Raw genomic sequence first — 143730 nt, 5'->3', positions numbered from 1 at the left:
CCCAGAGTCCCTGTTGCTGGCTAGAAGAAAGAATGGCTCTCTCCTCCATGATTCTATAGATTGTTGTAATCTGTCACACATGTATTAGAACTCACTGAGGACTGTGATTAGGTTCTAGTCATCTTTGTGGCCCCAACACCTAGCACATGTAAATACTCAGTTAAGAGATGAATTAAACTACATTGAATTTCAATAGCATCTGTAGCTCTAATTCCAGACTATGATCTCTAACAATATGACCTAGGCCTTATATTTAAAGGTAACCATTATTCTGATATACTCTGTCTTTTGTTGACACTGAATACGTACACTAAGAGCCCTGTCTGGGTAGAGGTGATTCTCTGGCCAATATAAATGTATTGTGATCATTTTCAGACACATTATTTGGAACTCTGTTAACTTGCCTGATCTCAAAGAAAAAAAAAAAGTACAGGTAAAGAGCCCTCTCCAAAACAACAATGATGCTATTCCCTTTGGCTGCCATTGCTCCTTTCTCAACTCTGCCTTCATAATTGATGCATCTGTTGCGTTAGAGCACCTGGAACAGAAAAATACTGTATAACTGAGACATGAATTAAATTCTGTTTCAGAGAGGAAAGGAGAGGAAGGGAGATAGAAACATCAATGATGAGCGAGAATCATTGATTGGCTGCCTCCTGCATGAATTAAGTTCTAGATGGAGATGGCATGGAGAGAATCTATCTGTGAATAATCAAACACTGAACTAATATTTCAGTCAACAGTTAAATTGTTCTTTTCCTTTCTTTGTCTCAAAATGTTTACATTTCTTCCACTCACATAAAAAGTAACAATTTATGCTATTCGAGGGATAACGAAGAAGTGACTGTCATATTTTACTGCAGGAGAGCATCCTTGAGGAAAAAGTACTATCTTTAAAAACTTGTTCAGAATTGGTAATTTTATTTTACATCTACTTTCTGAATATTACCTTTTTTCTTTTACTACTTTTGTAGGTCAGGATGATAAATTTCAACAACAGGTATTAGTAACTATTGAGATACCAATGCTCTGGTAAAGGGATGCCAATGATTACTGGTATTTGTAGAAAACAATGGCAGTGTGTATGCCGAGAGAATTAGGGACATTGTCTTGCTCAATCAGTTTGCAGTCAATGAGCCCATCAGCTAAATCTGATGGACTGACAGAGAACTCAAACTTGAGGAAGGGAGTGTAACACACTGACTAAGACAGTATGTTGGTTTGCCCAGAGCAGTCAGATGAGGGAGGGCATCCAGCCAAGTCCAGAGATTCAGGCCAGACTCCAAATGAGCTCAATCTAACAAGACAATATCTCTTGTTTTCAACTCTGGGCAAATTATAAACACAAGAGGATGTGGCCATTGTGGTATAGTTCCCCAAGCACCATTCATTTAGCTGGGGCTTGAGCAGCTGCATAATACTAAAGGCAAACAGTGGAGTGTGGACCCCAGCCCTCATCCCACAACCAGGACTTTAGAAAGATCCACTACTAGTAAATCCAGTGACCCATTAGTTTTCCCCATTCAGCCAAGAGATGAGAAATAGAGGACTTCTCTCCCATCCAAAATGACATTCGGATTTAAATCCTAGTTCTAGATCTGATTTGGACAAGTGTTTTAACCTCTATAATACCCTATTATGGAAATAACAGTTTTTTAAAAAGTCCCATGTCACTTATTTAATGGTGCAGAATCAATGACACAACACATTTAAGAGTCTTTGTAAACTCCAAAGTGCTATGTAGAGGTAAGATAGGATTGTGGGTAGGCATCCACCAAGAACACTGGGTTTCTTTTGATCCCTCATCCAATCCTGATTGATACCTACTGTGCCAAAAATTGTTCTCAGTGACCCCAATGGACATAAATATCCTCCAGGAGTTTTCATTCTCACAGGGAGATTCATAAAATAAACACATAAACAGTGCATTGTGCAGAATATAGGAAAGTGGTAAGTGCTATGGGAGAACAAAATAGAGCATGGTAAGGGGGTTTGGAGTACAGGGGGCACAGTAGGGGCTTTGGTATTTTAAAAATAGTGAGAACAAGTAACATTTGAGGGAAGACCAGAGGTAAGGAAGTAGGAAAGAGTTCTTGACAAAGGGAAGGCCAGTGCAAGAGAGGACCAGACAAACATGGAAAGCAGAGCAAGACAGTAAGCCAGTAAGAAGAAAAGAGGCACAGCCAAATCAGGGAGGGTCTTTGTGGCCACTTTAAGGTCCTTGGTTCTTGCTCTGACCTGATCTAGCTTCTATTTTTTTTTTAATTGAGTTAACATTGGTTTATAATGTTATATAGGTTTCAGCTATAAAACATTGTAATTGGTATCTGTATACCATCAAAAGTCTAGTTTCCATACATTTCCATTAATCACCATACTTTTGACTCCTTTTACCCATTTGCCCTTCTCCCACCCTTCTTCCCCTCTGGTAACCACCAATCTCTTGTCCATATCTATGAGTTTGATTGTCTTTCTTTTGTTTTATGTTCCACATATGAATGAAACCATGATTTTGTTCTTTTCCATATGACTTATTTCACTTAGCATAATACCCTCAAGGTCCATCTATGTTGTCACAAATGTAATATTTCATCTTTTTTATAGCAGAGTAGTATTCCATTGTATATGACTTTCTGACTCCTGGATTGAGAACAGACTTTAGAGGCAAGTATAGGAGGAAGGAGCTCACTCAGGAGGCTAGAGTGTGATACAAATCAGTATGATAGTGGGGGGAGTGTGGAGAGTGGTCATTTTCTGAACATGTTTAAAGGTAGATCCATCAGCACTAACCAAGGGATTAAATGTACAGAGAGAAAGCAAAGAGTCAAGGAAGATTCCAAGGGTTTGGGTCTGAGCCACCAGAAGACAGAGTTGCCAACAACAGAGATGTGCACATATAGAAGGGAGATGGAACTCCTCCCCCTTTTTGCCTCCTAGTTGCCAGGGCATCTTCCAGCAAATATAAAACTGTGGATAGAGGAACAAAATTGAGATGTTTCTACTTGGTGATGGATAAAGGAACTGACCACTTACCCTATATCATCTCTCTGGACCTAAATTTCTCTGGTTGGAACATGAGATGGGTCAGTTGAAAGCATCTGACACTCAGAGCCTTATGCTAGAGAGGAATCCTATATAATAAAAACCTAATATGCAAATTGACCGAACGGCCGAACAACCGGTAGAACGACCAGTCACTATGATGTGCACTGACCACCAGGGGACAGAGGCTCAACACGGGAGCTACCCCCAGTCCGCAGGCCCCAGGCTAGCCAAGGTGGGTGCCAGTGGGGACCCTCCCGATCGCCCCACCAGTCACCCCACAGAGGGAGGCGACCAGCGGCAGTGGCAAGGGGCGGAACTGGCAAGTGGGCGGTGCCAGGCTGGCCAAGGCAGGTTCCAGCAGGGGCCCCGATCACCCCACTGGTTGCCCCACATATTGGCTTTAATCACTGGCCAGGCCTAGGGACCCTACCCATGCACAAATTTTATGCACCAGGCCTCTAGTGTACTATAATTATACACAAATTAAATTAAATTAAATTAAATTAAATTAAATTAATTTAATTCCATGGATAATCTCTTAAATTCTGTAGCCCACACACACAGTATATCCCCTTCTTCAACAAATTTCATAAGGCCTGGAGAACATCATTTCACTATCATTATTGCTTGTGTATATTGAGTGCTAACCATGTGCGAGGCATTGTGCCCAGGGTTTCCATGACTTAATCCATTTAATGCTCACAGACAACTCTATGAGAAAGGTTGTTATTACTTCCATTGTGAAAGGAGCAGGGATTTACACTCAGAATCTCTTTTATTTTTAATCCTCACTCAAGGATATGTTTTTATTGATCTTAGAGAGAGAGGAAGAGAGAAGGAGAGGGAGAGAGAGAGAGAAACATCAATGTAAGAAAGAAACATTGATTGGTTGCCTCCCATATGTGCCCTGACCAGGATTGAACCTGCAACCTAGGTATGTGCCCTGATCAGGAATCGAATCCAGGACCTTTCAGTGTATGAGACCATGCTACAACCTACTGAGCCACACCAGCCAGGGTAGAACCTCAGCCCTGAGCCCAAGTTGAACAGTGCAGTAAAAGTGGTTGAGGTTGGGATGGCAATGGAATGCATATGCGCTTATTTCAATGCTCTCATTGAAGCCCTCCATGCCCCTCTGATATAAGGGCAGAGGCCAAAACTTCTGTTTGTATCACCAGCAGTTACACATGAACAGAAAGCCCTGCGGAAGCTCCACAGAAGGAAAACCTAAGCTACCTTGTTCTCCAGGTTCCCCCAGCTGCTGAAGCAGAGTCTGGCATACTGTGGGCACTCCATAAATGCTCATTTTGTAAATAGACAGAAAAATGACCCAGAGGGCAAGTAAAGAAAACTGAGGGCAGGTTTAAAAAAAGTGGGGGACCCCAGGCATTGCTCCCAGAACCCTTCCCACTAAGTGGATCTCAGTTTCCAGTGAGGGCCCTTCCTTTCTCCCACACCCACCAGTTTCCAAGGCCCCAAGCTGCTTGAGGAGCCCCAGGCGCCCACCCCATACTCCCTCCACACGCAAACTTCACACACGCTCTCACACCTCCACACTCATACTCACAGGCTCACACTTCACTCGTACTTTCCACACACAGCCTGGCTCACACAGCCTGGCATACACACACGTTCGTACACATACCCACACAGTCTGACGAGTACTCACAGGCGCATACTCACATTCACATGCCCACTCACACATCCTCCCCTGCACATACTTCCTCACACACCCAGTCTCTCTTATTCCCACATTCTTATATTCACATACTTATGCTGCACCTCCCCACTCAAGCGTTCAAACATCTACACTCTTCTTCACTCCTATTTACACTTACACATACCCGCTACTACTCATACGCATGCTTCAGCTCTTCACAAGCTTGCAGACATGTGCATTCACCTCACACACTCACATACACACTCATTCTCATGCTCACGCACCTTCACCCCTACCCACCCTCTCATACACTCTTCACGTGCACTTGCACGCACACACACACACACACACACACTCACACTTGGGTCTCCCCCCTCGCACTCACGTTCCCACATGTGCACCTGTCATGGCTAGGAAGCTGTGCGGAGCGTGGATGCAGGTGTGTTTGGAGTTTGGGGGCCTTTGTTGATGGAGATGTTTTCAGGCTGTGGGTTCAATGCAATCACTTAAAATCGCTTCATTTTCCAGTAAGAAATAAGTTAAGTGGCCGGGGTCGGGGGTGGGGGAGCCTGGGATGCAGTTCTCACCATGTGGGAACTACAGCCCCAGGAGGAGCAGTCCCACAGGGAGCACCTCACTGAGTCTCAGAGCCAATTTACCCTCATCTAGGGAGCGGCCTCTCCAACCTCCTTCTACCTCCTTCTGCTTCACCCAAATGTGGGGGTGGGAGGGATAATGAGGATAGACTTCCTGATCCCCAGTTCCTGTGCTCAGTCCTTGTGGCCTAGGGTGAAAGGGGGAGCAGGATCCCAACAACAGTATGGTGATTCCCAGAGGGAAGGGGGTTGGGAATAGTAAAGGGTATAGGGCGTCAAATATATGGTGACAGAAGATTTGACTTTGAGTGGTAAACACAATGCCGTATACTAGTACAGATGATGTATCATAGAAATGTACACTTGAAACCTATAAAACTTTGGATGTGAGAGAGATCTGGCTGTCACCCCTTTGATCGTCAGCTTTGATTCGGCTGATCTGGCTGGCTGGGCAGGTATCCCTTTCCCCGCTTAACCACTCTATGTGTGCATCCCTCCTGAAGCTGAGCACTGGGTGGAGGAGGACAACCTTGCCGGATAGAGGAGAGAACTGTTCTTCTGTCCAGGGTATATGAGTAGCTGTGCTCCCCTGCTAGACCCTCCAAACAAGCTCTCAAGGAGAAGGTAGGGTAGTCAAGCTTCCAAGACTCCAGACACATCCAAACTGAGTCCCTGCATGTGTCAGCCTGCTGAGAGAGAGAGAGAGAGAGAGAGAGAGAGAGAGAGAGAGAGAGAGAGAGGAAAGAAACCTACATAATTTTATTAACTAATGTCACCCCCAATAAACATAATAAAAAATAAACATAACTACTATCAAAACAAGAGGGGCAGGATCTTAGCATAGAAAGTCCTCAGTTTGAATCCTCCATCCGCTATTTCCAAACTATGTGGCCTTGGGCAAGTTGCTTAGCCTCTCCGACACGGTTTCCCTATCTGTCAAATGAGGAATCAGGCATTCAGAAAATATTTACTTCACTCCTAATACATGCCAGCACACGGCTGGACGTTTGATACACACTGGTGAATAACAAAAGAGACCCAGTTTCTGCCCAGGTGCAGCTGGCACTCAACTGAACAAAGTACCCACCAGCTATGAAATAACCCAGCAGACATATGTATTGATTTTGGTGAAGGTTTTTGAAGTAAAAGAATAAGATGTTGCTTTCATCTGCTCCAAAAGTCTTTCAGCACTTACTATGTTCTGCGCACAAATAAAGACAAATCACTAAAAAAATAAATAAATGAAAATCACATTCCCTCAACCCAATTTCATTCTGTGCCCTTTCTGTCAAATGGGCTACATCAAGCTCTCCTTTGTAATCTTCAAAAAATAGGAAAACCACACTAACCAAGGAGTGGACGATAAACAATTGAGAATATAAAAGTACCTACCTAACAGGGTCATTGTAAGAAATAAATGGTGCATTAAAGGCTTAAGGCATATTCAGCACATAGTAGGTGCTCAATAAATGCTAGGTATTATTAGGAGACTAGAGGCTCGGTGCATTCATTCGTGCATGGGTGGGGTCCGGCCAGCCCCAATGGGGGCCGATTGGGCCAGGGGGAGGGGCTGCGGGAGGTCTGACAGCCAGCCCTGCCCCCAATCAGGCCTATTGGCCTGTCTTTTGGTCACTTGGCTTTTATATATATAGATAGTATTGCCTAGTGCCTAAGACTCCAGACCCCTACCTACATTCTACAGAGTCTGAATCCTGGTGATAGGCTTTGCCATCTCTAGGTGTGTGACCTTGGTTAAGTCTTTGAACTTCAATAAGACTCGATATTATCATAGAAATAGCCATAATAATGGTGCTATATCTGGCAGGGCAGTTGTGCAGATTAAATGAGATCATGAAGGCAAGGCTCCTGATTCAAGGCAGGACATACAATAAGAGGTCCGGATACAGTGGATTTGAAGATTGTCATATGTTCTAAAGGTACCTGTTTCCTCATCTGTGAAACCAGTCAACAAAGCTGGAGGTTTCTCTAGGGCAAAGGAGCCTTGAAATTTAGGGCACAGTCCCAAGTGAGGATTGCCAAGATGTGAGGCCTTGGACGAGGTGGAGAGTAGGAGGTGGCAAGGTTCGCCTGGCAGGCCAAGGTTGATGGGGCTGCTAAACAGAGACAGGTACGCCCAGAAACTGAGGGCTAGAGAACCCCCCAGGCTAGGCACCTTCCAGGAGCCAGAGCCAAGCTGCGGAGGAGCCTTGGAAGGTGAAACGCTGCCAGAAAAGGCAGGCAGGGGTGAAGGTATGATTGCGCAGGGACTCCAACTTCCTGGTTATTCTGTAGGAAACCCAGGGCTCTGACACCGCTTTCCCAAGCCTCAGAGCCCAGGGAGCTGTAGGTCCCAGACAGTAAAAGCAAGAGGCACCACCGACTCTTACTAACACCAAGAATATTGCTAGGCAGGCCTTGGTTCCCCATAAGGACTGGAAGGTGGCGTGCATTTTTCCTATGTCACGGATGCAGAAACTGAGATTCTTCTACCCACCTCCCTGGACTCCTTTCAGTTCTTGCAGTTAGCCAAAAGAAACTCTCCCTGGCTTTGGTGCTCACTCTTTGGTGGCCCTACACGTTCCCCATCCCCCCTGTCCGGGGCCAACACCCAATCATCCTTACAGGTCACTTCAGGTTTCCGTTTTATCCATTCCCAGAACCGAGTGGGTACGTATATTCAGGAGAACTACTGTAATCCACCAGCTCTTTGTTGATTTGTTGATTCATTTACCATATGGGAGACCCTCAGGGGACAGGACTTGGGCAAGGGAATTCCCTGGCACGTTGCCTGTCGTTTAGTAGGTACTCGAAATACGATTTCCAAATATCAACTGCTGAACGACACTCAGAGGTTGTTAATTCTCTTGAGGTTCCAGGACACGTGGCGGTAGGATTTATCCCTTATTTCTCAACTCTCACTTGCATCAGAACCTCGCGGAGAGTTTTTTGTTGTTGTTTTTATTCTGATGAACTGGTCCCACCCCATTAAATCAAAATCTCTAGGGCAGGGGAGGGAAAAAAAATCTCTAGGGCAGCCCTAGCTGGTTTTGCTCAGTGGATAGAGTGTCTGCCTGCAGACTGAAGGGTCCTGGGTTCCATTCCAGTCAAGGGCACATCCCCGGGTTGCGAGCTCCATCCCCAGTAGGGGGATGTGCAGGAGGCAGCCAATGATTCATCATTGATGTTTCCTTCTTTTTCTCTCCCTCTCCTTCCCTCTCTGAAATCAATAAAGATAAATGAAATACAATACATCTCTAGGGTATCCGTATTTATATAAAACTCTCCAGGTGACTTTTGTAGATGTCCAAGGTTAAACACCAGAAAGACCAAGTTGCTAAAGATTATAAACGTTCACTCTCTTTTTGGTAACATTTAAAACAAACAAACAAACAAACAAAAACCCCTCTCTTTAATCTCATTGCTAAGCAGCTATTTCGGCCCACCGCTTTCAGCAAACTTAGGCCATGGGAAGAGGGAAATTGGTATTCCTCTGAGTAGGTAATTCAGCCCTCCCCCTCCACTTCCAAAGACCCCCCCCCCCCCCCCAACCCTGCCAACCAGACAAAAACCACCAACTCTGAAAAAAGTAGTAAAAGGGCAGGGGGAGGGGAGGACGGCTAGCACCAGGGAACTGTTGGGGGAGGACGGAAGGTGGAGCATTTGCTTCAATTATCCGGATAATTGTTCCCCCACCTCACGCCATTGTTACTGAAATGAAACAATATTCTGTGGGATACAGTCTGGGCCTTTTCAGGCGTGCTCCCCGCGGCGCTCAGCACACGCTGGGCACCGAGTAGGAGCTCAATAAATTTTATTCCGATGACAGAGGAGAGCTTTAAGGGTGGGGGGAGGGATGACTTGTTAGGCTGAAGGATTTGGTGGTGGTTGGCGAATATTAATTGAGGTGACGTGGAGAGCCAAGGGCTGTGTGTCGGGAACCAAAAACCCTGTTCGAAGCGCGCCGAGAGTGTCGTGAAATCGTGAACCCAACTTTTCTCTTCTTCTCTGGACGCCTCCCCGCGTTCCCTCCCTGCAGGGCCGGATGGAACTCCTGGCGCGGGTGCAGCGTGCAAAGGCGAACCGAGTTTCCTCAAGGGCCCCTAGGCTCCGGATAAACCCTAGGGCAGAGCAAGATCCTGTTTTGGTGGTGGGTGAGCCCGAGGCCCGCCACCCGCCTCTTAAAATGCGCGGCGCGGCCTCGCCGGGCCCTGCAGGAAAAGTGACAATATTTGGGCAGATGAAGGGGCAGCCTCGTCGCTCAGCCAAGCGGAGGCATGCGGGGACTGACTCACAACTGCCCCGCTTTCATCCAGCTCCGAAGGGCTGGGGCTCTCTCTCAGGGTGTATTTTGCTCATTGCAGCCTCGGTGTTAATGAGAGTCTTGAACTCCTGTTTTGCAGGTTCCAGCCTTATCTGGAGACCCTCGATTTTTTTTTCCACCCTGCGAACAATCGCCTCCCCGACGCTTTCAAGGAGAGCGAGAGCCCCGCGTCTGCTGAATGCCCGTCTCTCCGTTCCTCCCAGGCAGGCGGGCTTTTGATGGCCACAATAATAACAAGTTACGCCCGAAGAGTGTCTCTTTTGGTCAGATCGGCAACGCTTGGCTTCACGTTTGCAAGTTAAACGGGCAGAAACCCGGCCGAAACTCCCACGCCAGACGCCGGGGACACTTCCCTCCGCCTGGCTCAGAGCAGAATTGGGGCATGGGCCTGGGCAGGGGGAGAAAAGAGGGGAGGGGGAGCTGTTAGTGCGGGGTGCTGGAAAAAGATTCTCAGCCGCCCCCGAGAAGAATAAGGGGGGGCACCATTTTCTCTGGTATTTCTCTCATTTATCCCCCCCCCCCCGCACTTTGCTTTGTTGGCAGCTTTCCCCAAATTTAAAAAAAAGAAAAAGAAAGAAATGAGAGCGTTTTCTCCTTCTTCACCTAGGTAGCTCCTTTTCCTCCAGCCCCTGAAAATGTGACTCCTTCATAAAACCAAAATTTGTGATTATTCAAATGTTGGGGACTGTGAAAGGAGAGGAAGAAAGAGAGAAAATTAATATTGCAGCTGTTCTTCTGATTAATGAGAGATAATTGCTCATGAAAAGTCACCCCTGTGGCATTTTGTTGTCTCCTGGATCTTTGTTCTTTTCCACTATTATTGAGGACTTTCTTGAAGACTAAGCGGTTCTTTTCAATTTTTGGGTATTCAGAAAGGGTTGCCTGGTTACAGAGAATGGGGAAATCTCGGGCTATATCGGGTAAGATGTGCCACAGACAGCAATATCACAATGCCACTCGGAGAAAAGGATGGATACAAGTTAACGATGCGCTTTCAATAAAACATTCATAGACTTGTTCACGCTTTGATAATGACCTCATTAAAGGGAGCTGGGGGCAAGTAAGTCCTGTCTCCTGTTTGTGTTCGCCTAACAAAACCCAGCTTTGAGATCATTCATCGCTTTGGAAACTAATATGAAATCAATGTAAGAGAAGCAAATAAATCCGAGGCGGCCCCGCCAACTCCCGGGTTGTCCCGCCCTGCTCGCGGCCTCGGTTTGCGGCAGGAGAACCATGTGGGCAAACGCTGAAACGCAGAGAAAAAAAGGACTAGGGATGGAGGGGGGCTTTTTTTTTTTTTTGCGGGGGGACACTCAGAGGGAGGGGCAAAGTGGGAGTTACAGCCTGAAAAACCGCAGAGTACATCAATGGGTCAGAACTCTAGAGCCTGTTGAATAAGCAACGCTGAGTCCCCGCCCTCAACTTTCTCTGACTTTGCCCATGAAAGGAAAAAGGAAGAAGGAAAGAGAAGGGAGTGTGGGGTTCAAGTCAGGTGTGATCCCGGATTGGGGTAAAGTATTGGGAGACTTTTTGAAAGCAACAACCAAGAATTAAAATCTCAAGTTGAATTCTTGAGAAACTGCTCGCCCAGGCTCCTGTTTGGAGCGTCCTGGAGCACAAGGCGGCACCTCTGAACTGCTTTGATTTTTTTTCTCAGTTGAGGGTAAGGGTGGGGGGGTCCAGACTAGGCAGGGGTTGGGGGACGGAGGGAGACGATTTTGTTACCTTCGCATTTGTGACATCGTCTTGCACTCAAGGAAGACAAAGCCATCCTGTCATCCAGAGCAAGAGGGAGGAAATCAAAGGATCCCCCCTCCTTAAAAGAACTAATTTTCTCCTTGAATTATGAAAGTAATGGCTTAGGTAACAGCCTGTACTCTGTACCCGACTGCTTAATACCGAATAAATCCTTCCACGTGGCTCCCCGAGTCCTGGCAATTAGAGCTCATTATAGGCTCATAAGAGCTCTCATTTCAGGGATTACTTAATGGACGATGAAATTTTATCGGACAGAATCACTGAGAAATAAAATTGTGCAGCAGTGGGGGCACCATGGGGGCACGCCAACGTCTTCCCAGGGTCCCCTTCTCTCTGAGCTGATTTGAGATGCTGCTGTCCTGGAGAAGGTTCTAGCTGGACAGGGAGAGCTGCAAGGCTGCCCACTGCCTTGGAGGGTAGGCTTCCTTGCGTGTACGTGTGTGTGTGTGGGGGGGGGGTAGGAGGTGGAGATGGGGGGTGGTAAGGCATAGTGGGGCCTGCTTCTGAAGACGGGACTGGAGTGGAGGAAAGGAGAGAGAGACAGACAGACAGAAGGAGAAACACTGAGAGATCCAACGGGAACTAAAGAGAAGTCTCAGACTCTAATGTTGAACATGACCCCTGCACCCAAATACTTGCTCTTATTGGGCTCAATCAATTAACCAAGTATCCTAATAGGCAAATTTCTCAGACATGGTCTGCTTTGGGCCTCAGTGTGGCTCCAAACCGCTGCTCCCCTTGCAGCTCTAAGCAACCCCAAGAGCCTCTCACTTTTCTCAAAGTTCCTCAGCACTCCAACAACCTCACGTTCCTGTAGCCAGGTACACACTTAGTTAGATGCTCAAGCTTTGTCATTAGGATTCTCCAAGATAAAATGGTCTTCACAGAAGCACAACTTCCAGCACATGCGCATAGTTCTTCCTGTGAACACACCCAGAACTGCTGGGAACTTGGTGACCCAAACCTTCAGCCCAAAATAGGTCTTGGATAACTTCGACCTAGTCCAGAGGAGGAAATAAAGAATATATATTTTATTTATATTTATCATATCTTATAAATACGTTATATAATTTTAAATATATACCTACATGAATATGTTACTTGCAAGTGCATGGGGCTATCATGTCATCTATTTGGACACTTTAGGCCTGTAAAAAGCACCCTGTCATTAAGCTTCTCTTGATGGTGGAAGTCCCACTCTTCTTTTGGGGGCTGGAATGATCCCAGGGACTGTCTGGATTCTCCTGACTTGATTCGAGTGAGGTCAGGCTGAGCATCTGCGATGGCCGCACCGGCAAACCTTGTGGTACAAAAGTAGTTACAGCTGAGCTGCCCTGAGTTAAGCCCCGAGATTCCTTAATTGTTGTCACAAGATGTTGGATTAACACATTTCTGGAATAGCTGTCTGTTTACACTCTGGAGACCCACCGTCCACTAACCACTTTCTAATTGAATTCTAATCACATTCAAATAGCTCAATAACCAGCCTCAGCTGCAATTCATAAAACTTTAATTGCCATCCATAAATCCTGGGCTCCCCAGAGCGGGGCGTCCCTACAACCCAATTACACTTCTCTAGCAGGCAGGAGAGACTGTCGCAGAGATGGAAAGGGGAAAAGGAGGGACAGAAGGACAGAGAGGACAGAGAGGCAGGCGTGTCTCCGCTAAGAAGCTGGTGCTCCCCTAGGATTTGAGCTCTTGGTTCTCACAGGTGCAGGGGTCCTGCCCCCAGATTTCTTAGCACCACTGTGGACTCAGGCCTGAAATGAGCTGTTTTGGGGAAAAGGTCAGGTTTGTAGCTGTTGCTCACCCTCCCGACTCCAGACAGATTTTCTACTGGGGGGGAGAAGAGAAAGCTGTCGCTTTGCCTTCCCCAAAGATCAATAGCCCCATCTGGCAGCCACCCTTTCACGTAGCCACGGGTGTCCACGTTTTCCACGGAACCCTGTGCCACTCATAGATGTCCTTTTCCAAATACTCCTGCCATCGGAGGCTGGGTTCCTTGAATGGCTCAATTTCCTTCTATCTTTTTGGGATTTTTAAATGAGTGCCGAGGGGACAGTGCTTCCCAGGTAGCCTGCCAGCTGCCCGAGATCTGTACAATGCCAAGGTGCAGGAGGGGGGACCCAGAGCAAAGAGGGCTAGGGCTTGGGTCCTCTCTCCAAAGTCCTTGGATGGAGTTTGTAAGTGGTGGAACCATTTGGAGAAAGAAAAGAGTGACTCTTCAACATCTCTCTTTGCCAAAGGGGGAGCTGCCCGTTAGAAAGGGACACAAAGAAGGGCCATTGATCTGAGTAGCCCCAAGTGCAAAGGCATTTTAGAGCTTCTCAAAATCAGAATGGAAAGCCCGTCAGCTTCTTAGCCGGGAGGCCTCGCTGTTACTCCCAGGATCCCTCCTGGACTACCCACATGAATGACCTTGGCCAAGGCCAAAAGCTGGGGGACTCTGCGTGTGTCCGTATATGTGTGCCCGTGGCCTAAGCGGTGCTCCGGGACTGGGCTGCTGCCAGTCTTTGCCTGCACAATCCTGCTCCAAGCTGCAGGCCTCACACTTTACCGCGCCTTCGTCACGGTTGGCACAGCGGAGCAGGGAGCACTGGGCATCCCTATTAAAAAGGCTTCAAAGTCTCCACCTGGTGCGCCCTGCGGCCGGGAGCGGAGGAGTTGGGCTGGGGCCCAGGATAGAGAAGGGGTGGGATGGAGGATTCAGCTCTGATTTCTCGGGAAAGCGTGGAGAAAGAGGGGGAGGAGGCCGGCCTCCCCGCGAAATTAACAAAACCTACATTTTGCAAAGTCTCCCCCCACCCCCTTCCTCCGAGTTATTCCCTGCCGCGCGCCCGCCCCTCCTCGCCGCTTCTGTTGTGTGTGACTCGGGCAGCCTATCCCGAGGGTGGGGAGCTGCCGAGGAGCCTGAGCCGAGCGGTACTCCACTGCATCACGTGCCGGGGTGGGGGCTATAAAATCCCGGAGCCGGGGCGCTGGGCGGGGGACCTCGGGACCAGCCCTCTCCAGGGACCCCTTTGTTCGCAGCCCAGACGCCGACACCTCCGCATCCCCAAGGGCTTGACCGGCTGCACCGGCTCTGCGCCCCGGGCTGAGCGCTGAACAGGAGAGGGGAGGGGGCGCCACAGCCTGCCGGGCCCTCCAGCTACCCACCCCTCCCGACATGTCGCGCTCCTTCTATGTCGACTCGCTCATCATCAAGGACTCCTCACGACCCGCGCCCTCGCTGCCTGAGCCGCACCCGGGGCCAGATTTCTTCATCCCGCTGGGCATGCCGTCCCCGTTGGTGATGTCCATGTCCGGGCCCGGCTGCGCGTCCCGCAAGAGCGGCGCGTTCTGCGTGTGCCCGCTCTGCGTCACTTCGCACCTGCACTCCTCTCGGGGGCCGGGGGGCTCCGGCGGCGGGGGCGCAGGGACAGGGAGTCCCGGGGCCGGCAGTGGCGGGGCGGCGGGGGGCTCCGGGGCCTTGCCCCTGCTCAAGAGTCAGTTCTCTTCGGGTCCCGGGGACGCGCAGTTTTGCCCGCGCGTGAGCCACTCGCACCATCACCACCACCCGCCGCAGCACCACCATCACCACCACCAGCCCCAACAGCCCGGCTCGGCGGCGGCCGCGGCGGCCGCGGCAGCAGCGGCAGCGGCCGCAGCGGCCTTGGGGCACACGCAGCACCACGCACCTGTCTGCGCCGCCACCACCTACAACGTGGCGGACCCGCGGAGATTCCACTGCCTCACCATGGGTAGGGCGGCGTCTTGGGGCACCTGCGCGCCGCGCCTTCTTGGCTCTCGGGGACCAACTTTCCGCCTACGGTGGAGGGAGTGGGAACCGGGCGTGGGGTGAGGGAGCGGAGGGAGGAGGGGCTTTCAGTGTAACTGGGAAGCGGTCCCAAGAAGTTCCACGAAGGTGGAAGTTAGCTGGCCAACCTCTCCGAGCAGTCTGGTGCGCTTCATTCCTGGTCCCTGGTCTCCAAGTGTTCCGTAATATGGGGGCCTCGGGGACGTCGCACTTGAGGGCTGAGTAACTGGCTGAGGTTCGGGGTGGGTGTGTTTGAACTTCAGTTGGCTTAAAGCGTTTCCACACTTGGGGCTAAGCTGGATGGCCAGAAAGGAGATGATCTGACTATGCCAGCCCCCAGCCCCCCCCTCCCCCCCCCCGCTTTAAACCCTCCGGCTTTGCGGTTCCGCACACCTCAGGCCTTCCGGTGCTTTGGGCATCTCTGTCCTTCCAGGCTAAGTAGCGATGTGGTAGGACGTGGGAAGGGCGAGGGACGGACACAGCTATTTGGTTGAGCTCCCGGAGGGGTCCTTCCTTGAGAGGCATCTTTCCCAAGGGATGGCACGGGGGTGGGGGTGGGGGGTGGAGGAGGGGTGGGAGCGCGTTTCTGGAGAATGACCTCTCTGCCCTTCCTTGGCCCGCGTGCAGGGGGCCCGGACGTCAGCCAGGTGCCCAACGGCAAGAGGATGAGGACGGCGTTCACCAGCACGCAGCTCCTGGAGCTGGAGCGGGAATTCTCTTCCAACATGTATCTGTCTCGACTCCGGAGGATCGAAATCGCCACGTACCTGAACCTGTCGGAGAAGCAGGTGAAAATCTGGTTCCAGAACCGCCGGGTGAAGCATAAGAAGGAAGGGAAGGGCACGCAGAGGAACAGTCACGCGGGCTGCAAGTGCGTCGGCAGCCAAGCGCACTACGCGCGCTCCGAGGACGAGGACTCCCTGTCGCCGGCCTCGGCCACCGAGGACAAGGAGATTTCCCCCTTGTGAGGGGGGGGGGGGCGCCTCCCTCTCAGCACCCGCTCCCGGGAGCCCCCACAAAGCCCAGGCGGCAGGCACCCAGGGGTCAAATCCTCGCCCATTGCGTGGCCCGAGCTGCAGAAGCACGGAGCTGCGTGTTCCCAGGGCGTACCCGCCCGGCCGATCCTTCGCGTCTACTCCTTGGCCTATCTGTTTAGGGTTCCACTCTGGAGAAGGCGAATAGATTTTGATTAAATGTAAATAACCTAGATTCCACTCAGTCTTGTCCTATAACAGAAGGAAAAAAGCCGCATTGGCTTAAGTTTAGCACTGTCCGGGTTTTGTTTCTAAAGCGCTTGTCACGTTCCCTTCCCTACCGTCTTTCAGAACCTGATAAGAACACCGGGTTTCCCGATTATTTCCTTTTGTTTTTTAAAATAAAAGCGTTGATATGCAAATAATTTAGAAAAGTAAACCCTGTAGGTCTTGCTTTCTGAAAACTTGCCTGGGGGAGAGTTTTAAAATCCAAGCGTTGGAAGTCCCTTTTTATGTGAATAGTTTTATATAAGATTTATATTTATATTTATTTAAATAAATGAAACAAAATCAAGGTTTTGCAGTCATGGTGTGTTTGCTCTCACCATCTTCCCCTGTCTCCCGCTCCCTGGGAACTGGGGAAAAGGTGTTTGTGAATTTAGATGGAAGTGTTGACTAAAAGTTGGTACCGTGGGGCGCTTGGTTGAGGGAGGTTGGGGTGCTATAGGATTTCTGTGTAACAGAAGCTTCTGCCAAGGAGACACCTTCAGTCCTGATGCCACCCACCAGGAAGTGATCCCCATCCTCAGAACAGCTAACCTCCTCACAGTTGATGGGACAAATCACTCCATTTAGAGCGATGCTGACATTAATGACAGGCAAACCTTCTAGTTTATTTAGTTAGAAAAGGTGAACATTCCTTACCTAGTATTTATTTTCTGTGGCAGTCCCCCCCCCCTTTTCCCTTCTTCCTCGTCTCTCTTCATACCAAAAACAAAATTATGTGAAGACATTTGAATAGCTGGAATAGTTTTAAAGAGAGCACAATCCACCAAAGCAGGCTGTAAGCGCACATGGAAACTTACAAAGAATGCCGTGACTCGAAGCATGGCCATTCCTGGTTGTTCCTCTAGCTAAGAACTTGGAGGTTTTCACCAATGCCAAGAAGACAAAAGGTTACATGCTCACTTTTCTAAACTAGCTCTAATGTGCCTTTGGACTCTCATTTTTATTTTATTCTCTTCTGGTCTCTCTAACTTGAACCTGAATTGCCTCCTTCCTAGTCCCCCTCTCCCCATCACTTTACGGAGTTCATTCTGCCAGTCTGTCCTGGAGGAGGCCGGCCGAGCCCTGGGCTGCAGCCTGGCGCGGCCAGATCCTGGCATCTGAAAGAGAAGCGGAGCTGGGCGCAGGGAAACCGGGAGAGTCCTTTTCTGCAAGCTGACGCTCACAAACACCCACAGGTGTCATTTCTGATTAGTTTCTGTAAAGATTCCACCCAAGAGGTCAAACCATAGGAACTTTTTACAGATAATACAGACTTCGAGGTTTGAATTACTTTAGGTCTGTAGTCGCCAAAGCCTCACCAGGTGGGCTTGCGGCTCTAAAACTGAAGTCAGGAAGCTACTTTGGGAAGGAGGAGACTGGAGGGAGGATGTGATACAAGTTTTCCCTTCAGAGTCTCTCTCTCTCTCTCTCTCTCTCTCTCTCTCTCTCTCTCTCTCTTTCTCCCTCCCTCCCTTCCTTCTCCTCCCCATGGGAGAGGGAAAATCCCCCTTTCAGATACGCCAGGCCTGTCCATCAATTCCAATTCGGGCACTGGCCCAGAGAGGCAGGAGGGAGGACAGACCTCACGGTGCCCAACTGAAGCGGGCGCCGCTTTGTGCAGCGACTTAGCCTGGCCCTGCACAGTGGTCATGGGCAACCAGCTCGCCCCGGGGTCAGGGAGGCTCGGCCTGTGGGTCTCTCTGGAGCGCAGCCTCCAGCCCCTCGCCCTGCCCACAGCGAAGGGGAGAGGGCGCCGGCCCGCTGCCTTTTCTCAAGATCCCGTCTTCCTCCTTCCCACTAGACAGGCCTCTCCAGGCCCCAGTACGCGGGTGGGAGGACGTGACTGTGACTGTCGAGGAGCAAAGAAGGCGCCTTTAAGGAAAATCCCTGCTCCAGATGAAGAGCCCCTGCTGCCGCTTTCTGCCCTCCTGTCCCTCACTAAGCCTCCCTGGGCGGTGGGCAGACACTTCCTCCTCCCATCCACACTTGGCCGGCCCCCTCTGTCGCAAGCGCTGGGGCCTGGCCCTCTCCAAGTCCACTCCAGGTCAGGGCCAAGCCTCTGCGCCTCGCCTGGCGCCAGGCCCTTCACCCTGAGCGCACAGCCACCCACTGACCACGCCCGACGCCGCCAGCTCCGCCACCGCCAAGGCGATGGGGCACCAGCCCTCCTGGACTGGTTTTCAGCTGCTTGCCTGGTCTCAGTCCCTCTCCCTCCTGTCTTTGGGGAAATGACTCAGGAAAGAGAGAGTCAACAATGAATCCTCACCAGAAGCAAAGAGATATAGGCAAAGATACCTATCTAGTCATTGGACATTCTCCAAAGAAAGGTTCCCCCGGGGTTGTTGGGGTGAGGGTGGGGTAGGGGTATCCTATTTGCCCTAGGACATTCCGTGCCCAACCGACCTTCTGATCACTTTCAGAGTGAATCCTGAGGTCTCCCTGTACACTAGCGTGGATTTTTCATCCACCCCCTAATCAGTTGATGTTTTGAAGTTTGCAAATTAGAATAAGACTTTGGAAATCTGTCTGCTTTTAAAGGCCTACAGTTTCTCCTTAGGTTAAGAATACCTAGGCCAACACTCAGACACACAGATGCTCTGTTAACCAATCTTGATATGAAACACTTTCAGGGAAGCGGCTCCAGGTTTATTAGAGAAGACTGTTTAAGATATGTGGGGTCACCCTTGACAACTTTGCTACCTGAAAAGAGTTTTTCACTGCCCCCTCTTGAGAAACAGGACTCGGTTCCCACAAAGCCTGGCCTCTCAGGGGCCTATAGACACATAATGGAAAGAGAGAAAGAGAATGAGAATGAGAAAGCAGGACCTTGCTCCACTAAGAGGAAAGAAGTGAGCAGCAGGAGCCATTAGTGTGGTGGAGTCCGCCTCTTGGAGAACAAGTCCTGTGGTAGCTTTAGACAGGAAAAGAGTTGGAGGGTGGGAGATGGACAGCAGGGAGGATGACTTCCTGCCCTTGTGTCCTGAGCAGGTCCAGACATTCAGAGAAAAGAGGAGGAGCAGAGACCTTTCCCCTTCACCCACCCACTCAGTGACCAACACATACCCAACACTGATAGTGTCACTCAGCAAGGCTTCTTGGTTTCACCCAGCAGCCCATCCTAGGGTGCCCACGGGCCCAGGTGAAGAGACACTGGTGAAGATAGACCCCCTCCCCTTATTCTGAAGTGGTCGTCACAGCTTGGTTCCCACCCACCTCATCCCTCCAAGGACATCTAAGAATATTTTAGGAGAAAGAAAAACTTGGGATGTCAAGTCTTTGATTTCTGGCTTCCTCCCCGCTTCCCTCAATCCTACTCCGCACCAATTCTACCCTTTTACATCTGATCTGGACTAGAAGTGTAGTTTGTTTGGTCCACCCTGTGGTCAGGGAATTGCCAGAAAGGTGATTACTCTAGCTAAAAGAGGTCACAGTGGGCAACAGGGCCTATGTGTATAGGTGTAAGTACATGCATGTACATGGGTGTGTGAGTGTATGTGCATATGTATAGTGTATGTGAGAGAGAAAAATAACTCCATTAGTGGTGGTCATGTTATAAAAAGAGAAGAGTTATCTGAGAAAGACAAATATCACATGATCTCATTTATTTGTGGAATCTAATGAACAAAATGAATTGACCAACAAAATAAGACCCGAAGCATGGAAGCATGGAACAGACTGACACACCTCCATGTGGAGTTGGGAGGATGAGAAGAGATAAGCCAAAGAACTTATACACTTACTAGTAGCCCGTTTGCACGAAGATTCGTGCAATAGACCTTCATTCACCTGGCTGCCTGCACCAGTTTTCTGCCGGCACCGGGGACCCAGGCCTTGGCTGTGGCCACCGCCTTCTACCTTCTTTCAGGGTCCCGGTGCCGGCAGAAAACTGGTGCAGGTGAAAACTGCATCCCAGCTTCCCTGCGACCTGATCGCAGGCGCTTCCCTGCAACGGTTTCCTGGTGGGCGTGGTTGATGGGCGTGGCTTGGTTGGTGGGCGTGGCTTGGGCGTGGCGAAGGTGCGGTCAATTTGCATATTTGTCTATTATAAGGTAAGATATGCACAGCTCATGGACGCAGCCAATAGGGTAGTGAAGACCTGGGGGTGTGTGGGTAGGGGCTGAGAGGGGAGGAGTAAAGGGGGAGGGGTAAAATGGGAGATATCTGTAATACTATCAACAATAAAAATATATTTTTTTTAAAAGAGAAGAGTTATTTTTACCAGGTTTCCTCCCCCACCCCTCACCACCCCATTTATACCTTTCCTGCAGGTTCCACTCATTTCTCACGGTACTTCTTGGGAAATTTTTTGGAGGGAGGTGGGTAGGTGCTCAGAGTTGGGTTGGGGGAAGGAATAGAAAGCTGAACATTGAAGGGAGACTAGAGTGAGCAATGGGCTGGATCTTAGGCCAGACCTTAAGGGTGTGAGGGGAGGAGAATGACACTTCCAATAGAAGTCATTTGCTAGAGGAAATTTGGTTTAAAGGAGCAATCGCTGCTTTAAAAGGAGCTCCTCCTATCCTCTCCAAACACAGCCCAACACCTCTTAAACATGAATGCAGCTCAGTGCATCAAAGCAATTGTTCCTATTTTCATTATTCACAGGGAATCTTTGTATGTACCTGTTAAGGTGACAGACCTCTTAAAAGGGAACATTTTTCCATGCAATTAAATGGTGCATTTACTAGGCTTCTATTAACAGAATTTAATATAAATCTATTTTGTAAATCTTTAGGCTCACATTACTGAAAATTGAGCCTGGGGTGGGTGGGTGGGGGAATGCCTATATCTCTTTCCTAAATTAGGGGGAATCGAATCCAAAAACTTGCTCTTCTAAGCCAATGGAAATACTAAAAGTAAAGAAAGCTTTTGTTAATGGTGGAGGCATGAAGAAAAGAGGCAGCTTTTCTCACAGAAAATGAGAAATTCCACAGAGATGCATGGAGAGCTCCTCGAGGCCCTGGGGAGGGGCCAACAAGAACAGGAATTTAAAGACATCTCTTAGGAACAGGATGGAATCAGAGCTCAGATGAAAAAAAAACACACACATTAAAACCAACCTTGACTCATATTTGGAAGCAAGTTTCTTCTGTTTGGGCAAGAAAAATCCGAAGCCTCAGACCTCACAGTCTTGAGAGCTACTCCACGTGGAGGTAGATAAACTTTGTGTCCCCCTAGCTGGACTCCTTGTTCTCAAGGGCACCCTCCAAAATTCTGGGCATCTCATTGTCTCTGGAAACAGGGCTTTGTGTGCCCGTCTATTGAAGTCCATGCTTGCCCTTCTGCACTGGGCATTGCTTTTCTTCAAGCTGAGCCCTATATTTTCCTGAGCCTTCCTCGTACCTTTGTTGACCCTTCCAAATCCCAAACCCAGGAAGGCCCCAGGGACTCCGCTGAGTGAATCCCGACAGATCGGAAGTGTGTGCTGTGTGCTTAGGAAAGTAACTAGTTTCAGATTAATGAAGCAGTGACAATTTCAATCTGCTTAAAGGCGGAGGTTGGCACTGCCCAGGCCTGAGCGTGGGGAGCTCGCCAGGCTGGGCTTTATATTGTCTGCTTTTCTGAAGAGCAGACAAAGATGGATAGAGAGACATTGAAAAGCAGGGGGCGTATTTCAAACAGCCCCATAAAGAGGGCTGTCACTTTAAGACAAGAACCATAGTGCTTTGATGACTTTGTATTAGCTGCAACCATTTCAAATAAGGAACTCAAGTCTCTAGTGAGAGGGAGGGAAAAGGAGAGAGAGAGAGAGAGAGAGAGAGAGAGAGAGAGAGAGAGAGAGAGAGAGAGAGAGAGGCAAAGAGAACAGAGAATGTAGCAATATTTAGCCTGTGTGAGCACTGCAGCAGGATTGATTCTTAGGCAACTGCTAGATTTCTGAAGTTCATGGAGAAACAGCCCACAGCAGTTGCAGAGAAGAAAAGGCAGGTGGAAGCTTCTCCTGATGGGAAAAATCTCCCTGCCCGTGGGCTGCAGTGGGCTCCTAAGCCAGCTCGGCCTCAGTTTCCCGGGAAGGGCTGGAGCAGGACGCACAGCCCAGGCTGGCCCCAGACCGCTGAGGATTATCATGGAAATTTTTGAGAGCTTGAAAGAGAAAGGAAGGAGGGGGAGGGCAGGCTTTTGGAGGCCACCTTCACAAAGCCTAATTTAAATTGTTTGGGGTCAGGCAGCCGCAAGCCGCCTCCCCCTTTTCCTCCTTAATTAATTAATGACCACAATTAATTATTAGGGTTTTGCATCTCAAGTCTTCCAAACGCCTCCAACAGGGACTGATGAGTTGCCTGAGCCAGGCGCATGGTTATAACTTGGGAGAAGCGAGAGGAGAGTTGGAGGTGTGCTCGCCCATTCCTCTCTCCTTTCTCTCTCTGTATCTGCCTCCCTCTAGGTCTCTCCTTGTCTGCTCTTCTCTGTGTCTGTCTGTCTTTGTCGCTTTCTGCCTGTTTCTCTCTCACACTCTCTCTTCCTCTCTCACTTCCTTCTTTGTTCTCCTGGACCAATTCCCCACCCTCCTCCCATCTCCCCGGGGCCCTGTCTCGACCCTCCCAACTTCAGGACCCAAGCGGTCCGGCCAGAAGGGAGGAAGCCCAAGCTTCGGCCCCCACCCGGGCACCCTCCCCTTGGAACCTCACCGCGTGGTCGGAGGCCGGACGTGAGTGGGCAGCAAGGTAATTTCACCTGCTCTATCAAGAGTTAGTGACAACTTTTCTTTCTTTCTTTTTTTAAAAAGGGAACGGGAACCGAACCGGGAGGGAGATGGCTTTGGAGGCCGGCGAAAGGGCTCCCGAGACCGTGAAGCTGGAGGGAGAAGCGTGCAGCCGCTGTTTCATTAGGCACTATTTGAACCTTGCAACATGTGGTAATTTCTGGGGCAAGCTGAAAAGGGGGGATTATGTAGGAGGGACACAAGGAAATTAGCGAACGGTTAATTTAACTCGTTTTCTGCTAGACTTTTCGATACATTCCTAATTGACTGAGGGGCAGGTGAAGCTCCCGCCCCATGCAGGCTCATTCACGGTGGGAATAAATGGTTCTTTTTCAACTCACACTGTTCACAATATATCATCAGGGAAAAAGACATGCAATGAATATGTTGATTTTTTTTTTATTAATGGAATTACACCCTGCCACGCAGGTGTGAGGGTAAAAACCTATACTGCAATGAAATAAGATTAACAATGAAATTGGAATTTTATTAGCTTTCTATGTCACATAGACCTGGATTTGAACTGTCAAAACAAGCCACCAGAAAAGATATTCCGAAGGCAGCCCTGCCAATCAACCAGGAGGAACGAAAACAGCGTGGTGTCCCCATCGCTGTCAGCTTCCAGTTCCTTCGGCGCCCGTCTTGGTCCTGGCGCGGTAGGCAAGTGGGCGGAGGGCCCCGTGGGTATCCGCCGGGTCTCTGGGCCCGCGGGCGTTTCCTGAAAACACCACTCGGACCCCAGAGGCCCGGCACCGAGCAGGCCGCCGCCGAGGGTGGAGGGGCCGGGATGGCCCGAGGCCGCCGAGAGGTCAGCCGGAGGGGCTGGGCCAGCGTGGCCTGTAGGCCCCAGGCTTCGCATCTTCTACATCAGCTGCCCGTGACCCGAGGCGATGGAGAGAAAAGTCGGGATGCCGGGCTGGAGGCGGAGCAGGGCGCCCCTTGGAAACCGCACCGAGTTTTGTTCCCCGGGGGCCCCGGGAGCTTCGGCGCTGCTACCTGGGTCTGGCAGGCGCGGAGGTGCCCTATGCAAATGGTTCGCTACGGAGAAAGAAATACTTCAAATGGGCCTTTGTAACCTTCTATAGAAAACCGAGGTACTCTGCATGACAAAGCACAATTAAGCTTTCTATTCAGGAGTTCTGCAGCTGGTAGCCCATTGGGAAAGTGGGAGGAAACGCGAATATATTAATAGTGTGGCAAAAGTTTTTTTTTTGTGTGTGTGTGTGCGTGTCCTTTGCTGGGTCTGGGAGGGAGAGGGGCGGTGGGTGGACCCGGAGGGGAGGATGGCTCCGCCTTGAATCCTTGCCACTTGAATGGCAACGCCTCTGCCCACGTGGAAAGCTCTGCTTGTCGGGCAGCCAAGGCATCCTGACTGGTCCAGGCGACCCCCCCGTGGGCCGGACAGGACCGGGCGGGCCACGCGGGCACCAGCGCATGGGCGAGGCGGGACGGGACGCGTGCCCCGGCCTAGCCTCTTTGTCCCGGGAAAGCTGTGCGGAGACCAGGCGCCCGACTATTCTTGGTCACCCCGCAGACTCAGGGGGCAGGCAGTGCGTGGAGCAGCGCAGGAGGGAATGCTGCGATGGGAAGATGTGAGAAGGGAAGAGCCGGATTTTCAGTTCAACTCCAATTTTCTCCACACTCCTCCCTCGTAATTGAGATTCACTGCCCAATCATTCATTTTTACACTCGCCAGAAAGATTTTTTTGCTTCTTATTCTCCATTCTCTATCCTCTAGATCCATGTCCACCCTCCTCTGTCCTGCCTGGTGCCGGCAGACGAGGGCGTTTGTGGATTGTATTATTATTTCCTCTATTAAGGGAGTCACCTGCAGCTTCTTGCCTCTGGCTTCCATCCGGGTTTGGTGGATGAGTGGCACTGCAGATCACAGCCCACGCCCAGGGGAGAGAAGCGAGGTGTGCCGGACTGTTTTTGGCGGTGTTCTCTAGATCCCCCTTCTCCCTGAGATCTTCTTTTCCAAGGTTCAACTCTTAATCAGGTTCCCTGCTGTGACTTCATGGAAAAGGCTTGCAATAGTCCCTAGATGCATCCAAGTTCTTGTTGGTCCCCTCACTCAGCCTTACACACATCCCTGCAAAATAGTCACCGCCTGGGAAAGTTTCTCAAGGAACTCCAGCCCAGAGGAGTTGCCTGGTGGCTGACCAGCCATGCTGTGCTTGAGTGAATCCCTTCTTATAACAGCAGGTCAGCTTGTCTCCTCATGTTTGCTGGGGTAACTCCTTTGAGAGGAACTCCACACTCCAGGCCGTTCCATTTCAGACAACTTTGACCATTAGGAACACTTCCTTGTGTTGAGTCAGAATCTTCCTTCATAATTTCTGTCATGGGCGCTGCCTAGTTCTTTCCCCAGGGGGCTCCTAGATGTCTGTCTTCTTCCCTGTCCCCATTTGTGAGGTCTTGATGACAGTCACTGCACCCGTCATTTATACATCATCAGCATTCATCACAATGCCCAACACAGAGCAGGTACTCTGTAAATACCAGCTGAATCAATGCATCATTCTGCTTTCAGGTCTCCACCAGTCCCTGCAATCATGGAGGTTAGAAACAGCTATATTTCATCATACACACACACACACACACACACATACACACACACACACACACACATATATATATACTAGAGGCCCGGTGCATGAAATTCGTGCACTGGGGAGGGTGTCCCTCAGCCCAGCTTGCACCCTCTCTAATATGGGACCCCTCGGGGGATGTTCAACTGCTGGTTTAGGCCCGATTCCACATCCCTCTCACAATCCAGGACCGCTGGCTCCTAACCGCTCACCTACCTGCCTGATTGCCCCCTAACTGCTTCCTTGCTGGCCTGATTGCCCCCAAATACCCTCTGCTGCTGGCCTGATCACCCCCAAGGCTTTTATTAGTATAGATATATATTCATATATACATAGATGCTCACATATATATGGTAAATATATATACATATGTAGGACAAACACCTATAGATAGGATATATTCAAGGTTCTGGAATCCATCTGCATGCTCTATATTTACTAGCATTACGACCTTGGGCAATTCATTTAACTTCTCTTTCATTTTCCTCATTTGTAAAATGGGCATAATTGATGGTACCTTTCTTATAAGGATGTTGAGGATTAAATAAGGAAATATATGTAAAATATATAGATATTTACATAAGTTAGAGAAGTTCTAACTGAAAAAGTAACTTTTGGATAAAGACCTGAAGAGAGAGTGGGGAACTGACCATATGGCTTGCTGGGGCAAGAGAATTTCAAACAGAGGCAGCAGCAAGTGCAAAGACCTGGGTGGGAACATGCTTGAAATAGTTGGGAAGCAATAAAGAGGCAGAGTGACTGGAGTAGAGTGAGTGTGTCTATGGATGAGGGAGAGGGAGGTCAGAGTGGTGATGGGTGGGTTCTGTAGGTTGTAGTAAGGACTTGGGCTTTGATTCTGGGAAACCTTTGGAGGATTTTGAGCAGAGGAGTGATATGCTTTAAGTTATGACTAATTGGGATGAATCAGGTTGCTGTGTTGAAAGAAGCAGGGACATTAAGATTGTTAAATTAAGCAAGGTAGGAGATGATGGTGGCTTGGACCAGGATAGGGTTAATGGGAGTGGGGAGAAGCACTGAATTTGACTTGGGAGAGTGGCCAGGATTTGCTGACAAACTGAATCTGAGGAGTAAGGGTAAGAAAAGGGTCAAGGATGATACCAAGGTCTTTCTCCAAGCATTTAGAAGGAAACAGATTGCCAATATAGAAGGAGCAAATTTTAGGCTCTCTTAAGCTTGAGATGACAATTAGACATCAAAGGGAGGACATCATGAAGACAGTTTGAAAAAATAAGTTTGAAATTCTGAAGTGAGATCCAGACTGGAGAAGTAAATTAAGGCGTCATGAATATAATGATGGTCTTAAAGCCATGTGATGAAGGGGGGCTCATAAAGGAGCGAGCATAGAGTAGAAAGGGAAGAAGTCCAAGGATTAGCCCTGGAGAACTCTAAGATTTAAAAGCACGGGGAGGGGGAGAGGGGGCGGCTGTGAAGAACTAGCAGAGAGAGAAGAGAAGCAATGAGGTGAGTTGTATAATTGGCCCAGCTCATTGCCTGCAGAGAATTTCCAAGACACGGTGCAGGGAGGGTAACCCAGACGAAGGCCAGCAGTCACCCTGAGGTAAGGAGACAGTATTCAGAAGTAGAGGAGACCAAGGTGACTAGAATTCACAGGACATAGTACCTGTGCCGTAGCGAACTGTTCAGGAAGAAAGCTGTAGAAACCTGCAGACGGTTCCCTTCAACATTTTAGCTGATTATTCATCAGTAAGGAAGATCCTACCTGAGGCCAAAGAACAAGCACCACAAAGGAGCAGGCTGGACAATTTACCCGCTCACATATACCTGGTTACTAAAACAAGGTATTACCTCAGTCATAGATGTGAGTGATCACCTCTCCTCACTTCCTTTTCTCTCATTATAGCATTCCCTTAATCTAAAAACCAGAAAGGCTTGTGTCTTCAGATGGCCACTTGACTGACTTCTCTGTGCTTATACACTGAGTGGCCAGATTACTATGATCTCTGAACACATAATAATCTGGCCACTCAGTGTATATCCTATATAATAAAAGGCTAATATGCAAATTGTCCCCTCGACCAGGAGTTTGACCATCAGGCAGGCCGACCAACTGCCCATGTCCCCTCTCCCTGGCCAGGCTGGCTGGACCCCACCCATGCAACGAATTCATGCACCGGGCCTCTAATACACACACACACACACACACACACACACACACACACACACACACACACACTGAGTGGCCAGATTATTATGCTATCAGAGATCATAATAATCTGGCCACTTGGTGTAGAATCCTTCCAAAGCCAGAAGAAGGATAGATAACATTTGGATGTAGTCTTAATAAAACAAAAGTCAACACTCATATCTTGGGGGAAATATGAAGAAAATGGAAATGGAACCGACAAAAGTTTAACCTTTGAGGCACTTATGAACTAGAAGGTATTGAGTGGCAGGTCCTGGATACCCCAGGAATTCTCAGAAGAGGATGGCTCATGACAAGAGGAGTGGGGAGCTGCTGCCTAGTCGAAAATTGCTCAGGAATGCACAAATTAGGGTTGGTATTTGGAAACCCAATTTCTATACTTTCCATTGTTTCTCTTTTCTTATAATAACAAGTCTATCTTTCCACCTATTTTTATTTAATCAAGTAAGACAGAGTGAGTTTAATGAGTTTTGATTCTCTCAGTCAGGAAGACCCGTCAATATTTGATAGGCAAGAAAGAGGCACTAAAAGAGCCCCATTCAAATATTTTAGTCACGTTCAAAAATCCAAAGACAGGTTCTTTTTTCGCAAAGCTTTATTCTCTTGTTATGAGTTCCTCTTCTTTCTGAATTGTCTTTTGTGATTACTCAAAGATCAAGCAGCTCGTACAACGTACATGAGTCAGTTTTATGGATCATGCAGGGTAGCCTGCTGTCTTGCCTCCATTGTTGTCAAGCTGAAATTACGTTGTCAAAACTTTTTAGCTGGCTACTTATTTACGATGTAAACAGATGGTTGCTGGTATCAAACTATTTTTGAATAGAGGATTTTTGCATATTCCTTTGGCTAAAATGACATTTTTTAAAAAGGATACACTATAGTTGAGGTCTTACCAGATACATGAAAATTTAACTTGAGTTGTGATTTTTGGCATAATAAAAAGTAAAGCAAAGTTTTTGAGAGATATGAGCCATTTCATTATGTCAATCAACAGATACATACATGGTTAAAATAACATCATGATCTTCATAGATGTGGTTTCACTAGATGTAAAATAATACATGTACTTTATATAATTAGAAATTTGCTTTTCTGAGTTCTCCTTTTTAAGAAAACATTTTGTTTTATTTTTCCAGCTTTATGGAGGAATAATTGACAAATTAAAATTGTGTCTATTTAAAGAACATAGCAGACATTAAATCTGTGAGCATATTTCCTGACCAACTGACCAAAAACAAAACAACAAAACAAAACAAAACCCCAGAAAGATAATCAACCAAACCATATTAGTGGGCATCTTGTGGTTGCCTTCTCAGCATCTATTGGGGTTCTTCCCTTATCCTGATAGCACCTAGACTTTGGGGAACCCACTCTTCCCTGTTGCAGTAGTCATGTGCTTTGGGTGGTGTGGACCCTCCTGCTAGCTCTAAAAGTAGGTTTCCACTGCATAAACCCATTGATGAGTATTTTTTTAAATGTATTTTTTATTGATTTCAGAGAGGAAGGGAGAGGGAGAGAGAGATAGAAACATCAATGATGAGAGAGAATAATTGATTGGCTGCTTCCTGCACGTCTCCTAGTGGGGATCGAGCCCACAACCTGGGCATGTGCCCTTGACCGGAATCGAACATGGGACCCTTCAGTCCGCAAGCTGATGCTCTATCCATTGAGCCAAACCAGCTAAGGATTGATGAGTTTGTTTGAGAGTTCAAAGAAATCCCTAGTAAATGGAACCTCTTCCTGGCCTAGGTTCTAAACAACTTGAAAGATAAAGCAAAGAGTCCATATGAAGGTCCCAAAGAGCACTTTTATTATTATTGAGGCCAACATAGGGCATGTGGCTCAGATTTGTTAATTAAGTGGACTTACTAATACTCAACACCAAATTATGCATATTTAAGCACCCATCATAGGCTCCCAAAGGAAGGGCAGAGCTGAACAGAGCATTCTGTTAGTCTTTACAAAATTGCCATATCAGATGAGAGGCTGGAGTAACAGTAACTGAAGTAACATTAGGAATGGGAAAGAAGCATTCTTCATAACAAACACCATCTTGCCACAATGGGATGGCTTGTAATCCAGGCCTAGGCCAATCAGTCATTGAAAAATTTCCTAGCCTCAGAGACTGATTAGGATTGCACCAATCAGAATGAAGTGCAAGTGTTTGATACTGGGAAGGGGCCTTTGAGAGGACCTCTTGTAATAATCACTTTGCTTCCATGAGGGAAGTCAGCCTGAGAATGAAGCTGATGTGGAGGAGATCAGACCTGCGAAAATCAGGGAAATACAGAGTTCGAGTCTAATCAAAATTAGTCTGAAATATTCCCCAGGCTTTTTCAGTTAAATGAGCCAATAAATTCTCTTTATTTTTTAAGCCAGTTTGAATTAGATTTTCTGTTAGTATAACCAAAATTATCCCAATTGATACTTATATATATCTTTTCTTTTAAAACTGGACACAAATCTTATCATTTCTAAGGCTTTTATAATTCACTAGAGGCCTGATGCATGAAGATTTGTGCAAGAATGGGCCTTCCTTCCCCCTGCCGGCACTGCCTTCGCTCCGGCTGGAGCTGCCTTTCTGCCTTTGCTCCAGCCCAGAGTCGCCTTTCCACCTTTCCACGCTGCCCAGAGGTCCGGAGCTGCTGGGGTGGTACAGAACGCCTGTGTTGTCACTGTGGTGACAATGCAAGCTTCCCGCTCCCAGCCACTCGGTGCCTGAGTATGCAAATTAACCCACCATCTTTGTTGGGTTAATTTGCGTACTCACTCCTGATAGGCTGGTGGGCAACGTGAAGGTACAGTCAATTTGCATCTTTCTCTTTTATTAGTGTAGATTCTCTGTATATTTATATTATAGCTGTCTCCTGACAGTTTTAAATTACTGTAGACTATATAATTTTTATATACTAAATTTTGTATAATTTTCTGTATAATTTTCCACTTAGTTATAACTTATTAGTGTTTTCATAGTATATTTTTTCATTCTTTTTTTCTTTCAGTCTATTTGTGTCTTTATGTTTACTCTGTGTTTTATAAACAACATTTAGTTGAGTCTTATCCTTAAAATCTAGTGCAATAATTTCTATTGGAGTGTTATGCCATTTATATTAAACTAGAGGCCTGATGCATGAAAATTCATGCAAGAATGGGCCTTCCTTCCCCTGGCTGCCGGCACCGCCTTCCCTCAGCTCAGGGCCGGAGCCACCTTTCTGCCTTCACTCTGCCTGGAGCCGCCTTTCCACCTTCCCACGCTGCCCAGAGGCCCAGAGCTGCTGGGGCGGTGCGGAACGCCTGTGAGATGGGGACTATTGTGATCTGGAGGACAGGGGAAGCCACAAATGAACTCTATCCTAGTGGTACCATGCAAAGATTTGATTCTAGGTTATTGGGTCCTCTTTTTTCTTTTTCCTAAAATAATCCCGAAATTCAGATCCTTTTGTAAAATTTCCCAATATTTCATGTTTACAAATAATTCAAAATTCTTTCAAAGCATGGTACAGTCCTAACAAAATATATCTGTTAGCTTAATTCAGTCCATGGATCACCAGTTCTCAGTCCCCAGTGTGGCCCAACTTCCTCATGTTAGATAAGAAATCTAAGGTCCCAAAGTACTTAACCTTAGTTCCGCAAAAAGGACTTTTGGAAGTTAAAAAATTTTTTAATTTTAGAAGTTAAACATGTTTTAAATTTAGTTACCAGTTTATTATAAGACTTTTGCATCAGAAATTTCACAAAGTGAGAAAATCTAGAAACTGCTCATGTGATCACTTATGGCACCATCAACTTTGGAGTGTAGTTATATTTAAGTGTAGATTTTCCACTATGAAAACAGATATATTAGTAGTAGTTCCAGATAATTAAGGAAATAAAATTTTAAAACCCTCCATCATACCAGTTTTTATCTATAACCATATACCAATTTTGTCGTATATTCCCACAAGTGACTTCTGAGGGAATGGGATCTATCTGATAATAAGATTATGAGTATGTATTCCTGGCAAGTTTTGTTGTATTTCACATTGACTTCTTTTTTCATCTCTTCATACTAAAATCTTATTTGCTATTTATAGAGACCTACTTGTTTTAACCACATACTTGATTGGAATGACAAAGAAAGGACCATTACTATTTCTCCTGCAAATCATTTTAATATTTCTATTTCTCTAGATGAAGTTTCTCTAAGTAAACATGACTATGGGTACTGGGGTGCTTCATTTTATAATGAAAGCCTAAAAAATAATTCCTTGTCTTGTATTCCTCTTCACATACATACATGTACTTATCCTTCCTACACCACACACAGAATCACAATCCTGCAACTGAATGAAGTGAATATGTTTTATGATGTATTTATTTTTCTCTCCAAACTCTGAGAGAAAAACTGGCTAGAAGCCCATGGCCATTAAGAACTCATTGCTTGCCAAGCAGCTACTGTTATTTGTTCAAAACACATTCATAGAATTGCCACTGCAACAACTTGGAAAGTAATTTAAAATCACACCATCATTTTCCATCCTCCAGCAACTTTACATTTCAATGCCTCACTGAACATTTCAGGAATAATCAACAGGACTCAGATTTTTTCTCTTTTAACTTGCAGGCTACAAGTTTGAATGGTAGAGATGTAATGTCTTGGGAGGTTTGGCTAAATTCCTTTTTCTTCTTCTGCTCCTAAGTGTGGGCATTTTCTAACTTTCCCCTCTTTCTTGTTTTTCTTTCTTTTTACAAAAAAAAAATTTCTATTGATTTCAGAGAGGAAGGGAGAGGAAGGGATAGAAACATAAATGATGAGAGAGAATCATTGATCAGCTGCCTCCTGCACGCCCCCTACTGGAGATTAAGCCTGAAACCTGGGGCATGTGCCTTGACCGGGAATGAACCACGACCTCCTGATTCATAAGTTGTCTATCAACCACCAAGCAACACCCACTGGGCTCTGTCTTGTTTTTCACTTTTTCCTCAGAGCTCTCACTTCTTCCATCAGATCAGTGCAGGATAATTTGCATCTCTAACATCTTTTTGTGACTGTGGTAAAATAACACAACATCAAATTTACCGCATCAACCATTTTTAAATGTGTAGGTCAGTGGTATTAAGTACATTCATATTGTTGTGCAACCATCACCACCATCCATCTCCAGAAACAATAATTCTCCATTCCTCCCTCCACACAGCCCTTGCAACCACCATTCTATTCTCTTATGAATTTGACTCCTTTGGGACCTCATGTAGCATTTGTCCTTTTTTAAAAAATCAATACAAAAGTTTATTTCACAAAAGTTCAATGTGAAAATGGACAGGACTCTATTTTTATATTGTAGTAAAACAGGTGCTGTGGAGAGGGGACATGTGGAAGCAGTTGATTTCTCTGGTCACTACAGCCATTCTTTATACTCGTTCCAAGGCTTCTAACATGATGATACTATTCCCTCATATCACCACCATTCCAATGTTGTTCTGTTGCCCACCAGTTGCCATCTCCACACATTCATCTATCACAAGATTCATAAAGAGATCAAGTCCACATAATATTCCCTGGACATGTCTGCCACCATTTAATTTGAATGATAACTTCTTGTCCATAAATTTTTTTAACTCATGAGGGTGAGCTTTGCTCATGGTGTCCAAGTGAGCTCAAAGATACTTCCAAATGGAATTTGGGGCCTCTCTGGCGCTCCCTCAGTAGGCCTGGCGTTTTTCATTATTTGTCCTTTTGCGACTCACTTATTTGACATAATGTCATCAAGGTTCATCCATGTTGTAGCATGCGTCAGAATTTCATTCCTTTTAAAGGCTAAATAATATGCCATTGTATGTATATACTACCTTTTATTTACCTGTTCATCCAATGTTGGGCATTTGGATTGTTTGTGACTAATGCTCCTATAAACATGGGTGTAAACTATCTGTTCTAAAGCACCGTAGCCTTAGTGCCATCTCCACATTTCCAACTGTTGCTGGACACGTTCACTTAGCTGTGCTATGGCTGATCACTCCTTCCAAAGGAAACTCCATGACCACAGCAACCCAGGCTTAACATATACAATATAATCTTTCATTTTTCATCCATTTTTAGTATCACTACCTAAACTTAGGCCCTTGCTATTTTTATCTCTAATTAGTTAATTAATGAATTCCAGTAACCATGCTGTGTGTTTCCTGCCCCAGCATCTTAGCTGTGCCATTCTCTACACCTGGAGAGCTCTTCACCTCTCCACCGTTCACCATCCCCCCTTGACACCTTCATGTGCACTCCAGCCCACACTAACTTCTCCCTTTCCTGGATCTCTTTAGCAATTATTATAAACTAGAGGCCTGGTGCATGAAATTCATGCACGGGGGTGTGTATGTCCCTCAGCCCAGCCTCCACCCTCTCCAATCTGGGACCCCTCTCACAATCCAGGGTTGCTGGCTCCCAACCACTCTCCTGCCTGCCTGCCTGATTGCCCCTAACCACTTCTTCCTGCCAGCCTGATCACCCCCTAACCACTCCCCTGCCAGCCTGATCGATGCCTAACTGCTCCCCTACCAGCCTGATTGCCCCTAACTGCCCTCCCCTGCCAGCCTGGTCACCCCTAACTGCCCTTCCCTGATGGCCTGGTCACCCCTAACTTCCCTCCCCTGCAGGCCTGGTCACCCCCAACTGCCCTCCCCTGCCAGCCTGGTTGCCCCCAACTGCCCTCCCCTGCCAGCCTGGTACCCCCCAACTGCCCTCCTCTGCAGGCCTGATCGCCCCCAACTGCCCTCCCTTGCAGGCCTGACCCCTCCCAACTGCCCTCCCCTGCCAGCCATCTTGTGGTGGCCATCTTGTGTGTGGGAGTAATGGTCAATTTGCATATTACCTCTTTATTATATAGGATCACTTTTAGTCCTTAGTAATTAATTGTCTTGGAATTACTTATCCACTCCTCTGTGTCTTAGTTCCATAACTGGAGTGTACATCTTATATTTTAGTTGTAATACCAGTTTGTTCCTGGGAGCATGACTATGAAGCATTTCTAACTCTTTCATTTTCTGGATTGTACATCTTGGAAGGTAAAGACTGCATCATTTACTTATCCTTTCTTCGGTGACTGGTATTTACTGAGTATTTACTGTTTTATCCCTGAGCTAGGGTTACAAACTGGCATGGGGCATGCTCCCTCCTTTTAAACTACTCCCATTTTAATGGGGATGTAGCACTAGAGCACATCATTATAATGCAGTATGAAAATGGTTTCAGAGGAGCCCTGGACAGGGCTAATTTTACCTAGGGGAACTGAAGAGGGCGTATGTATCTTGACATTTCCGCATTGACAAATGGCCCACTGAAAATCACAGAAGTTCCTTGTATGTGATAATTCATGGCTTTCACAATTGATTTTTCTGTCTCTATAGAGAAGCCATTAGCCTTTTCATGCATTTGCCTGCAGGATCCACACATATGTTTTACACTACTAATTGTTGGAAAAAATAGTCTGGGCCTCAGGAATTAGAATGACAACCCTCACTCCCAATTCCACTTTATGAGGAATACATATAACTGCCCCTCCCTCAAAGACAGTGCCTCAGGGTCAGGGAAGTGTCAGGTTACATGGGTTAGAACCCAGAAGCCTGGATAATTGATTTGGAAAGTACAGATGGCACTCATTTCTCAAGAGAAGGCATGGTAAAAATTTGAGAGATTATGTCATTTTCGATGATGGTGGGAAACTGATAAAGAACTATCTTCACTTCTCTTGTCATGAAGCCCATATCCAAAAAGCCTGACCAATACAGCTGAATTAATGGGTTAAAGAAGGGAAAACCTTTTCTTGCCTCTGATAGGCCAGCCTTAGTTAAAGGTCTACACTGGGAGCTGAGAATATAGTCAACACACCCATCTCAGCTGCAGGGGCTGAAAGTGATGGGGGAGGGGGTACTATTTCCAAAGAGAAAAGAGCAACACCATCACTCCCAGAAGAATGAATGAGTGCCTGGCAGGCTAAAAGAACCAATATTCACTTTCTCTCACAGTATAAAACTTTTCATTTGGTATAATAAGGGAAGGGGGACTGGACAGGCAGAGAGGACCAACCCAGCATTGTCTTGTTCTAAGGATTGATTGGACCAACTATTATATCTACTGTCCACTTCTCTGGTTATCTTCATCATATCACAAGTTAGAATTCTTACAAATCCCTAGAAAAGCTGTTCCTTACAATGAGTATACAGAATTTTAGTACACTATTGTTTAAATGTTGAAAAGGGTTTCTTTCTTTTTCTCTCGTTGCATGTTGGCTTTTCACAGTGCGCAATTTTGCTGTATTTATAATCATTATGTATTTTGTTTGGGGAGAATGCATGTTGTCATCAAAGCTTTTCACACAACTAGAGGAATGATCATCTTCACTATCAATATCCCAGTACAGCCTGCCTTTCTCCCCCCGAGAATATTTAAAATAGGTTGCAAAACTCAGATGTATAGCAATTGAAGGGAAAACTAAAACCAATTTAATTTTCTTAATCAAGAAGTAATTAATTTGTACATGGCAACATTAGAGTACCATAAAAAAGACTCCGTGCATTCCTTTCACTTTCCCTTTCACAAAGTCACTATTGAATCTCGCCTTGTTTGTGGTATAACAATGCAGAGCTTGTGCATAAAGTGACAGTAAACTAATGCAAAGAATTTCCTCATGAATAGGATAAATGATTTTTTTTAATTTCAAGGAAACTGTATTTAAAATGCAATTTTTGAAAAATATAATAAAGCCAAATATAAATATTGTGAACAGATGTTTCTTAAGAAGTTTCTGAAATGAATAGTCACCATCTGGAACCATTAACAATGAGAAGGTAAGCAAGCACCTGTTTCCTTTCTTTAAAAAGATTTCATCTCTGTATCAAATTATAAACAAGTACGGCAGTTTCCATAAAAATGCAATATCCTAGTTACCAAACTGTTTAGAAAAATATCGATAAGAATATAGATGTTTTAGAAAAGTGTGCTTCTAAAAGGTTTAGTCTGTTTTCAGATTTCTTTGCTTACTCATAATTTTTTAAAGATCAAACTCTTCAAAGTGGGAGCATGTTCTGCATTTTCACAGACATGCACAAAACGTGAATGGACACTAACACTGCCACCACCAAGGTGTGTCTATTTGCCCATTGCCACATTTTAGGTGCTGCACAATATGAGGTGAACCTATAAGCCTGGCAGCCTTGAGAACTTGATTGCATTAGTGGCCTCAGTGAATATTCTGTATCCACACCCTTTGTAATATGGTTTTGCAGCAATTTGCACCAAGAGGCAGAGTCTTCTGCTTCATCCTTTAAATCAGGGCTAAACTAGTGACTTGATTTAGCCAATAGAATGCAGAATAAGGGACAGCATCCAGTTCTAAGCCTAGCAGATGTTTTGCACACTTTCATTCTTTCTTGTGGGACCCTGCTACAGACATGTAAATAAGCATGGGCTAGCCTGCAGGAGGACGAGAGACCCCATGGAGGAAAGGCCAGTTATGTCTGTGAAGTCCTCCTAAAGCAGCTTGCAGCCAACCAACTCCCCACCATGTGAGAGAGCCAGCCCAGATCAGGTTCTTAGCCTTTGCCTGTAGCAGTAGGGTTTTGATTTATTGATGCCTAATGATTGACATTGGGTAATGCAAGCTGTTAAAAGATTTAAAGAACTTCTGACTGCTGCCTTTTTATCTCCTTGAAATACAGGGAGGTAGATACAATTTAAAAAAGAAGAAGATGATGGGATTTACAGGTATATTTCCTTATGCAGGTTGGCGGTTCTAAATAAATGAAACAGAAAAAACATTGAGTGAGTATAAGGATATGATTATCTTACTGAAGGACATAATATATTTTTAATAATTTCATCATTTTAATATAATTACAAATTAGGCTAATCTCTTGGTTGAAACCCACCCTTCTTACAAGCGAATTCTTTTTTATTGAATTTATTGGGGTGACATCTATATATATAAAAGCCTAAGTGACCAAACAACTGAACGACCAGTCGCTATGACATGCACTGACCACCAGGGGGCAGATTCTCAGTGCAGGAGCTGCCCCCTGGTGGTCAGTGTGCTCCCACAGCAGGAGCACCACTCAGCTGACTGACAGGCACCAGATGCGGAGCTCACAGCTGGCAAGCATAGCTGCAGTGGCAGCACGAGCCTCTCCCACCTCTGCGAGCAGTGGCAGCAGGCGTAGTGGGGCCAGGATGAGCAGGAGCAGTGTGGTGCCTGGTCTCACACTACATCCCATGGGAGATGTTGGACTGCCAATTTCAGAGATTGGGGATCCCAGCCTGCAGGGATCGGGCTGAAACCAGCAGTCCGACATCCCCCAAGGAGTCCCGGATTGCAAGAGGAAGCAGGCCAGGCTGAGGAACCCACCAGTGCACGAATTCATGCACCAGGCCTCTAGTTGGTTAATAAAAACAAATGAATTCTTGTTTCAACAGTTGGTTCCACATATTATATGCTCTTTTAAAATAAGTCAGTCAGAAAAAGACAAGTATCACATGATCTCACTCATGTGGAATCTAATGAACAAAATAAACTGATGAACAAAATAGATCTAAAGACATAGAAGCATGGAACAGACTGACAAACCTCAGAGGGAGGGTAGGGTGGGTGAGTAGGGAGAGATTAACCAAAAAACTTATGTGCATATATGCATAACCCATGGACACAGACAATAGTGTAGTGAAGGCCTAGAGGTGTGGGGTGTGCGGGTGTGGGGTGGAGGGCATCAATGCGGGGGGGGGGGTACATCTGTAATCTGTAATACTTTCAACAATAAAGATAAAATTTTTAAAATATTCAATTAATTAATTTATAAATTAATTCTACTTGTTTCCTGGCTAATTAATCTTCATTATATTAGTTTTACTGTAAGTGAATTAATTGGACTATATTAACTCCATTAGCAGATTGATATGATAGCTTTTGACACTGGGTTTCAAAGAATAAAGCAATCAAAGGTTATTTTTCATATTTGTGATGATCATTTATTGGTGACCTCCCTGGCATCAATCTTCCACTTTTTCCTTTATCCATACTCCTAAATTTATTTTCTTCAGTCATGTGATTTTGGTGGGAATAATCTAACTCCAAATTCCAGGTATGGGCTCTAATTGGCTTATGTCCCATGGCCACTTGTGTTGGTTCTGGAGTGAAGCACACACAATCAAAGCTAATGAGATGCAAGGAGATGTTTGCTGGAATTCTGATGTGGAGAAGCCTGCCTGTTTCCCTGCATGGTATGAGATATGGAATTGTGGAAGTCATTTTTCTGTAAGGAGAGGAGACTCTAGGGTTGCCAGAAGGCCACAAAATAGAGCCAAAGGTGAAGCCAAACCATGGAGAGCAGATAAAAAACATGCGTCTTCGGAAACATTGTTTGACCTGCTGAAAAGAGCCTTGTCTGAAGTTGATTTTGCCTCTTGAGTTTTCATTGATGTGACTAACAAATCCCTGTTATTATTTAAGGCAACTGAGTTGTTTTACCTTCACTTGAAACTGAAAGACACTGACTGATACAACCTCTATCTCTTATTTTCTTGCTTTGCTTCAAGCACCCAGTTCAGTCCCTTTTCCTCTTGCCTGGCCTTTCGCAATAGCCTCTTAACTACCTTCCTTCTTCCAGTCCATGCTGCTCTGATCTTTGCTTTGTTACAGGGTTAATATCTCTTAGTTACACCTATGATCATACCTCCTTGCTCAAAACACTTCAATGACTCCTCAATGCCTACTGCATTAAAAAACAAATATCTCCTTTTGACATGCCAGGCCCACCTCAGTATGCCCAACTGTCCTCCTTAAAGCTTCCTATGGCCTCCATTCCGTGCTGGTAGGTACAGAAGACCTTTTCTAATCTGTTCCTTATTTGACAGATCAGTAGTGTTTAACATTAGTAACTGCTCTGGTTTGTGTGATGCAGCAGTCTCTTTTTTAAGTCAGATCCTTCTTTACCCTGTCATCAAACATTGCGATTTTTCCAGGCTGTATTCTAGGGTTGTTGCTCTTCTCAGTTCATTCCCATGTGCTGGACTTAAAGCTCCTTTTAAATGCCAATGAATTAGAAATCTAAACCTCCAACTGAGATTGCTCCTCTAAGTTTCAAACCCCAAAATCCACTTGTCCATTGGACATCATCATCTCAGACTGGTCAGTCACCTTACACTCAAACCTGCCCTTCCTCCGGGGTTCCCACCCCCATGAGTAGTGAGAATCACCTATCAAGGCGTTCAAGCCAGAAATTTGGAAGTCATGTTTGGCTCCTCCATCTCCCTAATCCTTCAAATCTAATCAAACACCAAGTCCCGTTAATTCTACCTGCTATACATCTCTTGACTTTGTGACTTCTCTCCATTCCCTACTGTCACCATCTAGTACCAGCCATATTGACCTGTCCCCTGGCCTACTACAACCGTCTCCTAATTGGTTCCCAGGCTTCCACTCTGGCTTCCTTTCTTTTCTTCCTCCACCTGAATATCATCTTTTCAAAATATGAAAATGTGATCATGCCACTCTCTTGTATATAACCTCTCATTGACTTCCCGATGCCCTGAGAATCAAGTCCAAATTCTTCCCATGGTCTCTAATGAGCCAGCCCCCTGCTGGCCTCACCAGCCTCATCTTGGGGCCATTCTCCATTTTGCTTTGCTCACCACACTCTTCTTTGTCTGTAGGCAGCACCTATACTATCTCTGCTCCAGCAATATTCTTATCCTCCTTCCTGCTGCCCAAACCCAAGGCTCCAGTTCACATACCCTTCACCAGTGCCCCAGATTGTCAGCAAACCTCTCTCCACCATGTGTCTCCTCTTTTTTTTTTAAATGCTCATCACAATTGTATGACCCATTCAATGTTTCTCTACTTGCCTGGACCTTAAGCTCCATGAGGATGGGAACTATCTGTTTTGTAACCTTTGATACCAAACTTTTTTTTTCCATGGAAAAAAAATACTTTGGAGAAAGAAAATTAAATCCAAAAAGCACCTTTTTGGGTGCTTACCTAAAAATAAATATGTTAATTATTTTTAAAAATTTTGTTTGTATAAACAAAGAGTTGGAAATAAATGTAAAAGGAAGGTAAGTAATTTGCATAAAATATATTTCCTAAAACATATTTTTAGCTTGTAAAATAAAGAAGTGTTTACAAATGCTTTTTCAGTTTTATTTTTTAAATATATTTTTATTTATTTCAGAGAGAAAGGGAGAAGGAAACGAAATAGAAACATCAATGATGAGAGAGAATCATTGATTGGCTGCCTCCTGAACACCCCCCACTGTGGATTGAGCCAGCAATCCAGGCATATGCCCTTGACTGGAACTGAACCCAGGACCCTTCAGTCCACAGGCCGACGCTCTATTCACTGAGCTAAACCAGCTAGGACCAGATGCTTTTTAAAAGAGGATATTTAAAATTCATTATTTAGCCCTAGTTGGCCTTGACTGAAAGGTCACGGGTTCCATTCCAGTCAAGGGCACATGCCTGGGTTTCAGGCTCAGTCCCCAGTAGGGGGTGTGCAGGAGGCAGCTGATCAATGATTTTCTCTTATCATTGATGTTTCTATCTCTCTCTCCCTCTCCCTTCCTCTCTAAAATCAATAGAAGTATATTTTAAAAGAACCCATATTTAAATAAGTCTCTTATAAGGCCATAAATTTGGGAAAGCAAAGAAGTAAAAATTCTCAAACCTCTCAAACATATTTCTATCTTTATACTTATTTGTTATGATGGAGGAAATTGCTGATAAATATCTTAGATGATGTAGAGAGATAATTGCTAACTACAATGTCACAAGTTGAAAATTTGAATTATAAATGATCAATTGTCATTATATGGGGTTCCTTTGGATAAGATCCTTTTGAAAGTAGTCTAAATTTTAGTTTAATGCACTTAAAAATAAAATTTATGCCACTTAGCAAAAGAAAATGTGGGCTGATTGTTTAGTTCAGCCTTTGTATTTGGGTAAATGAGTCAGAACCTTCCAGAACCTAAGCTTTTCTTAGGTGGTAAACTAAGATTCTTGGAAATCTTTATTAACTCTTTGTAACCACATGAGCATTGTTCAAAAAAGCTAAAGCTTGAAAGCTGTAGAGAAGGTGAGAGCACAAACTACAAACTGATTTTATTCTTACTCAGTAAACAGTTATTCCCTATGCCCATGAGTTATCAGGGTTTTAGGATCTCTGTCAAAAACAGGTGCTCAGCTTTTTAAAAATTAGAATATTATAACTGCATTTAGGGCCAAAAATATGTTATGCCCTGCTCTGCCCTTTCAAAATATATTAACCATAATTTTAGATATTTTGTGATCTTAATGATAATAATTTATTCTATTCATAGCTCTATGCTAAGTGCCCTGAATACATTATCTTGTTTAATCCTCACAACAATTCTATGTGATAGGTACTACTGTTTTCTTTCTTCCCCCCTTCCCCGGGGGGTACTATTACTTTCTATCCCCTTTGTACAGTGGAGGCAACTGATGCTCAGAGAAGTTAAGTAACTCACCCACAGTCACACAGATAGGGGGAGCTAGAACAACACAGCATGTTTTCTGCCTCCAAAGTCAGTAGAGTTATCCACAGTGGTGCACTCCCACTGTCAGATTATGAATTTGCATGTTCCTGTTCTGGTCAGGCAGGTGGCAATGATGCTAGCAATTTCCAATTACATAATAATGAAAAGTTTAATTTGATACCATATTTAATTTTTCTAATTTCTCACGAGAAATATTTTTCCTCCTGAAGAGTTTTAGCAAACAAAAACATTTCTTTCTTCTAGGAAATGAAAGGCCCTCTCTTATCTCAGGACAATTAATGGCTATCAGTATTGGTTTGACTTCCAAATACTTCTATTGTAAAGTAATTTAAGTTCTATCTATGTAGATGAGCCCTGCCTATCTCCCTATACTGGAAGCCCGGAAATCAGTCTGATGGGAAGGGCTGCCCAGAACTCAGAATGCAGGCGGGCAGTAGAGACAAGAATTGCCCTAAGGAAGATGAACTAGACACACACGTTAAATATGGGAAAGTCCTTCCCCCCCAGCCCCCAAAAATAAATGCAGCTAACCATCGACTTGGAAAGGCTGGAGTCCAACTCACTAAAACAATTATCGAGCACCCATCCTCTGCCAGGAGCTGTGCTCCCCACTTTCATCTTGTTTTTCATCTTCTTGCTACTCCCCACCCCACCCCCACTCCAAGCCGCCTGTGCTGGTCAGAGTCTGAGGTTCTGCTGAAACATACATGCATCTCACTTTTCCCTGCCTCTACCCTGAGACACATCATTAGGCCCCTACTGGCAGTGGAAAGGGCTGCAGCCAGGCCAGTCCCTAAGCCCAGCTCTCTGCAGCAGGCCCTTAAACGGGTTTACATCACCCCACCCCACCTCTGCCTGCTCCCTGGCCTGTTGTCACCCAGATTATGCTTCAGGACAGAAGTGGTTGAGGGCAGAGGCCCAGCAAGAAAATTCCTAAACAGCAGATAGGAGAAATGGTAAAAGCAGTGAGTGCTTAGAATTTACGACCTGCCAGTATACTACCTTGGTAACCTCCAGGCCACGCAAGGTAACATTACTGCATGTCACAGCCGAAGACACTGAAACTGAGAGGCTGTGACATCATGGTCACAAAGGCAGTGTAGAACTGGGGTTTAAAGCCTAAAGTGTCTGATTTGAATCCAAGTCTCTACTGCAGGCCTGCGAGATGTGTCTGAAGGCAGGGATCCGGAACTCACTGCCTGCTAGAGTCCCAGGATTCCTCAGCTCCAGGCCAGCACGTGAGGGTGTGACAATCACGGGACATTGCCCTTTGCTTTCAGGAGAATATCCGTAGTCTCACTTTTTCTGGGACTGGAGCCCAACAAGTGTTCCCGCTCTTGGTTGCATTTTCTAATCTCTTCTCCTTGTTTCACAGGTTTAAATTTATTTTGTCTTGGAAAATATCAAGACCTTGCTAACGGCCTTCAAATACCCACCTTTTCTTTCTGTTCTTTGTTGCCCAGTCTCTTAAAAGTGGTCTACATCAGGGAGGGAGGAGGGAGGAGTTATTGTTTAATGGGTAAGAGTGTCCGTTTTTATAGGACAAAAGCTGTGGAGATGGATGGTGATGATGGCAGCATAACATTATGAATGTATTTAATTCCACTGAACTGTACACCGAAAAAACGGTTAAGATGATAAATTTTATGTTATGTGTATTTTATTTTTTTGAATATATTTTTTATTGATTTTAGTGAGGAAGGGAGAGGGAGAGAAAGAGAGAGAGAGAGAGAGAGAGAGAGAGAGAGAGAGAGAGAGAGAGAGAAGAGAAACATAAATGATGAGACAGAATCATTGATAGGCTGCCTCCTCCATGCCCCACACTGGGGATTGAGCCCGCAACCCCGGCATGTGCCCTGACTGGGAATCAAACTGTCACCTCCTGGTTCATAGATCGCCACTCAACCACTGAGCCACACTGGCTGGGCTCAGTAGTTATTATCTGTATTTTAACCACAATAAAACAAATTGGAAAAAAGTGGTGTATACCACTGCCCCTGCTTGGACGAACAGCTGCCCTAGCTCTCCAGGACAGAGGAGTTTCCAGAGAGGCGGGGACGATCAGTGCTAAAACTGAAACAATCTAAAAAAAAAAAAAGAAAAGAAACCAGAAACAATCCTACATCCTTATTTCTCCCTCACTGTGGGGCATGTTCACATTTAGAGTTAGGAATCTGCCTTTGTCCATCCACTGACACAGACATAACAACTAACCCAGTGATCTTTCTTCAATTTTGCAGCATTTGACTGGTGAATTTCTCCTTCTGGATATTTCTTTATCCTCAGTAGATGCCAGTCTATGATTTCCTTTCTCCTAACAGCTCCTTCTCCATCTCCTTCATGAACTCCTGGTTCTATTGCCAAATTTTGTTCTCAGACCACACAAGGTCAGGCAGGTGTGGGTTCAAGTTCCAGTTCTTTACCTGTGAGCTCCTTGAGCATGCAAAGTTATTTAATGCTTAGCTTATTTAATCCCCCTGAATCTGTAATATAGGGTTAATGATTCCTATGTACAGTGTACCGTGGGGACTAGGAAGGAATATTTAGAACATTTAAGATAGTTCTTGGCAGAAAGTAAGTCCTCAATAAAAGAAAGTTATTGTTACTACTTCATCTTTTAGGTTTTTTATTTTTTTCAAGATAAAATATTACTTTGTCATTTCTATGCAGCCTCAAGTTTCTTTCTAGCTCCATGACCATATTCCAATTGTCACCTTTACCAGGCTGTCTTCCAGCTCTATCCATTCAAAATATCTAAGACTGAAGCCACCATAATCCCCTCCAACCAGCTCTCAGGGTGTCTTTTTTTGTTTCTAGGATTCCCTGGCATTCAGGTTCAAACACTCCAGGCTGTCTTTGACTCACTCTTCTCTCTCCTCACTCACGGTGGTCAAATCAGCCCCAAATCTGATCGATTCTATCTGAAGCACATTCCTCGTGTCCCTCCTCTCCTTTTGATCCCTAGTGTCACAGCTGGGACTGCTGCCTCCCATCTCATCTCTGCATTTAGTTGTCATGTCTCTTTAATCTACTCCTTTATGGAACAGTTCCTTGGTCTTTTGTTGACTTTTATGACCCTGTGGCTTTTGAAGATTTCAGGTCAGTTATTTTGTAGAATGTCCTTCAATTTGGGTTTTCTTGATGTTTCCTTGTGATTAGAGTCACATTGTACATCTTTGGCAGAAGTATCACAAAAGTAATGTGTTCTTCTCATTATACTGTATATCAGATGGTGACAATTTCAATTTGCCCCATTAAAGGTACCCCTGTAAAGGTACTCTCCTCTCCTTCATAATGAATAACTATGTCAATATCCCATTCCTCTTTAAACTCTCTACTTATTCATTTACTTATTTACATCTGTATGGGCTCATGATTTCTATTTTGTTAAATAGGTTATAATTTGCTACTGTTGCTATTTAACTTTATGTTCACATCCTGTCTGTATTGGCCAATGGGAGCGCCTCAAGCTCACCTCTGTGTGCTTTGACAGGTGCTCATCATTGTTCGAGCACTTTCTTGGTGTCTGGCATAAGGTGTTTCAAGCTGCTCTTGTACTTTCTTAGTCCTAGCTCTAGACTCAGCCAGTCCTCCAAGGAGCCCTCATTTCTTTTGGTGGAGAATAGTATTTAGAAGTCAATATTTGAGCAGTAGGTTTGTTCAGTAGGGGACAGAGCTAGGGAATATACAAAGACATACATTTACCTCAATATTTCTTTTTTGTTGACATATATATATGGAAAACCATACATTTTTACCTACACGAATTCCAGTCTAACACCACAGAATTTATTCTAGTTCTCTCCCTTTCCATAAAAACCTGATTCCTATGATCCTTATTATATTTTTAATTTGATCAATTGTGGAAATATTCCTAATCTCTCATTTCTTCCATCACCTTTTCCTCTACAAAGAAGCCTTCCTCTTCTGTTTGGGCTCTGACTCCCGATGCCAGAGGCTGCCCTCTGCGTGGACACCCTCCTCACCCCTCCTGGGCTTTGACATCCCATACCCTCCCCTTCACGTGGATGTCCCATGTCTCCATTGTGCTCCAGCTTTGCCTCCCCAAGCTGGGCCACCGTGGCTCCCTCTCCCCCTAGTCATGGAGGCCTATCGTGCTCCATCTACCTAAAAGGGAAGAAGAAGGGAGAGATGGGGAAGGACAGAAAGAAAAATACAGGAGAGGGGACAGGAGGAGCAATGTGTAATGTTTTTGTTTCTAAAAAAAGACGAAGGTAAATATGGTGAAATGTTCAGACTTAATGAATCTTGGGTAATGAATAGGTATATGAGTGTTTTTCATAGTATCCTCTGTGGTTTGCTTTTCAAACTCTACACTGTTGTTTCTGGGACCCCTGTAAACAAACTCCCCGTGGAAAAGGAGAGATAAGGACCAGATGTGATCACCACAGATGTGGCAAAGCTTTTTCTTTTTAAGTTTCCAGTCTATTACAGCCTAATACCTTTGTAAGTACAATAAAAATGAATATCTAGAAAACACACATGCACAGATCTATAAAAGAGACCCTCTAATATTTAAATCACATGCAACAGACACAGGTGGCCCTGTGAAACTGCTCTGAAGGTGCCTACGTGCCTTCCACCCTCCTCTCACTGTTGACCAGAACAACATTGTGTGGATCAGCAGCCGTTCCTGGCCTGCAGTTGGAGTACCACTGCATTCTAGGCTTTTTCATGTTTGAACCGTGACATTAAAGAGTAAAACTGAAAAATAAAATGAAACCAAGAACCCCGCTTCTGCTGTGAAAAGTCACGGGTGTGCTCTCGCAAATGTCGGTGTGTAGCCCAGCTGGAGCGGCTCAGGTGGTTGGATGTGGCCCCTGCACCAAAGGTTGCCGGTTGGATTGCCGGTCAGGGCACATACCTGGGATGTGGGTTCCAACCCCGATTGAAGGGTTTATGGAAGGCAACCAATCTCTCTCTCTCTCTCTCTCTCTCTCTCTCTCTCTCTCTCTCTCAGCATGTCCTTGGGTGAACATTTAAAAAATGTGGGTGTCTAGGTGAAGCCTCCAGATCACCTTTTGCAGGCCTTCATTCCACTGTCAAAATATCCTGCCAAAATAACAATGTCTGGAGACTGGCAGGGCTTCTGGGATCTAGAGAGGGAAAGAGGGAAAGAGAGTCCAGAGAATGAAATGGCAGCAGACAGAGCCACCAGAAAGCCTCTTAGAAAACAAGAGAACTTCTGTGAGGAGAGGAAGTGGGCAAGCCCTTGTGAAGAGATGACAGGGGAGAGACTGCGCCTGCGTTTCTGGAGCTTCCCTAGACAAGGCCCTATTCTTTCCAGTCTCCTTCCCAGTCCCCCAGCCTGAGTCACTTGGAGAGGCCTGGCGGCCACGCTGAAAACCCCGCCTTTGGCTCCGGGATCCGCAGACAGGCCAAATCCTTGGGCGTCTTGCCTTTTGTCATCTCTGTGGAGATCTGACAGACACTGTTGTTTCTGGGACCCCTGTAAACAAAATCCCTGTGGAAAAGGAGAGATAAGGAACAGATGTGGTCACCACAATCTGAAAAACAAAACAAAGCAGAGCAGAAAGCCAAGGGCACTGCACCATTTTCTCCACCGGCCAGTAAGGACAGGGCTGAAGCCAAGTCCCTATAGAGTTTGACTCTTGGCACGGGCGCTCTGAGTGGGCAGTGGGTGTCCCACAGCAGGAGGAACTGGGCTCTCGCCTGTGTTTCCTAGGAAGGTCTGTGTGTACAGGGAAGCCAATTTGATGTGAATAAATGTGTCAGGTTAGCCGAAGCCGGTTTGGCTCAGTGGATAGAGCATTGGCCTTCGGACTGAAGGGTCCCAGGTTCGATTCCGGTCAAGGGCATGTACCTTGGTTGCGGGCACATCCCCAGTGGGGGGTGTGCAGGAGGCAGCTGATCGATGTTTCTCTCTCATTGATGTTTCTAACTCTCTATCCCTCTCTCTTCTTCTCTGTAAAAAATCAATAAAATATTTTTTAAAAAATGTGTCAGGTTAGTGCCCTCTCCCCCGGGGCCTCAAAGATAGTTTCTGTAAGTGTCAATTTCCCAGCAAAATATTGACTAGATTTTTAAAAATATATATTTTTATTGATTTCAGAGAGGAAGGAAGAGGGAGAGAGAGATAGAAACATCAATGATGAGAGAGCATCATTGATCGGCTGCCTCCTGCAAGCCCCCCACTGGGGATCGAGCCCACAACCCGGGCATGTGCCCTTGACTGGAATCGAAGCTGGGACCCTTCAGTTCGCTGGCAGACACTCCATTCACTGAGCCAAATTGGTTAGGGCTAGATTTTTTTTTTTTTAAGTACATTTAACCTGGAATTTTCCATAACAGTTGCAAGTGGTTGTTGTTGTTTTCAATGAACTCTTTAGCGCTGCCATGTGGAAAATAATTGTTTTCCATATTTCCTGTTTGAAGGCTTCAGATTGATTATCCTTCATGCTCATGGTGGCGCTATCCATGGCTGACACCCTGAGAGGGGGCACTGAGGACTTTCTAGACTCCAAGCATTCTGGGTCTGGCGTCCTTTCTCAACCCATTCCTCAGGGCATTGCTGCTTGTTCTACAGGATTGTTTTCCTTCCAATGTATAAACGGGATTTTGGCTGCATGTGCTCATTAAGAAAACCCTTGTCACTTGCCACAAGTGTAGAAAGAATGTTCCAAATGTTCCTGGAAAACTTTCAGCCGGTTCACATCCATGCTTAGGTTCTTCCTACAATTTTCTCTCTCCCCCCGGCCCCTGCCCTCCCCCGCCCCCAAGACTTCGGGCAGAGTTACTTATGAGGCAGAGCGATTGCACTCTTTCAGCCAGGCAGACTGGCTGGGCGTAGGTAACGGATGAAGTCATTGCTGTGGATGACTAACTGACATTGTAAAGTTCTTTGGGGATGGGCGAGGGGGGTTCCTGGGCTAGGCTCCGTGAGTGCGGCCAAGAAATAAGATTTATAACAACCCATCAAGGATTTAATACCCTTTTGCGGACATGCTCCCAAATGGAGCTTATTAAATACAGACAGGCTTATTCTAAAGCAAAGAAACTCACTGTGTGTAAAAGTAGAGCCTTTATTTCCAAACTTTTATTCAGGACAGGACATTTCCATTTACATGTAATTTTTCTGATGCTGGTTGAGCCTATTGATTCTAATTTCTAATTACAACAGAAAATATCCAACATTGAATTCCCTGGCTATGAATTCCCCGCAGTTGAGGACTTGAAATTGTTCCATGGTTTTTAAGATATTTTAATCTGTTTTTGTCTCTTCCTTCTACATTTATTTTGTGAAAGAAGCTAGCACAGGTACTAAAGTAATGGAACAGTGGAAAACTAACCCTAGTGGATCAAGGAGGATTAACCTGCATTCAAAATAATGACTCAAGAGAATGAAAAGACAAGCCACAGACTGGGAAAAATGCTTTGCAAAACACATATTTAATAAGGGACTTGTATCCAAAATATACAAAGAAATACTAAGACTCAGCAATAAAAAAGCAATCCAATAAAAAAAAATGGGCAAAAGATCTGAACATACATGCATCTAAGAAGATAGGCAGATGGAATAAGCATATGAAAAGGTAATCAACAACTGTGCCATTAGGGAATTGCAAAAGAAAACAATAATGAGATACCACTATACACTCAGAATAGTGAAAATCCAAAACAACTGACAACACTGAATATTGACAAGGATGTAGAGTAAAAGGAACTCTCATTCATTGCTGGTGGGAATGCAAAATGGTACAGATACTTTGGGAGGTAGTTTGGCAGTTTCTTACAAAGCTAACCATAGTCATACAAAATGATCAGCAATCATGCTCCTGGGTATTTACCCAAATGGAGCCTTATGGCCACCCAAATACCTGCACACAAATGTTTATAGCAGCTTTATTCATAATTATCCCAATCTGGAAACAGCCAAGATGTCTTTTGATAGGTGGATATGATAAACTGTGGTACATCAGACAACAGACAAAAAGAAATGAGTTATCAATTCATAAAAAGACATGGAGGAAATTTAATGTGTATTTCTAAGTTCAAGTCAGTCTATAAATCAGGCTACATACTTTATGATTTCAACTACATGACATTCTGGAAAAAGCAAAAGTATAGAGACAGTAAAAAGATCAGGGGTTGCCAGGGCTGGAGGTGGGGAAGGGAGGAAAGGACGAATAGGTGAAGCACAGAAGGTTTATAGGGTAGCAAAATTCTTTGATATGATACTGTAATGGTGGATACACAATAGTGTGCATTTGTCAAAACTCATAGAGCTGTACAATAGAAAGAGTGAATCCTAACATAAATTATAACCATCCTATATAATAAAAGGCTAATATGCAAATTGTCCCCTTGACCAGGAGTTCAACCAGGGGGCAGAGCTGGCCAGCCAACTGCCCATGGCCCCTCCCTCCCACTGGCCCAGCCCAATCTGTCCTATCGGGGCAGGCAGGCCAGACCCCACCCATGCACAAATTCATACACCGGGCCTCTAGTTGTTAATAATAACATGTCAAAACTAGTGGCCCGGTGCGTGAAATTCATGCACATTAAAAGGGAATTAATTAGAGAAAATATTTTAATATTGCTATTTGCCCTTTCTCTATAATATTGCTATTTGCCCTTTCTCTATAATAGAAGAATTGATTTGTCCCCATCTGACACTGGCCTCCCATTTAAAGTCAAGTCCTGGGTGAAGGTATCTGGCTCCTTCCTCCCTCCTGTCAGAGTCTGGGCTGGTGCAGCGTCAAGTCCCACCGGTGCTGTGAGACCCAGAGTCAAGTCCCCGCCCACCCTCACGTCTGTTGCGCACGCAGCCTCCTGGCGTAAGGGCATCACGACCACAGGCTTTTTATAATATAGGATTGGTTCATCAATTATAACAAATGTACCACACTAATGCAAAATGTTAATGGCTAATGAAAGGGGAGGCTGTGTGTGTGTGTGTGTGTGTGTGTGTGTGTGTGTGTGTGTGTGTGAGAGAGAGAGAGAGAGAGAGAGAGAGAGAAAGAAGTGGGTACATAGGAACTTTTTATGCTATTTGCTCAGTTTTTCTGTAAACCTAAAAATATTTTAAAATATAAAGCCTATTAAGTAAAAATACCCAATATGGCCCTGGTCAGGTGGCTCAGTTGGTTAGAGTGTCGTCCCATACACCAAAAGGTTGTAGGCACATATCTAGATTGCAGGTTTGATCCCTGGTCAGGACACATATGGGAGGCAACTGATCTCTCTCTCTCTCTCTCAAAAATCAATAAAAACATATCTTTGGGTGAGGATTTAAAAAACAAACAAACAACATGACTCAAAATGGTCACTTTTCATCATAAAGACAAACTCTGCCTTCTACAGCATCTCATTTCTGTGCTGGTTCCTTGAAGGCCCTTGTCTATCTTGTTCATTACCACATACCCATCACACATAGTAGGTTCTCATAAAGACTACTGAATGAATATGCTCAAAAAGGTTTTACCATTAAAAGTCTGCCCTAATGTTAGTTGCACAGATAGACCTTGACCAAATGCAACCACTGTAATAGCAGTTAATACATATAGAATATTTAATGTGTGTCGGGCATTTTTCTAGACCCTTGACATGTAGTAATTAATCTCCTCCTCATAATAATCCTATGCAACAGGTGCTTATGCACAGATGAGGGAACTGGGCCATGGAGAGTTTAAGCACTTTGTCCAAGGTTATAGTACCAATAGCGATGCAGCCAGGATTTGAACCCAGAAAGTCTAGCTCCAGAGGCCACGCTCTTATGACAACTCTATGTTTAAATAGGATCGGAGAGAATAAAGAGATGTATCAACAAATAATCTCCTCCCTTAAGGAGATTTTGAATTAGGACAGCTAGGCATGAAGACTACAAACAATAATAGAGGGCTGAGCTCTTTCCTTTGGAATGCTTGCTCAGGCCCAGCCCTAACTGACAGGTCAAGTTGGTGGTTTGTTTCTCTATGTGTCCTGGGCTGTTTTCCCACTACACACCTCACAGTCAACATTCAAGAGCTAGTAACATTACTTATTAATTGCTCCGCTGTCTCCCCACAATTAGACTCAAACTGTTTAAGGTCAGGGTTAACTTTTTATACTTCAGTCTACCAGCATGGTGGATGGTTAATAAGTATTTTTGGACTGGGTAACTGTTGGAAGGCTGACTGCTCAGTCAGAGGACAACTTTAAGTCAATATTTTAATAAAAATCAAGCTCAAAAGTTATGTGTTTGCTTTTATTAAAAAATGTTTCGTGGCAAATTTTCACTTTATTTAGATTTTAAAAAATATATATTTTATTGATCTTTTCACAGAGAGGAAGGGAGAGGGATAGAGAGTTAGAAACATCAGTGAGAAAGAAACATCAATCAGCCGCCTCCTGCACACCCCCTACTAGGGATGTGCTCGCAACCAAGGTACATGCCCTTGACTGGAATCAAATCTGGAACCCTTCAGTCTGCAGGCTGATGCTCTATCCACTAAGCCAAACCTGTTAGGGCTATTTATATTTTTTAATATTTATTTTTAATTTATTTATTTGAGAGAGGAAGAGAAAGAGAGAAAAAGAGAAACACTGATTTTTTGTTCCACTAATTTATGCATTCATTGATTGAATGTGGCCTGACCAGGTATTGAACCCACAACCTTGGGGCATCGGGAAGATGTTCTAACCAACTGAGCTGCAGGGCCAGTCACTTTCTTTAGATTTGATTAACTGTGATAGTCATAGTGCTTGGTATTAGCCATATCTTTGATGGTTCATTAGAGGGCAAAGTACTTGAGTAAACAATTAACATACAGGTAGAGAAGAGCAGACCTTTGGATCCCAGAGTTCAGAGGTCAAGGGTCAGAAATCATCAGACCTAGAGAAAGTGGTCAATCTTTGGGAAATTGGAGATCTGCATTTAGCCTGATGCTGTCAGAGTCTGTGTGACTGAGACAGATCATTTAACTTCTCTGAGCCTCAGTTTTCCCATCTATTACATGAAGCTAATTCTACCTGCCCTGCCTCCTACCCAAGGTTTATGTATCAACTGAGACTTTGGTGAGTGAAAGGTTAGGATATTATAGAACTTAAGGAGAGAAGGTGGTGGGAAAGGATAGTGATGAAATACTCTGTGATTCATCCTATCTATTAAAGAGGGAATAAGATAATTGACCCTCACGCCATCGCAAAGATGGCAGCGTCCACAGCCAATAATGAGGGAATACGCTAATTGACAGCGGTGGCCATAGCCACAAGATGGCAGCACCCAATCCCCTCAGCCCCACTGGGGTGGCAGGCGCGTGGCAAGGCTGGGCCTGCCCCACGCCTGTCTCCGGAGTTCCCCAGTCCCCTCAGCCCCCCAGCCACCCAGAACCGGCCCGAGGCACAGGCAAGCCTTGAATGTTGGCTGCCCAGCCGCCCAGGGCTGCCCAAGGCTCAGGTAACCAGGGCTGGCCGAGGCTTGCATTGCCAGCAGTGGCAGCAGCAGAGGTGTGATGGGGCATCACCTTCCCCTGATTGCTGGGTTGCCTCCCACCCCTGAGGGCTCCTGGACTGTGAGAGGGGCAGGCCGGCCTGAGGGACCCCCCTCCAGTGCATGAATTATCATGCACCGGGCCTCTAGTTTTCTTATATTCTGCACCAGAGGGTTATTGTTTGAAACAGGGCAGCATAAAACCACTCTGGTTTGCTGTTTTAGGAGATATAAGAACCTCTACAAGGGAGTTTTGATCATCTGGGTCAAGGACTGCAAAAGAATACCAAGTGAATGCCTTCTTTTCTGTAATAAATCTCTAAATAAATTTCCCTTTAATGGGTTTGAAATATTCATAATCATTCCACTGACGTGGAACTGAACCATCACAGTGAGAACGCAGTGCACGCTTGCTGCTAATGGCAGTGATTTTAATAGTAGGTCTCCTACTGGGGGAAGATGTTTAAACAAGGACTGGACCATTTTTCCACAACTCTCCTACCAGTTGATCAAATAAAGACCAACAGCTAATAAGTGCTGTCACTCATTCTGTTTCATACTTGCTGAGAGCCCTGAGAGCTCTTCAGTCATTGGCAGGCAGCAGAAACAATGACCGGATCACCCAAAAAGAGGTTTTCCAAGGAAGTTCAAAGTATCTCTTACAGAATTCTAAAGGTACACTGTTGTGGCATCCTGACTGTGCTTACCTTTGGAGCCAGACATCAGCTTATAAGGGAAGTCTTTGAGAGCTAGAATTAGGATAAATTAGGAAGTGAGTGTGTGGTTGGAACAAGGATATAAACGCTGTGTCAACTCCCGTGGATGCTGCACTGGGTCCTGGCAGAGAGCCTGTCCACTGTCCAACCACCTCCCTTCCTGCTTCCCATCCCCACGAGTAAGGAAGCAGCCTTGGCAGATGTACCATAGGCGCAATCCACCAGCGTGTAGATCGCCGAGAACTGTCGAGCTCCGGGGAGACATGACCAGCCACTTTCCCCACTGCCTCCTCAGCAAAGAGAGGTGGCACCAAAGGTCACCAGAGAAGAAAGCCTTGTTCTTAGAAACTATTTCCATGTTCAAATGTGCTCACTGTCATGAAATTCTCTGGAGCAGAAGCCCAGGTGGAGATTGAGCTTGTGTGTGTGCGCGCGCGCATGTGTGTGTGTGTGTGTGTGTGTGTGTGTGTGTGTGTGTGTGTGTGTCCCGGCTAAGGAAACCACTTTGCAGTTTGGGGAGACAGTTTGGCCATTAATTATCTGAGAGTGTGGACTTGAAGTGAGATATAGGAGGTAAGAGAATAAGAAGTGGGAAGAGCCTGACCAGCTCAGTGGTTAGCATTGACCTATGAACCAGGAGGCCAAGGTTTGATTCCTGATCATGGCACATGCCCGTGTTGTGGGCTCCATCTCCAGTGTGGGGCATTCAGGAGGCAGCTGATCAATGATTCTCTCTCATCATTGATGTTTCTATCTTTCTCTCCCTCTCCCTTCCTCTCTCTGAAATTAATTAAAAAATATTTTTTAAAAAGTGGGAAGAAAATGTTTGGGGGCAAGGGTACGTCTCTGCAAGGTTGCAACTACCTGAGCCCACACTGACATTGAGCTCCAGGATTGTGCCGCAGCCAGGACCAGACAGAGAGGAAACACTGTAGAGTGGACAGTGCCCAGGGCAGTAGCTGGAATAGAACCAAGGTTTGGGGTCCCTAGCTCCAAGATGCCATTATAGATTGAGAACCCATCTATTTTTGAGCCTTTGGTTAGTTTCTTCAAGGCATCCCAGATGCACCCGTGGACACTTACAGCCTCAGGAGACATTTAATGACAAGGGAAAGAGGGCTGGGAAGGGTGGAGGCTGTTTGAAACTAGTTTACCTAATCTTTCCAGGCCTCACTGTCATCATCTACAAAACAGGATAATAATAATAATTTCTACCTAATAATCTGTTGGGGGAAGGGTTAAATAAAAGAACATATGTAAAGCATCTAGCAGTGTCTCACATGTAGTAAGAGTTCCATAAATGACAGTTATTGTTTCACATGAGACTTATCCTAGAATTGTTTGCAGATAGCAAGTCACTCCCATTTAGTTACAAGTAGCTTGGGAGCAGACCCTGAGTGCAGTCATCTTTGTCTGTTTTCAGGAACTGAGGCTCCTTGAAGATAGAGACCTTTTCTTATTCTTCTAGACATTGTTCCTAGCAAAGAGCCTGGCTCCTTGGTAAACAATGTAGATGGTTACTATAGTAAATGGTAATCTATGTTTGCTGAATGAATGAGTGAGTGAGTGAATGAATGAATGAATGAATGAAAACCACACTAAAGTGAAGAGAATAGAAATCTAAGTAAGAAGAGCGATACATGTGCCTGATTTGGTGTTTTGTTTTGTTGTTTTTTTGCTTAAAATTAATTCTCAAATCTTCTCTGTTGGGATCTTGGCTGACATACACTTGCTGGGGTTGACTGGATTATTTAATTGCTATTTTCTGTCTCTAACTACTGTGATTATGACTCAAGTAGTGGATACATTTACGGTGCTATGTAAATAACAATTATTTTAATTACGGTTTGACCTGTACAGTATATTCTGACAACATAGCTGACTGAGCATTTGTGTATGTGCACTCTGGAGGGGGTAAGGGGGGTCTATTGTGAAGATACAAAGGAATCTCCCCTCTATGCACATGGCAATTTCAGAATTATAACATGGAGAAGTAAAATACCACTGTAATTACAGCAAGTTTGTGGAAAGAAATTGTTTTGAAGTAGTATATATTCTAAAGGCATTGTATTTAGATGATATAAAGTCTAATTCTGTTGACACTATATTGTTTTTGGTGCCAGGAAAAAATGGTAACGGCAAATTTTCAGGCTTCCTATAAGAGTATGAAAGTGCCTTGGAGATTTAAGTGTGATTAAAGCAACAACAATTAGTGTAACATGCACAGCCAAGTGCTTGGCATGTAGTAAATGCTCAGTAAGTATTAGGTATCATCACTTGGCAATAGCAAATGTCTAAGTAAGCATTCGACGTAAATGATGTGCTGTGTGCATTTAAAATGACCTCCACAAGGAACTCAAATTTAATTCTTATGGCACCTGGTAGACCCTTATGAATCACCGCAAATGTTATTATTATTATTTTTTTTTGCACTTTAAATGTACAAGGGATCATTTTAGACACTGGAGGGAGTGGAGAATAGACGGTTGGGGTCCATGGGTAGGGCACAGAGATGAATACCATAGTACCTGCTTTTACAATAAATAAAAGAGACGAGACACTTATGGAATAAAAAGAGAACTCTTACTGAGCCGTACTTCATGCCAGGCTGTTCTAAGTGCTTACTCATACTAACTCATTTAATCTCCATACAGATAAGGAAAATGTAAGTAAGGTATCACAGCTAGCAAGCAGCAGACAAGATTCCAATGTAGGCTAACTGACCCAAGGGCCCACCTCCTGACCCCAACATTAAATTGCCCCCTGAAATGTGCGCAAATAGCAGTAATACAAGTATAGTCTTCAATGAGTGGTAAGAAAACCACCATGGGTACATGCCAGCCCAGAGATCGGGGAAGGCTTCTCCGAGTACTGACATTTGAGATGAGTTTGGAAAAACCAGGGGAAAGAAATGTCAAGCAAGACAGAACAGATTCCTAGAGCCTTTGGCAGCCCCTCCCCGCCCCAATTCTGGGGTAAGCCCCTCCTCTGGACTTCTACATCAACCGCAGTCCCCTGTTGCACCCTTAGGATGTTTCCTGCCATTGTCTGTTTTGTTTTGTTTTTGTCTCTTCCCAGGTAAATATAAGCTCTTCGGGAACAGAGACCTGCCTGGACTTCTCTGTATCCTAAGCAACTGGATACTCAGTAGCTGTCAACAGTAGAGTGGGAAGTAAATTGTGGGGAATTCATACAATGGAATACTTCCCAGAAATGAGGATAAACAAACTACAACTTACAAGGGTTTACTGATATGATCTACCACCATGATTCTTTTTCTGAAATTAAATCTTTTACAAAACAAAATGACTACATTTAACTTAAAATACCATATGCCCTACAGAAATGTACATTTCTATAGTGCTAAGATATGTCAAACATGCAGCTCATTACTTGAAACATACTTTTGTGGCTAAATCAGTCGGACTATTGGGCCAAAGTAAACCTTTTAAATGCATATGCCATGGAGGATGAGTGCCTTTCAATTATCTGAGAAGTTAATATGGCATTTTAAATGAAAATGACAATAACTCCTGCTTTTGTTCTCATTTGAATATGCTGTATTTTTCTACTCTACTCAAACACTGAGGATGCTTACTCTAGTCTGGAAGGAAATCTATAGCAGTGGTTGCTGGAGGGGTGCTATTTGAGGGCATAGACAACAGAGGGAAATCAGGTTACACAAGAGAGGCTGAACAAATTTAAGAAATCTGCAAAATTACCAACTTATAATAATAAATGGATTCCCCAAATTCTTGCCAGGAACACTGTTTTTCATGTTATCAAATTCTGTCCCTATTGTTATTGAAATGGTAAAATATTTGAAGCATTTTTTTTATACAAATGTTACTGGCCTTAGGATCTGAGCCAGCTGATCCCTAATGCCTACACCACTCCCTAGGAATAACTTGAGCCCTTAGAAAAGGCCATTCCTTCTTAGAAGACTAATGTGCTTCCTGGAGATATGGAGGACTATTGGATTTTTGAAAAGATTCATTCCTGGAGTACCCAAACCACTCCCTCTAGGGACTAAGTCATTTTCCCTTTCTTCAGGATTAACCCTAACTCTGTCTTTTTTCAGTCAAGCTCTGCGCTGCTTGTCTAAATGCTGCTAGTTCATCCCTCAGGCCCTCTCCATGTCCACTTCTGACCATGCTTTTACTTTTTTTTTTTTTTTTAAATTTTATTCCTTGATCCTTGAGAGAGGAAGGAAGAGAGAAACATCAACTTACTGTTCTATCTTTCCATGCATTCATTGGTTGATTCCTGTATGTGCCCTGACCAGGGATCAAACCCACAACATTGGTGTATTGGGGCAATGCTGTAACCAACTGAACTGACCAGTTAGGGTCTGGTCATGTTTTTTCCATGCACCCAGGCAGAGATTCCTTCCTTCAGTGAATGTCAAAACTCCACTTTCAAAGATGATGTTAAACATTATTTTACTCATCATTTGAAATAGACTGGATTCATTCACTTTTTCCTTCAATACACATTTGATAATTACCTGGTATATGCCAAGCTCTATCTGCCAGGCACAGGACACAGAGTGGTTTATGAAGCAGACAGGCTCCCAGTTTGCAAGGACTTAACAGTCTAATAGGAGAGACGAAAAGAAGATGAAGAAGACAAAGAAAAAGATGAAGAAGGAGGAGAAGGACAAGGACAAGGATGAGGAGAAGAAGATGAAGAAGAAGACAAAGAAAAAGATGAAGAAGGAGGAGAAGGACAAGGACAAGGATGAGGAGAAGGAGGACAAGGACAAGAACTAGGAGAAGGAGGACAAAGAGGAGAAGTAACTTATCGCAGAACTGTGTGATTATTTCTATGAAAGGAAGAATAGGAGGGAGCACTCACAAAGAACAAACTTTAAATCTGAGATATGAAGGGTAGGAAGGAAGGCTTGTGTAGGGGGTGGAGAGAGGATGGGATGGAGTGAAGTTTTCCAGGTGAGGAAACTGTGTGCAGGTCCAGAGGTGGGAAAGATCTTGATAAGTTTTAAGAAGGAAAAGACCAGTGTAGAATGTAAGAAAAGAAAGTGATATGGGTGACATTGGAGGGGTATGCAAGGCCACATATAGGAGTTTGGGTTTTGTTTTAAATTAGATGAGAAGCCATTGAAGGATGTTAAGTAGGAAGTGACATTGGCCAGATTAATGAACAAGCATACTGACCATGAGAATGTCTGAAATGAAAAAGACAGATAAACATCAAGAGTTGGCAAGGGCACAAAGCAAATGGAAGGCTCATACACTGCTAGTGAGAGCATAGATGGGTACAACTACTTGGAGTATGCACCCCCTACGACCCAGCAATTCCACTCCTAGCTATATTCCCAACAGAAATGCATGCATAGGCTCACCAAATGAGATTGTGAATGTCAGGCATGAGAATGTTCACAACAGTATTATGCTTGATAGCTAAGAACTGGATACTCAGTAGCTATCAACAGTAGAGTGGGTAAGTAAATTGAGGGGAATTCATGCAGTGGAATACTTCCCAGAAATGAGAATAAACAAACTACAACTTACAAGCAAGAACATGAATGAATTTCAATAACAAAGTGTTGAGTAAAAGGAGCCGGATACAGAAGCATGCACATTGTATGATTCTATTTCCAGAAAGCTTTAAAGCAGGCAAAACCAGTCTATGGTGTTGGAAGTTAAGATAGTTGGGGCCCTTGCCAGTTTGGCTCAGTGGATAGAGCGTCGGCCTGTGGACTGAAGGGTCCTTGGCTCGATTCCAGTCAAGGGCACATGCCTGGGTTGTGGGCTCGATTCCCAGTAGGGGGCGTGCAGTAGGCAGTCCATCAATGATTTTCTCTCATCATTGATGTTTCTATCTCTCTCTCCTTCTCCCTCTCTGAAATCAACTTGGTCATATAGTCATTGGGGGACCACAGTCAGATTTGCATTCTGGAAGGATCCCTCTGGTGGTATTGTGAAGATTAGAGTGGGACAAGCAGTTAGGGGGCTGTGATCAGTCTGGAGGAGAGATGCTGAGGACTTCAAATAAGGCCCTGGAGGCAAGAGGGGAGGAAAGGAAAATATGGTGCAAAGAAAGATTTGGGAGATAAATCTTGAGGCCTTAGAGACTGAACAGATTCAGATGGGGAGGAAAAAGAACGAGTCAAAGATAATGCCCCGCTTGGAGGGACCCTTGGGGTTGTGATAGCAACAATTGAGAGAATTTAGGGGAAGAAGCAAGTTTAGAGGAGTCATTTGAATTGGACCAGTTGAATCCTGACCTGGTCAGAGCCTAAATCCTGCTTCCAGGAAAATCCTCATTGTTCAAGCCACATCCCTACCCTACAGGCAGGCACTTACTGTCTGATTTTGTTCATATGCTAATGAGCTGTTTCTTAAAGACCAGATTGTAAACTTTTGGGAAATAGCTTTCTATTTCTTGTAACTTCTATGGTGTCCCTTCCTGGTCACCTAGCAAGCTCCCAGCCTTGCTCAGAAAGGTATTCCATAAGCTTTTGACTTTCGTGGCATTTATATGATATGAATCATAAGACTAGAAAAAGACACAGGAAAACCTACCCTGCTCAGATTAAAGGAGGAAAAAAGCATTTTACCTCCGAGCTTCTTGATGAGCAACTCTATTCTCATTCTGTTTACATAAATTATTTCTAACTGCAAACAGCATGAAGATGGCTGTGGGAGACCACTGCTGGAAGCCAGGAGGGCCCCCGTTCTTACCTTACCCGATAATGACAGCTTGGATGAGTCACCAACCTCTCCCCCTCAGTTTGCTTGGGCAAGTGGCCGAGAATTGTGGCCCTTTCAGCCCTTGGCTGTGAGGGGCATTGAAGAAGCTAGCTATTCAGAAACTTTTGGAAAATGGCATGGGAATATGGGGTCATCTAAAATGAAATAAAAAAACTGAAATCAAAGAAGTGACCTGTACTTCCAGTAGTCTGTCTGGATTTGAAAGTATCAGGGTAATTGAAATATGTACATGCTGCTGGCATTTAAGCTCCGGAAGGTACTAGTATGTGCAATTGTGATGTAAGGATGTGATTGTCACACAGCTTTAGAATGAAACTTGTAACACTCATGGAGAGGGCTGTGCATTTTCACCAGTCATCTTGGCAAGCCACTGTTTTAAGTAGCACCCATCAGACCCACTCTTCCTCTGTCATCCAGGTGGGGTGGGGGCAGGGAACTCTTGAGTGGCCAATTCCACTTTCTCAGGTTTTATGGGTGGCTTGAGGGGAAGCAAACAGCGCTCAGACAGGCAGATAAGATAACCACTATCTGAAGTGTGAGCCTGGAGTTTTCAGTTGTTTTTGATTAGAAATATATCTAGTCTCATTTACATGTCAGGCCAAAATTAAGTATTCAAGCACATAGCTATAGACAATTAATGTATTAAGTATGTAATGTGAATTTCTACCTGGAATAATAGACTAGTTAATACATTAGGTATTATGTTAAACCCTATGAAGTGCTGATGTTTAGCTGGTTTTGGACTTAGAGAAACAGCAGCTACATATGCCAGAGTTGTCAAATGTCATACAGATTCTGTCACTGGGAAATTCAGGTGACCCACAGAAATCTTTGATAGAATTTAGTCACTCCTTACTTTTTGCATGCATGATAGTTTGGTGTGTTTCTAATGACCCATGCCTTAGGAGTATTAAATAACATTTACATTCATGCATGTGTTTTACAGATAAAATCATGTCGTTGCACTTTACTTTGTAGAAGATGGGTTAGTGGTAGAGAATTAAATGCAAAGATTGGAAGTCATCACTGTCAAGCCTGAAATCAACCAGAATGGAAATAGGTATTGGATCTGAACGATCAAGATTCTTCTTAAAGGGGTATGCATGTATCCATCAAATGATATTTGTTTCTGTAGTAACATGACTTAACCATAAAAACATGTCTTTTAGTTGGATAAATCACGATGGTTCACTTGGCCTTAATGTTCCCAAGTAGACATAATGGGGATAACCTATAGTACTTATATCAGGTTTTTCATAGGGCCAATCTCCAATAATGCCTGCTGACTTAAGACAGCTTTTTCCATGGGGGAGCCTCAGAAAGCTAACTCTTTTAGCTCCACAATGCAGGACAGTCTGTCAACATATTGTTGTTGTTTTTGTTTGTTTGTTTGTTTGTTGTGTGTGTGTGTGTGTGTGTGTGTGTGTGTGTAATAAGTGCAAATCTTACTACAACATTCTTTACCAGCAGCTAAGATTTTTGTTTTAATGTTTGAGAATTCCAGCAACCAATGCAGCTTGAACATTATGAGGACTGAGTCAGGAGCCAATTTTGGACATTTTAATTTGAGTTGAACTTAAGTTCAGGTCCTGAGTTATCTCTTTGAAGTCCCTGTGGGCCTGTTGGATTTCAGATCTGCTCTGGAGTTGCGTACGGACTGCCAGTCCCTGCCTCTCCTCTCCCCACTCTGGCCTCTGTGCCTTGGCTCAAGCTGTTCCCTCTAAAGGAAGACCTTTCTTCCCTTTCTTCCCTAGTTATTTCTACTTATTCTTCAAGTCTTGGTTTAGACACTGCTCTAGGAAGCCTCCCCCAACCTCTGAAGTTCGGTAAAGCACTCAGTTCTGTGTGTTCATGGCTTTCTATTTGTACCTCTGTTATCACCAACCGTTTTATGTTGAAATTACCTGTCGACCTAGCACAGAGCCTGGCATTTGGTAGGGGATGGAAACTGGCTTTAGTTTTCAATACAGCAAATGCCCTCCTCCCCTCCCCCTTGCACTGAAACCCCCCTCCCAACCCCCACCTCCCCTCATTACACACACACCTTAGTGTTCTGAGATGACTCTGGAGAAGTGCAATTTCAGGCTTCTGGAATGGAACCAGTTTTTAGGGGTGACTGGGGAGTCTGAGGGAAGGGAGAGGTCCTGACCTGGTTCCTCTCCAGAACATTGGGGGAACACTTGGTGGCTTCCTTTCAGGTACTATTGTGGACTTTCCTAGAATGGACCTAGCTGGAACCTGAGCTGGCCTCGCACGCCCTCTAGTGGTTTTAAATCAGAGCCAGAACTCAACAGGTCGGGTATTCTCCCAGGAGGAATCCGCATTAACTACTGAGACATCTACTAAGCAGTGAAGTCATTTCATAAACACACTTAGGGGGCAATAAAATAATTAACTGAAGGCACACACAATATGAAATCCTTGAAGGGTCTTGGGTTCTTTATTTTGCAGTGCATACTCTACTAGTCTGTATGTACCCAGTGGATAATTGAAAATGTGGTTAATCAAAGGCAATCACTCTGTCATTGTCAACTTGTGAAACATTAGCTCAGGGAGTTGGGTGACAGCACGTGTTCCTCTTATCTCCCCAAGACAATGTCACCCCTGGATGTCAAAGGAAGAGATTTGGGGATGTCTGGAGTCTCGGTTGCAATCAAATTTCAATCCCAGGGGAACCCAAATGTCTCTTTTGAACAGGACAGTTTCTTAGTTGAGTGCATTCAATCATTTTGTAATTCAAGAATCAGAAAATTACAGTTCAGTTGGGACAATAAAAACTATCATTTCAAAACCAGGAGAGGACACTCTGAAACTATCCCAACCATATACGTCTTATGGGACCTAACCTTCTGAATCACTTAAAAACAACAGCAGAATAGAACTACTTTCCCCAGAATGGCTCACAGTTGTAAATATCACTTCCTTGGGGAATATTCCCTGAGGTATGGGACCAGCTCTGGCTTCCCACAGAGCCTCCCACAGCACCAGATGACATCAGAGCACTTGTCACGCCTGCCATGTGATCAGGGCCCGGTTTGTTTTCCGTCTGTTTTCCCCACCAGAAGCTGAGCCCCACAGTGCAGAGTTCTTGTTTGTTTCTCTACCACAGCACCCCAGAGTCGAGCACAATGCCTGGCACCAGAGATGCTGAATAAACATTTGTCAGCTGCCTGATAAAACCCAGCAATCCAGCAGGTCACATGCTGAGGAGACTGGTAACGTGAGGTCACGAGGAGAGCTGATTTTGATTCTTTAGGGGTATGAGGGACCCCTTCACTCAAAATGAGCAGAAAGAACATATGATTAAAGACTCAGTGGTATCTGGGTGGGACAGTTGAGATTAGCACCCAGAGGACAATGTGTATCTGTAGCCACATTAACGCAGGGAAAGGAGAAACTCAGAGTTCTCTGCTTAAATTCCTGATTCCAGCCAAAATCATCGTCTCCATGCCTCCTGGGGCTGCATTTCTCTGCCAAGGGCCTGGTGGAAGTTGGCCTAGACTCTATGGACGGTTGACCTACAGATCATTTTATTACCTCAAAATGTGGGCACGCAGTTTACCTTTCTGAAGGCATTTAAAAAAACTTTTAATTGATTTTTTAGAGAGAGAGAGATAAGAGGAGAGAAAGAGAGAGAGGGGAGAGAGAGAGAGAGAGAGAGAGAGAGAGAGAGAGAGAGACATCAATGTGAGAAAAACATGGATTGACTGCCTTCTCCTGCACATCCCCCCAAACCAGGGCATGTGCCCTGACCCAGAATTGAGCCAGCCACCTCCTGGTGCACGGGACAACATCCAACCAACTGAGCCACTTGGGCCAAGGCTGATGGTATATTTTTAAAGCACTAAAAAAATCAAGTGAGAATGTAGATACATTGAAGAGCTGGAAGTGACAGAGAGAAGGCCCGAAGTGCATAGACAATAAAAATAGAATAATGGGTAAGAACAAGCATATAATGAAGGATGTTATTATAGTTAGGAGAAGACCAGGAGAAGAGAACTAACATGTTCTTTTTTTGTCTCCTTCAGATTTCTGTTTATGTCACTGACTATGCAGAGCCAGATCGAGTTGAACAAGCAGCATGTCTGAATAGAGTGTTGTAAACACACACACACTGAGAATCTCACAGGAACCCTGTAAATGTGAGCACGTCAGCAGGGAGACATCCAAGTTTTGGTAGGCTTAAGGGAGATATCACACAGCTGTGTATGTGTTTTCAGCTCTTCTATCCCCAGACACTTCATTTTTGAGTGAGGGTGGTTGTGTTTATAGTTAGAATGAGCAAACCCTTTCTAACTTTATTAGTTAAGATTGTCAACAAAAGAATGCCCAGCCTAAGAAAGTCTTGTTTAAAACACACACACACACACACACACACACACACACACACACACACACACACACACATATATATTTAAAGAGAGAGAAAGATTTGTTGTTCTACTTATTTTTGCATTCATTGGTTATTTCTTGTATGTGCCCTGAACAGGGATCAAACCCGAAACCTTGGTGTATTGATACGGTGCTCGAACCAACTGAGCTACCCTGCCAGAGCAAGAAAAAGTCTTATAAGAGTTTATTTGAGCTAAAATGACAACAATTGCCAGGACACAAAATCTCAATGGATTGAGAAAATGCCCTGGAGAATGGCAGTTTTGCAGCTTATTTAAGGAGGGTTACACAAAATCCATTGGTGGTAAATGAAGGGGGCAGGAGAAAGCAAAGCAGGAAAATCTCGGTTCGATAAAAAGTAAAAGGGGAAGACACATTGGTGAGTACGGTATAGTTAATAATTAACATGTAGAGCACATAGAGATGGTATGCTGGCCACAAGATAACTGTAAGGGGTTCTTTGGTCTCGTGCTCTGTTGCAGTGGCTGTGCCCTGAGCGCCGCGAAAAGAATGTCATTTTGACATTTCAAAGGTATGTTATCTTAGATCCAAAAAGACAGTAGACAGACTCGGATAAGGTAAAGGTTCATCTTTGTCAAGGAAGCTACAGGCCTAGGATACCACTACCTGTCATGGCCCACTTTCAGTTAGGAATTTTTCTGTCCAGACCATCCTATGTTATTTCTTTTGGCCTCTGAGCGTGTAGGGCCCACTATGCAGGCCTCCCCTGAGCTTGTGAGGTTTAGTATGTGGCCCCCTTTTGGTCCACAATTCCTCCTTTTGGTCATACATCAATAGGAAGAATGCATTGATGGCCAACCTCTTGGGAGAATAATGTGGTCCCATGGGGCTAGGAAGGCTCATTCCTAGGATGTCTTAGGATCGGTGTTCGTCTTGTGAAATGATGGACTGTTGGAGATGCAGTAAGACTCCAACCTTGGAGGCAAGTCAAGGCCACATTTTTTTCTCAAAAAGGAAAGGCAGATAAATGGGAGGCAGTCAGGTCTTATGGGCCTTCATTAAGAAAAAAAAAAAATCTGCATTATTTCTAACCTACAAGCTATCATGATCCAAGTTTTGCTGTCTGCTCACTTTTCTGTGTTTTGAATCTAGAATTGTCGTAGGTGGCGGGAATAGCACCAGGTGTTAGACTGGTGGGGTCAGACCGGACCTGTGTTCAGCAACCTCAGTATTTGAGTTGTGGCTAAGAAACAATTCAGAGCCAAGACTCAAACTGTAAGCATCCTCTATAATAAAGAGTTAGTATGCTAATTAGACCAGATGGGCAGTGGAACAACCTTCCGTAACTACTAGTGGGCGGGGCCGCGAGGCAGCTGGGGCTGCGAGGGCCGAGCCCCTTGCACAAATTTCGTGCATCGGGCCTCTAGTTGGGAGTGCTTTGGGAGTGAGGAAGCTAATGGTAATGTGCCTGGGGCGGGGGGTGGGGGGTGGGGTGGCAGGATGGGAAAGGCACTGCCATGCTCCTGGGAGGGAGAACACTCTGGGTTCCTCTGTCCTAAGGGTTTTAAGGGTAGAGATTTTAGGGGAGGTCCCAGGAGAACTTCTTAATAGAATATTCAGGGTTATGGTCTCCACTGATTGATTGGCTGATGCCAGGGCAGGGAAGTCATTATTCAATGCAGCTAGTGCTGAGGGCAGCCTTGGTGTCACTTGTCTGGTTTTGTTGCTTTTCTAGGCCTGGAGCTAAAATACAACTGAGGTCTAAATGTTATCGCTAGGAAGGAAAGGTCAGGGGGTCCAAACCATGACCAGTGATATGCTAGGGGGGAAAGGTCACTCTGGGGGCAAGGTCCCACCCTACAATTGTCCTTTGGTAGGCACGGGGGCGGGGGGGGGGACGGGGGGGGGGAGCTTTCCATCCTGGTGGCCGTCTACACCTGACCCATCGTCCTTGCTCTGCTGTTGTCCGTCTACCACAGTATAACATTTACTCACAGTTTGAGGCACCCCATATACTTCTTCAGTTTTCACAATGCGACCATGAGATGGGTTCCCATTTACTGGTGGTATTATTATTATTATTATTATTATTATTATTATTATTATTACTATCATCATCATCTTCATCATCATTTTAATATGACTTATCTACTTCACATTGGAAACACTCAAGTACCATTTATTATTAATCTGATTCCTGCTAGTTGTGCAATTAGAAACTAACTTTAAGGTTTAATTGGGGTCAAGGCTGTGAGGATGCAATGGCACAAATTACAATTACCATCAAAAAATTTCCAGAGGTCAGAGGACAGTAAGGGTTTCATAAGTAAATGGCCTGTGCCTCAGCAGCAGTTATAGAGGGCCGTTTTTTAAAATAGCCACTTCGGCTTCCATCTGAATGAACATAGTTAGTAGTTATTGGGTTAAGGGGTAAGCATGTTCCCATAATTGGGTTCTAGCACTTATATATAAAATTCCTTTCTCAAGATTCCTTTTCTACTAACCTTCTACAATGCCCCTTGTCCTTCTTAGTTTGTCTCTTTTTACTCATTCAGAAATAACCAACTTATTAGGATAAACTACTTCCTTTTAACTTCTCTCAAAAACACATTCCTCTCTTTCCCTTCTTCTGTAATAATAGTCCTTCTAAATTTCAAGAGAAACCATAAAGAGTATTATTATTAATATAAAAGTCATCTTATATACCTTTAGCAATTATTAATAGTTGGGCTATATAAGAACAAAGTTTGAGAAAAATCCAAAGAACAAGTATTATAATGACTAATATTACTAGTAGATGGGCAAAGACGATCAAACAAAGTTCAACATCAGTTTGTAGGTATACAGGCCTTCTTGAGGTCTTGGGATATCCATCTACCTCTGATGTCGGTGGCTTCTTGTCTTCCAGGAGCCTTTGATGTCTGCTGTAGGCAGAGGTGAGTGTCAGAGACAGGGGCAGATGTCCATTTGCAGTGAGGCACCTTAAACATTTTTTTAAAATGAGAAATATAAATCCTTGAATTAACACCTTTAAGTTTAGCTGCACATGGATTAGTTAGTAATACCCTATAAGGTCCCTTTCAACAAGGTTGGAGAGAGTCCTTATTTATTTATTTTTAATATTTTTATTGATTTTAGAGAGAGGGAAAAGGAGAGGGAGAAAGAGAAACACTGATGTGAGAGACATCGATTGGTTGCCTCCAGTATGTACTCCAACCAGGGCTTGAACTTGCAACCTGGGTAAATGCCTTGACTGGGAATTGAACCAGTGACCTTTCGTAGCACGGGACAATGCTCAACCAACTGAACCACACTAGCTAGGGCTGGAGAGAATCTTTAATTGATGTATTTTCCAATGGACAATATTTCCTGGTTGTAAGTCATGGTCTTTGAAATCTTCATCTCCCAGGGCACATTGTGAAATGAATCAGTTACTAGTTTATCATTTTCTTTAAGCTGGTTAATAAGTCCTTGATAATAATTCAGGATGTCCCCTTTTAGTAAGGTTGGTTCATATGCCCCTTTATCCGGATGCATAAGGTGACAAGTGACTATTTAACAAGGAGAAAGACTGTGTTTACAAAAAGGAGTAGATCTCAGGTTGACAATCACTATAGGGAGAGCTTTTGGCCAAGAGAGATTAAAAGCTTTTAAAATTTTACCTGGTTGAGTTTTAATTGTACCATTTGTACATTCCACTAATCCAGAGGACTGGGGTAATGAATCCAATAAAAATGCTGTAGCATAGGCCAAATGTTACAGATGGATTGCATTATTTGCCCAGTGAAATGAATTCCTTGGTCACTATGTAACTCAGAGAAAACTCTGCAATTGGGAATTTCCCCCCCAGTAAAAAATTACCTACCATTAAGGCTGTTGCTTTTCTGCAAGGTAATGCCTTAACCCAGTGAGAAGACCTACAGATCAGAACTAACAACTGTTTGTATCCTTGAGATGGTGGCATTTGGATAAAATCCAATTACCATACTTCAGATTAACCTAAAGGAAATAGGAAATGCTCTTGGGACCCATGAAGTGATTTTCTAGGGTTATATTTGGGACATAGAACATCTATTATACACTTTGTAAGCTATAGTAGGAGTTTCCAGTAATAGAGGGGTGGGCAAATTTAAGTTTACATTTGGACGATAAACAGAGTTTATCTTGTATTATTATTTATTAATTATTGTATTATTTCCCACCCTATATTGTTTATTCCATGAAATCATCTTCTAAGGGCCTCAATGTGTTAGCTCATGTACCTGTTGAAGTTTAGGTAATTGAGCCCCTATAGGTAAGATGGGTTTCCCGTTGGGTCCAAAGCATATCTGCTTATCTGGGCCAAAGTTCCCCCTTTGGTTGCCATATCCTCCTTTCTTCTTCTGTAGCTATCAGTTGGAACTGTAAAAGAAAATCTTTTATGGATTTAGTAGGGAGCAAGGAGAATTCTCAGGTCTGGATAATTTGGCTGTTTAATGCTACCTGTCTAGCTGTAGCATCAGTTAAATAATTTCCTTTTGCTTCCATGATGGCAGCATTAGAATGTCCTGAAATGTTGGTAATTGCCAGCTGTCCCAGTTGCTGTTTGGCATCTAACACTTTCGCAACCTGTTTTTCATTCTTTATGGGCTGCCCTGAGGATGTTAAGAAGCCTCACTGCTTCCATAACATTCCAAAGTTGTGAGCTACACCCAAGGCATAGGAAACCTGTAAGAGAACATTTACTTATAAAATCCCAGAGGTAGAAGGAGTAATTAGTAGAATTAATAAGTGATTAGTAATAAGTAATTAGTAATTAATAAGAATTCTTTCTTAGCCAGAATTCAAATTTAAATTCCAAATTTAACTATCAATGTAAATACTGGATTTTGTTCTTTGGCCGATTGACAAGTTCAAGTTACAGTTAGAGCAATTAATGTAGCCTGTTAGGCAGATCTTATTCAGGTAAAGAACAACCTTCAATGATGTCCATCGTGGAAGTTATTACATATCCAGCTGGACAATGTTCCTGTCCATCTTTCAGATATGATCCATCTGTAAACCAAATTAAGCAGCATTATCCTATATAATAAAAACATAGTATGCAAATTGTTCCCTCGACCGGGAGTTCATCTGGGAGTTCGACCAGAGGGTGGGGCCGGCAGCAGGATGAGAGGGAGGCCCTGGCCGGTGGTGGCAGCGGTGGTGGCGGCAGGTGACCGGGGAAAAGGAGGGAGGTCCCAGCCGGCAGCTGGCTGCTAATCGGGACCCTACCAGTGTATGAATTTCGTGCACTGGGCCTCTAGTCAATAAGAGTTTCCTATAAATCATTCCTAGGAACAAGAAAGTGGTCAGTAAGCAAAACACACTTGTTGGATGTCTCCATCCTGCAAGGAAGGTAGCAAAGTTGCTGGGTTAAGATTGTTATATCCTTCTTCTTAGAGAAAACACCAAACGGCGGATGACTGCAGGAAGGCCTGAAGGCCCCAGGACCCTGGAATGAGATGCTACAGCGGCTTCCTTTTGGCAGTGGCATCCAGGAAAAGGTTGTGGCCGGGTCAGGTTAGGGCCAAGAATGTGGAGTTCACAGAGGTAAGGCCAAGGACAAGAAGGGGATTTACATCACCAAGCTGGGCCATGTGGTCAAGGATATGAAGAGGTCTTAAAGATTATGTCTACACAAAAGCAGACACATCCTGGCCAGAGGACCTGGTTCAAAGCATTTATCATCATTGGAGACTACACCGGACATGTTGGTCTGGCTGTTAAGTGCTCTAAGGAGCTAGCCACTGCCATCTGGGGGGGTCATTATTTTGGCCAAGCTCTCTATTGTCCCTGTGTGGCAAGGCTACAGAAGAAACAAGATTAGCAAGCCCCACACCATGCCTTGAAAGGTGACCAACCCCTAAGGCTCTGTGCTGGTGTGCCTCATCCCCACCCTCCGGGGACACTGGCATCATCTCAGCCCTGTGCCCAAGAAGCTGCTGCTGATGGCCGGTATTGACAACTGCTACACCTTAGCCACAGACTGCTCTGCCACCCTGGGAAACTTCTCCAAGGCCACCTTTGCTGCCTTCTCCAAGACCTAAAACTACCTCACTCCAACATCTGAAAACAGACTGTATTCACCAAGTCTCCCTATCAGGAATCACTAACCATCTGTAAGACCTCCTCCTTGTGCAGAGGACTCAGGCTCCAGCTGTGGCCACCACATCCTAACTAATAAAGAGGGAATATGCTAATTGACCATCACACCCTCACAAGATGGTGGCACCCACAGCCACAAGATGGCGGCACCCAGTCCCCTCAGCCCGCCTCATCCAGCCTCAGTCCCCCAGTCCCCTCAGCCCTGCCTCATCCAGATGGAGTCCCCCAGTCCCCTCAGCCCTGCAGGGGAAGGCAGTTGGGGGTGATTGTGCCGGCAGGGGAGGGCAGTTGGAGGCGATTGGGCTGGCAGGGGAGGGCAGTTGGAGGCGATTGGGCTGGCAGGGGAGGGCAGTTGAGGACGATCATGCTGGCAGGGGAGCAGTTAGGCATCAACCAGGCCAGCAGGGGAGCAGTTAAGGGCTATCAGGCTGGCAGGCAAGCAAGTGATTAGGAGCCAGCAGTCCTGGATTGTGAGAGGGATGTCCGAATGCCGAACATCTGGCAATCAGACATCCCCTGAAGGGTCCCAGATTGGAGAGGGTGCAGGCTAGGCATGAATTTAATGCACCGGGCCTCTAGTAATTTTATAAAATAAAATGAATTAAGTCTGTTGTGTGTTTTTTTAAATACAGTTCCATCAAGTGAAAGGAATATTAGGTGCAGAAAGCAAGAATAGGCCATTAGAAGCCAATCAACTGACAGAAGTGTTGAGGGTGATTAAAGTTCAGTAGAGATTCAACAGAATGAGGAACATAACTAAAGGAGAGCCCATAATTATTTCTCTTGTTTGTTTGTATAACATGGCTATAGCAGAGATGGCTGTCATGCAGGGAGGGAGCCTTTGGCTCTAAGTCTAATTGCTGACTATAATATCCTATGATGATTTCTATGGTTTTGAGTTAAAAAATCCTAAAGTATTTTCTTTATCTTCATGTATAAAAATGAAAAATGTTTATATGTAAGGTGTCCCAAGAAAAAGCTTTAAATAATTCTTTCTTTAGAGCTTTTATAGCTAGTTTTCCTTCTGGGTCCCACTGAATTGGATCAGATTTTAATAAGACATATAGAGGATGGGCCATTAACCTTTTGCACTCGGATGTCGAGTGTGACTCGACACAGTTAGCATTAGAATAAAGGAATCGAGAAAAAAGCAAGCGAGTGCAAAGGGTTAATGAAAAAAATTGCAGTCAAATTGTGACAATATCCAGTCAGACCTAGGAACACTTTGTTTTTTGTTTATTTGTTTTTAGAAACGGAAAGGATATTGAGTCTTTCATGGTTAATTAGTAGCCTATATTTAGACTAGAGGCCCTGTGCATGAAATTCGTGCATGGGGAGGGGTCCCCTCAGCCCAGCCTGCACCCTTTCCAATCCGGGACCTCTCAGGGGATGTCCGACTGCTGGTTTTCAGACATCCCTCTCACAGTCGGGACTGCTGGCTCCTAACCGCTCACTTGCCTGCCTGCCTGATCACCCCTAACTGCCCCCCCCCCGCCTGCCTGATCACCCCAAACTGCCCCCACTGCTGGCCTGGTCAACCCCAACTGCCCCCCTGCCTCCAGCCTAGTCGCCCCCAACTGCCCCCCCTGCTGTCCTAGTCACCCCTCACTGCCCCACCCCACCACCAGCTTGGTCGCCCCTTGCAGCCTGCTGTTCAGTCATTTGGTCATCCTTCACTAACCCCCATGCTGGTCTTGTTGCCCCATGCAGCCTGCTGTTCCGTTGTTACTGTGAGGATGTCCTGACTAATTTGCATATTACCCTTTTATTAGTATAGATATTCGACAACCTAGGAGTTTTACTAGGGGTAAAGAGAAAGCTTATCCATAGAGACCATGCTGACCCTTAAAACCCTTAGGTTGGAGGACCCAGCAAGTCTCCCTTTCTCTCCAGGAAGCATGCCTGCACCTTTCCCTCCCTCTCCCCATCTTCCCTCAGGTGAGTTACCATTACTTTCCTCACTTACAAGCTCCAAGGACACTTCTTTTATCTCTATAACTTGTGTCTTAAGCCCATTTTTCTAAGCTCCCCCCCCCCTTTTTTTTTTTTTACTAATTACTCCTTCTACCTCTGTGATTTTATAAATAAATGTTCTCTTACAGGTTGAATCTTGGCTCTGAATTCTTTCTTAACCAGAATTCAAGCACTGAGGTTGCTGAACACAGGTCCAGTCTGACCCCACGGGTCTAATACCTGGTGCTATCCGCTACCTACAACACCACCCCATGATTTATTTTTTTTTTAAAGAACAACTCAAATAATGTCAGAGCCTCTTACTTTGATACAGGGAGGCCCAGAATTCCAAGAATAACTCATCCAAGTTCACCCAATACAAAGTGGGGAGCTGGGCACAATGGGCCCCTGCTGGTACCTAACACTGGGTCCAGGCCTGCAGGGTGGTCCTTGGTGGGCTTCTTTGGAACCTGTCCACTATGCCAAGTAAATGTCCATGAAAGAACATCCAGCCTCAGAAAAAGTAATAAAGAGTTTATGTGAGCCAAAATGACAACAATTGCCAGGAAGCAACATCTCAGTGGATTGCAGTTTGATCCCGGTGTGGGGCATGCAGGAGACCGCTGATAAATTATTTTCTCTTATCATTGATGTTTCTGTATCTCTCTCTCTATCTCTTCCTCTCTGAAATCAATAAAACTTTTTTTTTTTAAGAAAAAAATCTCAATTGATTGAGAAAATGCTCAGGAGAATGGCAGTTTTGCAGTTTATTTTATGCATTAGAATCAAAGGAGGAGAAACCTAAAGAGAGTCACAGGAAACTGTGGGGGAGGAACAAACTTTCCTCTAACTTCAAGGTTCCACTGGCTGGTCCAATAATCAAATAGACACAAGACAGATTAGTAAGAGAACATAATCAAATTTAATACATACATATCTATGGGAACCCTGTATACGTGACAGTCAGAGACCCCACAGGAATGAAAGGTTCAGAGTTAAAATGAGGGCTTGATATATAAGACATTCTGAGTTAGGGATGAAGTAAGGTGTCTTAGGAGCTTCAAAGACTCATGGTAGGAGATAAGAAATGCAGCTAGGTTTGCCCCACCCTATCGATAGAACAAAAGAGGTAATCTCTGATAATCTCCCATTATGGGCAAGACCCCTAATTCTGGATGGTGGACAAACGGCAGTTCTTCCCGGTAGTCAAGGGAAGGGAAGAAGTTTCTCTTGATCCAGCTGACAGTTGCCTTTAGTGCAAAACAATCTGCCTACCACAGAGACATATCTTGGGGTGACTCCTTCTGAACCCCCCTCCCACCCACACACAAAATCCATTGGTAGTAGATTAAGGGGGTGGGAGATAGCAAAGTGGAGAAATCTCTGAATTTAAAAATGGAGATACTTCTTTTATATTGGTGGGTATAGTTTAGTTAAAAGTTAACATTTACAGCACACAGAGATGGTCTTCAGGGAACAAGATAACCTGAGGGTTCTGTGGTCTCTTGCTCTGGTGGGGTAGGTGTGACCTGTATGGTCTGGAAAAGCAGATCACTCTGACATCCCAAGGGTATGTTACCTTAGATGCAAAAAGGTAACAGTTGACCTTTGTCAAGGAAGCTACAGGCCTAGAGCATGTCTATCACTATTACCCATTTTTTAGTTAGGAATCTTTATGTTCAGACCATCTTCTGTGATTATTTTGGTGTCTGAGTTTGTAAGACCCATCATGCAGGCCTCCCCTGAGCTAGTCAAGTGTGTAGTATGTGGCACCTTTTTTGTCCAACAGGATCAAGCTTGGTTACATCTAACAGAAAAATTCAAAATAAAAGGATTAAGCTCTGGCTGGTTTGGCTCAATGGATAGAGCGTCAGCCTGCAGACTGAAGGGTCCTGGGTTTGATTCCCATCAGGGGCACATGCCCAGTTTTCGGGCTCTATCCCCAGTAGGGGGCGTGCAAGAGGCAGCCAATCAATGATTCTCTCTCATCATTGATGTCTCTCTCTCTCTCTCTCTCTCTCTCTCTCTCTCTCTCTCTCTCTCTCTCTCTCCCCCCCCCGCCTTCCTCTCTAAAATCAATAAAAATATATATTTTTAAAAAGGGTTAACAAGATATAATTTTATTTATCCTTTATTTCAAGAAGACAGTTGGTTATCAGGGTTTGTTTGGAGGTTCATGGATCAGGGACTTTCCATTTTATTACACCACTAGAGGCCTGGTGCACGAAATTCGTGCACTGGGGGGTGGGGAGGCTCAGTCCGGCCTGCGCCCTCTTGCGATCTGGGAACCCTTGGGGGATGTCCTAGGGGGAGCAGGCCTAAGCCGTCAGTCAGACATCTTTAGTGCTGCCATGGAGGCAGGAGAGGCTCCCGCTATGGCCTGCATTGAGCATCTGCCCCCTGGTGGTCAGTGCACGTCATAGCAACCGGTCATTCTGCTGCTCGGTCAATTTGCATGTTAGCCTTTTATTATATAGGATTGTGCACAATTTCCTTTTTTGTTTGTTTGTTAATCCTCACCCAAGGATATTTTTCCATTGATTTTTAGAGAGATTGGAAGGGAAGGGGAGAGACAGAGAGAGAGAGAGAGAGAGAGAGAGAGAGAGAGAGAGAGAGAGAGAGAGAGAGAAACACTGATGTGAGAGAAACACATTGATTGATTGCCTCCTGCACTCGCCCTGACCAAGGCCCAGAACCAAGCCTGCAAGTCAGGTATGTGCCTTTGACCGGAATCAAACCTGGAACCCTTCAGTCAGGGGGCTGAAGCTCTTTCCACTGAGCCAAACCAGCTAGGTCTACACAATTTTCTTTTTTAAAGGTTGCCTCATAGTATAAGATGGCTGCTGAAGATACAGTCAGACATCTGCTTTCCATGCAGCAAAAAGACTGATTGAGAGGGATGTGCCCTTTACTATTAAGGATGCTTCTTGGCAGTTGCACCCACAATTTCTGCTTATATCTCAGTGGCCAGAAGTTTTCTTCATCACTGCATCTAGTTGCAAGAGAGACTGTGAAATATTTTGTTCCAGGAACAAAAACAAACGAACAAACAAACCTCCCAAAACCAGAAGCTCAATTACTAAGAAAGAAAGGAGAATGATTACTGGAGGATAATGTGCAATCTTTGTCACTGCAATTATATATATATATTCACTAGAGGCCCGGTGCACAAAATTTGTGCACTGGGGGGGGGTGTCCCTCAGCCCAGCTTGCACTCTCTCCAATCTGGGCCCCTCGGGGGATGTTTGACTTCTGGGGATGTTTGGCAGTTGGACATCCCTCTCACAATCCAGGACTGCTGGCTTCTAACTGCTCGCCTGCCTGCCTGCCTGAGTGCCCCTAACTGCTTCTGCCTGTCAGCCTGATTGACCCCTAACTGCTCCCCTACTGGCCCGATTGATGCCTAACTGCTCCCCTGTTGGCCCAATTGCCCCCAACTGCCCTCCCCTGCTGACCTGATTGCACCTAACTGCCCTCCCCTGCTCTCCCGGTCAACCACAACTGCTCTCCCCTGTCAGCCTGATCTCGCCTACAACTGCCCTCCACTGCTGGCCTGATGGCCCTCAACTGCCCTCCCCTGCTGGCCTGGTCGCCCCCAACTGCTTTCCCCTGCAGGCCTGGTTGCCCCCAACTGCCTTCCCCTGTAGGCCCGGTCCCCCACAACTTCCCTCCCCTGCAGGCCTGGTCCCCTCCCAACTGCCCTCCCCTGCTGGCCTGGTTGCCCCCAACTGCCCTCACCTGCCAGGCCAATTGCCCCCAACTGCCCTCCCCTGATGGCTCGTTCGCCCCCAACTGTCCTCCCCTGCTGGCCATCTTGTGGTGGCCATCTTGTGATGACGTGGGTGGCCATCTTGTGACGACATGGGGCAGCCATCTTGTGGCAGCCGTCTTGTGACAGTGTGGGGGTGGCCATCTTGAGATGACGCAAGGGCGAAATGCCACCTAGGCTTTTATTAGTACTGATTCCCTAAAAGTGAGACCTGCCTCAATCTCTCCAGTGCAAGGTGAAGGTTGGGGATAGTGACCTAGTAAAGTATCCTCAGGACAAGGATCTGGCTTCCACCCTGCTTGGGTCTTTGGGTGATCTGAAATCCAAATGTGGATACAAATGTATACTTAAGAGTATAAATGAGGGAAAAATAATCTAGTATTACCAGTCACATAATAATTAAAGCTCTCATGTTTTCATAGAATGTTTGTAATCACTCACACATACAAAATCACCAGATATGTCTGGTCGAGATTTATAATGTTGTACTTAGATGTTTACTGTAGACAGCTCTTTAAATGTAACTAACTCCCATTGTATGAATTCAGAGACAACAGCTGAGGATTTGGGAGATAAAGATTCTTGGTTGTTTCTTCTTAGCATCTTTTCTGACCACCAGAAAATGCTGGGGTTACTTAGATTCTATTCTGGATTTTCTCCTCATTGTAATTCTTCTTTTCTGAGCTTTTCCAAACCTATCATTTATAAGAGTAGACACTTCCTTTGCCTTCCCAAATTTGTGTTCCTTTTGTCCCCCAACTGAGTTAAAAGCACCAACTTTGGCCTAAACTACAGACCCCTCCTCACAGCTCACATTCAATCAAAGAGTGCCATGCATTCTACTTCCTTCTCTCTGTTTCATTTTCTCTAAAGCCCCTGCCATCAGCCCCAGGGCCAGGGAATCACCCTACCTTGCTGGATTGCAGTGGGAACCTCCATGCCTCCTGGCATCATCCATACTGATCTTGCCTAAAATTCATCTCTGCCCCAGTCCTTCCCCTCCTTAAATTAAGTCTGGTAGTTTCAGAGAATTAAATCTAAACTCAACATGGCCTGAAAGGCTCCATGACCTGGCCTCTCTCTGGCCCCTCCTCATCTGGACCTTTACAAATTCCAAATTCCAGCCATTCCACACTTCTTTTACGACTGCTGACCTCGTGTTCTCTTTCACCTTTAAGCCCATGCACGTGAGATTCCTCCCCAACTAGATTTGTATTTCTCTTGGGTTCACAGAGATGGCTCTTCCCTCTAAGAAGTCCTCTCTGCCTCACAAGTTGGAGTTAGGCTCCTCCTCTAACACTTGCTCACAGCACTATATTGCAACTTCATGTTTAACTGACGACTTGCTCAGCTAGTCTATAAACCCTATGCAGGCAGGGCTGTATCCTTAGCACTTGGCACGGAGTCTTGGGCATCTTTGGCTCAGGAAGTATGTAATGTATTTCATTGGATTAAGACAAGCTCCTCTCAGCCCACACTGGAGATCCCAGTTGTACACATTCTGCAGAGTTTGGGGAGGTTCTTTGGCCCGTGATTCAAGACTTTGCCTAGTCTACCTTCTCTAGCAATCTTCTTCATAAGAGTCTCACAAAGAAATGAGTGTTGTTCCTTTGGACCCTCTCTCAATACTCAGCAGTGACAGTGCAATGGGGGAAACCCCGGTGGCTAGAGTATTCTAGCAAATTCCTTGAAGGTAAGACCATAGCCATTCTGCTTACTCCTATATCCCTAATGCCTAATATAGAACCAGACACAAGGCAGATGCTCCATGAACATTTCTTGAATCAATGAAGCAACTCTCCAAAGCTGAGAAGAAATTCTGATTGGCACATGCTATGTGTTTTTTTTTTTTAATTTAAATTCTTTGTTGTTTAATGTATTACATAAGTCTCCTTTTCCTCCATTGACTTCTCCCCAGCCACTCCCAACCCCTAGCACATGCCCTCACCCCCCCCCCCGCACCCCCCGACCCCGTCTGTGTCCATTGGTTATGCTTATAAGCATGCATACAAGTCCTTTGGTTGATCTCTTACCAACTCACCCCCTACTTTCCCTCATAGGTTGGACAGTCTATTAGATGCTTCTATGACTCTGTTTCTGTTTTTGTTCATCAGTTTATGTTGTTCATTATATTCCACAAATGGGTGAGATGGTGTGATATTTATCTTTCTCTGACTGGCTTATTTCACCTAGCACAATGCTCTCCAGTTCCTTTCATGATGTTGAAAATGGTAAGAATTCCTTCTTTTTTACAGCAGGGTAGTATTCCATTGTGTAGATGTACCACCTTTTTTAAATCTGCTCACCTGCTGCTGGGCACTTAGGCTGTTTTCAAATCTTAGCTACTGTAAATTGTGCTGCTATGAACATAGGGGTGCATATATCCTTTCTGAATGGTGTTTCTGTTTTCTTGGGATATATTCCTAGAAATGAGATTACTGGGTCAAATGGAAGTTCCATTTTTAATTTTTTGAGAAAATGCCATACTGTTTTTCACAGTGGCTGCACCAGTTTGCATTCCCACCACCAGTGCAGGAGGGTTCCTTTTTCTCCACATTCTCTCCAACACTTGTCATTTGTTGATTTGTTCATGATAGCCATTGAGATGGTACCGTATTGTTGTTTTGATTTGCATCTCTTGGATGATTAGTGACTTTGAGCATGTTTTCATATGTCTCTTGGCCTTCTGTATGTCCTCTTTCTAAAAGTTTCTATTTAGGTCCTTTGCCCATTTTTTGATAAGTTGTAGGAGTTCCCTATAAATGTTGGAGATTAAACCCTTATCAGAGATAACATTGGCAAATATGTTCTCCCATGCAGTGGACCTTTTTGTTGTTCTGTTGATGCTTTCTTGTGCTGTGCAGAAGATTTTTATTTTGATGTAGTCCCATTTGTTTATTTTCTCCTTAGTCTCCATTGCTGTATGGAGACTAGGAGCTTTATCGGTAAAGATACTGCTATGACAAATATCTGCTATTTTGCTGCCAATGGCTTCTTCTAAGATTTTTATGGTTTCCCGTCTTTCGTTTAAGTCCTTTATCCATTTTGAGTTTATTTTTGTGTATAGTGTAAGTTGGTGGTCTAGTTTCATTTTTTTTGCATGTATCAATCCATCCAACACCATTTATTGAAAAAACTGTCTTGACTCCATTGTATGCTCTTGCCTCCTTTGTCAAATATTAATTGAGCATAATGACTTGGGTCGATTTCTGGGTTCTCTATTCTGTTCCATTGGTTTATATGTCTGTTTTGTGCCAGTGCCAGACAGTTTTGGGAACAGTGGCTTTGTAATATAGCTTGATATCTGGTATTGAGATCCCTCCAACTTTGTTCTTCTTTATCAATATTGCTGCAGGTATTTGGGGTCTTTTTTTGTTCCAGATGAATTTTTGGAGAGTTTGTTCTAGATCTTTGAAGTATGCCATTGGTATTTTAACGGACATTGCATTGAATCTATAGATTGCTTTGGGTAGGATGGATACTTTAATGATGTTGATTCTACCAATCCATGAACATGGAATATTATTCCATTTGTTTATGTCTTCCTCTATCTCTTTTTTCAGTGTTCTGTAGTTTTCTGAGTACAGGTCCTTTACCTCCTTGGTTTAATTTATTCCTAGGTACCTTAATTTTTGTGTTACAATGGTAAATGGGATTTTTTTTTTCATTTCTCTTTCTGTGAGTTCATTATTGGTGTATAAAAAAGCCACAGATTTCTAGGTGTTAATTTTGTATCCTGCTGCATTGCCGAATTCATTTATTTTTTATTTATTTTTTGAATCATATGTAAACGTTTATTCCAATAATGCCTGCATATGGGAGAGCAGCAGGTCATCCACAAAAATCTGCTCTCCCATCTCCTACTAGCTGGCTGAGTATAGAGGGATAAGGAAGAGAGGCTGCATGCAAGGGGGAAGGAGCAGGGAATGGCTACAGGGTCAGTGGTCCGACTGTCTCCTTCCAGGATCTTTAAATCCAATAAGAAGGCAGTTCATTTTCAATGGTGTTAAGACCCAGCTCCTCCACTTCCTGGGACTGGAGAATTGTCAGCATTCCTGAGGCAAAGTCCTGGAGAGGGTCAGGGTACAGGCACAGCAGCCAAATCAAAGCCTGTCCTGTCCTTTATCGAATTCATTTATTAAGTCTGGTAGTTTCATGATGGAGTCTTTAGGGTTTTCTAAGTACAATATCACATCATCTGTGAATAATGACAATTTTACTTCTTCTTTTCCAATTTGGATGCCTTTTATTTCTTCTTGTCTGATCGCTATGGCTAGCACTTCCAGTACTATGTCAAACAAGAGGGGTGAAAGTAGGCATCCCTGTCTCATTCCTGTTCTTAGGAGAAATGGTTTTAGTTTTTGCCCATTGAGTATGATGTTGGCTGTAGGTTTGTCATATAAGGCTTTTATTATGTTGAGGTATGATCCCTCTATTCCCACTTTGCTGAGAGTTTTTATCAGGAAAGGGTGTTAGGTTTTGTCAAATGCCTTTTCTGCATCAATTGATATGATTATGTGATTTATGGCTTTCAATTTGTTTATGTGATGTATCATGATTGTTGATTTGCAGATATTGTACCAGCCTTGCATCTCTGGAATAAATCCCACTTTGTCATGGTGTATGATCTTTTTAATGTAATTCTGGATCAGATTTGCTAGGATTTTGTTGAGGATTTTAGCATCTATGCTCATCAGGGATATTGGTCTGTAATTTTCTTTCTTTGTAGCGTCTTTATCAGGTTTTTGGATTAGGGTAATGCTGGCTTCATAGAAAGAGCTAGGAAGTGTTCCTTCCTCTTGAATATTTTGGAATAGTCTGAGAAGGATAGGTTTTAGTTCTTCTTTGAATGTTTGGCAAAACTCCCCTGTGAAGTCGGCTGGCCCTGAGCTGTTGTTTGCTGAAAGCTTTTTGATGATTGCTTCAATTTCCTCCTTAGTTATCACCTGTTGAGATTTTTTTATTCTTCTTGATTGAGTTTTGGAAGGTCGTATTTTTCTAGAAATATGTCCATTTCCTCTAGGTTATTAAGTTTGTTGGAATAGAGTTGTTCATAATATTATTTTACAATCCTTTGTGTTTCTGTAGGGTTTGTTGTTATTTTGCCTCTTTCATTTCTGATTTTGTTTGTTTGGGTCCTCTCTCTTTGCTTCTTGGTGAGCCTGGCTAGAGGTTCATCAATCTTGTTTATCCTTTCAAAGAACCAGCTCTTGGTTTCATTGATCTTTTGTATTGTTTTTCTGTTCTCTATGTTATTTATTTCTACACTGATCTTTATTATCTCCTTCCTTCAGCTCACTCTAGGCTTTTCTTGTTGTTCTTTTTCTAATTCTTTAAGTTGTATAGTTAGATAATTTATTGCCATTTTTTCTTGTTTTCTGAGGTAGGCCTGTAATGCTATGAACTTCCCTCTCAGGACTGCTTTCACTGTGTCCCAAAGGTTTTGGATTGTTATGTTATCATTGTCATTAGTTTCCAGGATGTTTTTAATTTCTTCTTTGATCTCTTTGGTAACCCAATCATTGTTTAATAGCATGCTATTCAGCCTCCAAGTGTTTGAGTTTTTTTTATTGTTTTTATTGTAGTTGAATTCTAATATTATGCCATTGTGATCTGAGAAGATGCTTGATGTGATTTCAATCTTCTTGAATTTAGAGAGACTTTACCTGTTACCTAATATGTGATCTATCTTTGAAAATGTCCCATGTGCACTTAAAAAGAATGTATATTCTGTGGCTTCGGGATGAAATGTTCTGAAGATGTCAATTAAGTCCATCTGATCTAGTAAGTCATTTAGGATAGCTGTTTCTTTGCTGATTTTTTGTCTAGAGGATTTATCCAGTGATGTCACTGGGATATTGAAGTCCCCTACTTCACTTGTTATGGCCTTCACTTTGAGGTCAATTTTGTCAGATATAAGTATTGCTACCCCAGCTTTTTTTCATTTCCATTTGCCTGAAAGATATTTTTCCATCCCTTCACTTTCAGTCTGTGTCAGTCTCTTTTTCTGAGATGGGTCTCTTGTAGACACCATATATATGGGTCATATTTTCTTATCCATTCAGCCACTCGCTGTCTTTTTATTGGAGCATTTAGTTCATTTACATTTAAAGTTATTATTGATAGGTACTTGTTTGTAGCCATTTTTATATTTTTTGCCTGTGTTCCTTCTTCTCCCCTTTTTATTTTTTTTCTTCTTTTTACACAAGTCCCTTTAGCATTTCTTGCATTGCTGGCTTGGTAGTGATAAACTCCCTTAGCTTTTCTTTGTCTATGAAGCTCCTGATTTTGTCTTCAATTTTGAATGATAGCCTTGCTGGATAGAGTATTCTTGAATTCAGTCCCTTACTTTGCATCACTTTGTATACTTCCTTCCATTTCTTTCTGGCCTGCTATGTTTCTGTTGAGAAATCATTGATAATCTAATGGGAGATCCCTTGTAGGTAACTTTCTGTGTCTCTCTTGCAGCCTTTAAGATTCTCTCTTTGATGTTAATGATTGCCATTATAATTACGACATGTCTTGGTGTGGATCATTTTTGGTTCATCTTTTTTGGGACTCTCTGTGCTTGTGTGACTTTTTCTTCCCCAAATCAGAGAAATGTTCTGTCATTATTTCTTCGAATAGGTTGTCTAGTCCTTGCTCTTCTTCTTGTCATTCTGGCACCCTTATTATATGTATGTTGCTTCATTTCATGTTGTCCCAAAGCTCCCTCAGGCTCTCCTCCTATATTTTGATTTTTTTCTCTAATTGCAGTTCAGATTGGGTGTGTTTTGCTTCCCTATCTTCTAATTCACTAATTTGGTCCTCCTCTTCTCCTAGTCTACTGTTGGGTGTGTTTTGCTTCCCTATCTTCTAGTTCACTAATTTGGTCCTCCCCTTCTCCTAGTCTACTTTAGACTTCTCCTAGTCTAAAGCTTCCATAGTGTTTTTATTGTAGCTATATCACTATTTATTCTTGGTTCTTACATAGGTTGATGATTTTCTCATCCATCCAGTTTATGAACTGTATGACCTTTATTCTCAATTCTTTTTCTGACATATTGTATGCCTCCATTTCATTTAGTTCCTTTTCTGGTGATTCCTCCTTTTCTTTCCTTTGGGGGTTGTTCTGTCTCCCCATTTTTGCTCTCGCTGAAGGATCTAGGTGTTGAATCATGCAGGGCCTGAGGCTGCAGCAGAGGGCCTGGTGGCAGGTCGCGTGGTTGCCAGTGGCAGCTGCTCCTCTTGTGGTCACAGAGCAGTGGCTGCTCCTCGGGTGATCATGGGCTTTGGCTGCTCTCCAGGCAGTTTCCAGCTGTTCCCCGGGGTCACAGGGTAGCTGCTAGCTCCCCACATGGTCTCAGGCAGTGGTAGATGACTCCCCTCATGTGCACAGTCTTGGATGATGGCTGCTGGCTCTCCCCTTCAGGATGGTGCGGCAGAGCTGGTGCTCCAGGAGAGATTACAGCAGTAGCAGAGGCTGCCCGGCTATGTGAGCCCAGTTTGCCAGCCCATGAAGGTCCTGCAAGGTCTAGCTGTCCCTCCTTCAGACACACACACACACGCCACATCCACACACTCCCCTATTTCTCCCTACTTACTCACACTCTCCCTCACTGCCATCCTCCCGGCTGCCATCTTCTCTCTCCTCGACATGTTTTTGATGAATTAAAATGTGGAAAAAGAAACTCTTCCAAAACAAGATTAGGGAGAAGTCAGGTTGGGAAGAGTGACTGTGTGTGAGATGCATGCATGGGACACCTTGCTCTACTAAGTGAATTCTCTAAAAGTCAGCATGTCTGGCACACAAACCTGTAAGACACCTAATGGGTTCTCTCACTGATCCTCACCTCAAGTTCCCCCAGGTTGAGGCCTTAGCTTTCCTTCTTCCTGGTTTTCTTACAGAGTCTCTGGGTGATATTTCCAGTCCTGTCTTCTCATTTTCAGTTGCTTTTCTGATCCTTCCTGGCATCATGTCTTTCTTTCTGCCCTTCTTCCTGGGGTCCATTTAAAAAAAAAAAAAAAAAAATATATATATATATATATATATATATATATATATATATATATATATATTGATTTGAGAGAGAGAGAGAGAGAGAGAGAGAGAGAGAGATCATTTAGAGAGAACCACTGATCGGCTGCCTCCTGCACAACCCCAACCAGGAATCTAGCCTGAAACATGGGCATGTGCCCTTGTGGAACTGGTGACCTCTCAGTGAGTTTGAGGACATTCAACCAACTGAGTCACACCAGTCAGGGTGTGGGGCCCATTTTTTGAGAGGGTTTGAGACATTGGGCGGTAATAACTGGGAAGTAAGGTGGTCCCCACCTCACCCTTATGAGATAGAAAATGAAATAGAATATGAAATAGAAAATTAGACAGACCTTCACTCAGCTCTTGAGGCCAATCCAAGAGAACTAGAGATAAATGTGACAGTGACTATGCCTGTGGAAAACCCTGGAGAAGAAAGAGAAAGAAAATTTATTAGCTTCCTTCTGGGCTTCATATATATCATCTCATTTAATCTTCATAACAATCCAGACATTATGCCCATTTATATAGATGAGGAAACTTAAGCTCAGAGAAATGAGTTGTCTTGACCAGATCACACAGTAATTGGAACCAGGACAAGGTTAGGCAGATCCTGCACTGCTATATGCAAATTGCTTAACCCCCTGATTTTGTTTGTGTTAGGGTCTCCAAAGGAGAAGGAGGAACACAGGAGGCCAAAAGGGGTAAAGAATTATAAATTTACTTGGACTATGCCCTCAGTTCCTGCTATCTCCCTCAGGGATAGGATGTGCGTAGGAATAGAAGTAGCTGTTGAGCAAGGCAGTCTTTGGGTGGCCTGTGAGTGAGTGTTAGGTGGGGAAATGACTCTATTGGAGCTTTCGTTCTGGGGATTTCGGCTTTTGGGGGCCGAGGGAAGAAGGTGGTTGCTGGTTCAAAAGTAGATTCAGAATCAGAAGTGTTAGGGGTATTTGTTTTGTGTGAAGGAGAAGGATCTGATAGGTAGAGCAGGACTGACAGAGAGAGGGTCAAGACCTAAGAGTGAAAAAGGCCTGGACGTAGGGAATCTCTGACCTCTTGCCATTTTGGTGACAGCAATTATCTAAATCGCGCAATGTGTTAAAATCCAAAGTGCTGTTTTCAGGCCACTGAGACTTATTATCTAGTTTATATTGTGGTCAAACAGTGTTACAAAATAAAATGAAGCACTTGGGCCTGATCTTCCCCTGAGTCCAAAGTGGTAGGGATTTTTAAGGAGATAGCCAAGAGGGGTCATTTAAGGGGGTATGGAGAGAGGGTTCCCCATGGTAAGGAGAATAAGTGTAGCCAATGAGGGGAAGGGTGAGTGACAGACCACAAAGTGGCTGTTTAGGGCGGGCTCCCCACTGCTAAACAAATCACCATGAGAAACAAGGGGTAAACCTTCAGACTGTCCCCAGTCCAGAAAGGCCGGAAGCCGAATGGCTGAGGAGTCTTCTGGCCTTGCGCTAGGACTTTTGAGACAAGAGGATTTGCTTGAAGTCAGTGAGAGTAAGTGGGCAGAGGACTTGAGCTGTTGGATGGAGGGTCAGCAATGGAGAAGGAGAGGTCCTCCTTGGCTGGCTTGGGAGGGCCCATAAGGGAGGGAGGCCTAATTGAGGCCATGGGTCATGTCACCTGAGTAGGATTCAGAGGTAAGCCCAGGATGAGCTGCCACTGCCTACTGCTCTCCAAGTAGCAAACTTGGGGCGACTGAAGCCAGGGCGATGGCCCCCCTTCCCCATGGAACCCTCCTGGGTGTCAGCACCAAATATTAGGGTCACAGAAGTAGGAACGCACGAGGCCAAAAGCAGTGAGGGATTATAAATTTATTAGATCATCTGCAAACCAAATGGGCTGAGCCCCCAAACGGTGCCAGGGATGGGGAGTCAGTGATTTTAAAGGACTCTAAGCGGGCTTTTCCTGGCTGGAAACTCTCTGGGTGGTCCAGATCCAGGGTAAGTCTGGAGGGGAAAGATAATGGTCTTAGCAAATGGAATGTGATGTAAGGCAGCAGTCGCCAACCTTTCGGACTTCATGGACCACCGGCTGGTGACCACTGGTCTAAGAGAAAAGGATTGTGGGTTGAGAAGTGGGCTAAAGGTCAGTTGGGGGGGGGGGTGGAGAGGATCGATTTGATCAGACCTAACAGTTTGCTCTTCCTTTAAATGGGGATAATCATGTACAACCCAGAGGGTTGTTTGGGGGATTAAATAAAATAATACACTGATTAAATAATGTGGTGCATATTCAAACTTATGTACTATAATTAATGCAGTTGTGGAACCCAGGTTCCACTGGCTGACTTTCCACTTCACGAGGCCTCTCTGGGGGAAGCTTTTCTTTTCTTTCTTTTTTTTTTTTGACCCCACAGAGCCCTGCTGTTCTTGTACTCCGGGGACTTCTAGAGGACAAGGCCCTTTCTTCAGTGAGGCTGACCGAAACAGAGCCAGCCCTCCTTCCCCTCCCCAGCCACAGCTGTGTCTTGGAAAGCTGGAGGTTGAGGCTCCTAATAGAGAGCAGACCTCCCCATCTCCTCATTCCCCCCCTCCCCTCACAGTGGTTTTCAAATTAAAAGTAACTAAGAGCTACAGAGGAGAGGAGAGGAGGAGAAGCAACGATGTTAAGGAAATGGGGCTCTCTCCCTAGGAAAAGGGTACTGAAAAGCTGGATCCAGATCCACATCTTTCCCATCTCTGAGGAGTGCAGGCCCTCCTGAGCTGGGTGGGCCACAAACAGCGCTTGCAATCTCTGGTCCTCACTGAGGTCTCTAGGCACCTGTGGTGTTGGGAACCCTAGAAGAGGGTGCAGCTGCTCACCTGCCCTGCGAACATGCTTTCTCCTCCCCCCTGGAGGGAAGAGAGAGAGAGAGAGAGAGAGAGAGAGAGAGAGAGAGAGAGAGAGACCCAAGGAACCCAGAGAGACGCTGCACCCTTGGGTCCAGCCAGCTTCAGGAAGAAGAGGAGGTGTGCGAGGAAGTCTGGAGAGAGAACTGTCACCTCAAGTTACACAGGCCAGTGGGGACCTTTTGGGAGAACTAACTCTTCCTCCTCCTTTCCAAGACGTGGGCTCCTCTGAATTCCGAGTGTGTAAAGAGGCTTAGAAGGCTTAGAACAAACTCCCCCCCCCCCCCCCCCCCCCCCCCCCCGTTCAGATCCGAGGCAAGGGCTGGGTGCCCACAGGTCTGCCCGCGGGGACCCCACATCTGGGTGCCACATCCACAAGCCTCCTTGGAGTCTTTCCCACGAAGAATCCCTTCGCGGGACACAGGGGTGGGGGCAGCTCCCACTCAGGAATGGAAGCGGGTGGGGGAATGGGCAGTTGGCGCGCCGTTTTCTTCGACAAATCACCCAAGGGCCCTTTATTTTCAAGTCAGGAAGCTAGACGTGTGCCCCCACCCCACCGAAAAGCACAGGTTTGTTTCCATGTGATTTTCACAACCAACAGCTTTGATAACTGCTACAACCCTAGGTCTTCTAAGGCAAAAGGACCTTCGGAATTCTGCGAGGAAAGGGGGGTTGGGGGTGGAGCTGACGGCCGGGGAGAAGAGGGGTGGAAATAAAAAGCCAACGCAGCGGGGGACGCCCACGAACGCCCCAGGTGGGACGCCCGGAGCTGCAGCCGCGGGTACCGCCGGGCGGGGGACAAAGAGGGAGTCCGGGAGGCGGGGCCGGGGAGGTTTGGTTTTTGTTTTCAGTGACCACTTTAATTTGGTTGTGAAAGTTTTGCGGGGGGCCCCTCTTTTAGATGGCTGGCTCCACGACATCTCTGTAGGCCCTCGCATCCAATTTCACGTCGCCTGCGGGCCTAGACGTGCGAGGCCGCGCCAGCACCGCCGCGCTCGCTCCCCGAACTTCCCGGCCCGGCTCAGCCCCGGAGCTGGGCCTCCGTCCCCGAGGGTCGCAGCAGCCCAGACTCCCGGTTTGGGGAGGAAACCTTCATTCTTAACCCCACGATGATTTCTCAAGGAAAAAAACCCCCACAAGAATGCGGGCTGGGGCCTCCGAAACAGCTGCGCGGGCCGGCAAAGGTCACCCCTCCCGGCGCACGGGGCGGCCTCGTACCCAGCGGTGGCCCGGGCCGCAGCCGACGGACAGGAGAACAGACCTCGCAGTCCGCGCTGGCCAGGCGCCGCTGCTTGCCCCACCCCTGGGGCTCCGGGACCCCCCGGCGTCGGGGACACAATCTGGAAGGATCTTAACACAACCCCCGCCCCCCCCGGGCCCCGGGCCCCTGCCCCGCGCACACCCGAAGCTGGGGAGCCGCGGCGGAGCGCAGACGGCGGGATTCAAACCCGCCTATGAGCGGTGGGAGGGGCGGGCGAGCGGGGGCTGCGGGCTGGGCTGGTTGTAAGGAGCGGACCGCCTCCCTCCAGCCCGGAGGTGGCTCCTGACCACCGGGTTTATTTTGATTTTGCAGGGACGGCAGATGTTGACCTCTCTCCTTCTTTCCTCGGCCGAGACTCGGCCACAGCGTCCCGACCCCCCCCCCCCCCAACCATTTGTTGCCCTGCGCCACCCCCCACCGGTGCGCCATCCCAGGAGCCAGCTCCCCAGGCCTTTCAACCTCCTGGAATGTCACACATGGAAACCTTTAGCAAATGTTTGTTAATGATCTTCACAAAGGCATCATTCAAATTAGGCAGGTAATGACTACCAGAAGGGCATCTGGGTGCTCCCTGGCTCATCCAGGCTCTCTGCTTTCAACTCGCGAGGAGTTAGGGCCCCAAGACACCCCGGGCGAGCCCCCCTTTTCGGGGGGGGGGGGCCCTTTAAGCGACTCCGAAATGGACGGTGAAGTTACTATTTTGTAGGCGGGAGCCTTGGGGCCCTGCGTTCAGGTGACTCCGGTGCTCTGGGCAGCAGAGCAGGCCTTCCTGGGTGGCTCCTAGCTTCGTCTTCTCCCCTCCTGAGTCCTCGCTGTAAAACCCACATCATCTCAGCTTGTCTTCAGAGCACGAAAGCGAGCACCCGCTTTCCCCTAGGATTCCGCACTCTGATTTCTATGGGGGCCGTTCGTCCCCGTTCGTAATCTACAGACATTACGGTATCCTGTTAGCATTCCGAACAAGGGGGCTGTTCATATATTTGCCTTCAATGATTTCCTGAAGGAACATGTGGAAGTAATAGTGAGCAGTGCAGTCACCCCAACTGAAGATGCACGAGAGGCCGGCGCGCAGGAGGGCTGCGGAGCGGGGCCCGGGCCCAGCCCCAGGCGCTTCCCGAGCCTGACACCCTGGGAGCCCACCCCGCTTTAAACGGCACCCCTTGGAGGACTTCTTTGCGACCCTCCTCTCTGCCTGTGTCCCGGGTCCACCCCCGACCCCCCCTGATGAGAGAGAAGGGGATGGCTGGCCGGCGTCCCAGTGTCAAACTGGCCCGGGGAACTCGGAGAGTGTGTGGTGGGATGGGGGTAACGGGTGCCTCCCCCGCCGCCGAACCAGAGAATTCAAAATTGGAGTAGGCGGGGAGACGAATGCGCTCCCCTCCCCCGCCGTCGCTCGGGAGCCCCACTCCACCCAGGCCCAGTTCCTGGAGCGTCAGCGCCCCCTTTCCTTCGCGAGCAGGATCGCCCTCTTGCCTCGCGCCTCGGGAGTCAGGGTTTGGGGCTCCGCTCTGAACCCCCCCGCCCCCCTCTACTGGCTTTGGAAGGGTCGGAACCAACACCGCGGGCGGGAGTTCGGGGAGGGTAAAAGTGCACCCGCCCCCGGAGCGCGGAGGTGGCGGGCCGTCGAGGACGACTCCGCAGCGCCAAGCCCGGGCCTTTTTAATGTACGTGATGGGAGCCAGGGCCACCTCGCACAGATAACCCCGAAAACAAAGGCGCGACGAGATAAGTGGCTCCAGGGGGGTAAAGGTCGCCCTTTCGGAGAAAGACCCAAACCCACGCAGACCCGGGGTTCTTTGTACCCGCTTTCAAACCAGTTTCCAACACAACAACGAAGGACAACAAACACAAACCCCCCCCATCTTCCTATTGGGCTCAACAGTTTGTCTAATCCCATTAGAGGATTAGCAACTTCAGGGCGCTTTCCCTCAAAGACCGGGTTCCAGGCGCGCAACCGCTCGGAGACCTCTCCCAAACCGCCCTCTTTCTAGACGGGCCGGGAACGTCTACCGAAGGGACACTCCTCCATTCCAGATTTATATTCTCTCTGCGCATTACGTGCGATTTTTTTTTAACTTATCGTCTGTCTTCCTTTCGAAGAGAATACTAAGCGTAGGGTGATGCCCCCCAAAACCAGGAGGCAAACTCATTCTGGACATGATGGGCAGTTTGTATTTTCACGAACATCTTTCCCGGCAGAGCATCAACACCTCCTCCCTTCCACCACCCCCACCCCATCTGGTCTGCTTCTCCCCGCCCCCCCCGCCCCCCCTCCCCAGTTGTTGTCGAAGTCTGGGGGTTGGGGCAGGACCCCCTGGTCGCGTAAGAGCTAAGGGCGAACACAATCTGAAGGTTGGGAGGTTTGGAGGAAACTTTTATTTTGAAGAAGCCAAGGGGGGTGGGGCTTCATTTCCTGACAGCTATTTACTTAGAGCAAATGATTAGTTTTAGAAGGATGGACTGTAACATTGAATCAATTACAAAACGCGGTTTCTGAGCCCATTACAGTTGGAGCTAGAGGGAGAGAAACAGAGGAGGGGACTGCAAGGGAGGCCTGGAGGCCGCGGACACACTTTTTACTGCAGATGTAGGATATTCATTGCGAATTGACATAAGAGGAGAAGGTAAGGGAGAAGGGGGAAAAAAAATGATTTTTATTTCTAAGAGACGTCCCTGTCAGGCCTTCTGGGCTAGAAGTGAAGTAATTTCACTCAAGCTTTGGGCAATGAGGAAAAACCCCCAAAAAACAAAATTGGAGTGGAATTCCAGTGGAGTGTCCAGACAGTCATTTATTTTGAATAAACTGCACTTGGAGGGAAGATAACCATAGAGTGAGAAAGTCTAGGGATTAAAAAAAAACAACCAACAACACATTTTCCAGACCTATTTTTAAAAGCAGTGTTTTTCTAACGACTCTATGGCCTCCCAAAGAAATTGTTTAGGCTTACATTTTTGAGGTTTCTTTTGGGGCTGGGGTGGAATTAAGTGTATGCTGGGACGAGCACCAAGTAATGCTGGGAGTGGGGGCAGAGGTGTTTGCCCTCTTTTTGGCAGTGGGTTCTGGAAGGCGACAGGTTTCTAATGAGTATTTTCATTCTTTGCTCGCGGTTTGGCGGGACACCGTTGCAGCCGGTGGCACAGAGCACACGGCTGGGACGCCCGGGGAGGTGGGGAGAGAAGAGTGTCGAGGGAGGCGCGGGAGGAGTTGCGGGGAGGATAGGAGTGAAGGGCTCGGCTGGAGGAGGCCGGACCTGGAGTGCCCCGCCTGGTGCCACCGGCGCCGTCCCAGGGCGCGTAATTACTGGACGGTGCAGCGCGGGCCGCGAGCTGGGGCCAGACTTAGCGCAGCCGTGGCGGCTGCAAGACCAGCAAGAGGGGGCGCGGACTTGGGCGAGGGTTTGGGGAGCTCCCCAGCGGTTTGTGGGATCCGCGGAGTGCGAGGAGAGCGGGCGCCAGCCCCGCAGTGCGCCGGAGTGGAGCGCCTTGACGCGGGGGCGACGGCGGCGCGGGCGGGAGGTCTGGAGTAATGACAAACACATTTGGCCGCGAGTGAAGAAGTCGTCGCCTGGCATTCCAGCAGCTGGGGTTTGAGGAATTTCGACTGCGCTCCAAGGGGCCCTCGTGTGCGCTGTGCTCCCCACCGCTATCGGCCTCTGCACGCCCCCCCCCTTCCTCCGTGGACCCGCTTCTGCAAAGCTCCGAGCCCTGCTGCTGCCCAGTCCCGGCCACAGGAAGGAAAGAAGTAGGTCGCCGGAAAAGCGCCCAGCTTTTTGTAGGAAAGTTAGGGATGACTCGGAATGGAGGAGCTTGGTTCCAGGTAAGACAGCCGGAGGGAGGCAAGGCCGTCTTCACCACCCGCCTCTGGGCACCGAAGCCCTGGACCTCCCTCGCCTGCCCCTTCCCGCGCGGGGATGCGTGGCACTCGCCCCTGCGCCTCTGCGTCCTGTCCTCTCCAGTGTCCCGTCCGTATTGCGTTCTCTGCGCGGGCCTCCTGCCTCCTTCCCGTCTGCGGAGCGGTCTCCTCGCTCCCCTTCTTCCTCTGCCGCCTATCCCCGTGGAAATCGGCTTTCACACGAGAGATTACGTTTTCCCCGCAGCGCAAGGGGAGCGGGTGACGTCCAGTTGGGCTCGCGGTTCCGTTAGAAAAGGGTGGTCGCGGCCAGTTCAGAGCGAGAGGGAGTGTGGCCCGACCCGCGTAGGGCTGCTCGAGGGGCTGCCCGGCCAGGTGTGCAGGAGCTGCCAGTCGCCTAGCCTAACGTCTCAGACGGCCGGGAGGGAGGGTCTGGGCTGTCTGTCGCCTGTCCGTCCTCCCGCAGCCAGAGCGCCCGTCGAGCGCTTTGCTTCTCCCAGCCCCGCCAAGACATTAGGCTGCGCATAAAGAGTGTCTGGAAGAACTTGCCACTCATCTCCGAGGGTGAGAGGCAAGCCCGGCTGGAGAGGGAGCATGAATGGCCCTTATCAGGTCCGGGCTGCCCCGCGCCTGGCCGGGCTGCCTGGAAAAGCTTGGGGCTGGGCGGTGTGGGAAATGGTTTGTTGGCTCCACAGCCTAATTGCTCAACGTTTTGGACCGCCTCGCCTCGCCTCGCCGCGGTCGCTCCCGACCAGAACCAGGCAGCTTTTTAGAACAGGAAGAGACTTTCAGGGCAAATGGGCGCGACAATGAGCCGCACGGCTCCTGGGACTAACACCCTCGAGCCCACGGGCCGCTGGAGGGGAGGGGGTGGCGCCCCGGGCGTGCGCAGCCGTCTGCTGCCTCCTAGGCTCCGGTTTTTACACGCCTTCCCCCACCCCCCTCCATCTGACCCTTCGGTCTGTGGTGCTGCTGCTTTGCATCTCTTCCCTCTCCTCCCTCCCCTATTCCGCTTCCTCTTTTCCACAATCCTCACGATAAACGGGGCCCTTCCAACAGGCGAGGGCCCGGCCAGCCTCTCAGGGACGCCCTGGTCAGTCCCCGCTTCGGGCTCTTGCTGTCTTGCTTTTGGTTCGACCCAAGTGTAGGATCAGAGCCCTGAGATCGAGGAGGGAAGCAGAAGGAGGAGGTGGGGTGGGGGGCAGGAGACACCAGGAAGGAACCCGTAGCGGACCCTCTGCTCTTGCGCCAGCCTTCTCCAGACCGGGAAGGACCCCCGAGCAGAGCCCCAGCTCCCGGCTCTCGGCCCCGGGTCCGCGGTCCTCCCAGGGCGCGGACTGGGGAAGGGTGGAAGGGGAGGGGCTTCGGGCTTGGCTTTCCAGCTGCAAACGCGTCTGGCGCCGAGGCGGGCCGGTTTTGTGCCTCCTGGGGACCAGCCGTGGGCGGCGCGCAGCGCTGGGACGCGTCCCGGGGACCCGGTGGCCAGCGCCTTCCCGCAGACCCCCGCGGTGGGGGGACTCATCTGGCCTCCGTGGACCGGAGAGACGGTTACATGCTGCTGATGGAAAAGTAGCAATTCTGAGGAGTTGAAAGCCTGCTCGGTGATCGAAAGGTGCGGATCTCAGCGTCTCTCGGCCGGTTTCGCGGGGTCCGTGAGCAGCATCAGCTGTCGGGGGGTGACGCTAAGAGGTGTTGCGGGCTCTGGCCCCGCGCGGGGCGCAGGGTAGGGGACAGATTGCTTTTTGCCCACTGCGTTCCAGTCCGGGCTCAGCCAGGGCTGGTCTTTTTGCTGATTTGCTCGGCGGCATTTCCTTTTGTTTAAAACTGAACCGTGAGCCAGGGATCGGTTAGAAGTGGAATGGAGGGGAGAAAGAAGACCTCCGCCTTGGGGGAGCTCCCTTCTCTTCCCGGTGCCATCTCCCTTCCCCACGAAAGCGTAGCGAGAGGCGCAGGCGGGCGCGAGTGTGGCTGGACGGCCGCGGCCAAGGCGAGCGTCGGGCGAGGAGGTTACCGGGGGAGGTTCAGCTCCTCAAAGCCGAGGGGGCGCCGTGTAGACCGGCCGCCCGGGCCTTCTCGGCGAGCAGCGGCGCGCGGCAGTGTCGCTCTCGGGCCCATAGGAGGCGCTGACGCGCGACTTGTAACCCTAAACCCCCGGTTCCTCCACTTCCACCCCTCCCGGCCCCACTCCCTCCACCCAGCCCGGCCCCTTCTCAGGTCTCGAGCGAAAACAATGCAAACGCCCAGCATCTTGCCTGGAGCCCAGCGGCTGCAGCCGCTCTGAGGCTGGGAGCGCGGGCGGGCCGGGGCGCAGAACCCCAGCGCTGGAGGTCGTGGCCACCATCCCCCCCAGGTGACCGGGCCGCGGAGGGCGTGGAGGCGGCGGGAGGGGGAGCGGCCCGCTCCCTGTTCTGGTGGATGTGGTGGGGTAGGGGCCGGACGGTGTTCTTAAGACGGAATCTCCCGGGCGAAGGTGAGCGAGCCGAGGTCGGGGCAGCGCTGTCGAGACCCGCAGCCTGAGCAGCCGACGGGGAACGGCCGGCCAGCGGGTAAGATTCGCGGGGCTGCTGCGCCCTCTAGCGGTCCCCTGGAGCGCGGTCCTGCTTTCCGCCAGCCGCAGGCGCTGCCGCAGCTGCGTCCGAACGCCCCGCTGAGACCAAGGGGGCCCCTCGAAAAACAATTCGGGTTCCCTTCCCTCCTTCTGGGGGCTTCGAATAGATGTTTCGCAGGCATTGGTGGGGGAGAGGAGGTCCTCGAGTTCGGGGATGAGAATGGGGCGTCATCATAATTAAATGTGGGAGAAGCGGAGGACCGCGGAGGTTGGAGGGTCCCCGGGCGCTCATGGGGGGCAGGGAGGAAGGGGAGCTGGTCTCCGACGTCTGTTTTCCAACTACAACCCCCTCGCAAGTCCCCCAGCCAAGTAGGCGGCCTGTTGCTGTTTGTGTTTACGACCCCGCGTTATTGTGTAACGGGAACAGTCGTGTCCAATCAGCCGGCGATTCCCGCCTGCGCCGCGGCGGCCCCCCGACAGGAGGGTTTACGAGGGTGACGCTGGCCTGAGAACAGATTGGGCAGCTCAGGGCCCAGGTGTCCTCCCTCCTCGAGGTGGGGAGAACGCTGGCTAAACAAAATCCTGAACCACTCAGCCTTCTCTCCAGTGGCTTTTCCTGCTGAACTTGTGCGGCCCGGGATGGCGGTGTCGTTTCCTGGGTCCCGAGGCCCTGGCTGCTGCCCCTCTTCCCGGCGATGATGGGGATGGTGCCTGTCCCCTGAATTCTCCCAGCGCCCCGCGGAGAGTTTCAGAAGCAGTTTCCCCATTCCTGCTTCCATTCTGCGGGCTTTGAACTGCCGTCACTACGAAAGCTGAAAGTACAATTCATGAAAGGAAAAGACTAGAAATGAAGATTTGGGACATTTTAGCACAGAATTTGCAGAGGCGTCTGCTTCGCCAGGGAACTCCTGGACGCACGTCCTTGGACCAACACTGCCATCTGCTGCCGCACTAGAGAACTGCAGTGACCCTCGGCAGGCATGGGCTTCGCCGAGATTCTGAGCAAGTCCTGGCATCAGGAAGATGCACATATATATTTTTTTTCCCCGGTGGGACCAAGTGAAAGATGACTGATGATCTTTTCCTATAAAGCTTCCAAAATCAATGGGCGGTCAGGATTTATTTTGGAGATCTTGGTGATGTTATTTTGCGTTAGTTGTTATTGGCGTATCAGAGCAGAATTTGCATTTCCCTTTGTGAGTGAAGCCCTAGTGTCTTGGGCTTGGTAATCTCCAGCTCAAGGGTCATCCCATTCAGAGGCACACCAGTTTGGTGAAATCGAAAGGAGGTATCATGTTAGTTTCCATGGTTAAATATCTGGTGCAGGGAGAGCAGAAAGATTTATGAATTCATATTGTCCCATAAAATTCTTCCATGCAAAAATACTCCAGCTTCCACCCATCACTGGAATGTCTACTGGAGCACAGGGAGATCAAAACAACAAAACACACTCTCGGGGTGCAGATCCTGGTCAACACACCCTCCCTGAAGTTACCACCAATGTAGACAGGCACTCGGATTGCCTAGACTGAAGTTATGAGACTGGGTAGAACATTTGTCACAGTGAAAAAAACACACACAGGATATACAATTTTCACAGTTAGAATTAACTTAGGAGAGCTGACATTAACTCAACCTCGAAAATCTGAATCTTGAAGTCATCGGTGGCTTTTGGGACTGTGAGAGCGTCTCCCGTGGTCTTTAATCATGCCAGGGTGGGGTGACATTCAATACTCATGGGCTCTGCAGTGGGTGCCCGGTGCAGTTGGTGACCGGGAAGCCAGCTCTGTGGCTTCATGGGAATAACAGTGCACTCTCACTTCTGGAAATAGGGTCTGTGCATTGCTTGCTCTGTTTACTCTGTAGCTTAGCATGTGGCCTTTGGTTATGGAGTCACGCTCCATGGCTCTGCACTTCCGTTTGCGGGATGAGAGGCCAACCTGTTAAAGAGAAAGACTCATGACTGCAAACAGATTTGTTTCTCTGCTTATGTGACTGTATATTGGCTCAACTTAGAATAGTCGGGAGGGCCACACCAGGCCTGGGCAGAGTCTGAGTTCAGGTCAGCTCCTCCTCTAGGCAGTGATGCAGGGCAAGTGACTTGGCCTCTGGGGACTGACTTTCTCAGGAAGGAGACGTTGAAGTACCCACTCTTGACATTCCTCTCATCTAAAACATCTGAGGACTCTGCAGAGAAAAGAGTCAATATGAAAACCAATCGCTGTAGTTTCCAAAGCAATTAAACGATGTAATTTAATCTTTACAATCAGGTAGTAAGGCCGGCTAGCAAGTCAGGTGTGGCTGATTATCCCTGGGTTACAGAAGAAGAGACTTAGAGATGAACTAAGTGTAAGATACAGGATCAGAGCCTAGTCCAATGTGATTTCCATCATATCTTCTAAGAGAAGGAATGAGAAAGACAAGAAAATGGTGTGTGTGGGGGAGTGAGGGGTGGGGGGCATTGTGGGAGGATCCCAAGTCCTTGCTTTAAATTGAAAGCGTCAGGATCTCTTTTATCAGTGTTTCTCTAACTTGTGGCAAATGTTTTTGAGTTGTGATTCTAGAAGTTTGAGATCAAGATCCAACATACAGTTGGCATGAGACCATGGTTGGCAAACTGCGGCTCGCGAGCCACATGCGGCTCTTTGGCCTCTTGAGTGTGGCTCTTCCACAAAATACCACGGCCTGGGCGAGTCTATTTTGAAGAAGTGGCATTAGAAGAAGTTTAAGTTTAAAAAATTTGGCTCTCAAAAGAAATTTCAATCGTTGTACTGTTGATATTTGTCTCTGTTGACTAATGAATTTGCCGACCACTGGCATGAGAGAAATGATTACGATTTTTTAGAAAAAGCTTTGGGTGAAATTTTATTTTATTTTTTAAATACATTTTTATTGATTTCAGAGGAGAGGGAGAGAGGGATAGAAACATCAATGATAAGCGAGAATCACTGATCAGCTGCCTCTTGCACGCCCCCTACTGGGGAATGAGCCTGCAACCTGGGCATGTGCCTTGACCAGGAATCGAACTACCTCGTTCATAGGTCGATGCTCAACCACTGACCCACACTGGCTGGGCTGGGTGAAATTTATCGTTCCTCTTCGCAAAGTGATTTGTTCTTGCTGACTCATAACGTGCCGTGTTTCTCTGAATCTGTGATGTCAATTACTTATATTTGCACAACTGGCTTTTGGATGAGCTTCAGGAGAGGGATTGCTGATTAAGGATGAACTTCTACTCCCAGAGTAGAAAAGTGCCCAAGAGAGCAAGACTCCTAGAGATTGTCACTACAGGGCCACCAGGCCGGGGAGCCCTTCCGTACTCTCTGGTTGTGTTCCATTACCTCCGGGTAGGGCAAATACTGCTATTTTCACCAGTAAATTGATGAGTAATGACATGAAACTTCACAAATCCGCTTTGATTTCCAGCCAGGCAACCACTCTTATCAGAGAAGGGAGTTTGAAAACTTAAGCAAACACATGTTGATTTTCAGTATTGGCATCATTATCGCTCGCTCCCAGGCCTTGTTTTCATTGCCCTCTTTGTAAGTCAGTAAGTATCCCACCTGGCAGAGGGTCCACTATAATCTGGATGCACAGAAGGAAATCTGGTGGGGCCTGGCCAGGGCAGAACGGTGCTCGGAGCCTGCCCTGTAAAAGCGGCAAACCCCTCTCTTAAGCCAGGGAATGCTTTAAAGATGCGTTGTTGGCAAGCCCTGCTAAAGAAATACAGGATATAAATGTGATAAAACCCAAGACAGCAAACTGGCTCTGGAGAGCTCCTTTGAAGTTGGCTAAGTGGATTATCAGTGGGAGGCTGATATATATATATGAACAAACACACAAGCCCTTACTGCTAATTGGAGGTAAATCAGGCTGGCCATCCTGGCGCTGGGGCCCGCTGCGCCCATCACAGCAGCCGTGTGGAAACCCTGCACCGGGGCACATGCCAGCATCCTCGGACGCCCTCAGCCAGCCAGCATTGTGCAAATTGCATTAGGGTTCACAGCACTGCGTCTCTCACTGTGGTGAGCAGAGAGGAAAAGCAGGGCCCCAATCTGCAGGAGGAAGTAGTTGGAAGCGGGGGGGGGGGGGGGGGGGCAGACAGGGGAACACACTGGCTGAGACACTGACCTTCCCCTGAGAGAGACCATATGGTGGATCAGAGAGAGCGTGGCTTTTGCATCACACAGACTTTGTGTTAGAAACCTGGCTTTCTCACCAGCTAGCTGTGTGACTTCTGGTCCTTTGCTAACCCTCTCTGAGCCTCAACTGCCACGTCTTAAAATCAAATAGGTCACAGGGCTATTATTAACAAACACGGCATACACACAAAAACTTTGGCTTAGTGAATACTGGTTTCTCATTCCTGCCTTGGGAAAAACAGTGATCATTTTTCCAGTCCGACCCCATCCCCTTCCCTGTTACCGACATTTCATCTTTCTTCCTCCTTCCTTCATTTTCTTGGTAGAATTCAATGAAGCAGAAATCTGATTTCTTGCCACTTTAAACCAAGCCCATTTAGAGTTTCTTTTCATTGCCTTCCGTACGACCCCTTTATCATGTGGGAAGTGCAGGGGGAGATAAAATAGAGTGGGAGTGCACATGAGAAGACAAAGATCAAGAAAAGGGGCCTTTTCAGAGAGTTGACCAGGTCAACTCTCTTTTTATGGAAAGGCAACATGGGTCTCTCTTTAATTTTTCTGTTCCTTAATTTTATTTATCATGCTTTCCTTCCTTCTTGCCCAATGCTTTCCCTGTTTGTATCTTGTGGACGTTTAATTTCAATATCTCTCTTCATTTCTCTTCCATTCCCCAGATTTTGTTGCAAGAACCAGAGTCCAGAATTTGGTTTCTGTAGCTACTATTACAACCTTCACATGAAAATGAATCACCAGTCTCCATCAAATTTTATCCAGTGCTCGACTGCATCCCCTGAGACACAGGGATTTAGTCACACTCTCCTCTCCCATTTCCTCTCCCTTCTTCACTTTCTTTACTGACCCTCCTTCCATGCCTGTGCCCTGGGCTGCCTGCCCTCTGTTTAGCTGGACTGTGAGGGCAGCAGGTCCTGGGAGAACTTGGGCTGGGAGTCCAGGTCTGAGCCTGGATTGGCCTCTGCATCACAAAGTGGCATCATCCTGTAAGTGACATTGATTAGTGGGACTTTCAAAACCTCTAGATCTGAATGGCTCTTAGAGAATTATATTTTTCCAGCCAAGCATTTTTTCCAAAGTGGTAGAGGATGTGACCTTCATGTACTTTCTGTAGTGAAATAGCAACTCAATCCATCTTGAGTGAAAACAGCTCAAGTTTGGAAAGTTGAGTAAATACTGTTAGGGTCACCGAAGGAGGAACACACGAGGCCAAAAGTGGTAGGGATCATAAATTTATTAGGTCATCTGGATACCAGATGGGCTGAGCCCCAAAATGGCGCCAGCACCCAAAGACAGGGAGTCAGAGGTTTTTAAAGGACTCTAGTCGGGCTTATTCCTGGGCAGAGAATTCTCTGTGCAGGTCGGATCCTGGGAAGGTCTGGAGGGGAAGGATAATGGTCTTAGCAAGTGGAATGTGGTCTTAGCAAGTGGAATGGGGACTAAGTGAAAGGGAATGTCCGTTGTGAAGTGGCCAGGAGAGGGGTATCGATTTAATTATTTGATCAGATCTAACAAGTATGTGTTTACATCTTTGTTTTTTATGTCCTTAATTGAAATGGCGTAAAAGGAACAGTTCTCCTGTATGCTTGGACACATTCCAAGACCATAAAACGAGACATTTCCAGAGTTTGAAAACTGCATGCAATCAAAAAGGGTTCCAGCGTCAGACGGCTCCTGTCGTGATCCGGGGGCCCCACCAGGCTATTTGAGTCTTTCTTCTTAGGCATCTTATTATTCTAACCGTGACTCTTACTCTGGGATGTTTTTTACTAAAATGATGCTGTTGACATTTTCTGTAGCTCAGAGCACAAAGAGGACGGGGCCCCAGGTTGTTTCTATTGGCTAACACTGTTGCTGTTTGACTTGGCACTTTTTCAGTTTTCCGGAGCTATGGGGACTTCCCATCTGGCACTCCTGGTCCTAGGCTGTCTCCTCGCAGGTATGGATCTTGGTCTTCTCCGTTTGTTTGTTACCCTGGGGGAAGCTTGCTTTCTAAGTTCTGTGCTCTGGGGCATAGTACCTGTACAGCCCAAGGAATGAAGAGAAGTAGAAAATTATAAGACATTATCCAGAGTGACCACAAACCTTCAGTTCCCTATTTCAGAAAGAATGTTCTCCAGGGGCAGTTTTAGTATACACTGAGTGGCCAGATTATTATGATCTCTGAATGCATAATAATCTGGCCACTCAGTGTATATATGTATATATATTAGAGGCCCAGTGCATGAATTCGTGCATGGGTGGGGTCCAGCCAGTCTGGCCAGGGGGAGGGGACATGGGCAGTTGACCGGCCTGCCTGCTGGTCAAACTCCTGGTCGAGGGGACAATTTGCATATTAGCCTTTTATTATATAGGATATACACTGAGTGGCCAGATTATTATGCGTTCAGAGATCATAATAATCTGGCCACTCAGTGTATGTCAACCCTAGCATTGAAATATTGTTAGGAATAATCGTCTAAATTCACCCACTGGCCTCTTCCTTTTCCTGGGACATGGGTTTCCAGTCGAGGTGGATCAGAGAAATTAAAAAATATTTTTTAATAAAAGAAAAGTTCTTGTCCAGGAAATTACCTGTCTTAAGTCATACCTGTCTTAACTGGAAGAGGCTTAAATTGTTGGAAAGTCTTAAAACCACCTTTTCCAGCCATTTGTTTCTAAAGAATCTAATAGAATATTGGACTCTTGGGATTCTTACCAACTCTTTTTTCAAAGGAAGATGCCACTGGAGCCATTTGTTGAAATATTTATTGGATGTTTCTTACCTGTCATCTAGATATTTGTGCATTGCAGATGTTCACCATGAAACCAATGTTTTTTCTAGTCGGAAGAGTTAGCGTAAGCCTATTAATGTCTTTAGGTCTAATCTATATGGATATGATAGAATTGAGCAAGATCAGTGATTTAGTTCTAAACTCCACTAATTAAATGCCATCTACAGGGTCTTAGGTGACTCACATGTGCTTACAACTTCCATCTTAACCAGCTGCAGGAGTCATAGTGGGCACATACTAAAGGTGGGTGGGATTCCCCACATCGGGCTCTGAGGGAGATCAGAGGCCATTAATTAATAATTAACGCATAGGATCTCTTCTGTCAGTTTTATGGAGAGGAGAAGCTAGACTGAAATTTCAGGTTCTAAGATAGACTTTTCACTCTTGGGCTTTACTTACTCTTATTTTTAAAAAATATATTTGTATTGATTTCAGAGAGGAAGGGAGCGGGAGCGAGAGATAGAAGCATCAATGATGAGAGAGAATCGTTGATCAGCTGCTTCCTGCACACTCCACAGTGGGGATTGAACCCGCAACCCGGGCATATGCCCTGACCCGGAATCGAACCATGACCTCCTGGTTCATAGGTCGACACTCAACTACTGAGCCACACTGGCCGGACCTTACTCTTATTTTTGAATGAAAATTCACACGGTTCCGCTATGGTTTCTGGAAGCCGTTAGAGTGAAGGCGTGTCTGAGTGTTGTACGAAACAGAAGATGTGTAATTCTTCTGCACAAATCTGCTTTGTGCTTGGTTCAGTGCCCCTGCCCCTGTTCTCATCCCCTTTCTTACTCAGGGAAACCTCTGCAGAGAATGTGGGCAATAAAGAACCATATGTGCTAGAGCCTATGCCATCTTGGGATATTTTATGGCCACACATAAGAGTCTGAAATATGGAATTGGAATCAGACGTCCTTTATCCATTTGAGTGTTTGGGGGTTGGATCTGAGGGGCTTGGTGCAGCTATTGAGGCCTTTGGAGCAATTGCTGCTCTCAGCAGATGCAGTGGCTGTTATAATGGGGGGCCTTTCATGGGCATCCAGGCTGACGGATTTTTGTGTAGAAATGGTCATTGTTCATATAAGCGGCCACTGTTGCTTCTGGGTGCATCCTATTCAGAGCCTGTTTCCTTTTACAGGGCCGAGCCTAATCCTCTGCCAGCTTTCATTACCCTCTATCCTCCCAAACGAAAATGAAAAGGTTGTGCAGCTGAATTCATCCTTTTCTCTGAGATGCTTTGGGGAGAGTGAAGTGACCTGGCAGTACCCCATGTCTGACGAGGACCCCAATGTGAAAATCAGAAACGAGGAGAACAACAGTGGCCTTTTTGTGACGGTGCTGGAAGTGGCCAACGCCTCGGCGGCTCACACGGGATTGTACACTTGCTATTACAACCACACGCAGACCGAAGAAAACGAGATTGAAGGCAGTCACATTTACATCTACGTGCCAGGTGAGCTGGACGGGTTCCCTGGACCAACCTGTCCTGTCTCTCCAGTGTTCTGTATAAGAGATTTTGTTTTGTTAATTATCACGGGAGGATATTTTTCCATTGACTTTTAGAGATAGTGGAAGGGAGGGGGAGGGACACAGAGAGAGAAACATCAATATGAGAGAGACACATGGATAGTTTGTCTCCCGCTCACAACCTGACCAGGACCAGGGATCGAGCTTGTAACCGAGGTATGTGCCCTTGACCGGAATCAAACCTGGGACCCTTCAGTTCACGGGCTGATGATCTAGCCTCTGAGCTAAATAGGCTAGAGCTGTATACAAGATTTTTAAAAATGTAAAAGTAATAAGTATTTATTGGAGAAAATTAGGAAAACAACAGGTGAACACACAATATTAAGTTAATCATTATAATGTCATTATCAAGAAATAATTCATTGTTAACATTTTGAAACTAGTAAGTTTAAAAAATCATTTTTATTGTGGCATAACCTTTATTGGTCTTATACACAAAGAATCTGAAATGTACTCATTCCTATTCAGTTCAATCAAGTCCCACAAATACTTACTGTGCGTTTCCTGTGTGTCAGACATTGTGCTGCATGTTGGGGACACAAATTAATTAGGCAGGCCCTCCTTATCGGGGAGTTGCTCATCGTTCATTATTATAGTTTACAAACAAACAAACTTTTCCTCAAATTCACTAAAGCATGTATCTACTCTTGATGAATTGGAAGGGATATTTTTTTGTTTTTAACTAAAATTTAGGGGCAAGGTCTGGCCGGTGGGGCTCAGTTGGTTGAGCCACATCCCATGCACCCGAGAGGTCACCAGTTCAATTCTCGGTCAGGGCACATGCCCAGGTCACAGGCTGATCACCAGTAGGGGGCGTGCAGGAGGCAGCTGATGGATGTTTCTGTCTCGTGGATGTTTCTCTCTTTCCCTTCCTTCCTCTCTCTAAAAGCAATAAAAACATTTAAAAAATAAGATAAAATATTATTTAGGGGCAAATCGCATAGTATGAGCTTATCTCCTGTCCTTTGAGAAGCAGATGCCAAGGTAGGAGTAAGGTGGGATTAAGCATGCCAGGGTTTTACCAGGGGAGAGGCTGATGTGAGAAAATGGGGTGTGGGGGGAATCCCACAGAGGCTGGGAGAGTTGTTTGACTGAATGGTAAGTGTGACCCTGAATGAAGGCAAGGTGGGGTAGATGAGTCCTAGACCTCTAAGGAAGGCCCTGGAGTCCTCCAGCCTAAGGAACCCCAGGTCCACATGGTCATTGGCTGAAAGCAGCCCCAGAGGGCGTGGCCTTGGGTTGTGATGGATTTCAGACCTGGCTCCTGCGGTTGGAGGAAGGTGTGTGGTGCTCTCTCACAGCACCACTCTGATTGGCTAGGCTTAGCCGTGAGATTTAAAAGAAGCATTTCCTAATTTAACAATCATGACTATTTTCTTTAGCTTTTCAACAGAGTTAGTTATTTTATTGTCCATTTTGTTGTTGTTGGTTTTTTGTAGTTTAAGTTTTGATTTCAATTCCTGGCTACTGTATGTATCATCCGTATTTTTCATTAAGGTACATGCAATTTGGCATTGTTCATACTTTAAAATCATCTTCTAGCTATTATGATGGCTAATATTAGTGGGGTGACAGCTCGTGGACATACGTGTGAAGGTAAATTCATAAGATTACTGCCAGCGGGATCCATTTTTCTTGCATAGATATGTAAAGGTGAATTTAATACCTAATGTGTTTTCTTTTTTTTCTTTTTTTAACCACAGACCCAGATGTAGTCTTCGTACCTCTGGGAATGACAGACTATTTAGTCATTGTGGAGAACGACGATTTTGCCATCATACCCTGTCGCACGACGGATCCTCAGACTCCGGTGACCTTGCTCAGCAGTGACGGGGTGGTCCTCGCCGACTATGACAGCCGGCAGGGCTTCAACGGGACCTTCTCCGGTGGGCCCTATATCTGTGAGGCCGTCGTCAGGGGGAAGAAGTTCCACTCCATCCCATTTAACATTTATTCTGTCAAAGGTAACTGTGCTCTCTCCCTCCTTTAAGTGAGAGTTACAGGCCTATGTTGTACACCCGAAACTAATATAATATTGTACATCAACGTTTAAATTAAAAGAAATAAGATTACAGGCAAAATAATCGCATGCTTATAGTATTAAAAAATTTATAGTGCCTGGTGATGGAGATCCTGAATTCCGACTTGAGCATTTGGGGCCTTACCTGTTTTATACAATGTTAGGCTGACCTCTGTGGCTATAGTCATACGAAGCTTAGCCTTACTGAAGGTAAAAGCTTTCTTACCCCTGTAAGATTTCAGGTTGCATAAGCTGACTTCAAAATGCTATAAGGAATTCGTTTATTGTATAAGCCTCTTACTGTTTTATTCACATTCCTGACTACAGAGGCCCTAAAAACAAACACACACCAAGGGGCTTTGGGCGCCTAGATTAACTTCAGTAACTACAGAAAAGAGATTTTGTTTTTGAGGAAAGCTTGTAGTTGTAGACTTCATCCCTTTGATGTGAGGTTTAATGAGAATGGGAAAGTGCAATACATGTTCGTGTCAGCGATGGATTGAACTCTTCCATGTAGGTATGGCAGCAGCGAGAGTATGCCATTTTGCTCTTTTTATTTTATTTTATATTTTATTGATTTTTTTACAGAGAGGAAGGGAGAGGGATAGCGAGCTAGAAACATCGATGAGAGAGAAACATCGATCAGCTGCCTCCTGCACACTCCCCACTGGGGATGTGCCCGCAACCAAGGTACATGCCCTTGACCAGAATCGAACCCGGGACCTTTCAGTCTGCAGGCTGACGCTCTATCCACTGAGCCAAACCGGTTTCGGCCCGTTTTTCTCTTACTACAGGCTTGTTTTATGCCAGGCACTGTGCCAGTCTCTGGAAAAGTGCTGGGAATAACTGGGAGCAGAGGAGGAAAGAAGAGGAGAATGGTTGGAGGGATAGGAGCTAAGTGCCTAGAGCAGTGCTGGTCAGTAAAGGTTGGTTGGTTAAATGAATACATATGCCAGTAAAGGGGACTGCAAACAAGGACGGCCACAGTTAACCCAAATGCTTGGGAATGTGATGTTCTGTTTAGTTGGAATTTATTTTTTGCCGTTGTTGTTATTTATGTGTGTGTATTTGTATTATAACTGCATGCCAAGTTATGTATGCCAACTCAAAATCAAGGCTTCTGAGATTTTTAACATTTTATCTAGAACTAACTGGTTTGCAAATTATTTTTCATAGTTTCCTTAAAAAACAAAAAACTCCCCAAACCTTCTAAGATCCTAACTATACTATGGTTATTTAGGTCCTTTTGTTTGTTCTTCTTTTTTAAAAAACAGCCACATCGGAACTTGATCTAGAATTGGAAGCTCCGAAAACGGTCTACATGGCGGGGGAAACCATTGTGCTCACCTGCATCGTCTTTAACAACGAGGTGGTTGACTTTCAGTGGACTTACCCTGGAGAAGTGGTAGGTACCCCCGAGGCTCCTGGTGGCATGGCGAGGAGCAGGGCTCACTGATCGGGCACGCCGCTGAGCTGCTCTGGACCTCAGCTTCCCATCTCTGCACTGGGCACCTCTGGCTGGATGACTCTATGGTGCTTTGAGCAGTGGGAGAGTTTGAAAGGACATTCAGTATGTAGCAAGGTTGTACACCGAGCCTTCTTATTCTTAAGTCAGAAAGAAATAGGAAGGTTCAATATAGCAACCAAACATACTAGAAAAAGCAAAAAAAGAATGGATTTTACAATTCGCTAATTGTTGAAACGGTCATTAGTTCTTTCTTTCTTGGCTCCCATGCCTTGGGGGTTTACTAAATGTTGGTTTCCTGAACCCCTTCCATTTCTGCTTTGTTATCTGTCTCCTACCTGCCTGGCCTTTCTTCACATGGCTCACCTTTAGTGAACAGGCATCACTTGCATCACGCAGCAAAGATTCAGTGATGTTTGCTAAACCCCAAGCAGTCTGCTAGAAGCCCGCCCATGCAGAGAAGGAGGAAGAAGGGAGGAGGGGAGATGCAAGTGGGGAAGGGGGGCCGCTGTGCCATCTCTGGTCACCTGGACTTGCACACAGGGTCTAATGCATTGTGGTACACGCATGAAAGAACTCAGGGCAAAAGGCAGTGACAGTCCAATGCAGAAATGATTAGCTGCTTACTACGGCAGCCTCAGAGAACAAAAGCCACATATATGTATATTTTCCCCTTCGTTCCTGATATGCAAATTTCTGCTTTTATACATCTTCCCTGAAATACAAAGTTATTCAATTTTTCTGTTTAGATTTGATTGCCTTTAATCCTTAAAACATAATTGAAAAATTATTAGAGATAGATATCCCCCCCAAACCAAAGTACATGCTATTTGGCTCCCAAATATACAAGTATATAATTAATTTTTTTGTCCGATAATAAAAGTAATGTAGGTTTATTGTTGAAACTTCATAAAATATAGAGAAACAGGAAAAATGACTTCCCAGAGCATCACCATTAATATTTTAGGGAGATAAATCCTTTAAATACTTCGTATATATGTGAAATGTTTAATAATTAATAGACATTATACTTTGGTACTTCATTATATCCCTTTGGCAATATACCATGTCATTAACTATCCTTTTAAAACATGATTTTCTAAGGAGCTAGCTTAAAAACAATTTTCTAAAATCAGGCTTTATGTTTCAGAGCAGTTTAAGGTTCACAGCAAAATGGAGTGAAAGTTATAGAGATTCCCCCTCCCCCTACATACACATGTACAACCTCCCCTCTTATCACCATCCCCATAGGATGGTGCATTTGTTAGAACCTACATTGTCATGTCACTGTCATCACCGTCCATAGTTTACAAGAGGGGTCATTCCTGGGAGCTAGCTTCTTAAAGTCGGTTTTCCTTCTTGTGCTGCAGAAAAACAAAGGCGACGTAACGCTGGAGGAAACCAAGGACCCTTCCATCAAATTGGTGCACACCCTGATGATCCCCCAGGCCACGGTGAAAGACAGTGGAGATTATGAATGTATTGCCCGCCTGGCCACCAGGGAAGTCAAAGAGATGAAGAAAGTCACCATTGCTGTCCACGGTACATTCTGCTTTCTAAACTGTCAGCGTCCACCCTGCTCGGGATCCGCTGTGCGGTAATCGTTGTTTAACGGAAACTCTTCCCTGTACAGAGAAAGGGTTCATTGAAATCCAACCCGGCTTCAGCCAGTTGGAAGCTGTCAACCTGCATGAAGTCAAACATTTTGTGGTGGATGTACAGGCCTACCCCCCGCCCAGGATATTCTGGCTGAAGGACAACCTGACTCTGATCGAAAACCTCACCGAGATCACCACCGACATAGAAAAGATCCAGGAGATAAGGTAAAGAAACACCCTCCCCACGAATTCCTTTTCCTTTTATTGTGTGTCGCCAGATAGACAGGGGCCTGTGTGTGTCCTACAACCCACACCAGGAGTCGGTCTAGAAAATTTAGCAATCTGAATTAGAGGGTACTGGAAATCAAGTACCTTTAATGATAGCATTGCATTGTGGTAATAGGATGTTGGTAAGTATTTAATGACAAAATAAGAAGAAAGAAGAACTGAAAAGCTCTGTCCCCCAGTGAAAAACAGTTTCCAGGATCCAGTGAGGGTTGGAAGAAAGAAAGTAAAATTGGACCAACTTGGATTGAATATATTCCTTGATGTGTGTCATTCATATTGCAAGTAACATGTACGGTGGTTATAGTTGCCAGGCAATTATCACATAAACTGACATAAAACAAGTCATCATTGACTTAGTTTGAGACACATTTGCCCCAAGGAGATCTCCATGGGGAGTAAGAGTGGAGTCTGGATACGTTTGGTTAGGAGAACAGGTAAAATGAAGAGTTTGGATCCCTGTCCTCTGATGAGAGTGGTAGAACGCTCCCATCTCCTAACGGGTGGTGGAGTTTTGGGAGAGTCACACCTCAGCCTCAGTGTCCTCATCTATAATGTAGGGTTAACAATATCTTCTGTCCATCAAGGCAAGAAACTGGATCGTGATATTTGAGGTCTCTTGCAGTTTTAAGCTCTGGTTAGAATCCAGGAGCAGAAGGTACCCAGCTAATCCAGCCCCGGGCCCTTGTCAGCAACCATCCACAGAGACAAAAGTCTGAAGCCACCAGGGAGGAGGAGACAAAACCTCTCTCATCAGCTCACTTAACCTCAGGATTTGCTTTTTTCTTTCTGAACTAAATTCCATGTGTAATTGAGAAGCAGTGTCTGAGAAAAGGAAATTTTATGACCTTGGTATAGAGGATGATGGAAAAAGAAATGGAAAACTGAATCTGGGAGGCTTTCCACAGATATTCTTCTGGTTCCCACTATTGGCCAGAGATGAACACAATGGATGGGGGTGTCTGGCTTCCTGGCTCTCAGAACCAGTGGGTCCACTAGCCTTCTTGGCTGAACAGTATAGAAAATGAAGGACAGAAGATCCTTTGGCAATCAGCAGCCAGATGTGCCTAAGGGTTCTCTCTAAGGAAATCCAGTTCTGGATCGTGGATCATGTCCAGTAGGGTGCAGCTGAGGAAAAGCCAACCCCATATGCTCTCATCAAGGTCCTAGTGCCCGGCATCTTGGGTTAGAAGACTCTAATTTGCAGGGCACTTTTGAGTCTATGAAATGCTTCTACGCATATAATTGTACTTAATTAACTCTCTGAAGGACTGTATGCTGTGCATACAATATTTCTATGCTGTACATAAGGAAACTGAGCCATTTCAATAATGAGAATTTCAATAATGCCCAAGGTCTGCTCACCATGAGAATGTCAAGAGGAGCCTATGCTGCTCACCTTGACCAGTGCTCTTCTTCACTCTACTTGCTTTTCCATCCTGTGATGTTTCATAAAGAAGGATAAATGGGCAAATGCTATGTGGATGCACACACACACACACACACACACACACACACACACACACACATGCATGGCCAAATTTAATAATACACGTGTGTAAGAATCTTTTGAGGAAATTTCGCTTTAATAAAGTATGAAGAAATATATTTTTCTAGTTGACTTTTTTTGAATAGGTGATGGAGTCCTGTGCTTTAAAGCCATGAACATAAAGAGGGTGCACTGTAAGAAGTCTCCTTTCATTCCTGTCCCCACCTGCCCAGTACCCCTCCTCCCACCCACAGGAAATATTTTTGCTAGGTTCCTATGAAACCTTCCAGAGTTTTTTGTTTGTTTGTTTGTTTTTTAAGCAAATGCAAGCAAGAAGAACACAAGCTCTCCATATCAACATGTAGAGAGCCTCATTCTTTTTTTCATTGGTATTTCATTGTTTGGCTAAACCACCTAAATGGCTACAAAAATGTAAAAATCAAGGGTTGTTTTTTTCTTTAAAGGAAAGTTGGTGGGACATGTTTATTCCCACTCAGAAGTCAGGCCTTGCCAGGACTAATTTACTCTTGGAGCCATACAAGCCATTGCTCATCTCAAAATGTTTGATCTTCTGCTTTGGGATTAAGTGTCTAGAACTCAGACCTTTAATAGATACAAAGTGTGTTGGAAATCCAAATGATTCAGATAAGAAAAAAAAGATATTTCAATTGAACATGGTAATTGCTGAAGCAATTGGAATGTATTTGGCTGCCACTTGCTCAAACAAAGTCCTTTCTTTTTAAGGTACCGAAGTAGATTAAAGCTGATCCGTGCTAAGGAGGAAGACAGTGGCCATTATACTATCGTCGTTCAAAATGAAGATGACATGAAGAGCTACACTTTTGAACTCTTAACTCAAGGTATGTTAAGGGCAGACTGGAGATACTGCTTGTGAGGAGAGCCTGGTGCTTTTCTCCCAGATCGGGGAGGGAAAAGCTCATTTAGGGGAGAAGCAGGGGCTGTCGATGTCACATAGCTTTGTTGGACTTAAGGATTCAGTAATTCTGGGAGGGTTCAGACTGCTCTGGGACAGTCTGATTGGAAATTCCTAAGCTCCAGCAGCTTCCTTACCACCGGCTTCTCAATCTGGCACCTACAGTTCTGGAAAGAGTGAAATGATACTTTTTGGTCTAGATGACCTTAGATTGTTCCAAAGCCTTTGGGCATTTTTACTTAGCTTCCCTGTAGACACGGTCCAGTGGCCCTTACCAGAAAGGAGTGCCCGAGTCCTTCTATATTCAGGGTTAGCACCTGTTCATTGAGTTCCTACCATGTGCCATGTACTGTCGTAGGTGGGCTCATTTTACCCTCACAGTAAAGCTATGGTGCAAGCAGTGGCATATTTATTTTTCAATTGTTTGATCACAGATTAAAAAAAATCTTTAAAACCTAATACTATTCTGCTGATGTACTTTGGTAAATGCGGCTTTAGATTCCACTTGAGCTGAGTCCGTTGGTTGAATCCCAGGCTACATTAATTTTAAGAACCTCTTTGCCTTTCAAACCAAATAACCACAGGGGCTTTTTGCTTTCTTCACTCTTAGATTTAAAAACACGATGGGGCACAAATCCCAAAACACAGCAACTATGGAAGTGCTCTTAACCGAGTGGGTCTGTGCAAACTGGAGTATTATTGTGCACACAACCTCCTCTCGGGTGGTTTCCTGATTTGTAGGTTCGAATGCCCCATGAGCAAGTTCTGACCTCATATTCCATGTGGTAATTTTCCAGAAGTTTGGGGTCAGGAATCATTCAATTCTGATTTCTTTCCACCGCTTGCAGTTCCCGCATCTATTCTGGACTTGATCGACGACCACCATGGCTCCACGGGGGGACAGACCGTGAGATGCACAGCTGCAGGGACACCTCTTCCTGAAATCGAGTGGATGGTTTGCAAGGATATTAAGAAGTATGGAGACCAGATGTTCCTTTTTCATGTGTGGGCTGAATGTTTCTTCCTTGATGCAAAGGACCTCAAGGGCATTTTATTTCTTTTGTATTTGAGATTCTTATTTGGCCCAAGTCTCATAAACTACAAGATTCTAAATGTGGTCTTTATGTGTGCATGTACGCGCGCGCGCGCACAGTCTATGGCTTTCATCACATTCTCCAAGGATCTCTCATTTAAAAAGAAAACTAATTTAAAGAGCTCCTGTTACAAGAGGATTTTAGCTACCCTGGGCCACATTTTCACCTCACATTTCTTATATGGTGAACTTTATTTGGCAGCTAGACTGGCATGTGAACATAAATGAAAATACTGCCCATGTAACTGCTCACTACCTCATTTGCCTACCTGCTATTTGATGGGATTTAACTCACCCATTCTTCCTTCATCAACCTTTTCCAATGGGCACATGAACAACATGTTCACACTTCCACCCATGGCGACTGGCTGTGTGTAGAAGCCTCGATTGCTTCTCCTGAAGGCTGAGACCTACCCCCTTCTAGGGGCTAAGGGACCAGATTTGGATCTTGACTGGAGCTATAATCTAGGTCTCAAAACTCAGGCAGGTGATGCTCCAACCCTATGACAACTTGGAGGCTCTTCACAGTGTAGATAGAGAGAAGGAAGGGCCCTGGGCGTTTTTGAAGGGGTAGGAAATTGGGATAGTTAAACATTCTTGAAGTAAAAATCTGTTCTGTTGCTCATGTTCAAGGCTTGGGATTGGTAGTTATATTTGATTGTATTTGTCTCTATATTTGTGTCCTTTTTCTTTCCAGATGTAATAATGAGACTTCATGGGCGATTTTGGCCAACAACATCTCAAACATCATCACAGAGGTCTACCGCCAGGGCCGGAGCACGGTGGAGGGCCGGGTAACGTTCGCCAAAGTGGAGGAGACCATTGCGGTTCGATGTCTGGCTAAGAATCTCCTTGGCGTTGAGAACCGAGAGCTGAAGCTGGTGGCTCCCAGTGAGTTGCTCGTCAGTGGGGACAAGTCTAAGTCATCAGCCAAGCCCTTTCTCCCTGAGGCGGAACTCTGAGTCCAAGATGGGGTCCCCAGGCAGAAAGTCAGCTCCGATTGCTCGTACAGGGCCTTCTCCTGGCATCTGTAGGGAGTCCTTTCTTCCAAAACTGCACCTTGCAGAGGCCCCTTGCTTGTCTAGCAGTGTAGCTACCCAGTCTGTCTAGTCTGAGTGTGGGAATGGAGGGGGCAGGAAGGAGCTCTGCCCTGTGCTCCTTACAACAGTTGAGACAGGTTGAATTCCTTAAGAAAAAAATTAATGAAGCCAAAAGCAATATAAACAAAATGCAACCTTTCCAAACAAACTGAACCTAAGTTTCTTTTTATTCCCTTTTTTTTGTTTTTAATGTATTTTATTGATTTTTTACAGAGAGGAAGGGAGAGGGATAGAGAGTTAGAAACACCGATGAGAGAGAGACATTGACCAGCTGCCTCCTGCACACCCCCGACTGGTGTCAAGGTGCATGTCCTTGACTGGAATCGAATCTGGGACCCTTCAGTCCACAGGCCGATGCTCTATCCATTGAGCCAAACCGGTTAGGGCCTGAACCTAAGTTTCTGAGCTTATAGTAGCTCTCAAGCTCATTTACCAGTGTTTAGATTGCAGTTCACATTCTGTCCAGAAGGCTAATGTTGAAGCACCTTTAGAGGAAGTATTGCATTCCCCTGATGGAATTTTGCCCCCTTTTTTTTCCTAAGGGAAGAGTTGGAGTACTGTCCTATTGCCCATCCTGAAAAGGAGCTGGCAGCCCTCATGCTTCTCCACCAGAGTCAGGGATTCTGTCCCAGTCACAACTGCACCGCCTTTCTGTCATCCTGTGTGTTCGTGCACATTTCCCATCATGCCTCTCCATTTCTCCTCTAGCTCTGCGTTCTGAGCTCACGGTGGCAGCCGCAGTCCTGGTGCTATTGGTGATTGTGATCATCTCACTGATTGTCCTGGTTGTCATTTGGAAACAGGTAGGTATTTTTCTCAATGAACTGAACATCTTTGAAGTCAGTAAGAATAATAAGAAGAGCAACCCACTTTAGCACTTGGCACAGAGAAGGAGCTCAGTAGTTGTGTGTTGAGTTACTGTTTCCGGCCACTTGGCTGCTGTCGTTAAGCTTTGGTGCATTCGGACTTTGGTAATTCAACAGTTACCTGTCCTGGTCGTTTATAGAAACCAAGGTATGAAATTCGCTGGAGGGTCATTGAATCAATCAGCCCCGATGGACACGAATACATTTATGTGGACCCGATGCAGCTGCCTTATGACTCGAGATGGGAGTTTCCAAGAGACGGACTTGTGCTGGGTAAGCTCCCACCGGGGTGATCTCCCAGGTCTCCCTTTTGATTTGTCCATAGTTTTGTTCTTTACAGGCCCATGAGGAATGAGGGATATGAGCTGTGCTTAATAACAGTGAGGCAATAGAAATTGGCTTTCAGAAGTACTTTTTGTCTTAAAAATGAGTTACTTGGGTCACTACAGTGATTTTTTAAAAAATCTCATTTTATAGCAAATTATGGTTAAAGAACATTTTTAAAAATATTTTTTTATTGATTTCAGAGAGGAAGGGAGAGGGAGAGAGAGAGATAGAAATATCAATGATGAGAGAGAATCATTGAGTGGCTGCCTCCTGCATTCCCCCTACTGGGGATTGAGCCCACAACCCAAGCATGTGCCCTTGACGTGAATGGAACCTGTGCCGACGCACTATCCACTGAGCAAAACTGTCTAGGGCTAAAGAACATTTTATAAAAATAAATGAATATGAGGAGACCTGCCAAAGATACCCATCAAAATGGTTTTTCTTTGGAAATGACACAAATTGCAAATCAGATGAGTTTCTGTGACTAAAAAGGAACAGATGAAAAATGAATGAGGACAACCACAAAATATATTTTGATCCATTACATCCTTAGGATGTATTAGTCCCTTAGAATATATATTTAGAGTATCTATAATAATAAAAGCGTTATATGCGTCATTCCAGATGTCCTTCTGGACGAAGCCACGGCGGCGGGGCCAAGGCAGAGGTGGTTAGGGGTGATCAGGCAGACAGGCGAGCAGTTAGGAGTGATCAGGCAGGCAGGAAGAATGGTTAGGGGCAATCAGGCAAGCAGGCAGAGTGGTTAGGGGCAATCTGGCAGGCAGGAGAGCAGTTAGGGGCAATGAGGCAGGCAGGCAGAGTGGTTAGGGGCGATCAGGCAGGCAAGTAGGTAAGCGGTTAGGAGCCAGCAATCCCAGATTGTGAGACGGCAGTCGGACATCTCCCAAGGGGTCCCGAATTGCAAGAGGGTGCAGGCTGGGCTGAGGGAACCCCTCCCATGCACAAATTTCAAGCACCGGGCCTCTAGTAGAATATAAAACTATTGGTACATCTTAAAGGGAAACATGTAAGAATAATCAAGCTAACTTGTCACAGGCTTTTAACTTATCACATATTTTAATCTTGGGCTGTGACTAAATACAGTTAAGCTTTGGTGCATTCAGACTTTGGTAACTCACCAGTTACCTGTCCTTATATTCTAATTCACATTTTGTGCTCTCACCCGGGAGGGTTGCACCCTCCCTTCTCCCATCTGTGTTTTTCTTTCCCTTGCAAATGTTATACTAATTTCCTTCCCTGTGGGTCTAAATACATGAAGCTCTAGTCCAGGGGATTTAAAAAAAAAAATCGCATTCTGAATGAATGAAAACAGGACAAATAAATGAAAGTTGGACCTAGAGTTGTGTCACCAGGAATATTCTAATGTACTTTGGAGGATGTCAAAGGTAGTTCTAATTATCCCCTTGTCTGATCCCAAAATACAGCAAGGTTAGGTCTTCTTAGAGAATTATTCAACTTGAAATCAAACGAGACATCCTAGCTACTCCCAATCCAAGCACTTCACCTGGGAACTAAGATTTTTAAACTTATATTTCCCCTTGTTTTATAAAAAGGGACAAGGAGCTGAGGGAATTTAAAGAGCAATAACATAATAGGGCAGAAGGCAACACCGCTAATGTGCCAAGGGGCACTTCTGCACCCCTCTGCTCCCGTGGGTCCCCACGCTGCTGGTGCGCAGCGCTCTCCCGAGGTCTCCAGCAGCGCAGACCCGCAGTCAAGGGCAGTGTCGGCTGCCGGTGTCCTTCCAGAGCTGAGTCTGAACCAGGCTTGGCTGTATGTGCGGAGACCACCCACTTGGGGAAGCATCCCTTTCAGACTGGGGGCGACAGCTTGCATTTCTTTTCGTGTCTCCCGACGTGTGCAGCAACGTGTTGGGCTCCCAGGCAGGTTTACTAACCTGTGCGGTTCCTGGTCCCCCTGACAAACAGGCAGCCACAGGGACAGCCTATAGTTCACTTCGCCACTCACAGTAGTCAGGGGCATCTTTAATGCTGAAGTATTTCCAGCGGGTAAGGACTTATTGATGCAAAAGACGCCTCGGTTTGCATGTGGAAAATAGAAGGGCAGAGAACCCGGGGGGTTGGGTAAGAGCCACAGAAAGCTAGTGCAATGGAGCCCACGGTCTCGCATAGGAGCCGGTAGACAGAGTGCTCCCCCCTGGGAGGGCTGCATCCTCCTTTTTCTGTCTGTGCTTTCCTTTCCCTTGCAAATGTTATTTGACAAAAGCAATTATACTAATTTCCTTCCCTGTGGGCTGAATTCTGGCCTTGACATGAGGACTTGGAGGAATCGTTATGCTTACTCTGTGCAGGGAAAACACCACCCAGCTCTGCACCCACGGGCGCAGCTGGGTGTTGTGCAGCTGGGTGTTGTAAATAAAGCTGATGAGCCGCCTGACATCTGCGTGTGTTAATGGTTCTGGTTGCCCACAGGTCGTATACTGGGATCTGGTGCGTTTGGGAAGGTGGTTGAAGGAACTGCCTATGGATTAAGCCGGTCCCAACCGGTCATGAAAGTAGCAGTGAAGATGCTTAAACGTAAGTGTCCCTTCCTGGGGATTGTTTTGAACATGGAGATATTAAGTGACCTGCTCCAAATCACAGAACTAGTAAATGCCAAATTTAGGACTAGATCTTGGTTCTTTGGACTCTAGGCTTTACGTGTATTTAGACTCCTTTGTCAATTAGATTTATGTGCATTTTTTTTTTTTTTTTTTGTCTGTGTGTTGGAAAATCAAGAGTTGTTACTTTTAATGACTTCTTTTTACCCTAAAGCAGGGGTGGGGAATGTCTGGCTCTCTGGCTGTATAAGGCCCGCAAAATCATTTGGTCTGGCCCTGCCGAGGCATTAGGCTGAGTTAATTAAATGTTTGGTCAAATATAGCAGGCTAATTTTTAAGTTGATAATATTTTGTATGGCCTGCAAATGATGTTTATAAATATCCAGATGGCCCTTGGCAGAAAAACGGTTCCCCGCCCCTGCCCTAAAGCCTGGGGATCAGGTATTAGAATCTAGACCAAAGCACTCTCTCTCTCTCTCTCTCCTTTAGACTCTTGGTCAACAAAGTAATATCCAAGCACAGGATGAGCCACATTTTTGGCTTTTTCAGGGAAGTAGGCTCCTCATATCTGATATGCGATTTTTTTTTTTTTTTCTTCAACAGCCACAGCCAGATCCAGTGAAAAACAAGCTCTCATGTCTGAACTGAAGATAATGACCCACCTGGGGCCGCATTTAAACATTGTCAACCTGCTGGGCGCCTGTACCAAGTCAGGTAGGCCCCCTGGCCTGGGAGGGAGGGTTTTCGTAGAACACCTCTGGTTGTGAAAACCACCCAGCTTTCTAAACCCACACCCTGTACCTCCAGCCATGCCAGCGAATATAAATCCCTGGAATGGAGTGGAGTGGGTTCCACTGAATTGATGAAAGCTCATTGTTTTTGAGCAGCATCTCTTGCCAGTGCAAGCATAGCCATTCATGGCTTATCTGTCCTTCATTTTCATACCGGATCTCCTAACCATTTTTGGTCCCCACAGGCCCCATTTACATCATCACTGAGTACTGCTTCTATGGGGATTTGGTCAACTACTTGCATAAGAATAGGGACAGCTTCCTGAGCCACCACCCAGAGAAGCCAAAGAAAGAGCTGGACATCTTCGGATTAAATCCTACTGATGAAAGCACACGGAGGTGAGTTGCTGTGAATCGTTGTTTTAGAAGCCTCACCCACGGAGAGAACCCATGTCCTGACAGACTCCATGTCTGCGGGCTCTGTGCCAGGAGGTAGCAAGACATAGAGCCCAGCCACCCTGCCCCATCGTCCCGTGACGCAATGCCGATAGACACAGGATATCTGCAGGTGTTTCGGATCAGGATGTCATATGGGGAGCCTTGCTGATAGGTTTGAATGAAAGCAAGAGTTGGAATTGTTCTGGGAGCCATTTTCCTGTTTGTATGCGGTCTACTGAACACCTATCAAATGCAGCACTTGCCAGGGATGCCTCGGGGCTCGCATTTTGAGAGAAACTGAGGATTTCAAAGCTTAAGATACTGGTCCTTGCTGAACCTGGGCCTATAAATCAAACCAGTGACAGTGATCCCCACTGCAGAAACCCACAAGTGGCTATAAAGATCTCTGTAGATACGAAGTTGTGTAACATCAGGAAGTACAATGAGTTCACTTCATATTAAATTACTCGACGGACACCGAATTGGTGCTAAATTTATTGAGTAGTGGGAATTGTCTGCCCAAGCCACATGGTCACGTGGCATAGACCTGTGACCTGTGGAGTGAAAAGCAGCATAAAGACAGGCACACCTGAGTCGAGATGGTTTGTGTATTGGTGTGATTATTGATTAATGCTCCTGTCCCCAACTAGACTACCCCACGTGGAGGGTGCAGATGGGTTTGCTTTCACCCACCCCGGCCGCTCCCATGCCCACCACACTGCCTTGCAGACTGTAGGCACCTGCACATCGATGACTGAATGTTGAATGTTCACTCTCGAGGGCCATCTGGATAAAGTTCTTTTTCTGTTTTGACAGTTACGTCGTTTTATCTTTTGAAAACAATGGTGACTACATGGACATGAAGCAAGCTGACACCACACAGTACGTCCCCATGCTGGAAAGGAAAGAGGTTTCTAGATACTCGGACATCCAGAGATCACTGTATGACCGCCCAGCCTCATACAAGAAGAAGTCTATGTTAGGTAAAAGTGTCTGTGCTGACTCTTTGGGGTTGTGCTCTTCCAGGGGTTTAATGTGATATTTAAACTACTCGGAAGAAGGTGAGCAGCCCTGGGAAGTAGAACTGCCAGGCCACGTGGTCCCTAAATGTAGGTCTGCACAGCCTGGCCTGTGACATTGAAAAGAAGAAAAGGAATAGACAGACCTAATGTAATGAATTTTCTAGACTTTAAATATAATCATTTTAAAGACGTTGCTTATTCTGATATAATGATCTTTCTTAATGTTAACATGTCTCTGTCTCTCTCTCTTTTAACAAAAGTATGGTGATATTGATCTTCCGACCCCCCACAATGCCCCTACTTGGCAAAATTAAAAGCTAGCAATCTTATATTGGTTCCTAATATTATTTTAAAATTTTAATTATATAAGTCTCTGATATCCATGGGTTCAATAGCCCTTGCTTTTAGCTTTGCTAATATCCAACTTGTGATAGAAACTGGAAAGTGGACAATTTGAGGTTATATTTTTCTGACAAGGGCGTTGGGTATTTCTGCTAAATGTTTCAAGGAAGATCTGTCTGTTCCAAAGCAGATGGGCACGTGGCAGGGTTGAATTGATTTATAAACTCCAGGGAGCCTAGCCATGCCCAGACCAGATGGACCACCTCACATCTGCTGGGGTGGCCCCTCCAGGGTTCTAGTCTAATCACAGGCCTGCAGTGCGGAGGAGGCTATGAGATGGGTCTGATGTTGACTTGTCCTGTGATCTTGTATTATTGAGTCTGAGCCCTTCCATTGGTCAGTGCAAAAACAAAACAAAACATTGAGCTGCTATGGAAATTGTTTTGAAAATCACTACCATGCTCTGAATGCTTTCAGAGTTCTTAAGTGAAAGGTACAATCCATTATGAAAAGAATGTGCTCCTTTTGCAAAGCTCACTCAGTACACAATGATATTTTCCATTGCTGCAGTTCCAAGTTCCATTCATTCCCCCATTGCCAAATGGGTAAACTTCCAAGCCCTTTTTAAAGATGAGCCAGTGAGGGCTGTCGGAATCAGTGCTTCCTCTCCACTCCTGCATTGTTAAAAATAGTTTACATTGCTTCCCAGGCTGGACCTGGCTCCAGATGTCAGGGGAACCTGATTCATGCTCAGCCCAGGCCCTGTTGGCAGGCAGGCCGCTGCTTCCTGGCCTGCCCCTAGCTGGCTGGAAAAATGTGAATGGCTGCAGCTACTCTTCACTTGCCTGAACATTTTCAGAGAGAACTGAGAACTGTTGGCCTAGATTGCCTCCTTCCTCGAAAACCCTGGGGCCTGTCCAGATGGGACTAACCAGGGAAAGTGGACAAGTTACAAAGGGAATTAAATGCGAAGTCATTGGCACTGATCTTTAAGATTGCTACCTCTAGCCAGACTGGTTGGCTTTATTCACCAAGTAAACCAAGTACTATGAAGGTGGCTTTAAAAAAGAAAAAAAAAAAGCAATTCCTAGAAGATACTTTTTCAAAAGGCCCACATGTATATTCATCGTGGAAGATTTTAGTGTGTGTGTTTGTTTTATTGGTGGCTGAGGTTATAAAAAGTTTGGGAGGCAAACAACAAAATATGTGTGAGAACCTTTAGATTGGTATATATATATATATATATTATATATATATATATATATCTCATATATATATATCTCAGATATAATATTTTTAACCAGATACATGTTGCTGTTGATATATTTGATTTTAAAGATAGAGCCTTTGCATAGTATTTATTTTTTGTTTTAAACCTACAGTTATATCATTTTAGTCATTAGCCTTAAATATGTAACATATATTTCAATCATGTCTGACTGTATTCATATCTTTAGTTTAGTCCTGTTAGTCAAGTTACTTACAGATGTTCACTTCCATCGAAAAGCTCATTCCTAAATTCCAAGGTATTTTGTCTAGAATTTGCATAATTTAGATACCCACCTGTAAAGTCTAGAAACTCTGTAAGAAAATCCTTTTATGAAGATATAAAGGACAGCGTAGGAAATATAGTCAATAATACTGTAATAACTGTGTAAGGTGTCAGATGGGTACTGGAAATATCAGGAGGAACACTTTGTAAAGTACACGATTGTCTAACCACTATGCTGTACATCTGAAATTAATACAAAATAATACTGGATATAAACTGTCATTGAAATGTTTAAAAAAAAAAACAGAAGAAAAAGAAAATCATTTTAGATGTTCTTTGGACAAGCCTGTGGGAGCAGCCGAGGGTGAAGTTTTGTGCCATCTGCCAGCACCAACACTCTCAATTCCTTTCTGCAGACTCAGAAGTCAAAAACCTCCTTTCAGATGATAACTCGGAAGGCCTGACTTTGTTGGATTTGTTGAGCTTCACCTATCAAGTTGCTCGAGGAATGGAGTTTTTGGCTTCAAAGAATGTAAGTGTGTTCACGGGACAGGGCCTTTTTGGACCCAGGCCGCAGATCTGAATGAGGTGAACAGGGAAGATAGGTCTTGGAGAGGCCATTAGCAATGGCTGCTGCTCTCTTCTCTTCCCCAGAGCAGAGTGGGGAGTCCGACATCACCAGGTGTCTGCTTTGCTCCAGAGCTTTCTTGCTTTTGGGGGTGGTTGGGATGGGAGCCTGGAGGTGAGCTTTTTTTGCCAGTACAACCTCTCTGAGGTGCACCAGGCAGCTCCACGCGCCACCCGGGAACGGCCAGTCTTGCAGGGGTGCTGCTGTCTAGGGGCGGATGAGTTGACACCGATACCATGTCTCTCTGTGCAGTGTGTCCACCGGGACCTGGCCGCTCGCAACGTCCTCCTGGCACAAGGGAAGATCGTGAAGATCTGTGACTTTGGCCTGGCCAGAGACATCATGCATGACTCGAACTATGTATCGAAAGGCAGCGTAAGTGTCTCCTCATTGCCCCCATTTGGCATGCTCACCCTCCCTCACTCGCATCTCTGTAATCGGGTGTTGCTTCCAGCCATTTGGGTGCCCACAATTTCAACATGGAGTCTACAAGTCCCATGAATGGGCTCAGGATGGCCTGGGTCTGAGCCCCAACTCCAGCACTTCCTAGCATGGCATTTGGGGCAAGTTACTTGACCGTTCTGTGCCTCGGTTTCCCTGTCTGTAGCAGGGAAGTGACAATAATACCTATCTCCTTGATTGCTGAGGGGGATTGAAAGAGTGAATTCATGTAAAATGCTTAGGACAGTGCCTGGCACATTACAAGCACCCAGTAAGTGTGAGCTATTAATGTGTACATTGTGCACATGTGTGTCCATGCATGCAGTTCTAACAAGAGCATCTCTAACTTTTCTCAAATTTTCAAGTGGCATCTATGACTCCTAAACTGTTAAAACCCTTTGAGTTGATATATCTTAGAGGCACAATTTCCTTAAAGAGAGTCCTTCTATCTTACACTTGAACCTTTCTGCCCATCCCTTGCACCTCTAAGTGGATAGAGTAGCTGCCACCTGTCGGTACAAATCCAAATCACCCCACCGCACTGGTTGTGAGGCGGCTCACAGGGCTGCTGCATCCACCGGGAGGACACAGCTATGCCCGGGCTCTGCGTGTATGTGTGCTCTGTGATCATGACCTGTAGCTTCAGGCCCCTGGAAAGAAACCAGTGGACTTTGGTGGAGTCAAGGTCTGTTCAAGAAGGTTATGAGTCTATTATCTCCCCAGCGATTTCAGAGGGCTGAAGGATGCAGGTGTGCCTACTTGATAGATACATCTGCCCCGCTTGGTATTTACACAGAAGGTTGGACAACCTCACAAAAGAGGCTGCAAAAGTATCATACTGTCAGACTCTTTGTAGTGTTTCTTCAAGTTCAAAAATGTAATTGGCTCTCAGATCCCTGGGTCTGTTCTTAATTTTGTTCCTAGGAACACTTGAGAATAGGGGACAGGTCCATCCAGGGCTCATACTTTTGGTGTAAAAATTCAGGATTATGTATTTTTGGATGTTATTCTTTGGAAGGACATAAGAGGCAAAACTGACCATCCATCATTCGTCAAATTTTTCTTGAGCACCCACCAGGTGTCAGGCACTCTTCTGAGTGCCGGGAGTGCAGCAGTGAATAGCACACACAGAAGACGCTCACGTGGGCCAGCGTTATTCTTAGCCCAATAGAAAGAGAACCTTTTCCTATTTCTGCTGCTGTAGATATCGGTGCATATGCTGGGTTTAATATCCTGTCTCCTTCCCGGCAGACCTTCCTCCCTGTGAAGTGGATGGCTCCTGAGAGCATCTTCGACAACCTCTACACCACACTGAGCGACGTCTGGTCTTACGGCATTCTGCTCTGGGAGATCTTTTCCCTCGGTATGTGCCTGACATCTCTATTTGCTTGGGCTGTTTAGAACAACCCTGGAGGGGAAACGCTGTGTTTCTCCAGGCTCTGGGACGTAATCACTGTTAAGACACCTGGTGTGAGCCAAGCGCGCTACAGCCGATTTATATGGCACATTGTGCACGTATGACGTCTGGCGTGTGCCCGTGCAGGATGAGATGGTGGTCTTGGGAAGCTGTGCCCTCACCCCTGGCCTTTCCCCCTCCTCTTCTTTGGGCTACCGCAGAGCGACTTTCTCCCAGTGGAAATGCTCCTGACGACACCCACTCATCAGCTGCTTTTCCACTTGGGACTTTGGGTTAAGTGGGTTCACCACTGGAGATTGGCCACTCCCTCACATCATGGTGCTAGATGCTCAGGTGAAAGGTGGTGTGGCAAGGAAAAGGGCGTGGCTCCCCTTCCTGGTCATCATTGTGGAGGGAAACCTAGTTGCTTGGTCAGTCAGTCAGTTACCAGCTGCTGAACAACACTGGTGCCCACTGCTGCCAGGTGAGGGCTCTAAGAGAGGGATGATTCACGACCTTGACCTCCAGACAGTTCATCCAGGGAGCTAAGACTCACACACTTAGTGATAAACTGTTGGGTCCTGATTTAAAATCCTACGGGAAGTCCAGAGAAAGGAGCAAGGAGCCCTAGAGTCGTTTTGGAAGGCTTTAGAGAGAAGACTAAACTTGACCTGGGCTTGGCCATAAACATGTGAATGTTTCAGAATTTACTGTTACTCTGCTATGATAGTACTGGCCCCCTTTTTCTTAGTTCTCCCTCCTTGGATGCGATGCCACTGTGGATCATCCCAGTGTGCGTAGTCCGTTAAAAGCAGAGAGTTATCTCAGTATTTCAAGGCTCAATTTTGACTTTTGCTTTCATTTTTATTGAACATTTCTGGTGAAAATGACTTTTTTGTGGCCTTCGTGATTCTTTTGCTTTTCTATTTTGCTTTGTATATACAGATCCCGTAGTCAGAACCATTGGAAAGCACTTTTGAGCTTTTTCTAGAGACGTAGAATTTTTGCCTAGGGGTTCTGGACTTGACCAACCTAGAAGTCTTGCTAAAATTTAAGATTTGGGCAGGGAGATAACACTTCATTTTCTTGATAGAACCAGCACTTAACGGTTGGGATCCCCAAATGTTTTCTAAAGCTGCTGTGTCACCCCAAGTGTTTCAAAAACGTACCACACACTTGTTAATCCTGGCTGCTTCCTTTTTTGGCTTTCAGGTGGCACCCCCTACCCTGGCATGATGGTGGATTCTACTTTCTACAATAAGATCAAGAGTGGGTACCGGATGGCCAAGCCTGACCACGCCACCAGTGAAATGTGAGCCTCTCCCCATCCCGTGGGCCTTGTGTTCACGCCCAGTGGGCCTGTGTGTGTGGGGGGAGGGGTACCTGCTGCTCCTCCCTTTGCTCATGGTGTGTTCTGTGCTCCTCCAGCTACGAGATCATGGTGAAGTGCTGGAACAGTGAGCCGGAGAAGAGACCCTCCTTTTACCATCTGAGAGAGATTGTGGAGAACCTGCTGCCTGGACAGTATAAAAAGGTTTGTCTGTGGGACACCATGGATGCACCTAGAGGGTACTATGCTAAGTGAAAGAAGTCAGTCAGAGAAAGACAAATAGCATATGTTCCACTTGTATGTGGAATTAAAAAAAAACCCACACAAAAATAAACAAACAAACAAAAACAGAAGTAAACTCATAGATTCAGAAAACATTTTGATGGTTGCCAGTGGAAGGACTGGGTACAAAAGGGGAAAGGATTAAGATGTGCAAATTACCAGGTATAAAAACAGTCACAGGGATGTCGAGTACAGGATAGGGAATATTGTAATAATGATGTATGGTGTCATATGGGTGCTAGCCTTATTGGGTTGATCACTTTATAAGTTATATAAATGTCTAATCACTATGTTGCATACCTGAAGCTAATGTACTATTGTATGTCAACTGTAATTGAAAAAGAAAAAATTATTTTAAAAAATGAAAGGTTTGTCCTGGCCCCTTAGGATGGGTGGAAAGGAATGAGCAAAGGGAAAAGACAAAAGCTGGTAGTGAGTGAGCGAGCAGCACTGTTCAACACTGTTTTAAAGGAACATTTTCAAAGGAGGAGAAAGATTATGTGATCCAGTGGCCGGGGTTTTATGGAGTGCTCCCCAGGACCCTGGTTGCCATGGTGAATGAAAACCCTCCTCTTCCCGCAGGGCTCCCCTTTCATCTAAAGGGTGCAACACCTGTAAGCACTTTACTCTCCAGATGTTTGGATATCTGAAGCTACTGTGCAGTTAGTCTCAGGGCATCCACAGCCATTACATTGCTAATTTGAATGCACTGAAATCCATGCAAAATTGGCTTTTGCCAGCTGACTGGAAGGAGCAACCTCAGCTGTTATCTGTGGCTCCAGCTGGTTTTTGTGTGGAATAGGAAACATTGTTCAAAGGAACAAATGTGATTTCATGGAACCAAGCAGGATATGTTAATGAACGAAACAACTTTCTGCTGAGATGCGGAGAAGGAAACCCAGACACACATGTATAATAAACTGGATTTCTTAGGTTCAGATTAGTTGCCATATCGACTTTCCATACTTTTTTGCTTCTCTTTCTCCTTCTCAAGGAGGAGGCAGTGGTAGAAGGCTGCATACTGACCTGGAAGTGAAATACTTTTGTCTATTGATTTTTCTCACAGCCCATGGCAAGTCCCCTAAGTGAGGCACTGGGGAACAGACGCTCTGGTTGGTAAAGATAGGTTGGTGGAAATAGACTGGGACTAGTGTTGAAATAAGGGTGTTTTTAGATCAAAGTTCCTAAGTTTTGAGTTAGATTTCTTCAATGGCTTCAGGATGAAGCTTGGCTTCAGAATGGCTTCATTCTTTAGGATGGCTTCAGGTATGGCGCTCCCTGTGGAAGTCTTTGTCACCTCTTATCAGGACCCACTCAAGCCGTGGAGAGAGTGTGGATGTGATGAGGCCAGAGTGCCCATGCTAGTCCCAGAGAGGGGGTCTTTGTGGGTATGGACACAGTCATAGCTACTGACTCAGAGAAGGGGATTTCAGACCTGCCAGCGGCAGATTTCTGCCATTGGTGGCCCTTTATTTTCTCTTAAAAATTTTTTTTTCAATTACAGTTGACATTCAGTATTATTTTATATTAGTTTCAGGTGTACATCATAGTGGTTAGACATTTATATAATTTATGAAATGATTCCTCCATAAGTCTAGTACCCACCTGGCACCATACATAGTTATTACGTTGACTGTTTTCCCTATACTGTACTTTACATCCCCAGGACTATTTTGTAACTGCCAATTGTACTTCACCTTTTGTTCTCTGTATCTTTGAGTCTGTTTTGCTTGTTCATTTATTTGTTCTTTAGATTCCACATATAAGTGAAATCATATGGCATTTGTCTTTTTCTGTTTGACTTATTTCACTTAACATAATACCCTGTAGGTTCACCCATGCTGTCACAAATGGAAAGATTTCATTCTTTTTTATAGCCAAGTAATATTCCCATATATCTATCTATATCTATATTTATATCTATATCTATATCTATATCTAAATCTATATCTATATCTATATATCTATATCTATATCTATATCTATATCTATATCTATATCTATCTACCTATCTATCTATATATATATCACGTTTATCCAATTGTTGAGGGGCACGTAGGTTGCTTCCATATCTTGGCATTGAAAATAATGCTGGTTCCATAGCCCTGAGACTAAGTCTGTGTGAGTGTGTGGGCCCTATAAGAGGACACCTGGGTTTCTAGCAGCCTTCCATCTCGTCCAGATAAACGGAATCCCTGCTGATTTTTATGCTAGATGTTATGGGGGCTCCTCTTCCCAGCACTGGTGCTCTGGGCTGGGGAGCCCAGTGTCGGGCTGGGACCCCTTGCTTCTCAGGGGGGTCCTCCACAGCTGAGATATCCCTCCTGCTTTTTAACCACCACACATGGGTATGAGGCCAGCCTGTTTGATATCTGTGCCCTTCCTACACGGCTTCTTTATATCCTTAGTTATGGGACCTCTTTTCAGCTAGTCTTCAGATGTTTCTCCAGGTTGATTGTTCTATAATTTAGTTGTAATTTTGATGTGGTCATGGGAGGTGGTGGCCCTTTTTTTCATGTCCCTCATCTCTGGGGACAGTTGACATCTGACTCTCCTTCAGTTGTCTAAATCCCACATCTGTAAGGTAATTTGGAAACACGGACAGTTAAAATGAATAGATACACATCTGCAGTTTGGTCAGTAACACTTGAGTAACGATGTGCAATGAATGTTTGCAGAGTTATGAAAAGATTCACCTGGATTTCCTGAAGAGCGACCATCCTGCTGTGGCGCGCATGCGAGTGGATGCTGACAATGCCTACATTGGCGTCACCTACAAAAACGAGGAGGACAAGCTGAAGGACTGGGAGGGTGGCCTGGACGAGCAGAGGCTGAGTGCTGACAGCGGCTACATCATCCCTCTGCCTGACATCGACCCCATTCCTGAGGAGGAAGACCTGGGCAAGAGGAACAGACACAGGTAGATGTGGGTGTGGCCTCAGCTTCCAGCAGTGCTCCCCTGCCCCAGCCCCTGCCCCTGCCCCTGCCCTGCCCCAGCCCCTGCCCCAGCACACCTGAAGAGAGGAGCTGTTGCCCAGATGACCAGGCTCCCGGTGGTGAACCAGTTTTAGGGGATCAAGGGGCAGAACCCCCAGTTTTGAAAATACTTCCATTTGATCCTAATATGTTCCCCTGGGGCTGGGGGAGGTGTAGGGCAGGGAAGGATGTGCTTCCCTGGTGGAGAATATTTGACCTAAGTCCTCAGGTAATTTGATCAAACTTACACAGCAACTGAGATTACTGAGATGCTATAAGCCTCTTTTGCTGTTTCCTTAATTAGTCATCCAGAAAGTTGAGAGAGAGGCTAGACTGGGCTATTTGATGCCACATCAGTGCTTTATAACTCTAGCTGTAAGTTGGAATCACCTGGGGAGATTTTAAAAATACTGATATACAAGCCTCACCCAGACCAAAAACTTAGAATCTCTGGGAGTGGGGCTCAAGTGTGCTCTGGCTAGTTTGTGTTTTCTTTTTAACTTTGTATTGTGGAAGAGTTCTAACATGCACAATTCAAACCGTATTGTGAACTGTCAGGTATCCATCACTTCCCTTCAATGTTTACGACCTCGTGGCCAGTCTGCATCCCTAGCTGTATCTGTTCCTCCACCTCTGCCCCCTCTGGAGTATTTTGAAGCACATCCAAACATCATATCATTTCATCCACAAATATTCCAGTATGGATTTCTAAATGATAAAGGCTCTATCTCTAAAAATAACTACAGTTATTAAAATAACTATAATATCATTATCCCCCCCCCCCAAATTGACAATCTATACCAATAAAAGGATAATATGCAAATTGGTCAGGATGCCCTCACAGTAACAGCTGAACAGCAGGCTGCGTGGGCGACAAGGCTGGCAGGGGGTTAGTGAGGGGCAACCAAACGACTGAACAGCAGGCTGCATGGGGCAACCAGACCAGCAGTGGGGGCAGTTGGGGGCAACCAGGCTGGCAGGGGATCAGTTAGGGGCCATCAGGCAGGCAGGCAGGTGAGCAGTTAGGAGCCAGTGGTCCCGGATTGTGAGAGGGATGTCTGACTGCCGGTTTAGGTCTGATCTTGGGGATTGGGCCTAAATCGGCAGTCGGACATCCCCTGAGGGGTCCCAGATTGGAGAGGGTGCAGGCTGGGCTTAGGGGACCTCCCCCATGCACAAATTTTGTGCACCGGGCCTCTAGTAAATTAATATCAAGTTAGTATTCTCATTTCTTTGATCCCCTCACAAATATTATTTTACATTTGGTTTGTTTTATTTAAGACCCAAATAAGAGTCACACAGTGGATAAGTCTCTAAGTTTGTTGACATGTCTCTAAGTTTGTCCTCCCTCTCTTTGCCCCCTGGCATGTTATTTGTGAAGAAACCAGAGCATTTATTTATTTATTTTAAAATACATTTTATTGATTTTTTTACAGAAAGGCAGGGAGAGGGAGAGAGAGTTAGAAACATTAACGAGAGAGAAACATCGATAAGCTGCCTCCTGCACACCCCCCACTGGGGATGTGCCCGCAACCAAGGTACATGCCCTTGACCGGAATTGAACCTGGGACCCTTGAGTTTGAAGGCCGATGCTCTATCCAATGAGCCAAACCAGTCAGGTCACCAGAGCATTTATTTGCCTGTAGAGTTCTCACATTCAAAATTTTGCTGATTGCACCCTGAGGTGTATTTTACCATGTGCTTCTGCCTCATATTTTTGTTGTAAATTGGTAGCTCACCTTGAGACTTGATCTAACCCAGGTTAGATTTTGAAGTGAGTATGCTTCAGAGAAGGTGCTGTGTACTTCCGTCAGGAGGCGCCTACTGTCCAGATGTGTCTCTTTTTGTGACACTAGCAGCCATTGGTGCTCCTTCCCTAGACCCATTACTTTACTACCAAGATGATGCAAGTGCACAGCCCGGACTAGAACTGTTGGTTGACACAGTCCAGGTGGAATGCCCCAATTCACGCTCTCTCTGCACAGCCTTTGAGCAGAGGCAGGAGAAGGTGATAGCGGCCCCTTGTTCAAGGTCCAAGTTGCAGCGAGTCTCCTTTTTCCCCCTCTTTCTTCGCAATATTGTTGTCCCTTCTTCCTCATTCAGTTGACTACATACAATTATTTAATCACAGGCATTATTATTTGGGAGGCTTATGATTGTGACCGCTCTCAGCCAACTGAGGTATAAGGTTTAGACAACCCTTGTTTATTTGCGTGCACCAGGTAATTTTAAAAGAACGTTTCCTGCCTGTCAGCCATCTGTGTTTTTTGTTTTTTTTTTGTTTTTTGTAATGTGTGCTTTATATGAGATTTGGAGATGGGGCAAAGTAGTCTGTCTGACTTACTGTTCTAATTGTCCTTTGCTCAGGACATGTGTTTACATTCCTTTAGCAAGCAGTGTTTGTCCCAGTTTTGGGGATCTGTGGTAGAACTTTCAGGCGTGGGGGAAGGCTGAGCAGTGGGCCTTGGCACACTCCCAGCTCTGTCATCTATTTGGTTCTTTTGTGTTTGGGGACTCTGAATAATATTTCCGTTGTAAAAAGGATTCTGCATCTAAATAAAGTTAGAAAGTCACATTGAGACAAAGAAAATAAGAAAGGTGTCCCCAGAATTTTTCTAGGGATAGAGGAGGCTAGACTGCAGAACTTGACACATATCCGACAGAGAGAACAATTCTAGTTGCTAGGTAGTGGGCGCGTTGGATAATGAGAACTTCTGCTAGGGTGAGACATTTGATCTCCTTTGAATCACTCAAATTGGGTCCCAAATGACTGCACGAGGTCTGATGAGACTCTGGTCCTGACAGGCGGGCTGAGCATGGTGTCAGCTCCAGTGGCCATAACACAATACCACAGACTGGGGGCTGAAACAACAGAAATTTACTTTCTCGCTGTTCTGGAGGCTGGAAGTTTAAGATCAAAGTGTTGACAGGCTTGGTTCCTCCTGAGGCCTCTCACCTTGGATCGCACATGGCCACCTTCTTCTTGTGTCTTTTTCTTCCTTTTTTTCTATCCTCACCTGAGGATATTTTTTGCCATTGCTTTTCAGAGAGAGTGGAAGGGGAGGGAGAGAGAAAGAGAGAAACATCGATGCGAGAGAGACTCATGGACAGGTTGCCTCCCACATACACCCTGACTGGGGGCAAAGAGAGAACCCACAACCCAGGCATGTGCTCTTGACCAGAAATTGAACCAAAGACCCTTCAGTGCGAGCCAACGCTCCAACCACTGAGCAACACCAGCCAGGGCTTCTTGTGGCTTTTTCTGGGTTCAAGCATGACTGGTGTCTTGTCCTCTTCTTATAAGAACACTAGTTCTATTGGAGTAAGGCCTTACTTTCATAACCTCATGTAACTTTAATTACCTCTTTAAAGGTTCTATCTCCCAGTACAGTTGTATTAAGATTTCAAATTCAACATATGAATTGGGGCGGGGGTGGGGGGGTGGGGGCATGAATAATTCAGCCCGTAAAAGAGAGGGAATCCCTGAGCTGGGATGCTCTGGGTTTAGGCAGGCAGAGCCAGCGTGGTGGTCCTGAGGAACCTTCTCCTCGGGCTCAGGATGCTTGGCCTCAGGAGGGGAGAGGGCAGGAAGAAGACAGGGCCTTGCTGTATAGATTTTAGGAATTCTGGTCAGAGCCTATGGGGAGCCAGGTCCTGGGCTGTAAGACGGGCAATGTGGCTTGGGAACCAGCTGTAATCCCAGTCATCAGCTCTAGGACCCACCATGAAGCCTGGGAGCAGCAGGGATGGTCTGGTGCTGAGTTTCTGTGGGAGTTAGCTTCTGTGCCCACACTTCTGCCTTCTCTCTGGGAGATGGCCTGTCAGGGAGAGGGGCATGCCAGGCCCAGGAGGACCAGTTCCAGGGAGATAGACTCTCTGTGGAACTTGCCCCCAAAGAGGGGGCCAGCAGTCCAAATCACAGCATCTAAGAAAGTGTCATAAATGCACGCCCCAGCTGAGCTGGGTCAATAGCTAAGGGGTGATTCAGGCCCCTAGTCATTGGCAAGTCCCAGGAACACTCTGGCCTGCCGGGGAAGAGGGGATGTCAGGACTAGATGGTGATCAAGATCAGCCAAGTGGACTGGGGTTCCCGATGAGGTTCCAGGACCAGGGTGTAAGTGGGGGCGTAGGGTGGAATTTAAAGTAGTAACCGAGGCAAAAGCTCACCATAGGAAAGGGCCCAATCTGTGGGGCTGTGAAGGGAAACTTCAATCCAGTAGCCCATTGATTTTAAGTGCTCGCCAGGCGACAGGGGCCTTGGGGTGGAGGGCAGCAAACTGTTCCCCAGAGGTTTCTACTGGGCCAGGCTCAGTTCTCTGCTTGGAAGTGATATGGAGAGGAGGGGACAGAGCTGAGGAATCAGGCTGGGCTGGCAGGCAGGAAACAGCTAACTGGTTGAGCCCCTCTGGTGTGTGTGCGAGCCTCCTCCTTCTGGCTGACTAGCCTATAGTGTGGTTTAGATGCTGTGTATATAGCATGGTGCTGCTGCCACACAGTGAGGAGAAGAGACCATTCCTGCCTGTCAGCAGGTGGTAGTCTGCTTAGAGCTAAAGAACATACATACAAATTTAGCAATACAAGGCAGGAGAACCACAAAATGCTAAGAGTTCAGAGAAGGAAAGACAGACAGGGAATCGTGACAGGCTGATTTAGGGAAGATTATTTTCCAAAAATTTTGTGAAAAATTTTAAATGTCCAGAAAAATTGAGAGACTACATTTCCCACTTAGATTTAGCAGTTGTCAACATTTTGCCACATTGCTCTATCTATCTATCTATCTATCTATCTATCTATCTATCTATCTATCTATCATCTAACCATCATCTATCTATCTATCAACTATCTATCTAATAGGTGTTGTGTGTTTCGCATGCATACATGCTAAACTTTTTTATTCTTGCAAAATCATTTAAAACCAAATCGTTTGAAACTCCAGCACACATCCCTTCAGAATAAGGATTCTCTCCTAACCACAATAGCATGGTTACGCATAAGAAAATTAAACTATTTCCTGATATCATCTAATATCTAGGCCCTATTCAAATTCAGGTGAGGGTTTGAATACTAGCAATAATAATAACAGCTAACATTTATTGAGCACCTTTTATGTTCTAGGCACTGTGCTCAGTGCTTTATGGTTATTACCTCATTTAATCACCCTAACAAACAGGAATATTGTCCGGCACCATTATCATCCCATTTATAGGCAAGGGAACAAGTTCATGGGGTTAAATGACTAATGTCAAGTCCCCTAGCTACTAAGGGACCATTCCAGACCTAAGACTTTCTGGCTCTAGAATGTCCCCTCTATGCCACTACTCTAGTAAGTAAAGAGCCTTCACCTGGGCCTTCAAGAGGAGGGGAAGGAGGGCATTCCAGGCCAGTGGGGTGACAGCCTGAGAACACAGTTTGGACATTCAGGAGGTTTCAGGGAGAGCAAGGGACTGGCCTGGCTGTAGTTTGTTTGCCCCTGATTCCATCCCTCTGCTTTTCCTTCCCCGTGCCTTTTGACCAGGCATTGCTTATTTTCTCTTCCAGGAGTATTGAGTTAGGAAAGTAGACATTGTCTCAGCTTCTTAGCAACTTTGATGAAAGGTTTAGCAGAAGAGAAGGAAAGCTGAAGTGTGGAGATGACCTGCGGACCTTGGTTTTCCAGGTGGCCCACTGCAGTGTGATGGGTGATGAGGAGCTGCCTGGCTTGGTGGTAGAATCTTGCCCAACTGGGTAGCCCAAGTTTGAATGCAAAGGTTCTTGCCAGAAGAGCTCCTTTGCCTTTGGGGGCCACCCTAGAAACGCTACCGTGGTCAGGTTGGGCTGTACGTGGCCGTAACCTTTCCTCTTCTTTCCCTCCCCAGCTCGCAGACCTCTGAAGAGAGTGCCATTGAGACAGGTTCCAGCAGTTCCACCTTCATCAAGAGAGAGGACGAGACCATTGAGGACATCGACATGATGGACGACATTGGCATAGACTCCTCAGACCTGGTGGAGGACAGCTTCCTTTAACTTGTGGATTCGAGGGGTACCTTCCACTCCTGGAGCCACCGTGGATCCTTTTGAGAAAACCACTTTATTGCAATGCAAAGTTTGAGAGGAGGACTTGGATGATGTGTAAAGAGAAGTTCCCAGCCCAGGGCCTCAGGGAGCCTTCTACATGTGAGTGAATGGGACATTTTGAAATGAACTTTTTCAGCGTTGCCTCTTGCAATGCTTCAGTAGCATCTCAGCGTGTGAAGTTTGGAGGTAGTTGGACAAGGAAATAATGGACCACACAAGACGAACTTTGTGTTTCAAGGCATTGGTGAGATTCCAACATACACATGTTTTGTTGCAACAAAACTCCAGCATTGTAATTATGTAAATAACTCTAACCAAGGATGTGTTTCGTTTTGTATTAACTATCTGCTCTGGACCTCTGAAGAGACCGACCACTCAACCCATCCATGTACTTCCTGCTTGAAACCTGGTATCAGCTGCTGTTGAACTTTCTAATGAAGTACATGCAAAACCACTTTTGAACCTTAAAAGGTACTGGTACTATAGCATTTTACTTTTTTTTTTTTTTTTAGTGTTAAAGAGAGAAAAGCTAATGATTAACCAACCTTGTTTAATAGATTTGGGTCATTTAGAAGCCCAACATCTCATTTTTATATTGTAATCTATGTTTATAATAATACTACTGTTATCAGTAACGCTAAATGTGTAATATGTAACACGTTTTCCCTACAAAGAAAGCACAATTTAAAAAAAAATCCTTACTAAGTAGGTTGACAGTTTTTGACATTTATATTAAATAACATATGTTTCTCTATAAAATATGGTAATAGCTTTAGTGGATTAAATTTAGTTGAACATAGAGAACCAAGTAAAAGTAGTGTCTTCCAGGAAGTCAAGAGTTTTTACCTATGTACTGAATAGGTTCCTTAACCCCGTTGTACTAAAAACAACTAACTACCCTCGGAAGTGATGGGATTGGAAACAAACAAGCAAAACCCTTTAATCCTAAATATTCTCAATATAAAGGCATAAGCCTATGACTAACATGACTTCTTACGGAAAATACAATCATCAGCGAAAAGATGGCATTTGCAGAGATTTTATTTATGCCTGGTGATAACTTTGGTGGATCCCAACATATATGTTTTTAAAATTCTACAAACCCTAAAAGAGTCAGAAGAATATCCTGAATATGAGCCCTTTTTCTCTTCTCTTACCCCAATGAGAAATAGTGTGAAACTCTGAGCCCGTAAAGGCATTGCCTAGTGAAGGCTGTGTGTGCCTTCGCCTGGATCTTTGGTTCCCAAACGGAACTGGCAACCAGAATCCCCCGATGCTAAGTCCTGTCCCAGAGATTCTGAATGATTAAATCTGGGCTGGGGGGGGGGGGGAGCAGAAACCTGTATTTTTATAAACACCCTGGCTGTTCTGATCAGGCGGGTCTGGAAAATACCAGGGTAAGTTACAGGAAACGCCATGGGAAAAAAAATTTGAAATTAGGAACTGGGCTACTCTTGAAATCTTTGGCTTCTGGTCAATGCCACTTTAATGCCACATATCTAGCAATTGCTATCCTTAATTTAACTTTTCACTCTTCGCTGAGGCTCAGCATGCTAAATCTTGGTTGGCAGGTCTTCTAAAAGTAAAGGCACTGCTTCCCACAGCATGGGGGAGCTGAACTCCCTCTTCCCCGAGGCCCCAAAATGCATGCACAAAAATGATGCAATTTAGTGTGCTAAGTCTCTAGAACCAGGCCAATATTTTGGTGAAAAAAAAAAAAAGTTTTTCTGATATTTTGGGGTTAGATGGGAGGACAAATTGTCACATCAATCCAAACTGTCAAACTGGTTGGCGCGGGTTCATTGGTATTCTTTGCAATACCGCTTAATCTCTGACACCATATGAATGAAACATGGGCTGTGATTACTGCAATCACTGTATACGCGCCTGACAGGTGATGCTTTGAAAGATGTAAAAGCAATAACAAGGTACTTGACTACCTACTGGTGTAATCTCAATGCAAGCTCCAACTTTCTTATCCACCTTTTTCATAGCGTGAAGACTGAGCCAGATTGGCCAATTAAAAAAGCAAACCTAACTAGGTTCTGTAGAGCCAATTAGACTTGAAATACATTTGTATTTCTAGAATCACAGCTCAAGCATTCTGTTTATCACTCGCTGTCCTGTGTGTAGCCTTCTTTTGTTGGTGCTTTGCATTTTGATGTTCCTTTGAGTCTTGAGTGACATCATCAGGCTGGAGAAGATTTTCAGACCAGCGGGTTCCAGTCCTAACAAATGCGCTCACCTGAGTTTGTGTGTAATTGCATTTTGTTTTTGTTTTGTAAAAAACGGTGTTTTCAGTGTATCACAGATTTGTTTCCTTTATGGCCTACTGCAAAGTCCCCAGATGAAAATTTGCCAATCATTCCTGCTTTCTGTGTTTATGAAGACAATCAAAGCTGGCCTGAGAAACGAAACTTGTGGCTTTTAAAATGATCTATGATGTCCTTAAAATGTGGTCTGCCAACCTGTAACAAAATGGTCCTATTTTTGTGAAGAGGGACGTAAGATACAATGATGTTATACATCAATATGTATATATGTATTTCTATATAGACTTGGAGAATACTGCCAAAACATTTATGACAAGCTGTATCACTGCCTTTGTTTATATTTTTTTAACTGTGATATTCCCCACAGGCACATTAACTGTTGCACTTTTGAATGTCCAAAATTTATATTTTAGAAATAATAAAGAGAAAAATACGTAAGTGTTCCCGAAACAGTGGTGTGGTGAATGTGTGAGAAGAACTAACTCGATAGGAAGGGTCTACAGATGCAAAATGTATTGCAAATCCCCGTTCATGTTTTTGTTTTTAAACGTGTAAATGAAGATCTTTATATTTCAATAAATGAGATATATATATAATTTAAAGTATTGCTAAGGTTCCAACATTTTTGTCTTTAGTTTAATCATATAAATTAAAGCAATCTTATTCAATTTAATTTCTTAGAAACATTCCAGTAGGACTCTGTATTATGGTTTTGATGAAACCAATAGAAAATTTAAGATGTAAACATTATGTAAGCTAGTCAGTTCTCAGGCTCAGCATTTGACTTAAAGATGATTGGCACTTGGCTAATCTTTGAGCCTATTTAAAAAATATATATATATTTTTTTAATATATTTTATTGATTTTTTTACAGAGAGGAAGGGAGAGGGATAGAGAGTTAGAAACATCGATCAGCTGCCTCCTGCACACCCCCTACTGGGCATGTGCCCGCAACCAAGGTACATGCCCCTGACCGGAATCAAACCCGGGACCCTTCAGTCCGCAGGCCAACGCTCTATCCACTGAGCCAAACCAGTTTGGGCTAAAAAAAATATTTTTATTGATTTCAGAGAGGATGGGAGAGGGAAAGAGGGAGAGACCATCAATGATGAGAGAGAATCATTGATTGGCTGCCTCCTGCACACCCACTACTAGGGATCAAGCCTGCAACCTGGGCATGTGCCTTTGATCGGAATCAAACCCGGGACCCTTCAGTCTGCAGGCCAAGGCTCTATCCACTTAGTTTATTAGTTATAATAGCATATTATTGTTTTTAAATTTATTTTTTATTTTATTTTTCAATTACAGTTTACTGTCAATATTATTTTGTATTGATTTCAGGTGTACAGCATAGTAGACAATCATATACCTTTTTAAAAAATATATTTTTATTGATTTCAGAGAGAAAGGGAGAGGGAGAGAAAGATAGAAACATCAGTGATAAGAGGGAAGCATTGATCCGCTTCCTTTTCATTCCCCCCACTGGGGATCAAGCCCGCAACCTGGGCATGTGCCCTGACAGGGAATCGAACCGAACTGCCTTTGTTCATAGGTTGACGCTCAACCACTGAGCCACACCGGCCAGGTGACAATCATATACTTTAAAAGTGTCCCCCCTGATATTTCCAGTACCCATCAGGCACCATGCATACTTATTACGATATCATTGACTATATTTTCTATGCTACGCTTTACATCCCATGACTGTTTTGTGACTACCAATTTGTACTTCTCAATCCCCTCACCTCTTTCACCCAGTCCCCCAGTCCCCTCCCCTCTGGCAATCACCAGTCTGCTCTGTGTGTATTACAGCATATTATTGTGTGATGTTTTCCTGTGCAATATAAAGAGTACAGGACTGCATTTACTCTGGACAGCATTTAAACATGACAAATGCATCAAGTACAGAGTTAAAGTTTTTTCCCCACCACATCTTCCCTGTCCCATTTCCCAGAGGCAGGACTGCGTCACTTGGTGAGTGTTTTTGTATCCTTGCAGCCCCCTTTTTGTACACATACCCACGCCTACCTCAGAGATATTGCGGGTTGGGTTCCAGACCACCACAATAAAGTGAGTTATAATTTTTTTTTTTTTTTTTTTTTGCTGGTGTAAGGTCTTTCCTTTAATTTGTAAAACACGCAACAGCTGGGAAGTGTAATAAAGCTATTTTTGCTTTATATTTAACCTAGATGGGATTGTACTTTAGATAATGCTTTGCGATATGCTTTTCTCTTTTTCTTTTCTTTTTGAAGATACTGTAGACTATTTTTTAGAGCAGTTTTAGGTTCACAGCAAAATTGAGAGGAAGGCACAGCCCCTGCCCTCCACACATGCACAGCCTCCCCCTTCTCACTATCCCCCACAGAGGGGCACATTTGCTACAATTGATAACACATCATTATCCCCAGAGTCCACAGTGCTTTGTATTGTAAATGCTATATTTAAAGGTCTCTGTGAAAAAAAAAAATTTTTTTTATCCACTGCATAGTAGCCCACTGCATAGTATCCCACTATGTAAATATGCTATAATTTATGCCCTCATGTTTCTATTAAATGCATTTATATTTTCCAGTTCTTTGCTATTAAAGTGCACATGGAGTAGTGCTTTTTTAAAATATTTTTTTATTGATTTTAGAGAGGAAGGGAGAGGTTGAGGGAGATAGAAACATCAATGATGAGAGAGAATCATTGATCGGTCACCTCCTACATGCCTCCCACTGGGGATCAAGCCTGCAACCCGGAATTAAACTGAATCCTGGCTCATAGGTTGACACTCAACCACTGAGCCATGCTGGCTGGGCTGGAGTAGTATTTTGTTAGGATAGATTCCTAGAAATAAAATCACGAGGCCCAAGGGTGTGCAGACATAAACTATTATTGAGCCCAAGTCTTCAGATGTGCCCGGTGCAGTAAATTCTTGACGGTCTACACGGGAATCACCTGCTCTGCAGCTCACCGGCAGCTCTAGGCTTCCCTGCCTCACACTGCTCACCCTGATGTGGTGTGTGCCGGAGCATGCGGGTTTTTGCATTCTGAAGCATGCCGAATCAAAGGACTTCAGGATTTAAAAAATATATATATTTATTGATTTTTTACAGAGAGGAAGGGAGAGGGATAGTCAGAAACATCAATGAGAGAGAAACATCGATCAGCTGCCTCCTGCATACCTCCCACTGGGGATGTGCCCGCAACCAAGGCACATGCCCTTGACAGGAATCGAACCTGGGACCATTCAGTCCCCAGGCCGATGCTCTACCAAACGGGCCAGGGCGGATTTTTTTTTTTTTAATAAAACAACTCACCCTTTTCAACACCTGGATAATGGACACTGGTTATTTATAATAATAAAAGCATAATGTGCAAATCAACCGAACAGCCGAACAGCGGAACTACCATCCGGACGACCTTCCAGACGACCTTCTGGACGAAGCCGGGGCTGCAAAGGCCTACTCTTACACGAATTTCATGCATCGGGCCTCTAGTGTTGTTAATAATCGGAATGTAACACCCAATTCCAACCTAACTCCTGTTACCCAAGTTCAAGTAGCCTGTGGATTCAAGCGCACCTCCTTGGAGTTAAAGCTAGAAGGAGCTGCAGAAGGCGGGGTGCTGGCTTGGCCTCATTATTATTATTAAAGATTGGCCGCATTATCCCGGGAAGGAGACAGATCACCCTGCTGCTTAGACAATAGCGGCCTAATCTAGCATCAAATCTAGTGCTCCAAGCCTGGGGAGAGATCTTTTTGTTCTTCTTTTTAAAGTATAATTTTACCACTTAATATAATATGGATGATCCTGCCTCCTTTATCTCATCATGATAATAAAAAGTGACTTTTACCACGGGAGGGTTTTAAAGCTTTTTCGAAGATACTTTTCCCATGGACTTATTTTGATTTTTACAATAGCGCTTTGAAGCTGGGAAGATATTTATAGATGAAACCAAGTGATGTCTGAAAAGCATGCGACTGACTAATGAGGGCAGTGGGATCAGAAACTCCAAACAGTGCTCTTTACGTGCGAGGCTTAGCCATGCAGAAGCAAGAGCTCGTGGGAGATGTCAGTGCTCAGAAACAGGTTGCTTTGCTTCTTGAGATATTTCAAGAGACAAGTGATGGACTAGTTGGCTTGCAGAACTATTTTATGCATTTGTTATAAGAACAATTTCTCTGCAGGCTATACCACAACAGTCCTAATAATGGACATTATGATTTTAATAGCTGTGTGCTTCGTAAAATGCAGTTCAGGAAAATGGTTTGAATCCTGGAATCCATCATAAGCCAGGCAATTTTCCCCGGGATAACAGAGCGATAGAAATGCTTCATTATCTCTGACTCCAAATACATATCGGAATGAAAAGGAACCACATTGTTACAGTGAAATTAATATACTGTGTTTATAACAGACACATTTTTTTTCACCCCCCCCCCGCAATTAAAATATATATGAAAATACATATGTGGCCTTAATTAGCAGATTGTAACATTCTGTTCCAACCCGGTTACATAACCAGCACCCGTGTCCTAAAGAATAATGAATGCATCCTCCAAAATATATGCACACATGGGTAATGTTTCCATCACTCACATTTTCGTCTCCGTATGAAGCGATGGAGACATCAAGGACACATTGTCTCGCATGGCAGGGGGAGCATGGTTGCTCGCTGTTCCTGGTTTATAGGCTAATTGGAATTTTAAAAAGATTTGCCACATTATCCTGGCAGATGGCATTTTGCTTTATCATTATTCATGGGTATTAATGACTTCCCTCTGGAGCATGTGTATCCTGTCTATTTTGAATTGCATTACATTTCATGCTGACTGCTCCACGCAGAACCGGAGCCGGTATTCTCTGCGCGGTGCTGAAGCCGCGCATCGTCTGGTCGGTCAAAGCTGGAGACTTGATTAGGAATTAAGTAACTCTTCGCAATGAAGAAAACCGTTTTCTTCCCCGTCCTGAATATCCCATTACATGTCTCATTTTCTTCAGCTTGCTATCCCGCGAGGCGGCAGGTAATATCTGCTGCCTGAAGACAACTGCAGGGTGGATGCATCTTTCATTAGCCTGAGATGATTAGACATCCTCTCTTTCTCCCTTGGAAGGCTGGGGTTTGGTTTCCTAAGTGGAGAAAATGCATGAGAACACGATGCAGTGATCCCGCCACAGAAAGTCATTTTTTTAAAAATGAATTCCTTCAACAAATATTTATTAGAGAACAGCCTCTTCTTTGTGTACTTGATCTCTAAAATGCTTGAGCCTAAATGAGGCAGCTGGCAGAGTTGATTCCAACCAGCTAATCACCCGAGGGGAGCATTACGTCACAGAGCAGAGCAGCATAGAGCAAAAATTGTGGTAGGTGGAGGATGCCACGGTCCTTACTTGGGAGCAACGAAAGTCAAAAGGGTGGGACATGGAGTATAACTTATGGGAGCCTCCCCTCCTGGTAACACTAATGCTTTTCTGCAACCAGAGGACACATTTGAGAATGAGGAGCTAAGGCTGGGGTAGTCCGACCTGGTGGTCTTGCTTCCTGGGCTCTCTGTCCTTACTTGATTCTAGGCACTTCCATGGCCACCTTCATATACATTCTCCCTAACTTCCTTCCTTCTATATTTCTTTTTTTAAAAATTTCTTTATTGATTAAGGTATCACATATTTGTCCTCATCCCCCCATTCTCATCCCACACCCCTTCCCATGCATGCCCCCACCCCCCTGTTGTCCTTAACCACTGGTTAGGCTCATATGCATGCACACAAGTCCTTTGGTTGATCTCTCCCCTTTATCCCCCATCCTTCTATATTTCAACGTTTTTTAGTGAGACACTGTTTTAGATTCTGATATTCAGAAATTAAAACAACAGGCAAGATCTCTACATTATGGAGGATAGAGACAGTCTCTCTCTAGAGCAGGGGGCATATTTGGTTGATGGCCAGTGTAACAAAGACAATGTCTCCTTCTGAGACAAAGGTTGGTCAGATTTGCTTGTAGGCTATTATAAAAAACTAGAGGCCCAGTGCACCAAATTCATGCACCGATAGGGTTCCTAGCAGCTGCTGGCTG

At 45.5% G+C, this 143730-nt stretch overlaps 3 protein-coding genes, 1 long non-coding RNA gene and 1 pseudogene across 6 annotated transcripts; 4 read left to right on the top strand and 1 right to left on the bottom strand.

Moving 5' to 3' along the window:
• The first annotated feature begins 14546 nt into the window (after positions 1-14546).
• GSX2 (GS homeobox 2) lies at positions 14547-16144 on the top strand. Its single transcript, XM_008140314.3, has 2 exons — positions 14547-15120; positions 15804-16144. Exons 1-2 carry the CDS (start codon positions 14547-14549, stop codon positions 16142-16144), a joined length of 915 nt encoding a protein of 304 aa, XP_008138536.2.
• A 9415-nt stretch (positions 16145-25559) lies between these two features.
• Positions 25560-71176, top strand: LOC129152035 (uncharacterized). Of its 3 annotated transcripts, XR_008558760.1 has the most exons (6): positions 25560-25678; positions 34851-34931; positions 62275-62425; positions 64438-64543; positions 65357-65504; positions 71103-71176. It is a non-coding gene; the product is annotated as an uncharacterized LOC129152035 (long non-coding RNA). The 3 variants fall into 3 exon arrangements; XR_008558759.1 differs by lacking the exon at positions 34851-34931; XR_008558758.1 differs by lacking the exons at positions 25560-25678; positions 34851-34931 and adding an exon at positions 61687-61745.
• On the bottom strand, positions 33327-33515 carry LOC114231058 (small nuclear ribonucleoprotein G-like). The gene has a single exon (XM_054729040.1). The coding sequence runs from the start codon at positions 33513-33515 to the stop codon at positions 33327-33329; it is 189 nt and encodes a 62-aa protein (XP_054585015.1).
• Positions 71177-71230: 54 nt separating the features above from the next.
• On the top strand, positions 71231-71825 carry LOC114231034 (40S ribosomal protein S2-like; annotated as a pseudogene).
• Positions 71826-95082: 23257 nt separating this feature from the next.
• Positions 95083-136717, top strand: PDGFRA (platelet derived growth factor receptor alpha). The gene is made up of 23 exons (XM_028143796.2): positions 95083-95112; positions 102081-102141; positions 104118-104432; positions 106210-106470; positions 107801-107931; positions 109362-109533; positions 109625-109814; positions 112108-112223; positions 113146-113272; positions 114088-114281; positions 115199-115293; positions 115497-115629; positions 118140-118244; positions 118871-118981; positions 119244-119397; positions 120253-120419; positions 122709-122824; positions 123173-123295; positions 124613-124724; positions 125970-126069; positions 126186-126291; positions 129048-129289; positions 135201-136717. Exons 2-23 carry the CDS (start codon positions 102093-102095, stop codon positions 135346-135348), a joined length of 3267 nt encoding a protein of 1088 aa, XP_027999597.2. The 5' UTR covers positions 95083-95112; positions 102081-102092; the 3' UTR covers positions 135349-136717.
• The last annotated feature ends 7013 nt before the right edge of the window (positions 136718-143730 follow it).

Source organism: Eptesicus fuscus, chromosome 2 (genome assembly GCF_027574615.1).
Source record: "Eptesicus fuscus isolate TK198812 chromosome 2, DD_ASM_mEF_20220401, whole genome shotgun sequence".
Classification (NCBI taxonomy): domain Eukaryota; kingdom Metazoa; phylum Chordata; class Mammalia; order Chiroptera; family Vespertilionidae; genus Eptesicus; species Eptesicus fuscus.
This window is presented reverse-complemented; position numbering and strand designations above follow the sequence as displayed.

What these genes read in the sequence shown, in the direction of transcription:
- LOC114231058 (XM_054729040.1), bottom strand. Translation starts at nt 33,515, where the DNA reads ATGAGCAAAGCTCACCCTCATGAGTTAAAAAAATTTATGGACAAGAAG.
- PDGFRA (XM_028143796.2), top strand. Translation starts at nt 102,093, where the DNA reads ATGGGGACTTCCCATCTGGCACTCCTGGTCCTAGGCTGTCTCCTCGCA. An exon ending in CATTTACATCTACGTGCCAG is followed by an intron (nt 104,433 to 106,209) that starts GTGAGCTGGACG and finishes TTTTAACCACAG; the next exon opens with ACCCAGATGTAGTCTTCGTA. An exon ending in ACTATGTATCGAAAGGCAGC is followed by an intron (nt 123,296 to 124,612) that starts GTAAGTGTCTCC and finishes CCTTCCCGGCAG; the next exon opens with ACCTTCCTCCCTGTGAAGTG.
- GSX2 (XM_008140314.3), top strand. Translation starts at nt 14,547, where the DNA reads ATGTCGCGCTCCTTCTATGTCGACTCGCTCATCATCAAGGACTCCTCA. An exon ending in ATTCCACTGCCTCACCATGG is followed by an intron (nt 15,121 to 15,803) that starts GTAGGGCGGCGT and finishes GCCCGCGTGCAG; the next exon opens with GGGGCCCGGACGTCAGCCAG.